Consider the following 144179-nt stretch of genomic DNA (forward strand, 5'->3'; position numbering starts at 1 on the left):
CTATCCCAGACTAGTGGATTTCTTCTTGCACCCCTCTGGAAATGTGAGCAGAATTCCGACCAAACTAGGTCCGCAATGCTGTTTGTGCCCTAGCACTGCGCAAACATCATCGCGACGAGGCACTTTAATCAGAAAATGCCCGTTCTCGTAACTAAACACCCTGTTAAGTCCGCAATTATGTGCATTCTCTGACTTAGTATCGTGCTGAATTGAATAGGCCCTTTTGAGAGCTCTGTAATCTCTATGTGGACGTAATCCACCATCTTTTCCACTGGGAAGAAAGGGGGTCATTCCTAATTGATCGCTCGTTGCTGATTTTCGCAACGGAGCGATTAAGGCAAAAATGCGCATGGTACGCAGTGCGCATGCGGTTAGTATTTTAGCACAAAACTTAGTTGATTTACTCACGTCCGAACGAAGATTTTTCATTGTTGAAGTGATCGGAGTGTGATTGACAGGAAGTGGGTGTTTCTGGGCGGAAACTGGCGGTTTTCTGGGAGTGTGCGGAAAAACGCAGGCGTGCCATGGAAAAACGCGGGAGTGTCTGGAGAAACGGGGGAGTGGCTGGCCGAACGCTGGGCGTGTGTGTGACATCAAACCAGGAACGAAACGGCCTGAGCTGGTCGCAATCTGTGAGTAGGTCTGGAGCTACTCAGAAACTGCTAAGAAATTTCTATTCGCAATTCTGCTAATTTTTCGTTCGCAATTCTGCTATGCTAAGATACACTCCCAGAGGGCGGCGGCTTAGCGCGTGCAATGCTGCTAAAAGCAGCTAGCGAGCGAACAACTCGGAATCACGCCCAAAATGAGAAGCTGTGGGAGGTATAATCAACAAGATATATTATCTTCAGTGGGGTGTAGTATGGTTTGCCGGCGGTCAGGGTCCCGGCGACCAGCATACCGGTGACGGAATCCCGACCGCCGGCATACCAACTGCTGGGTGAGTGCAAATGAGCCCCTTGTGGGCTCGCTGCGCTCGTCACGCTGTGGGCGCGGTGGTGCGCTATGCGCACCTTGCTATCTTTTCTCCATCCAGGGGGGTCGTGGACCCCCAAGAGGGAGAAAAGATGTCGGTATGCCGGCGGTCGGGATTCTGGCGCCGGTATGGTGGGCGCCGGGAGGCCGGCCGCCGGCAACCAGAAGACCACCCCTTCAGTGTATCTTTAAGAGTTTGCAGTTCAAGCTCTGATAAATGCGTCTAAAGGGAATCTGAGCACCTGGGATCAAGCCTATTGGATAATCATAGGTATGATGTAGTGGAAGCCGTTCAGCTTGTTTTACAAACACCAGAATAACCTTGGCATCATATTGGTATGTCGTTATCGGGTGGCACAACAGATTTTGAGAATACTTGAAATATTGACCAAGACAATAATCAGAGGAGAAATACAACTTTCTGGTCTTCCAATCTACAGTATAAGTGTAGCCCCCCGGAACTGTGTGTATGTGCCCCTTTAAGAATGTTTGCTGTAGCTCGGCAGCAGCAGTAGAAATGCTGGGGCAGGAGAAGTTAACTGCAGCCCTGGGGTCCGGTCCCGTGGCCTCAGGAGGGAGAGCTGATTTCTGAGAGGCTGATGGGAAAAGCAGAGAGCATGGTGGAGATCGTGGTGTGTGCTGGCAGATGGAAGAATGCGGAGCAGAGCGGGAGCTGTGTGTTGCAGACAGCTGCAGGGCACTGGGCGGTGAGAGCAGCACTGCTAAGGAAGAGCAACAGAGTGTTGCTGGGAAGTGTTACTGGAGCGCGGGTGTTGAGACATCATGGCCAGAGGCCCGGACACGGCCAGACCTATTGACAGGCGCGGACGCAGCGGCCATCTTGAGAGAGAGGAGTCGTTACAACAAGAGCAGCTAGCCTGAAACTCCATTTCATGGGTCTAATTGAGTACTGTTTGAAGCTGACAGCCAGCCACAGGCAAGTGTGCTTTTAGCCTTCACCACCTGTGTTACAGAACAACCAGTGTTTAAGAAGGGTGCAGCCAGCAGTGCCATATTGTGTCAGTTAAGACCCAGGGATAGAGAGCTAAAACAAGGAGTTTATTACAAGTTCATGAGAAATATTGTTCAAGGGCTGAGTTTAAATATAAGGAAAAGAGACATATTGATGCTAAAGGACTGAGTTTGTGCAATGCAGATAGTTATTGCTGGAAGGACTGAGCTAATTATGCAAGAGTTAATCAAGCCCTGCAACTGAAAGAGACTCAGTTTGTTCCACTCAAAAGCCCCCTTATTGGGGGAGATTCAAATGTTTGAAAAGTAGGTTGGGTGTCTGTTTTTTTCCTGTCTATTAGATAGGAAAAAACAGACTCTCAACTGACTTTTCAAACATTTGAATCTCCCCCATTGTGACACAAATGTTGTTGTCTGGAGACATTGCTATTCCTTCACTAGTTACATCCTCTTTGCAAAAGTGAACTGAGTAGCATTGACATTTTTGGTCCCAGGATTCCCGCAGTAACTGTGTGCCCATTCCCCCACTGACACGCTGTGGCACAGCAGACTTTAATAAGAGCTCCAACGATATGTGCCAGTGAAGATAATTATTACCTTGGCTAGGGAGAGGTATAAAGTCAGAATTACTGAAATCATTGTCATTATGTTTTCTTATCATCACATTGTAGAATGGAATGCATATGATTTCATAATTCCAATGATTTTATGTTAATTTTGTGATTCCAATTGTTTCTCATCCTGATTTAAATTCTTCTTCTTCTTCTGTGATTCTAATTGCCTGTCTTTTGCATGTTGGATCATATTTTGTGGTGTATACTGTAGAGAATTGTATATTCCAGTTACTCCTGTATGCCAAAGTCTTCTTTTTTGTGTTTTACAACCAAAGCTTTAATTAACCAATCATCCCATATCCAGAGTTCATTGCAGATCAATAAAAAGACTTCCTGATGGAATTGCTGACTCACTCCTGATTTGTATCAATCTTTCTTAGCTCTCTCAGCACGTTACTACGAGACAAGGTATGGGGAGCAACAATTCATGGGAAAGGTCCATCACATAGCAACTCAACACCTGTGATACCTCTCTCAACCACTTAAACATAATCCAATAGCTATTGTAAACATGGGAAGAATGAGAGTGTCAGTGTAAACTTGCAGAATTCTCTCATGCATTGGTATATTATCTTTACTAACAGGTCCAGAGCTGATGGGCGAGTCTTAAATTGAGTCCACCACTGCTATTGTTGTATTCTCCTTTGAAATCCAAGTGGTGAAAACAGAAGCTTATTTGATAGGTTCTCAACCTCAGTCCTCAGGACCCCAAACAGTTTATGTTTTCCAGATCCTCTCACAGAATCACAAGTGAAATAATAGCTCCACTTCTAAAATGTGTCAGTGAGTAAGGAATACACCTGTGCACATGCTAGGTGACCTGAAAACGTGAACTGTTTGGGGTCCTGTGGACTGAGTTTCAAAACCACTGGTTTATTTTAATTTGTCAAAAAGTTCTGAAATTAAAGACAGAAGTGTCTATCCTTAATGGTGATGGAAAATTGTGTTTTTGAATGAAGCCACACTCCAGGTTTTCTCGGATATACTGTACTCAGACATTACCTTGGTCTCAAGAAGAGAAAAGGGGTAAACTTTACCTCAAAGTGGCATGTTGCCCAGAATGAGGTCAATAGGGCAGTTCTTTTTATGGTAGTATGGATGGCAAGCTTTCTGTACTCTGCTTACTGAAAAAAGGTCTCATTATAAAACAATTGCACTCTCAAGTTAGTATTCTTACCAAACAGGTTCAAATGCAATTGGTCAGTGCTGGAGTGATTAAATATTTTTTAAAAGCATAGGCTCGTAATACCTAAATTCAATTGCTGCAAAACGAGATAAATACGATATCCGGACGCATGGGATGCCAGCGATCATATAACTGACACTGGTATCCCGAAGCACAGAACCTCCCCCCCCCCCAACCCTAATCCTCCCTTCCGCCAGCCTAATCCTAATACTCTCCGGTGATGGCTACACTTAAACCCCCTTCCTGCAGCCTAAACCTAACCCTCCCACCTCGCAGCCTAATCCTAACACTCCCCAGGGGTGCCTAACCCTAACACCATTCCCTACAACCTAACCCTGGTCCTCCTTTCAATGCAGCCTAACCATCCCCCACGCAGCCTAAAGCTAACACCCCCTTCCTTACAGCTTACCAAGCTGAAGACTCGTTAGAGTTCATCCGGTATCCCGGCGTTGGCATTTTGATACATGATGGGATGTCAAGTGCCGGTATCCTGAATGGATCCCTGTAAAACGGCTCTCAGTAAGACAATTACAGGTCTATTCAACTGAAGTTGGAACTGCCGTCTAGTCGTAAAGACAGCAGCTTCTGACTTTTTTAGGTCGAATCATGATTCGACCTATTCAACGGGGCTGCCGTTTTTCTGATTTGTCGGCAATTCTGACTTGATGGAAAGCACGTGGATTGGCGGATTTGCCGCAGATCCACGTATTTTTTCAGATTTGTAGCAAAAAATCTAATTTCCGACAATGTCAGTGTGACTTTAAAAAAGTCAGATTGGCATTATCGAAATCGGGCAAAACCAGTCAGATTTGCCCACAAATTGAATACTGCATTGTCGGATCCTCTCCATCGGAGAGGATCCGACATGCATTGAATAGACCCCTAAGTCTCATGTTAGTATTCTTACCAGACAATGTCAATCCAATTGGTTAGTCCTACAGTATAAAATGTTTTTCAAAAACGTCTATCAAACACTATAGGCAATTATCAGCTTGATGCGTTTCATCATGTATCTCCATTATTTCATCAGAGTCAAAGCTGGGTCAAAAACATTTATGTTACGTTTAATTTCTCAATTATAGTAATCTGACGTGTTTTAATTGAAGTTTGATCTCTGGCTATGGGCAAACATGAATCTAGTAATGACATATTTAGATAGAAAATATAGCTATTTTAATTAGAGTTGTCTTGTTTGGAATTGTCAAAATGAGTTTAAATATATTGGGAAACATATAGCCGTACAGAGAAAATACTTTGTTTATAAATAGATGCATAGTACCTATAGAACATAGTGATACACTGTGAAATCCTTACCTTTTGCACATTACAGTGATTTAATACTTTGTAGAGCCACCTTTTGTTGCTTTTACAGCCATCAGTCTGTTTAGATATGTCTCTGCCAGCTCTGAGCACTTAGATTAGGGGTTTGGCTTTATTATGCCAATGCCAGAATGTCAACACTGACATAATGGAGACATTGTGGGGGAGCTTCAAATGTTTGAAAAATCAGTTGGGAGTCTGTTTTTTCCTATCTAATAGGGAAAAAAACAGACACCCAACCAACTTTTCAAACATTTGAATCTCCCCCTGTGAATGTCGACAGTCAGCATGTTGATAGTGCAATTTGCTATGCATTTTTCATCTAGGCCTAACCACAGCCTAGCCCTAGCTCTAATCTAACACTAACCCTAATGTTGACATTCTGACAGTGTTGCATTATAGGCCTGACTCATGTTTGTAAGTAAAGCAAAAAGCAAGCAACTGGATAAAACCATATTGCACTGCAGGTGGGGCTGATACAGGGGTGTAGCGACAGTGGCTCCGGGGGAGCGCGAACTCCGGACGCCCAAAAAGTTAGAGGGCTGTAGTACCTCTTTCTGCTTCTACAGAACCTCTTTTTGCCCCGGCTGCTGTAGCACCTCTCCCTGTCCCAGCTGCAGCAGCACATCTCTACATTGATGCTGCAGCATCTCTCTCTGCAGCACCTCTTTCTGCCCCGGCTGCTGCAGCACCTCTCTCTGCTCCGGCTGCTTCAGAACCTTTCTGTGCCACAGCTGCAGTAATGCAATTCTGGTGCACTATTTGTATTGAGAATTTGGAGGGGGGTTTAGGTCTGTGGGGGAGGTCACATTTGGGGCATTATTTTCATTGAGGTATTGGGAGATTAACAGATCTGGGGTGGTCAATTTTGGGGCATTTATTTTTATTCAGAGATTGAGGGGGTTACAAGGTCTGTGGTGGAGGTCACATTTGGGGCTTTATTTTCGTTAAGGAATTGAGTGGGTTGTGAGGTCAGGTCAGTCGGGGCATATATAATGTTTTAATTTATTTGACTTAAACATTAGTTAAATACAGCTACTTCCATAGCGGCTGTACCATGGTGTAATGTGTATAAGGGGATCAGCCATAGTCTAAAGGGTAGGCAAGTATACCACTGCCTGGACCTGGAGATACTTGTCTGCGTTCCTGTCAAGCCTGCCCCCATTGAAAATGTCCCGCCTTAGAGGAGAGTTATTAAGTATGCTAGACGAGGTGGCGGCCATTTTGGAAGGGACATTTTCATTGGCGGCAGGCATGTCGGGACTGCAGACCTGTAATGGCTGAAGGGGAGGGGGGTAGGGATCCCTTAAAAACTGACAGGAACCATGGGGCTCACCTGAAATTTCTTGGGTGGGGGGGCGGCTCCTAATTTATAGTTACACTGCTGCTTGGGTTGTACAGAACCTCATTAAATAAAGAATGTAGAATCTGGGGGCACCAAGAAGAGGAAGTTTATGGGAGCAGCTCTAATAAAGGTGCAGTCTTTTGAGGGGGTGTGGTCTGTTGAAGGGGAGGAGTCTGTTGAAGGGGGCAAGATCCTTCAAAGGGCCTGCCCATGTTCCTGATAGAACAGGAACATGGAAAGGAGGGGGACAGTGATTAGGGGTAGTATCTCGATTTTAGTCAAGGGGACACAGGGACAGTGACTGGTAATAACAGTACAAGAGGACACAGGCAGTGTAGATGTGTAACAACAAAATCAGGATGACACTTGCAGCATCAGTGTAATTACAGGTCTTTTACTCAGCATGAGCCAGACACCAAGTGGAAGTAACAGGAGACAAACAGGAAGTGAGTCACCTCGGCATGACATCATCTCCCATGATGCACAGCATGCATTTACATCCCACATAGAACATAGATGAAACAAATGCAACAATGTGACAATGTTAGGCGTGAACAAAAGAAAAGACATTATACAATAAAGTCTTGGAACTTTGGGTTGGGTTTGGACACACGGCCCGATCTGGTAATGGTACACTGGGAACCTGTAGGCATGTCGACTGTGACACCAGAGGGCTCTATTACTTCAGAAGTGGTCTCTGAGGAAGGACTGTCCATACAATGCGAATCATCACTGACATTGGTTGCAGATGTGGTAGAAACAGATGAGTCAGTCTGTGTAGATCTTTCTTCAGGTACACATAACAGATGGCGGTTGTTGCGTTCATAGAGGGCATTATCAGACTGTACCATGTATCTTTTTGTATGACCTGCAGGATGCTGAACCACTGCCATTCTGTCAAATCCTTGCTCGGTTTGCATGCGGACAGGCCTGGAGACAGTGGTGGCAGGCGGTATGCTGATCTGTCATCAGAAGCTTTGGCAGCCATTCTGCGCTTGCTGATATTCTCCCGTACCTGTGGCTCTACTCTGGGTTGCAGGAGCTGCTTTGCCATTGGGATGGCAAAGTATATGTCCGATACATCTCGTGCACACTTCTCCATTAGGTGCTTTGCAGAGCGGACTGCATGCTCTGCCAATCCATTTGACTGTGGGTAGTGTGGACTACTAGTGATATGCTGGAAGTCCCATGTATTCGCAAAGTCCTTGAACTCTCTACTCTTGAATTGCATTATCAGTAATCAGCTGCTGTGGGGTGCCATGTGCTGCAAAGTGTCTCTTCAGCTTTGCAATGACCATTTAACTTGTGGTGCTGGGCAAGTAGTTTATCTCGAACCATCCTGAATAGGAGTCAACTAGTACCAGGTACTCCTTCCCCCTCCATTCGAATAGATCAGCTGCAAGAATGGACCACGGAAGATCAGGAATGTTATGGAGCAGCATGGGCTCCTGTGGCAGGTGTAGATGCAAGGCATTGCAGGGTGCACAAAACGAGACAGCGCAGTCAATTTTACCGTACATGGAGGGCCAGAACGTGGTTTCACGGGCCCTACGCTTGGTAGCCTCCAGGTCAGGATGGCCCTGGTGCATCTGCTGGGTGTAGAACGTCTGAAGGGCAGCTGTAATCATGAAGCGATGACCCCGCAGGATGACACCATCGGACACGGTGAGCTCATCTCTCATACAGTAGAAGGAGCGAAGGCAGTGCGGCAGTTCCTTGGAAGAGGATGGCCAGCTGTTGAGAATTACAGCAGAGAGACACTGGCAAAGATCATCCGCAAGTGTAGCAGCATGCAGCTCTTCCAGCCACTTGGTAGGGAGCACCTCCACAGCCATGACCTCATAGTCATCCTCAGCAGTGTTCATGTCAGTAGTCGAAAGGAAGGCTCGAGATAGAGCATCAGCAACGTTAATTTCTTTGCCTCGCTTATATATAACATCCAGGTTGTACCGCTGCAGCTTGAGCATCATGCCCTGAATACGGGAAGAAGCAGAGTGGATGGGCTTCTTCAGTATGGCGATGAGAGGCTGATGGTTGGTTTCCACTGTGACAGGACGGCCATAGATGAAGTCATGGAAACGGTTGCAAGCGAACACCAGTGCCAACATTTCTTTCTCAATTTGTGCTGGTTTCAGTGTCAGTGAAAGCCCTGGAAGCAAAAGCCACCAGTCTGCGGTGTTGGAGGCACACGGCCCCTAGACCACTCTGTGAAGCGTCGGCAGAGAGGACTACCGAATCATGCACATTGAAGTATTGCAGGACCGGTGGATTTGTCAGCATGGTCTTCAATCGATCAACAGCAGCCGTGTGTGCATCCAGCCAGCACCATTCCAAGTCCTGGTGGAGTAGCTGCCACAAAGGTGCCATGGTTTCACTGTATTGCGGAACAATTTTAGACAGGTAGTTGGTCATCCCCAGGAATCGCTGAAGTGCCTGCTGCTCATTGGCATTTGCTGGGTGGCAGTGATTTTATTCGGGTCCGGTTTGACGCCTTGACTAGTGAGCACGTGGCCCACGTACGCCACTTCTGAACCTCTAAACTTGCATTTGTCTGGGTTGAGCTTGAGGTTCAAAGCACGGGCCCGTTCAAGTACCTGTGTCAGGATTCTGTAACTTTGTTTGTCCCCGGAGGGGGCACTAGTGGGTCAGTGTAGGAGTGATAGAGGAAACGGGGAGACTGACGAAAAGTTCAACGCATGTGCGCTTGATATTTATTATCACACAGGGACAACGGATGACAGGAACAATGAATAATAACTTAATCCGATAAATGAATATTTCAAAAGTCACTGGTAACAAATGAGCAATGAAGATGAACTTGTTACTTGATATAAATGATAAGGCAATAATGAAATCAGATGCAGCAAATGAAACTCCGATATATAACAAATAGCAATCAAAGCACACAGTCTCTGTGGAAGCACACGTCTTTAAGCCAAGCAAGGCCCTAGCAGGAGACAGTTCTAACACAGCAAGTTGTTAAGTGCTGAATGCAATGCACAATGCTAGATGCTGGTAATCAGGTGCACAGGCTGAGTAATGGAAGAACACCTGAAGAAAGTCTCTTACTGCAAATTGGTGTGCGGACTGTACTGGAGTTTGTAGCAAACTGGAACAATGAAGACTGGAGACTGGAACACAGGAACTTGCACACTGAATGTGACTCGCAGGAGAGCTGGAGTGGTTGCTGGTACTTGTAGTTCCACAGGAACACTGGAACAGGGAAACAACTTGGAGATGCCAGAAATAGGAGATTGCTGGAAACAAAGGATTGAAGACTGGAACCTGGAACTGGAACGGCTGGGACCTGTAGTTCCATAGGTCCAATACACAGGGGTATCTCTGCAGACAGAGGACTGCAAACAGGAGACGCCTGTTCACAGAATGTGACGTGTTGTCCAAGGCGATGAGACTGAGCCAGGAACTGGAGTTTACTTTATACCCCTTGGTCTGTGATGATTGGATGTTGCATCTCTGCAGCTGGATTAGGTGTTCAGATCAGCTGTGAGTTAGCTGAAGCACTGTGTACTCCAGGCTGCAGTAGACTGAAAACTGGAACTGGAACTGAACTGAACTGCTGGAACCTGTAGTTCCACAGTAGTGATGCGATGGAGAATGCAGATTCCTGACAGTACCCCCCCTTTTATGGGTGGGCACTGAACACCCATGCTGGAACTTGGAAGGCTGAATGTGAAGTCTCAGAAGACAATGTAGGACACTTGAGAGTAGAGGACTGGAATAATCATTCATAAGCAGGAGTAGAATCAACTTGAAATACTCTAGGGTGGAGAGAGGACGTCATCTCCAAAACTGACAGGAGTTCCTTACTTGACACACTGGAGAGAACCACATCGGGTTCGGAGGAACTGGAATCGGTAGGAACCGACGGCGACTTTGGACAGACGGATGGAACTGGGATTTGTCCAGGACTACTTAAATTGACTTGAACTGAAGGAGGCTGATCTGTACAGACGGATGGGACCGGATTGGGTCCAGAAAAGCTTGAACCGCCTGGAACCGGAGGAGTCTTCGGACTGACGGATAGGACCGGATTTGATCCGAAGATGCTGGAATCGGCTGGAACCGAAGGAGGTTTACTGGAATCGGCTGGAACCGAAGGAGGCTGATCCGGACAGACGGATGGGACCGGATTGGGTCCGGAAAAGCTTGAACCGGCTGGAACCGGTGGAGTCTTACTGGAATCGGCTGGAACCGAAGGAGGCTTACTGGAATCGGCTGGAACCGAAGGAGGCTTACTGGAATCGGCTGGAACCGAAGGAGGCTGATCCGGACAGACGGATGGGACCGGATTGGGTCCGGAAGAGCTTGAACCGGCTGGGATCGGTGGAGTCTTACTGGAATCGGCTGGAACCGAAGGAGGCTGATCTGGACAGACGGACAGGACTGGATTGGGTCCGGAAAAGCTTGAACCGGCTGGAACCGGAGGAGTCTTACTGGAATCGGCTGGAACCGAAGGAGGTAGCTCATCATTGGAAACAGAGCTACTCTGGCTGGCTGGAACCAGTGGAATCTTTGGACCGACGGCTGGAACCGGGTTAGGTCCATTGTTACTTGACTCTTGATCACTGAGTTGTGACACCAAACTTTGGAGTGACCCTGACCCCACACTCTGACCACCGTCCGGGTCCATGGGCCTTGGACAAACTGTCAGGATTCTGTAACTTTGTCTGTCCCCGGAGGGGGCACTAGTGGGTCAGTGTAGGAGTGATAGAGGAAACGGGGAGACTGACGATAAGTTCAGCGCATGTGCGCTTGATATTTATTATCACACAGGGATAACGGATGACAGGAACAATGAATAATAACTTAATCCGATAAATGAATATTTCAAAAGTCACTGGTAACAAATGAGCAATGAAGATGAACTTGTAACTTGATATAAATGATAAGGCAATAATGAAATCAGATGCAGCAAATGAAACTCCGATATATAACAAATAGCAATCAAAGCACACAGTCTCTGTGGAAGCACACGTCTTTAAGCCAAGCAAGGTCCTAGCAGGAGACAGTTCTAACACAGCAAGTTGTTAAGTGCTGAATGCAATGCACAATGCTAGATGCTGGTAATCAGGTGCACAGGCTGAGTAATGGAAGAACACCTGAAGAAAGTCTCTTACTGCAAATTGGTGTGCGGACTGTACTGGAGTTTGTAGCAAACTGGAACAATGAAGACTGGAGACTGGAACACAGGAACTTGCACACTGAATGTGACTCGCAGGAGAGCTGGAGTGGCTGCTGGTACTTGTAGTTCCACAGGAACACTGGAACAGGGAAACAACTTGGAGATGCCAGAAATAGGAGATTGCTGGAAACAAAGGATTGAAAACTGGAACCTGGAACTGGAACGGCTGGGACCTGTAGTTCCATAGGTCCAATACACAGGGGTATCTCTGCAGACAGAGGACTGCAAACAGGAGACGCCTGTTCACAGAATGTGACGTGTTGTCCAAGGCGATGAGACTGAGCCAGGAACTGGAGTTTATACCCCTTGGTCTGTGATGATTGGATGTTGCATCTCTGTGAGAGCTGGATTAGGTGTTCAGATCAGCTGTGAGTTAGCTGAAGCACTGTGTACTCCAGGCTGCAGTAGACTGAAAACTGGAACTGAACTGAACTGCTGGAACCTGTAGTTCCACAGTAGTGATGCGATGGAGGATGCAGATTCCTGACAACCTGGTGCAGTCGCTGGTTGTGTTCTTCCTTGGTGCCGAGGATGTCATCGACGATGATTTCAAAGGGATAGCCTGCAAACAGTTGCTCCATGCAACGCTGGAAGACCTCACTGCCCGTAATGATTCCATAGGGCATGCGAAGGAAGACATACCGCCCTATCAGGTTCATGAAAGCGGTGAGCAGGGAAGAAGCTCTGTCCAAAGGGATTTGCCAGAATCCGCACTTTGCATCCAGGGTACTGAAAACTGTGGCACCTGGCATGTCAGCAATCACTTGCTAGATGGTGCGGAGAGGGTGATATGGACGCAGCAGTGCTTTGTTCAACTGTACTGGATCAATACAAAGACGTACAGTCCTTTTTTGATGCGGCCACCATGGCGGACACCCACTGTGTTGCTTCCTCTATGGGGGCAATGACACCCAATTGAGTCATCCTGTGGATCTCTTGAATGATTTTGTCTTTCACTGCGATAGGAACCCTCCGGGGGGCACAGACAGTAGGTACAATGGAGTCATCCAGCCTCATATGGTACACAACAGGAAGCTTGCCAATTGTACTGCAATCAAAAAAATCCTGAAAGTCTTTTATCTCTGGGACGGTCATCTGTAATGCGTGTACCTCAGGCCCCAATTTCAGAAGGCCTAGCTTCATACTGTCAGGGAGGCCTAGCAGTGGTTTAACCTTTTGATGCACAATGTGGAATAGCGAATCAGCACAGGTAAACTTTAGCTTTGTGGTACCCAGTGTGGTGATCTGGCCACCATAAACTATCACGTTGATCTTGTCTCGTGGGTTTATCTGTGCAGTTGGATCTATTTCACGTAGTTGTTTGGAGGATATGATATTGCACTTCGATCCTGAGTCTATTTTGACTATGGCCACCTTGTTCGTATCTACACTATCACAAACTGTCATGCAAACTGATTCATACCCTGTCTCCGTTTCAACCTGGTTAATCCGCCGGGGTGAGCGGCTATAGCGCGACTTAGACTGTCGCTTTATGGAAGTTTGATCTTTGGAGCGGCAGCACCTTGCAAAATGATTCCAATTGCCACATGCATTACATCATATGCAGGGCAGCTTTGTTTGTCAGGAGGGTGCTGTGCCGTGCAGTTCCCACACATGGAGGATCGGCGCGGAACGGCTGCCATGACACACACCTCAGCGTTCTTTCTTAGTTCCCTTGTGCCCTTTTCAGACTGCTCATTTAACATACAGATATTTATGGCAGTTTCTATTGTGAGGCCCTTCTCCTGCAGCAGCTGTGTATGTACCATGTCGCTGCGTATGCCGCATACGATTCTGTCACGGATGAGCTCCTCTGTGAGGATAACAAAATTGCACTTCTTTGCCAGCAGCTTTAGTGTGGAGACGTAGGACTGTATAGTGTCATCACTCTTTTGGTTTGTGCTGTTGAAAACATGCCTGTCCATAATTACATTCTTTACTGGCATGCAGATCTCTTTAAACTTTGCAATGAGGATGTCAGGATCCTCTCTGTCTTCTCCGTCAGCGTATACAAAAGCATCTGATTTGTCCACAGCATCGGTGCCTGCGAGGTTCAGCAGCGTGTATGCCTGGACTTTTTTTATTTGTCTGAAAGACCTGCTATGGAGTATATGTGCCATTCCCTTTTAAACCTCAGCCAGTTATTAGCCATGTTTTCATCAAATATCAGCGGATCTATTCTCCTAAGACCTTGTGCCATGGCATCCCAGTTCTGACACCATGTAGATGTGTAACAACAAAATCAGGACAACACTTGCAGCATCAGTGTAATACAGGTCTTTACTCAGCATGAGCTAGACACCAAGTGGAAGTAACAGGAGACAAACAGGAAGGGAGTCACCTCGGCATGACATCATCTCCCATGATGCACAGCATGCATTTACAGGCAGAGTGACATATACAAACACAGGAGACATATTTAATAGACAGACATACTGTGCGTTATTTATGCTACAAAAACGTGACACATAAAAGCCTCTCACAAAACATAGGACAGGGGTACACAGGTACAGTGACACAGAACAATGGGATACAGGGACAGTGACACTGACAGAACAATGGGACACAGGGAAAGTGTCACTTGCAGAACAAGGGGAGCACAGGGATAGTATCACAGAACAATGGGACACGGACAGTATCACAGAACAAGGAGACACAGGGACAGTATCACTTACAGAACAAGGGGGACACCGGGACAGTATCACAGAACAATGGGACACAGGGACAGTATCACAGAACAATGGGACACTGGGACAGTATCACTTACAGAACAAGGGGGACACAGGGACAGTATCACAGAACAAGGGGGTACAGAGACAGTATCACAGAACAATTGGTCACAGGGACAGTATCACTTACAGAACAAGAGGACGTAAGGACACACTGGCCCAAATGTATTAAGCCTTAACAAGAGATAAAGTGGAGATGAATAAAGAGCCAGCCAAAAAGCTCCTGTCATTTTTCAAGCACAGCATGTTACATGGCATTTAGGAAGCTGATTGGCTGGTCATGTATCACTCTTTAACCATCTCAACTCTTGTTAAGGCTTAATACATTTGGGCCAGAACAAGGGGATGCAGGGATAGATCCGGTATGTATTCTCGGCAGATGGGATGCTGGTTGTCAGTATAACAACAGCGCATGTCAGAAATCCCGCTCAGGCACAAACAGCAGCTTAGGTGGAGAGTCCTCTTTGTCCCATGATGTTAATTAGGGAAGGCTGTACCGAGCTCCGGAACCAGATAACAGCAGGATGTCCACGAAAGTAGCCCAGAGATGTGATGATGATAAACGGGAGAGCAGTACGTTAACGCGTTTCAGACAACTTTGTCCTTCGTCAGACGCTTCTGACGAAGGACAGAGTTGTCTGAAACGCGTTAAGCGTACTGCTCTCCCGTTTATCATCAGGCACCAGGGGAGACACCTGTTGTCTGTGGGATGAATAAGCCCATTGTGATGCCTTGGCAAAATACCAAAAAAGCCACCTCTTCGGTGTGGAATTATTTCTCCCCAAATCCGGATAACAGGTGTCAAGCCGTGTGTTGCCTCTGTCAATCTGTCATAAGTAGGGGTAAGGACGTTAACCACCTAGGTACATACTCCCTTATATGTCACCTGCTGCGCATTCATCAGAAGTCAGTGTCAAGTTGTGAAACTTTGGGTAAGAGCATAAGCAGTCCACTGACACCTAAATCCCTTCTTTCTCTTGTACCCAAGCTCCTGCAAGCCACACCACCAACTTCCTCAACATGAACTTCAGCAGCGGTGGCAGCAACAGCATCAGTAGGCGTACCACTCAAGGATCCTCCGAAGGAATCCCGGTTAGGAGAGGACTCCTCAGTCTTGCCAGTGAAATGGCCTGCAGGACTACTGACGTTCCTAACTGAGGAGTCCTCTCCTAACCGGGATTCCTTCGGAGGATCCTTGAGTGGTACGCCTACTGATGCTGTTGCTGCCACCACTGCTGCTGTTGTTGCTGCTGGGAGTCGATCGTCATCCCAGAGGGGAAGTGGAAGACCACTTGTACTACTTCAACTAAGCAACTGACTGTACAACAGTCGTTTGTGAGGAAGATGAAATATGACATCAGTCATCCTGTTGCAAAGCGGATAACTGAGGCCTTGACAGCTATGTTGGTGTTAGACGTGCATCCGGTACCCACCATTAGTTCAGTGGGACTTAGAGAATCATTTGAGGTAGTGTGTCCCCGGTACCAAATCCCATCTAGGTTCCACTTCACTAGGCAGACGATACCGAGAGTGTACAGAGACGTCAGAAAAAGTGTCCTCAGTGTCCTAAAAAATGCAGTTGTACCCACTGTCCACTTAACCACAGACATGTGGACAAGTGGAACAGGGCAGACTAAGACCTATATGACTGTGACAGCCCACTGGGTAGATGTATTGCCTACCACAGCAACAACAGCAGCGGCACCAGTAGCAGCATCTCGCAAACGCCAACTCGTTCCTAGGCAGGCTACGCTATGTATCACCTCTTTCTGTAAGAGGCACACCACTGACAACCTCTTACGGAAACTGTGGGACATCATCGCACAATGGTTTGCCCAGCAAACACTCCTGAACCTGCCCTGCCATCACCTGAAGCAAGAGGTGATAACGAGGTGGAATTCAACACTTTATATGCTTCAGAGGGTGGAGGAGCAGCAAAAGGCCATTCAAGCCTATACATCCCCCTACGATATAGGGAAAGGAGGGGGAATGCACCTGACTCAAGTGCAGTGGAGAATAATTTCCGTCTTGTGCAAGGTTCTCCAACTCTTCGAACTTGCCACACGTGAAGTCAGTTCAGACACTGCCAGCTTGAGTCAGATCATTCCCATCATAAGGCTTTTGCAGAAGTAGCTGGAGAAATTGAAAGAGGAGCTAAGACGGAGCGATTCCGCAAAGTTTGTGGGACTTGTGGATGGAGCCCTTCATTCACTTTGCCAGGATTCAAGGCTGGTCAATCTGTTGAAATCAGAGCACTACATTTTGGTCACCATGCTAGATCCTAGGTTTAAAGCTTACGTTGTATCTCTCTTTCCGGCAGACACAAGTCTGCAGAGGTTCAAAGACCTGCTGGTGAGAAAATTGTCAACTCAAGCGGAAATGTGACCCGTCAACAGCTCCTCCTTCATTTTCTCCCGCAAGTGGGGCTGCGAGGAAAAGGATAAGATTTCCTAGTCCACCCGCTGGCGGTGATGCAGGGCAGTCAGGAGCGAGCGCTGACATCTGGTCCAGACTGAAGGACCTGCCAACGATTACTGACATATCTGTCACTGCATATGATTATGTCACCATTGAAAGGATGGTGGAGGATTATATGAATGACAGCATCCAAGTAGGCATGTTAGACAGTCCGTATGTATACTGGCAGGAAAAAGAGCAATTTGGATGCCCTTGCACAAACTGACTTTATTTTACCTAAGTTGACCCCCCTCCAGTGTGTACTCCGAAAGAGTGTTTAGTGCAGCCGGTAAACTTGTCAGCGATCGATGTAGGAGGTTGCTTCCACAAAATGTGGAGAAGATGATTTTCATCAAAATTAATTATAAATTCCTCCGGGAAGACCTTGACCAGTAATTACCTCCAGAAAGTACACAGGGACCTGTGATGGTGGATTCCAGTGGGGACGAATTAATACTCTGTGAGGAGGGGGATGTACACACTGAAAGGGGTGAGGATTCGGAGGATGAGGTTGACATCTTGCCTCTGTAGAGCCAGTTTGTGCAAGGAGAGATTGATTGCTTCTTTTTTGGTGGGGGCCCAAACAAACCAGTCATTTAAGCCACAGTCGTGTGGCAGACCCTGTCGCTGAAATGATGGGTTTGTTAAAGTGTGCATGTCCTGTTTATACAACATAAGGGTGGGTGGGAGGGCCCAAGGACAATTCCATCTTGCACCTCTTTTTCTTCTTTGCATCATGTGCTGTTTGGGGACTAGTTTTTTAAAGTGCCATCCTGCCTGACACTGCCGTACAACTCCAAGGGTACTGCCGTATAAGTCCAGGGGTGTTGCTGTATAAGTCCAGTCCCGTGGTGCTGTCTTGTGCTGCATCAGTCCAGTGGTGGTGTCTTGTGCTGCCATAAGTCCAGTGGTGGTGTCCTGTGCTGTATATTATTTACTCCAAATAAAAGGGTTATATACATTACTTATATTATTATCCAAATAAGTTTTACAGGGTCTGCCCTGTGTGGTGTAGGGGTACGCTCGCCTGTGCTGCATATAATTATTATAGCGCCAAATAAAAGGGTTATTATTATCCAAATTAATTTTACAGGCTTTGCCGTGTGTGTGTGGTTTAGGGGTACGCTCTCCTGGGCCATTCCGAGTTGTTCGCTCATTGCCGATTTTCGCAACGGAGCGATTAAGGCGAAAATCCGCATGCGCATGTTACGCAGTACGTATGTGCTAAGTATTTTAGCTCAAAACTTAGTAGATTTACTCACGTCCGAACGAAGAATTTCCATCGTAGAAGTGATCGGAGTGTGATTGACAGGAAGTGGGTGTTTCTGGGCGGAAACTGTCCGTTTTCTGGGAGTGTGCGGAAAAACGAGTGTCTGGAGAAACAGGGGAGTGGCTGGCCGAACGCAGGGCGTGTTTGTGACGTCAAACAAGGAACGAAACGGGCTGAGCTGATCGCAGTGTAGGAGTAAGTCTCGAGCTACTCAGAAACTGCTAAGAATTTTCTATTCGCAATTCTGCTAATCTTTCGTTCGCAATTCTGCTAAACTAAGATACACTCCCAGAGGGCGGCGGCCTAGCGTGTGCAATGCTGCTAAAATCTGCTAGCGAGCGAACAACTCGGAATGACCCCCATTGTGCGTATATTACATCTTGGCAAATTACAGCACGTCCCATGTTGTTTGTGCCGCACACTTGTGTCGCTTAGCTTAGTAATACAGCTACCTCATTGCACCTCTTTTTCTTCTTTGCATGATGTGCTGTTTGGGGCCTAGTTTTTTAAGTGCCATCCTGTCTGCAAATGCAGTGCCACTCCTAGATATGCCAGGTGTTTGTGCCGCACACTTGTGTCGCTTAGTTTAGTAATACAGCTACCTCATTGCACCTCTTTTTCTTCTTTGCATGATGTGCTGTTTGGGCAGGGGTGTATCTACCCATTGGCCAGGATGGCACTCGCCAGGGGCGCCAGCCGAGGAGTGCCACTCTCGACCAATGAGTGGAATCACTTAGTAGTGGCATCACCTGGGCTGGAAGATCTCACAGTAGGCAGGAACAGGCGCGTGTGTTCCACACACCGCAATGCACTTGTGAAGAACGTGAAAGTAAACTACAGTTCCCAGCAGCCCTTGCTGCCGGGAGCTCCTGGCAGCAAGGGTTGCTGGGAGCTGTAGTTAACTTTCACTTTCTTCACAAAGTGTGGTGCGGTGCAGAAGTGTGGCGTTCCTGCCTAATGTGCAATCCTCCAGCCCAGGCAATGCCCAGCTCATGACATTAGGTACTGCAACATATTAATTGATATGTGCTTTGAGAGGGGGGGACTATATGCAGGGAGGGCGAAGGACTATATGCAGGGGGGGGGGGGATACTATGTGCTGGGAGTGGAGAGGACTATATGCAGGGAGGGGGGAGACTATATGCAGGGAGGGCGAAGGACTATATGCAGGGGGGGGGGGGGATACTATGTGCTGGGAGTGGAGAGGACTATATGCAGGGAGGGGGGATACTATGTGCTGGAAGCAGAGAGGACTATATGCAGGGAGGGCGAAGGACTATATGCAGGGGGGGGGGGGGATACTATGTGCTGGGAGTGGAGAGGACTATATGCAGGGAGGGGGGATACTATGTGCTGGAAGCAGAGAGGACTATATGCAGGGAGGGCGAAGGACTATATGCAGGGGGGGGGGGGGATACTATGTGCTGGAAGCAGAGAGGACTATATGCAGGGAGGGGGGATACTATGTGCTGGAAGCAGAGAGGACTATATGCAGGGAGGGCGAAGGACTATATGCAGGGGGGGGGGGGGATACTATGTGCTGGAAGCAGAGAGGACTATATGCAGGGAGGGGGGATACTATGTGCTGGAAGCAGAGAGGACTATATGCAGGGAGGGGGGAGACTATGTGCTGGGAGGGGAGAGAATTATATGCAGGGAGGGGGGAAACTATGGCCCTCATTCCAAGTTGTTCGCTCGTTGCTGAGTTTCGCTATATTGCGATTAGTCGCTTACTGCGCATGCGCAATGTTCGCAGTGCGGCTGCGCCAAGTAAATTTTCTAAAAAGTTAGGTATTTTACTCACGGCATAACAAGGATTTTTCATCGTTCTGGTGATCAGAGTGTGATTGACAGGAAGTGGGTGTTTCTGGGCGGAAACTGGCCGTTTTATGGGTGTGTGCGGAAAAACGCTGTCGTTTCTGGGAAAAACGCGGGAGTGGCTGGAGAAACGGGGGAGTGTCTGAGCGAACGCTGGGTGTGTTTGTGACGTCAAACCAGGAACGACACTGACTGAACTGATCGCAGTGGCAGAGTAAGTCCCGAGCTACTCAGAAACTGCAAAGAAATTTCTATTCGCAATTATGCAGACTGAATTATTACAGTCTGTATGATGACTCTATTTGTGCTTTTTGATCAAGTGATTGATGTCTTGGTCTGTTTATCTATATTTCTATGCTCTATTTCAGTGTAATGTCACAGTGGTGTATGTATTGCCATGACAACAAGCGCACGGACGTGCGATGACGTCATAGGCGGGCGCCCGACCCCGGAAGCTGCATCTGGCGCCGGTGAACGGGTCCTACACGTGTATGGTGGCGGGTATATAGGTAAGTCACTTGTGCTTATCTGTATCCTGACGAAAAACCAGTAAAGGTTTGAAACGTTGATATCCATTCAATGTCTCTGTGACTGTGTCCTGTGTGCCGCTGATGAGGATTCTATATATATATATATATATATAACTGCAGCAATTAGGCGGCACTCACGGCGTGAAAAAACGACAGACAGCAGTCTGGGATGCAATATCAACGTTTCAATGTCATGATAACATTTTCGTCAAGATTCCTGATGAAAATGTTATCATGACATTGAAACGTTGATATTGCATCCCAGACTGCTGTCTGACGTTTTTTCACGCCGTGAGTGCCGCCTAATTGCTGCAGTTATTATTGGACACAGCGCATGCCGTGAAAGGATCATTGCTATATATATATATATATATATATACATATATTTATTATTATTTTTTACAGAAAATAGGCTAAATAGTCTTCCAATTCCTTATCTGACCAGCAGAGGGCAAAAAGGTATTTTCCAAAGGGGAACTAGCTGACTCACGTATCAATATGCTAATTTCCCTTCCGTAAGTGTACCGGGTACATTAGTTGAAGGGGATCTAGATGCAACCAAAAACAGCTGTAGGAAGACCGTCTTATGCAGCCCAAGCTCAGACCACCTGTGGCTGCCTACACTGCTCTCCCTGTTACATACAGATTGCAATCCTAACAGGATCTCCAACAGTAGGATAGGCCATTGACTGATGGTTTGCCCATGCTTAGTGTCTGATTAAGACTAGTTGGGGCCCCCACCAATAAAAATTGACTCGGCCCCCACTGCTGCTATTACTGTGCCCTTAGGGGAGCAGGAGAGAGAGAGGATGTCAGGGAGAGGGTTAGAGAGAGGGGGGAGTGAGAGAGAGAAAGAGGGAGCGGGGGGGGGGGGGGCAGGGAGAGTGTATCGAGAAGAGAGAGAGTTTCACAGAAAAGGGGTCAGCTAGAGAGAGACAGAGAGATGCTCTGGGAGATAGTGTCAGATATAGAGGAATAAAAAAGGGAGAGAAACAAATGGAGAGAGAAGGGAGCAAGAGAGAGAGGGTGCCAGGGAGGGGGAGCAAGGGCAAGAGAGAAAAAACACTACCTGTTACAGCATCAGGTATCTGATGGGCACAGGCACTTCATGGCAGTCGGCCCACCCCCTTACCCTAACATCTGTGAATCGGAGCATTATGTCCACAAGGGGGTGGGCTCTGATAGCCAGTCACGCCCACCCATTGTAGATACAGTGAGAAAACAGTCTCTGTCTCAAAATATCAAATTTATCCATCACTGGCAGCAATACTTCTGGGAGTTTGCCATTAAGGGTGTAGAGTGGGATGGGCCGGGGCAATGATTTGTTCAGCAGTGTGTGTGGCCCCCAGGGAACTGCCCCACCTATAATTTGGCCCTGCCCATAGCTGTATCATAGTAAGGGGTGTAATGTGGGTGGAGCAGTTGAAGCTCATATTCCGGGCACGGACACTATCTTGGGGCACTAGCTGGGGAAAATTAGTGGTGTTTCTTTTCTCTCACAATGGGGGAAATGTATCAAACCTTGAAGAGACTAACTGTATGTTACAGACTAACTGCATGAGTTTAAAAAATGAATACATCTGCTCCTTGGAGAGAGATAAAGTGGAGAGAGATAGCATATTAACCAATCGGCTTTTGTAATTTTTTTTAAACACAGCCTGTGAAATTGCATTTACAGTAGGAGCTGATTGGGTGGTACTTTATCGCTTTCCACTTTATCTCTCTCCAGGTAGAGCCCACATTATGCCAGGTAGAGCCCCTGATAAACATTATGCCAAGTAGATCCCCCGAGACACTTTATGACAGGTAGAGCCCACATTATACCAGGTAGAGCCCCTGATACACATTATACCAGGTAGAGCTCATATTATGCCAGGTAGAGCACCTGATACACATTATGCCAGGCAGAGCCCACATTATGCTAGGTAGAGCCCACATTATGCTAGATAGAGCCCTTGAGACACATTATGCCAGGTAGAGTCCACATTATGTTAGATAGAGCCCCTGACACACTTTATGCCAGATAGAACCCACATTACACCAGGTACAGCCTCTAAAACACTTTATGCCAGAGAGAGGAAGGGGGGGGGGGGGTGCTGAGAGGTGTGTGTGTGTGTGTGTGTGTGTGTGTGTGTGTCTATCTGTCTGTGTCACTGTCACTTACAGAGGGGCCGGATGCTCCTTGCAGCCACAGATGGGGAGGGATGGACAATCCCAGCAGCCTCACACCGGGAAGCACACAGTGTTCATATTATAAGTTGCAGCGCCTGGATAACGATCTATCTCACACTCTAGCAAGTATACCGGGCGCTGCAGTACTATTTCGGTGCAGCGCTGTGCGGACCAAACCTGTGGGTGTTGCCGGCAGGTCGGTGCTCACACTGCACATGCACTGTGGGCCAGGCACCGCTGTACTGCCAGGGACTGTTCCCTAGCAGAACAGAAAACAAAATATGGGAAGTGCTGACTGGAGCGGCCCAATTCACAACACATTGCAAGCCGCATCATGTACTCTCATTATTGTACAGGAATTGACTTCCCCAGAGGCAGAGTAGCCTCGCTCAGATCATGTGTGATGTACAATAATACAGCGTCCGTCAGCCAGTGATGATGCAGGTGGGCAGGCAGGCAGGGTGTGCAGCTGTCATGGGCTACAGTGAGGTGAAGGTGCATGGCTACCAGGGCTACTGTAAGAATTCGCTTTGTTCTGTATGAACTAAAGGTTTCTGTTCAATAGATCTACAGTATTTAGAGAGTCGCTATGTCGACACCAAATGGTCGACATGCATGAGGTCGACATGGACAAAAGGTCAACATCGTCATTAGGTCAACCTATAAAAGGTTGACACGTGAAAAGGTCAACAGGTACAAAAGGTCGCCACATACAGTGACCATACAGTGGCTTTCTTAAGCATGTCAGTGATAGCAGCTCTGTATTCAGCTGACACATATCGCACAATCTCCAGACATGGATAGCGCAATCTTCAGTGGATACCAGGAACTTATTGTTAGTATCAAAAGCAAGGTCTGCGATGACTTGTCCGTGCACAGATCGGAACTCTTCCTCGAACTCTCATGTTTGTGCATAGTACACCCAGTGGTGCAAGTATGCGGGTACTGTACGCTCGGGTTCGGAGTACCCTTAAGAATATGGCAGCGGGTACTCAGTACTACCTGCCACACACTTTGCACCCGTGACCGCCATTACCACAATTATAATGCGCCACAAAGTAACAAGACCATGGTGCTTGGCAGCATGACAGTGCCTCCCAGTTTGTCAGGGTTACTGGGAGCACAACGGTGATGTCATGACGCCACATCACACTTCCTCCTCTGGCAGCTGTGGCTGGCGTGAAGATAGGAGCCTGATTGCACTTTCCTGCAGCGTCTCTCGCTGGGAGCATTCATTTCTAATATAATGTGGACACTACTATACAGTATGTCTATTATTATGGGGGTATTACTACATATTTCTATTGTAATGTGGACACTACTATATATTTCTATTATACCAGGAGTACTACTACACTATATATTCCTGTTATAATGGAGGCATTATTATATATTGTTATTACATTGGGGGCATTACTATATATATTTATTATACTGGGGGCATTACTATATATTTCTATTATACTGGGGGTATCACTATATATTTCTATTATACTGGAGGTAGTACTATATATTTCTAGCCTTGCCTCCAGAGTGCAAAGAAAAGGGGCTTGTAGTGTCGCACCGCCACTAGTGTCATGTAGCCACTCCCACTTGTGCCATGTGACCACGCCCCCTCACAACACATGACCACGCCCATTTTCGTGACTCCGTACCACTAAGAAAATATTTCTACTTGCACCACTGAGTACACTGTGATATCACACACACTTGAAATGAAAACAACACGGGCATCCGGGGACAACGCAATATGGCAAGGCTCTCTCCCGGATCATGTCCCAGTGTACAGCAGGTAAGGGTCTTGCTGCTTCTTGTACTCATCATCTGTATTCCACAGCTTCCACGTCCCATCTTTAGACACCGTGGCCAAACTGTGGGGAAAATAGGAATTATAAATAGTACACAACATAACATAAGAATATATTATATCTTCTTTGTATTATTTTAATCACTTTTATAGTCAAAACTCTGGAGTAAAGTCTCTCCCCTGTCTATCTTTTCTGCACAGCTCTGATCACAACTCACCAAATTTCCAGCATTATACGTATACTGCTGCACCTGTGTTTAATGCCCACATGAACCCTTGGGCTCATATATTGTGTAAATTATGTAGTGTGTAATTCTGGCTCTGGTACTAGCCAGTGCCTCCTGAGCCATTTACCTCACCACACGTCCCTGCTCTGTAATATTCTAGACTACTTTGCTAGTCTTTTTGTACATACTGTTTGGTACAGATCGATTGGTGTTTTGCTGAGTCTGCAGTGCGAATATGACGCCGATCAACTGACAGTGGCTTTGATGGATAAGGTGTCTATTGATTAATTGTGATTACCTTTGCTTAACCAATAAGCTAGCTTATCTCTAAAATAATGACACAGACACAATAAGTCACGGACAACAACTGTGTAAGTTTAAAAGGTCATTAATGTATTTATTAAGTTGAATGACCTTTCTGGTAAGGGATGGCAAGGAAAACGCTTGATGACCAGCTCTTGCCAATTGATGTTATACAATAATGGTGCCGACTTAACTTAACTGGCATGGTCAGATTTCATGCAACTGCACCGTCCCACCCTGTCCCCCCATTTTTGACGAGGAGATCCGTTCTGCAGATTATTATTATTATTATTACATTTTATTTATAAGGCGCCACATGTGTTTCGCAGCGCCGTACAAAGGACAGTACAGGGGACAAAACATAGCATTACAGTAAATAAATAACAGAGATAGAGTACAGGTAACATAGAGCACCACACATTCTCAAGACATAATACAGCTAAGATGTAAGTATTGGGGGAGTGATCATCGTACTACTAGAGGCTGGTGGCCATAGATGGAGATGAGCCTTTACTAGCAGGATAAAGATGGTCGTTGAGTAGGGGAGAGCTGTGAGTGAAATGTGTTGAGACGAGGGCTTAGATAACAAGAGGAAAGAGGGCCTGCTCTGAAGAGCTAACAATCTAATGGGGAGGGGCGACAGACAGATGACAAGAGGTGCAGGCAAGTGGGAGGTAGCCTGATGGCAGTATGCAAGCAAAGCTGAGATGTTCACGGCATGAGGCAGGGGGGTGGAGGCGCGGCTTCAGCACTGGGTTATGCATCAGGAGGGTATGCTTTGATGAATAGGTGGGTTTTTAGTGCCCGTTTGAAGCTTTGCAAGGTCGGGGAGAGTCTAATGGAGCGGGGGATAATATAATGTTTAAATATTTTTAAAAATACTTTTTCAACTTTATTAAATAAAATGAATTTTAAAAAACAATGTTAATGTTTTTGAAGGGAAAAATCGTCAGTTAAGTGGTTTTAAACACCCCCACTTTTATAATATGAGGCGATTAAAACGCCTCATCCGGCCAAAAGCATAACCTGCATTGAAAAGGCAAACACCACCCTTCACTACGACATAGCGTGACCATTTCCTACAGAAAATGCCCATCGTCCCCCCATACGGGCAGAACTCACTAGCCGTCCTTGGAAAGGGTAGATGTCCCTCAAAGACCATTTATGCCCCATGTGGCCGCTGGTCAAAAGCGCCTTCTCGCTGTAAGTAAAATTTAAATTGAAAGCCAAATATCAGCCAAATCAGAGAGCAGCAAAATAACAAAAAGGCGGAGGGTGGGCGGGCTTTCCAGGCACTCAGAACGAAGTGCTGCTGCTGTCTCTATCTATATATACCCCTCATATGCTACCTCCCCTACATACCCTGATAGGCTAAGACAAAACACAACCAAACCCTTCAAGGGGAAGGGGGGGGGGGGCTAATCTAACTATCATCATTAACCCATCACAAACCAAAGACCCCTTATATAATTTAGTGCCTACACAGCTCTCATTTACTCTAGTTTTAAACAGCTATAGGAACGCTAATAAGAATGTACTTGGACTCAGTGCTTTTTAATATCTTTGTTAGGGACATTGGGTATGCTTATGCAATAGGGTAGACACACCAGGAGGGGTGAAGCAAATGATTGAGGATTTAGGCAGACTAGAGGAATGGTGAAGAATGTGGAAGATACAGTTTAATGCCAAATAATGAAAAATTATGTACTTGGGTCTCAAATTTAAAAAGATAAATGTATTAATGGCACTATCGTGGAAACTATTGAGGAGGAAAGGTATCTAGTAGTCACTGTTTCAGGTGACTTAAAGGCAGGTAAGCAATGTGACAAAGTAATGAGGAAGGCTAGATGCTTGGTTGCATAGGGAGAGGAATCAGCAGCAGAAAGAGAGAGGTAAAAATGGCGCTGTATTGGTCATTGGTACTGCCTCATCTAGAATACTGTGTTCAGTTATGGAGGTCATATCTTCAGAAGGATATAAATACATAAGAGACTATACAAAGAATGTCAACTTAAATGGTACATGCAAAACATATCCAAAATATCTTCCGTATCTAATCCATGCTCTCATTATCTCCTGCATTGATTATTGCAATAGTCTTCCTACTGTTCTTAACAAAAAGAGACTCTCACCACTACAATCCATTCTGAATGCAGCTGCGAGGCTAATCCTTCTCGCTAGACATTCATCAACTGCGGATCCACTCTGTCAGTCCCTCCATTGGTTACCTATTTTCTACCGTATTCAATATAAAATACTGTTACTCACACACAAGGCCATTAACCAAACTAAACCAACGTACATCTCTTCGCTTATCTCAAAATATCTCAAACCCGACCTCTTCGCTTTTTACAAGATCTACGTGTCTCATCCACACTCATTATTCGCTCCCATTCCCGATTTCATTGGGCTGCCCATTTTGTGACATGCCCTCACATGCAGACTCTCCTCTAGTCTCCAAACCTTCAAAGTGTTCCCTAAAAACTCACCTCTTCTGGCAAGATTATCAAATTCCAGAACCACCCACATGACCTTTATAAACTTTCCTATCCAATCGTCACTGTACAGTCCGAACATATCCTGACATATTTTCTCTTTCTTTACTTTCACATCCTCCTGGGCCCAGGCCAATACTGCTGTGCGACCATATCATACAGCCCACCTAGAACCTTTGCAATCTGGTGGACCATTTTGCAATGAATAATACCTTCCCTTGTGTATCAATGCCAGTAGGGAATGCCCAATTTTAAATCGGAAAGGGCATAATAAAAATGTTTTATTATTCACATTGTGTGATGTATCAATGTATATTGTACTGAGGAAAATGTAGTAGGCTGACAACTAGTTGAAACTGAATTACTTTGCTGGGACAAAGCTTGTTTACAATACAGCCCATAGGAGACACTGCACACCATAGGTGTCAGATCTCCTTTGATGTAGGGCAGGGGTGGGGAACCTTTTTTCTACCAAGGGCCATTTGGATATTTATAAAATCCTTCGGGAGCCATACAAAACTTTTCAACTTAAAAATTAGCCTGCCCCAAGTCAGTAGTTATGCCCCCAGTCACTTGTTATGCCCGATTAGATCTGCCCCCAGTCATTTGTTATGCCCCATTATGCTGGGTACACACTGGCAGATATATTGGCCAATCAGTTGGTTGTCCAATATATCTTTTGCTGATCTGCAGTACAAGCAATATGTCTGTGAAAGCCGTCTTTCACAGATATATTGCATCTGCTCTGCGGCACAGCAGATGACCAATATATCTGCAGATATATTAGTGCATCTTTCAGTGTATATGAACAATCTCCATCTGCTTATATAGCTGCAGATCGATTGAACAGCAGATATGTCTTTAAAGGCCCGTACACACTGGTCGATATATCGGCCGTTCTCCTGAACGGCCGATATATCGCGGGACCGTCGGCCAGTGTGTACGGCCGATACGTCTGTGAACTCCGTCGTTCACAGACGTATCGCGTCGGCCGCGCAGCACAGCCGACGGCCAATATATCTACCGATATATTGTTGGCGCGTCGCTGTGTGTGTACGGGGCGGTCGGCCGACCGCCCGTACACATGCTGTGGCCGCCGACGGTGATTGACAGGTGAACTGGGCGGGCGTGTGTACACGCCTGCCCAGTTCATGACGTCAGTCCCCGACGGATCGGGCAGTGTGTATGCTGAACACACTGCCCGATCCGGATCGTCCATAGATATATCTGCAGATCAATTGATCTACAGATATATCTGTTAGTGTGTACCCACCTTTAGATATATTGGTGCATTTTTCTGTGTGTATGAACAACCACCATCTGCAGATATATCTGCAGATCGATTGAACAGCAGATATATCTGCCAGTGTGTACCCAGCTTTAGATATGCCCACTGTCAGTTGTTTTGGCACATTAGATATGCCCCGTCAGTTGTTATGCCCCATTAAATATGTCCCCTGTAGTTATGCCCCATTAGATATGCCCCCTGCAGTTATTCCCCATTAAATATGCCCTCTAGTAGCGCTGCTTACACACACACACACACACACACACACACACACACACACACACACACACAATAAAAAAATAAAAAAACACAATGCTCACCAGCCCTGTTCCTGCTTCCGGACCACTGCCCTCCCTCTCCTCGGAACTATGGGAGAGATGTCAAGACGTCTCTCCCATAGCGCCGCACAGCCACACATGTACACTGCCTGAGCCAGAAGCTGGAGCTCAGGAGTGGGCTCCTGCGTCTGGCTGCTGCTGAGGAACTGGGCGCCCGCTGGTGGTAAAATCTCAGTGGGCACCCGGCATCTCCTCTCATTTAGGTGAGCCTGTCCGGGCCGGATCAAGTGGTTTTGAGGGCCTTATACGGCCCTCGGGCCTGAGGTTCCCCACCCCTGATGTAGGGGAAGAGTTTGCATGGAGAATGCCTTTAGTCCCATCCGTCCTGAGTAGGCCCATAAAACCTACACAGTATGGCTTGGCATTCCAGACCTTTTAAGCTTCAAGTAATCAAGGAAGCCCCTCAGAGACACTATGGCCAGAAGAATGTGAACTGTTCTTACTGAGGCATGTTGTAAAAACTAGTCCAGGCTGATTACAAGACCAAATCTGCAAGCTTCAAACAGCAATAGAGATAAGAGCATCCGCTCTTGCTCGAGTGACCCAGAGAACCCATAGCATAACCTTAAAATCAATCAATTCTGGTTTTGAAAGGGATAAAAGGAATCCCAAGGGGTGGGGGCTGCAAGTGAGCTGCAGTGGGTTTAAATATGAGAAACACTCCTACTTGAATGCTGGTTTACAGCTGCCTCACCAGCTATCTCTCTGACAACTCCATCCTTCATCCCCTACAATCTGGCTTTTGCACACTCCACTCCACTGAGACTGCCCTGGTGAAAGTCACCAATGACCTGCTTATGGCCAAATACAGGGGCCACTTCTCTCTACTTATCCTTCTTGACCTCTCTGCTGCCTTCAACACTGGATCATCCTCTCCCCATCCGCACACTCCAAAACATTGGCCTTTCTAGCACTGTCCTTAACTGGTTTACCTCTTATCACACTGCAAAGAATTATTTATTAGCAGTTCTGCTAATCTTTCGTTCGCTATTCTGCTAAGCTAAGATACACTCCGAGAGGGCGGCGGCCTAGCGTGTGCAATGCTGCTAAAAGCAGCTAACGAGCGAACAACTCGGAATGAGGGCCAATATCTCTATCACTGTGGACAACACCATCTTCTCCCCCAGAGCCGGCCCTAACCAATATGATGCCCTAGGCAAGATTTTGGCTGGTGCCCCCTAGCACCACCGCTGGTTCTGCATCTGACCTTGCACCTCTTTCCCAGCACCATCACCCCTCACCCATAGCAGTCCTTGTACCCCCTATATTTTAAATAGGAACAGTTCGCACATTTGACGCACAGCCCAAAAAGGGGAATCTTCTTGCTGGGAAGGGGCATGGCCACACAATAGTGACCCCAATTCTAATTACGCCACACAGTACTGCAACTTTATTCACATTTTATCTTGTGATAGTGTCCATAATTCATATTACATCCCACAGTAGTATCACTTTACCTTATAAACGTTACTCCTCACAGTAGAGCCCCTTATTCACATTACATCACACTGAATTGCTCCTTATTCACATTACACCACACCTTATTGCTCTTTATTCACATTAGACGACACAGTAATGCCCTTTCTATATGCAACGCCACATAGTAGAGCACCTTATACACATAATGCCACACATTAGTAATGCATTTATACACAATTCCACACAGTAATGCCCCTTATACATATGAGACACATTAATGTCCTTATAAACATAATGCACCTTACACATTATGACAACCTTTATTAATGCCCTTTTACACATAATGTCCCTTACACATATGCCGCACATTATTAATGCCCCTTATACACATAATGACACACATAGTGCCCCCATACACATTTGCTGCACATTATTAGTGCCCCTATACACATAATGACACACATACAGTAGTACCCTGTTACACATATGCCGCACATTATTAATGCCCTTATACACATAATGACACACATAGTGGCCCTTTACACATATGTTGCACATTATTAATGCATTTTTACATGACACACATAATGCTCCTTACACATATTCCGAACACTACTGCACAACCAACCCACTCACATGCACACAGCACTCACACTGCCACTAACACTGTGGCCTCTGCTTGGACACAGATGTGTCCTCACAAATCTTGCATCAATGCTAACGTCGGGCACCTTTTTTTTAATGAAAATGCATCTTATTTGCATTGCTATGTGGCCAGGATGCACAAGCAGATTCTGCCGATTAAAATGATATGCAGCATACCTATATACTGTGTGAGACTGTGGCTGTATCTGCATATGAAATGCTACATACAGAATATAGGCATGCCGCATATCATTTTAATCAGCAGAAGCTGCTGATGCCCCTAGGCATATCAAATGCCCTAGGCAATTGCCTAGTTTGCCTATGCCTATGGCCGGCTCTGTACAGAGCCGGCCCTAACCAATATAATGCCCTAGGCAAGATTTTGTCTGGTGCCCCCTAGCACCACCGCTATTTCTGCCTCTGACCCTGTACCCCTTTTCCAGCACCATCACCCCTCACCCATAACAGTCCTCATTTTGGTGTTGCTATCCCCTATATTTAAAATAGGAACAGTGTGCACAGGGGTGTGTTTTTGCTGGCAAGGCACATGGGCACACAATAGTACCCTTAATTCAAATTATGCCACACAGTGGTGCAACTTTATTCACATTTTATTATGCAATAGTGTCCCTTATTCACGTTACATCACACAGTAATACCACTTTACAATATATACGTTACTCCTCACAGTAGTGCCCTTTATTCACATTACACCACACTGAATTGCTCCTTATTCACATTACACAACTTCATAATGCTCTTTATTCACAATAGACCACACAGTAGTGCCCTTTATATACATTATGCCACACATTAGTAATGCATCTATACACATAATACCACACAGTAATGCCCCCTCACACATATGACACACATTATTAATGTCCTTATAAACATAATGCGCCTTACACATTCTGCCAACCTTTATTAATGCCCTTATACACATAATGTCTTTTACACATTTGCTGCACATTATTAATGCATTTATACACATGACACGCATAATGCCTCTTATGCCGAACACTATTGCACAATCAACCTACCTGCACACAACACTTTCATGGCTGCTAACACTGTGACCTCTGCCTCTGCTTGGATACAGATGTGTCCTCATACATCTTGCCTCAATACACCATACAGCAGGAGATGCCTTGTGTGAGTCAGCTGGCAGCTCTCCTAATGTCGGACAACTTTTTTTTATGACAATGCATCTTATTTGCATTTCTGTATGACTAGGATGCACAAGCAGCTTCTGTTGAATAAAATGATATGCGGCATGCCTATATACTGTGTGCGACTGTGGCTGTATCTGCATACGAAATGCTACACACAGAATATAGGCATGCCACATATCATTTTAATCAGCATAAGCTCCTGGTGCCCCTAGGCATGCCAGATACCCTAGGCAGTTGCCTAGTTTGCCTATGCCTAGGGCTGACTCTGCTCTCCCAAAGTGCAATTAAACTTATCATCCACTCACTGGACATCTCACGACTCGACTACTGCAATGTTCTTCTCACTGGCCTCATTCGCTCCCATCTCGCTCCCCTCCAATCTGTCCTCAACTCCGCAGCTAGGCTTATCTTCCTCTCCTGCTGCTCCACTTCTGCCACTCCCATTTGTCAAGATCTGCACTAGCTCCCATTCCCCTACAGAATCCTCTTCAAACTCCTCACCCTCACAAACAAGGCCATCTCTAATTCCACTGCTCCCTACGTCTCCAACCTCCTCTTCCTTCATACGCCCCCCACCACCTCACCTCTACCCTGGTCACTGCTTCCCATGCTCAAGATCAAGATTTTGCCCGTGCTGCACCCCTTCAGTGGTCACGCTCCCCGCTCCATCAGATTCTCTCCGACCTTGCAAAGTTTCAAATGGGCACTGAAAACCCACCTGTTCACCTAAGCGTACCCTTCCAATGCATAACCTAGTCCTGAGGCTGCTCCTCCAAACCCCTGCCTCATGCTTTGACCATCTCTGCTTTGCTTACATCCTGCCAACAGGCTACCTTCCACTTGCTTGCACCTCATGTCATCTGTCTGTTGCCCCTTCCCACTAGATTGTTAGCTTCTCAGAGCAGGGCCCTCATCCATCTTGTTGTCAAAGCCCTCTTCTCCTCACATTTCACTTACAGCTCTTTCCTACTCACCGACCATCTTTACCCGCATATTCTCCTGCTGGTAAAGGCTCATATTTATCTATGGCCACCAGCCCCTAGTACTACGCTGATTACTCCCTCGCCATTTACATCTAAGCTGTATTATGTATTGAGAATTGTGGTGCTCTTTGTTACCTGTACTCGATTTTTGTTATTTTTTTTACTGTTATGTTAAGTTATGTCTCCCTGTACTGTTCTATTGTATGCCCTTTGTACGGCGCTGCAAAACACTTGTGGCGTCTTAGAAATAAAATGTAATAATAATAGTAAAACACTCCACAGATAGTGTTCATTGTCGTGATGTAATCCATCAGATCATGATGAAACCGAAACCACAGGAAAAGACTTCACTTCCATACCATCGTTCGATACTACAGGTGATCTGAGTGGTGTTTTCTTACCTTTATTTTATTTCTTGAAATTGTTATTACTTGTGTGACTATTTAAATTATTGTAATCTTGCAAGCTTTTTTTTTGTAACTATGGGGGTCATTCCGACCCAATCGCTTGCTGCAGTTTGTCGAAGCGCAGCGATCGGGTCGGAACTGCGCATGTGCCGGTGCCGCAGTGCGCCGGTGCATGGTGGCCATTGGTGCCTAGCGATCGCCTCTGAGACAGAGGCGGTCGCTGGGCGGGAGGGGGCAGAACGGCGGCGTTAAGCCATTGTTTATGGTGAGCGGTCCGGCCAACGCAGGCGTGGCCGTACTGTTGGGGGGGGGCATCCGCGGCAGCTGCATGATGTCACATGCAGTCGCTGCGGGCCAGGGAGCGATGAGTAGCTCCCACGCTAAAGCTGCGCTGGCCGGGAGCTACTCTTGAAGTGCAAAGGCATCGCTGCTGTGCGTTGCCTTTGCACTTCTGCGGGGGGAGGGGGGCGGCACTGACATGCGGGGCATCCCCCCGCATGTCAGTGTGAATGATCGTAGCTGTGCTAAATTTAGCACAGCTACAATCAACTCGGAATGACCCCCTATAAGCTTTGAAGTTCTGTGTTTTCGGACCCGTGGCCCATGTTACCTATTTTTCAAGAATAAATAATTGTGTGTGCGGATGAGAGCTGAAGATTGCCCTGGGTATGGTCCCAAAAGTCACTTCAGATGGTGGCAGTAAGCGTGTTGATTAACCACACATGCTGAGGTAATCAGAAAGTGCCACGGGTGGCGATTCTCAGAATGGCGTATCTGGAGAATTAGCACACCAGAGTTGTGACAATGCTTATTTCCCTATAGATTGTAAGCTTGCGAGCAGGGCCTTGCTACCTCTATGGGGGTCATTCTGACCCGATCACACGCTGCAGTTTTTCACAACTGTGCGATCGGGTCAAAACTGCGCATGCGCCGGTGCCGCAGTGCGCTGGCACATGCCAGGCCGTCGTTGCCTAGTGATCGCCTCTGCCTGATTTACAGGCAGAGGCAGTCACTGGACGGGAGAGGGCGGCACGGTGGCATTTGGCCGCCATTTTCTGGACACAGTCCGGCGAACGCAGGCTTGGCCGGACCGTGTGTGTGTGTGTGGGGGGGGGTCCGCAGCGACTGCGTGACATCACACACAGCCGCTGCGACCCTGGCAGCGACAAGTAACTCCTGGCCAGCCTCAGGAGCTGCGCTGGCTGGGAGTTACTCTACAAGTACAAAAGCATCGCCGCTGGGCAATGCTTTTGCACTTGTGTGGTGGAGCCAGGCTGGGCCAGACATGCGGGGCGGACTTGCCCTATGCTGGGCGTCCCCCCGCATGTCTGTGTCAGTGATCGTCATGTGCAAAATTTAGCACAGCTACGATCAGGTCGGAATGACCCCCTATGTCTCTTATTACCCAGTTTTATTTTATCACTGTTGTTTCCAAATGTAAAGCGCAATGGAATTTGCTGTGCAATATAAGAAACTATAAATAAATAATGCCCTACTGCACAAAACTTACCAGAAAGACTAAAAGATATGTATAGTCTGGGCAAAAAAAACAGAGATTGGTGGGGATAAAAAGACAGCGCACTGGGTTACTTAATTACAAAAACCGGTATCATATACTTAATTTTAAGAAGCAAATTATGGTTCTAGAATGAACACTTGGATATAGATGATTGATTTAAGGCCCTTTTTTTGGTGCCTTGCTATTCATGTTATACGTTGTAATGTTTATGTGAGTCTTTTGAAGTCAATAAAAGTTAAGTTTTAATTTATTAAGGAGTGCCCCAACATAGAGAGTTGTCTTTTTTCTCCTTGTCCTTATGTATAGTCTGGAGCAGAAAAGAGAAAGGGGGGACATTATAGAAATGTACAAAAAATATCAAGGGTTTTAACATAAAGAAAAAGAAGTATTAGAACAGGAGGACATGTGCTGAAACTGGAAGGAGGTAGACTCAAAGGAAACTTGAGTAAAATTGACTTTACAGAAAGGGTGGTAGATAAGTGGAGCAGGGTGGGTAGTATATGGATCTGGGCTGGTGGTGCATGGGGTCCATGTGTCTGTGGATGTGTCATCAGTGAGCCAGGTTAGACACATGGCAGAATTATTGTTCTTTCAGTCCCTGCTGACTGACTTCAATCTAGCGGGAAGTGCTGATTATATCTAGCAGCAGCTGGGGAAAGGTAGAGAGAGGTACAGGTCACTGTATATTCACCCCCACAGCATGCCGCTGCTCCTGGCTAATGGCACCCGGTAGTGTCCGCTGGCCAGAGCAGATAACTGCTTCCGGGCTGCTTTCCAGCAGTGGAACACAAATCCTGAAGCACCACGGACAGTGTCGGCCAGTCAGACCGGCAGTGATGGCTGGGTTGTACCAGCCAAGTGGGAACCTACCCGCTGCCCTGGCAGCCCAATCCACCCCAGGCTCCTAGATAGGATGCATCTTGCATAACAACTGGGACTTCCAGTCTGTGGGTGTAGTGGTGCAAGGCAAAGATTTTGTGTCCAGGACTCAGTCCCGAGCAGCTTCCCCCAAATACCACCCCCCCTCCCGATCCCCCATGTGAATAATGGCCGCTGTGGCAATGAAGGAGTTAATCCCTGTGCTGCATCACCATCTTAAAATGTCCCTCTCGGCGCCAATTTCAAAATGTATTAGCAGCACTAGGCACCGAGTATTACATTTTTTTTATTTGGGTGTCTTTGAGGTGCTGCATCCGCCCTCTTCGGCGGTTCCTGTTATCCCCCGGTGTGCTGCACTGGGGTCTGAGAAACCCATCCCAGGAGCCACTGCAGCACTATGTGCCAACCGCTGGGGTCCAGGAGCTCTGCACCAGCATTGCAAGGTGGCAACACATCATGTTAACCCACAGGAGGGAACTCTTTGCCCCCTCCCAGGAAAACGGAATGCCTTCCCAGACAGCCTCCGAAATAAGAGTTGCATGGGAAAGCATAGAGAAAGCTGGCCCACCCAGCCAGCTGTTTTTAGGGCACTCCAAAGAGCTTCCCCTCCCAGAAGTGCAGCATGGTCTACATACACTCCTTTTTTCCCAATTCATCAAACTCTGAAAATACTGTCTAAAACTTTTGAAATTTGATTGGGGGGGGGGGGGGTTGCCATCTACAGATGGCAACTTTTCTCGATGCCCTGCTCCTTCCTATGGGAAGAAGGCTGAGTTATGAAAAGGGATCAAATCAGATCTCTCTGCCCCTGTTCGTATCCCTCCGCTGGAAATTGGAATCTTCATGCTCATGCGTGAACCCCAGTTCACACAGGCACGCTACCACTGCCGAGTCAGACTCTGCAGTGTTAAGTTTCTATGCTATGTTGGTAGCGGTGATAGGAACTTGGGGACAGATCATTTTCGAATCAGCTGTCCCCACACTGGAGCACTGTTGAATTCCTCTCGTGTTTTAGTGTCCACCACTGCTACTTGCAGTGAGTTCGATACTAAATTAGTACTGCCAAGCAGCAATACTTGATGGATAATGCCCTAAGTATATCTGCTGAAATGATTTCAATCTGCTTTGCAGGAGGGTTAAGCGATAAAAACACTGTATATACTTTATAGAGACTTGAAGGGGGTGTGTGTGTGTGGGGGGGGGGGGGGGAGGAGTTGAAAACAATTCTATCAGGAAAAGCTACGAAAAAGCCATTTTGGATGCATTAACCCAGAAAACAATGCACACTTTTATAACTAGGCTCCAGTACTTAGACTGTGTCTAAAAGTTCTCCACAGAATCCAACACATTATTTCACATTATAAGAGAGGCAAATTACAATAAATTGTGAAAGATAACTGAGACAGTGGAATTGACAGTGGAACAAATCACAATGTGCAATAATGTTTTTTTTTCATACATTTTCTCATGAAAACAAAATGGCTGCCTCGACTGTGTATGAACGGTAGGTACCAATTTATGTCTGCATGCTGTTAACTCAGTCATTATCCCAGTGTGTACCAACCAATCATAGACATGGTTGTTGCATTTGTAGAATACAAACAGGTGCAAGGACATAGAAAATCATAACAAATGATTCATAAAAAATAAAGAATACTATTATCACAGTACAATTCATCTCACAGTGAGGCCACTTGTTTCCGGAGAACAGCACATTCTCCAGTATGTGGATTCAGCCAACAAAATGGCTCTCATTTACCAATTTATGGCTGCATGTTGTAAACCTTCCCAATCTTCCTGAAGTGGCCCATCATAGGAATTCCTGCTAAAATGGCAGAAAAAAAACATCAACAGCTGCTCAAACATGTACAGTAATGCATTAAAAAGGTGAAGGAATTCATTGCCTAAATCAAGGACCTCTGGTGAGGTAAATGGCTCAGGAGGCAATGGTTAGTACCAGAGCCAGTTTTACATGCAATATATGAGCCCAAGGATTCATGTAGGCATTATACACAGGTGCAGCAGTATATACTGCTGGAAATTTGGTGCGTTTTGATCAGACATGTATGGAGAAGATAGGCAGGTGTGGCAGTGCCTCACTTGCCATAGACTTTTTACTCCAGAGTTTTGGTTATAAAAATGTTTAGAATTATACAAAGACGATATTTATAATATAGTCTTTGTATTTTTCATATACTTTAGTCAAATCTCTGGCTTATACTGGAGTATGACAGGAAAGGCTCTGCCTCACCTGCCTCACCTCACCGCACGTTACACTACATTAAGATTACTATAATAACCATTTATTCATGGGCATATATGATTGTACAGGATTTGTGACTGATTAAAAGCAGGTAAAATGTAGACTTGAAGTCAGACAGCTACAGGATCTAAGCAAGTTACGTGTCCTTGATTAAATTAATATTCTAGCTACCCTTGCCTACATGGCTCAGCAAAGGATAGAACTGTGGGCCTAATTCAGATCTGATAGTAGCAGCAAATTTGTTAGCTAATGGGCAAAGGGGGTCATTCCGAGTTGATCACTCACTAGCAGTTTTTAGCAGCCGTGCAAACGCATATTCGCTGCCCACGGGGGAGTGTATTTTCGCTTTGTAGGAGTGTGAACGCCTGTGCAGCAGTGCGCCTGCAAACACATTTTGTGCAAAACAAGACCAGCCCTGTAGTTACTTATCCTGTGCGATGATTGCTGCGACGAGTGACACGGTAATGACGTCAGATACCCGCCCAGCAAACGGCCGGCCACGCCTGCGTTTTTCCAAACACTCCCAGAAAACAGTCAGTTGACACCCAGAAACTCCCACTTCCTGTCAATTATGGGGAGCTTAACTGGATTTCTAATAGCGTAGACCGGCCTCTTGGATACCATCCAGCATACCTCCCAACATAACCCTCTCCAGGAGGGACAGAATGCTCTGCTCCTGGACTTCCCTCTTACTGTATGATTGCCATTACCTGTGGTGAAACACCTTTCTTATCCATTAACCTGTTCAAAACAGGTGCCGTCAATCAGAAATTAAGGGAAAAGTCCAGAAGCAGAGCATTGTGCCCCTCCTGGAGAGTGTCATGTTGGGAGGTATGGTCCAGTGAAGTAGGTGGCCTCCCTCTCTGCTTGATGACAGACTTTTGAGGGAATCATGACATTATGGACCCACAAATTGCACAATACAGGGTATCAATGTCACTTCTCCTGCACTGACCACATATACTTCTCCATCTGTATCTCACAGAGAGAGAACTACTATATTTAAAAATTGGCAACTTCGGCTACAGGTGTGTCTTATTTATTATTCACAGATGAATATTTTGTTATTACAGTACGCTAGCGGGTGTTAGAGATTTAAAATAACTAAAAAGAAACCCAACAAACTAATAAACAGATAAACAAATTCCTTTATCGTAACTCTATGAGTGCTGAGCATTAGCAGATGTTGCTTCATTGAGCAAAACATTGGCTTTTATAATAATGTCACATAAGACATCTTGAAGCCAGATACTTGGTTCACGTTACAATGTAACCACTTTTCCCCATCCTACTCTCTGCTTCATTTCAAAAGTGGAGCCTCTGCTCAAAGACATTAACCTACCACATGCAACTGGCCACATGTATCTGCTGGCAGAGCACAGCACGTACAGCCCAGCCACACCCGTTCATTTTCTTGGTTTGGAGAAGTTTCCAGACCAATGAGATAGAAATAAACACTAGGTGGCACTTTTATGGGACCTACACAACTCTGCAAAACAATGACGAGACTGGAAAGATTAATTTATTACACTTAGGGGTAGCTTTGCTAACGCTTCTAAAAATTAAAAATGGTAGTGTTGCCCATAGCAACCAATCACATCTGTCTACCATTTTTTAGGATGCAATAGAGAATGATACTGTAGCTAGAATCTGATTGGTTGCTATGGGCAACAGACCAATTTTCATTTTTACTAGCTTCTGTAACGCTACCCCTTAGGGCTGTAACACACACTCAGGTTTTTCCCGGATGGCAAAAAACCGGACAAACTTTGTCCGGCTTTTTGCCGTCCGGCAGAGTCTTTCACACACAACGGCTTTGAGCCATGTGTAATGCTGTACGCATGCGCAGCAGCAGACACGGCTTGAAAAAAAACGTTGTGTGTAAAAGCTCCCCTTCACACACACGGTCCACTGCCTTCAAAGACGGCCTGGCCCCGGCCCAGCAGCCGGACCTTCCAGTGGATATTTTCGGCTGCAGCCCGGCAGTCGGGGTGGGGCCGTGCAGTGTGAAAGTCCCCTACCCCTCACACTGATAACTACAATACCCGCACTGGAAAAAGCCATCCGGCTTTTTCCCGGCTGGTAAAAGTCAGCGTGTGTGTTTCAGGCCTTAGGCTTTGGCCCACAGATGGATCCTCATGTAATTTTAAAGCCCATTCAGAGCTTTAGAGATCTGGATAAATGCAGACCGAGGGGATCATTTACAACAGAGAGGCACAGAGCACAAAATGTGCTTCTCAAATTCCTCTGTATCTGTTGTAACTCTCTGCACAAGGCTGGTGAATCAAAATAGAAGGCTTTGGCATGCACCCAGGATTATTTTGGAACAGGGTGAAATTGACATTATTAGATCCTATACATATTCAGAGGTGTAGTATGGAGTGGGTGTGGATCATAGGGTCGACCACACTTCGGCCGACCACTATTGTTCGACAGTGACTAGGTCGACACCTGAAATAGGTCGACATAGTCACTAGGTCGACATGAACAAGGTCAACATGGAAAAAGGTTGACATGAGGTTTTTTTTTAAAATGTTGGTTTCGTTTTCTTCGTAAAGTGACAGGGAACCCCAATTACTGCACAGTGTCCCCTTGCATGGCTCGCTTCGCTCACCATGCTTCGGGCAAGGGGTTTCGCTGCGCCCAGCACAGGTTACTATTCCCAATCGTAGTCCACGTGGATCGTAAAATATGAAAAAGAAAAAATTTGAAAAACTCATGTCGACATTTTTCCATGTCAAGCTAGTACATGTGGACCTAGTGACCATGTCGACCTATAGACCATGTTGACCTAATGCATGTCGACCAATAGTGGTCGACCTAATGACTGTCAACCTAAGTGTGGTCGACCTAAAGACCAGATACCGTGTGGAGCTATTCTGCCTATAGCAAGCACAACCACCCCCACCACCATCCCCCCACCTCCAGACCATTACCTATGTGAGCCTAAGCAGTGAGCATGACCAGAAGGTGGGGCAAGTTGAAGTGAGAAAAAATATATAGCAAGAGGCAGTGTTGGACTGGGGTATAATAGGTCCAACTGGGGGATTGCTTTGGTGGCCAGCCATAGTAAAACATAGGAGTACACAGGCAGGGTATTAGTTAGGTGGCTGGAGTGCATCAGACCCTGAATGACTATAATAATTTAGCCCTGACAGCAAGCACACAGCAATAGACCATAGCGCAGTGGTTCCCAAACTGAGTACCTAGGCACCCTGTGCCACAAGGCTGTTGCAGGGGTTCCTCAGGACCAAATCAAATTATTTATGGTCAAAGTGATAGGCAAAGCCAGTGCTGGTGGCTGTCAATCATAAAATACGTGGACAAACAGAAGCAAAACCACATCACTGAACCTAAGGATGACATATAGACACAATTAACTTAAATTAATATTTTTTTTCGAAGTTTACCAGTAAAAAACTAAGGGTGCCATGCATAAAGCGCTGATACTCTAGGGCACTGTGATTCAGGAAAGTTTGGGAATCAATGCCATAGTGCACAAGCAGTGGCCCATCTCCTAGGTGGTTTTAGGTGTCATTGATATTACAAAATCTATGCTTTAAGTGTATTATGTGACTGACTGTATACCAGGTTAATATTGCTTTCCAGCTATGTTGGGTCTACAAGTTCCAGCTTGCCGTTTGGCATTGCCTCAACCAGAGGCATTGGGAAGAGTAATGTCTACCTTGCAGCTTGTAATCAAGTCCTCCCTGCTTCTACTCTATACTGTAGCTTCTCCAGAGCATTGCAGTGATGTCCATCCACATGGGAAGCATGCACTGCTGTGGGGCAGCACGGACAATGTAATGATTAGCATTACTGCCTCACAGCACTGAAGTCATGGGTTCAATTCCCACTATGGCCTTAACTGTGTAGAGTTTGTATATTCTCCTTGGGCTAGCATGGGTTTCCTCCAGGTGCTCTGGTTTCCTCCCACAATCCAAAAAATAAGAATTTACTTACCGATAATTCTATTTCTCGGAGTCCGTAGTGGATGCTGGGGTTCCTGAAAGGACCATGGGGAATAGCGGCTCCGCAGGAGACAGGGCACAAAAAGTAAAGCTTTAGGATCAGGTGGTGTGCACTGGCTCCTCCCCCTATGACCCTCCTCCAAGCCAGTTAGGTACTGTGCCCGGACGAGCGTACACAATAAGGGAGGAATTTTGAATCCCGGGTAAGACTCATACCAGCCACACCAATCACACCGTACAACTTGTGATCTAAACCCAGTTAACAGTATGATAACAGCGGAGCCTCTGAAAAGATGGCTCACAACAATAATAACCCGATTTTTGTAACTATGTACAAGTATTGCAGATAATCCGCACTTGGGATGGGCGCCCAGCATCCACTACGGACTCCGAGAAATAGAATTATCGGTAAGTAAATTCTTATTTTCTCTATCGTCCTAGTGGATGCTGGGGTTCCTGAAAGGACCATGGGGATTATACCAAAGCTCCCAAACGGGCGGGAGAGTGCGGATGACTCTGCAGCACCGAATGAGAGAACTCCAGGTCCTCTTTTGCCAGGATATCAAATTTGTAGAATTTTACAAACGTGTTCTCCCCTGACCACGTAGCTGCTCGGCAGAGTTGTAATGCCGAGACCTCTCGGGCAGCCGCCCAAGATGAGCCCACCTTCCTTGTGGAATGGGCCTTAACCGATTTAGACTGTGGCAGGCCTGCCTCAGAATGTGCAAGTTGAATTGTGTTACAAATCCAACGAGCAATCGACTGCTTAGAAGCAGGCGCACCCAACTTGTTGGGTGCATACAGTATAAACAGCGAGTCAGATTTTCTGACTCCAGCTGTCCTTGAACATATTTTCAGGGCCCTGACAACTTCTAGCAACTTGGAGTCCTCCAAGTCCCTAGTAGGTGCAAGGCACCACAATAAGCTGGTTCAGGTGAAACACTGACACCACCTTAGGGAGAGAACTGGGGACGAGTCCGCAGCTCTGCCCTGTCCGAATGGACAAACAGATATGGGCTTTTTTGAGAAAAAACCACCAATTTGACACTCGCCTGGTCCAGGCCAGGGCCAAGAGCATGGTCACTTTTTATGTGAGATGCTTCAAATCCACATATTTGACTGGTTTTAAACCAATGTGATTTGAGGAATCCCAGAACTACGTTGAGATCCCACAGTGCCACTGGAGGCACAAAAAAGGGGTTTGTATATGCAATACTCCCTTGACAAACTTCTGGACTTCAGGAACTGAAGCCAATTCTTTCTGGAAGAAAATTTACAGGGCCGAATTTGAACCTTAATGGACCCCAATTTGAGGCCCATAGACACTCCTGTTTGCAGGAAATGCAGGAAACGACCGAGTTGAAATTTCTTTGTGGGGCCTTCCTGGCCTCACACCACGCAACATATTTTCGCCACACGTGGTGATAATGTTGTGCGGTCACCTCCTTTCTGGCTTTGACCAGGGTAGGAATGACCTCTTCCGGAATGCCTTTTTTTTTTTTTTTTTTCCTTTAGGATACGGCTTTCCATCGCCATGCCGACAAACGCAGCTGCGGTAAGTCTTGGAACAGACATGGTACTTGCTGAAGCAAGTCCCTTCTTAGCGGCAGAGGCCATAAGACCTCTGTAAGCATCTCTTGAAGTTCCGGGTACCAAGTCCTTCTTGGCCAATCCGGAGCCATGAGTATAGTTCTTACTCCTCTACGTCTTATAATTCTCAGCACCTTAGGTATGAGAAGCAGAGGAGGGAACACATACACCGACTGGTACACCCACGGTGTTACCAGAACGTCCACATCTATTGCCTGAGGGTCTCTTGACCTGGCGCAATACCTGTCCCGTTTTTTTTTTTTTTTTTTTTTTTTTTGGACGGGACGCCATCATGTCCACCTTTGGTATTTCCCAACGGTTTACAATCATGTGGAAAAAACTTCTCAATGAAGTTTCCACTCTCCCGGGTGGAGGTCGTGCTGAGGAAGTCTGCTTCCCAGTTTCCATTCCCGGGATGAAAAACTGCTGACAGTGTTATCACATGATTTTCCGCCCAGCGAAAAGTCCTTGCAGTTTCTGCCATTGCCCTCCTGCTTCTTGTGTCGCCCTGTCTGTTTACGTGGGCGACTGCCGTGATGTTTTTTTTCCACTGGATCAATACCGGCTGACCTTGAAGCAGAGGTCTTGCTAAGCTTAGAGCATTATAAATTTACCCTTAGCTCCAGTATATTTATGTGGAGAAAAGTCTCCATACTTGATCACACTCCCTGGAAATTTTTCCCTTGTGTGACTGCTCCCCAGCCTCTCAGGCTGGGCTCCGTGGTTACCAGCATCCAATCCTGAATGCCGAATCTGCGGCCCTCTAGAAGATGAGCACTCTATAACCACCACAGGAGAGACACCCTTGTCCTTGGATATTGGGTTATCCGCTGATGCATCTGAAGATGCGATCCGGACCATTTGTCCAGCAGATCCCACTGAAAAGTTCTTACGTGAAATCTGCCGAATGGAATTGCTTCGTAGGAAGCCACCATTTTTACCAGGACCCTTGTGCAATGATGCACTGTTTTTAGGAGGTTCCTGACTTGCTCGGATAACTCCCTGGCTTTCTCTTCCGGGAGAAACACCTTTTTCTGGACTGTGTCCAGAATCATCCCTAGGCACAGCAGACGTGTCGTCGGGATCAGCTGCGATTTTGGAATATTTAGAATCCACCCGTGCTGATTGTAGCAGTATCCGAGATAGTGCTACTCCGACCTCCAACTGTTCCCTGGACTATGCCCCTATCAGGAGATCGTCCAAGTAAGGGATAATTAAGACGCCTTTTCTTCGAAGAAGAATCATCAATTCGGCCATTACCTTGGTAAAGACCCCGGGGTGCCGTGGACAATCCAAACGGCAGCGTCTGAAACTGATAGTGACAGTTCTGCACCACGAACCTGAGGTACCCTTAGTGAGAAGGGCAAATTTGGGACATAGAGGTAAGCATCCCTGATGTCCCGGGACACTATATAGTCCCCTTCTTCCTGGTTCGTTATCACTGCTCTGAGTGACTTCATCTTAATTTGAACCTTTGTAAGTGTTCAAAAAAATTTTTTAGAATAAGTCTCACCTAGCCTTCTGGCTTCAGTACCACAATATAGTGTGGAATAATACCCCTTTTCTGTAGTAGGAGGGGTAATTTAATTATCACCTGCTGGGAATACAGCTTGTGAATTTTTTCCCATACTACCTCCTTGTCGGAGGGAGACTTGGTAAAGCAGACTTCAGGAGCCTGCGAAGGGGAAACGTCTCGACATTCCCATCTGTACCCCCGGGATACTACTTGTAGGATCCAGGGGTCCTGTACGGTCTCAGCGCCATGCTGAGAACTTGTCAGACGCGGTGGAACGCTTCTGTTCCTGGGAATGGGCTGCCTGCTGCAGTCTTCTTCCCTTTCCTCTATCCCTGGGCAGATATGATCTTATAGGGACGAGAGGACTGAGGCTGAAAAGACGGTGTCTTTTTCTGCAGAGATGTGACTTAGGGTAAAAAACGGTGGATTTTCCAGCAGTTGCCGTGACCACCAGGTCCGATGGACCGACCCCAAACAAGTCCTCTTCCTTTATACGGCCATACTGTGCCGTTTGGAATCTGCATCACCTGACCACTGTCGTGTCCATAACATCTTCTGGCAGTTATGGACATCGCGTTTATTCATGATGCCAGAGTGCAAATATCCCTCTGTGCATCTCGCATATATAGAACTGCTCTATAGTCAATAAAATACTGTCCCTGTCAAGGGTATCAATATTTTCAGTCAGGGAATCCGACCAAGCCACCCTAGCTCTGCACATCCAGGCTGAGGCGATCGCTGGCCGCAGTATAACACCAGTATGTGTGTATATACTTTTTATTATATTTTCCAGCCTTGTCAGCTGGTCCTTGAGGACGGCCCTATCTATAGACGGTACCGCCACTTGTTTTGATAAGCGTGTGAGCGCCTTATCCACCTTAAGGGGTGTTTCCCAACGCGCCCTAACTTCTGGCGGGAAAGGGTATACCGCCCATAATTTTCTATCGGGGGGAACCCACGCATCATCACACACTTTATTTAATTTATCTGATTCAGGAAAAACTATGGTAGTTTTTTCACATCCCACATAATACCCTCTTTTGTGGTACTTGTAGTATCAGAAATACGTAACACCTCCTTCATTGCCTTTAACGTGTGGCCCTAATAAGGAATACGTTTGTTTATTCACCGTCGACACTGGATTCAGTGTCCCTGTCTGTGTCTGTGTCGACCGACTAAAGTAAACGGGCGTTTTAAAACCCTTGACGGTGTTTTTGAGACGTCTGGACCGTACTAATTGTTTGTCGGCCGTCTCATGTCGTCAACCGACTTTGCAGCGTGTTGACATTATCACGTAATTTCCTAAATAAGCCATCCATTCCGGTGTCGACTCCCTAGAGAGTGACATCACCATTACAGGCAATTGCTCCGCCTCCTCACCAACATCGTCCTCCTACCTGTCGACACACACGTACCGACACACAGCACACACACAGGGAATGCTCTGATAGAGGACAGGACCCACTAGCCCTTTGGAGAGACAGAGGGAGAGTTTGCCAGCACACACCAAAAACGCTATAATTATATAGGGACAACCTTATATAAGTGTTTTCCCTTATAGCATCTTAATATATATATAAGCATATCGCCAAATTAGTGCCCCCCCTCTCTGTTTTAACCCTGTTTCTGTAGTGCAGTGCAGGGGAGAGCCTGGGAGCCTTCCCTCCAGCCTTTCTGTGAGGGAAAATGGCGCTGTGTGCTGAGGAGATAGGCCCCGCCCCTTTTTCGGCGGCCTCGTCTCCCGCTCTTAACGGATTCTGGCAGGGGTTAAATATCTCCATATAGCCTCCGGAGGCTATATGTGAGGTATTTTTAGCCAAAATAGGTATTCATTTGCCTCCCAGGGCGCCCCCCTCCCAGCGCCCTGCACCCTCAGTGACTGCCGTGTGAAGTGTGCTGAGAGGAAAATGGCGCACAGCTGCAGTGCTGTGCGCTACCTTTAGAAGACTGAGGAGTCTTCTGCCGCCGATTCTGGACCTCTTCTTACTTCAGCATCTGCAAGGGGGCCGGCGGCAAGGCTCCGGTGACCATCCAGGCTGTACCTGTGATCGTCCCTCTGGAGCTGATGTCCAGTAGCCAAGAAGCCAATCCATCCTGCACGCAGGTGAGTTCACTTCTTCTCCCCTAAGTCCCTCGTTGCAGTGATCCTGTTGCCAGCAGGACTCACTGTAAAATAAAAAACCTAAGCTAAACTTTCCTAAGCAGCTCTTTAGGAGAGCCACCTAGATTGCACCCTTCTCGGCCGGGCACAAAAATCTAACTGGCTTGGAGGAGGGTCATAGGGGGAGGAGCCAGTGCACACCACCTGATCCTAAAGCTTTACTTTTTGTGCCCTGTCTCCTGCGGAGCCGCTATTCCCCATGGTCCTTTCAGGAACCCCAGCATCCACTAGGACGATAGAGAAATATACTGGTAGGTTAATTGGCTCCAAACAACATGAACCCTAGCATTAATGTGTGTGCTTGTACATGTGGTAGATTGTAAGCTCCACTGGGGCAGGGACTGATGTGAATGGAGAAATATTCTCTTAAGAAAGCGCTGCGGAATATGCGAGCTCTATTATTATTATTATTATTATTATTATTATTACATTTTATTTATAAGGCGCCACATGTGTTTTGCAGCGCTGTACAAACGACAGTACAGGGAGACAAAACATAGCATTACAGTAAATAACAGAAATAGAGTACAGGTAACATAGAGCACCACACATTCTCAAGACATAATACAGCTAAGATGTAAGTATTGAGGGAGTGATCATCGTACTACTAGAGGCTGGTGGCCATAGATGGAGATGACCCTTTACTAGCAGGGTAAAGATGGTCGTTGAGTAGGGGAGAGCTGTGAGTGAAATGTGTCGAGACCAGGGCTTAAATAACAAGAGGAAAAAGGGCCCTGCTCTGAAGAGCTAACAATCCAGTGGGGAGGGGCGACAGACAGATGACAAGAGGTGCAGGCAAGCGGGAGGTAGCGTGCTCTATATAAATGGTAATAAAATAAACTGGTAATAAATACATAAGCTATGGAATCACATATCTGATATTTTAAGGCTTCTTTGCATTTTGCAAGAACTATATTTAAAAAAACAATCATTGGGGTGTGGCCTATCTGTGTGTGGAGGTGGACGTGCTGGGCCTGGTCTCCTGCTCAAGATCTATATTTAGCCTTCCTTTGGCCCTTCCAGCTGTTGCTTGCGCCCCACCAGTGGTTTACTTAGGCTCTCCTGCACTGGGTAGGTGGGTTTGCGGAGCTGGCGGGTTGCGGCCTACCTGCCTAGTTGGAGCCGGGGACTCCAGCCGGGTGCCATCCCGGACCGGAAGTGACGCGACGGAGCCCTGATCGCGGACTGCAGCAGACTTTCTCCAGCCTCAATGGTACTCTCCCCACCTGCCTCCTGCCCGACTCCACTGTGCGGCGTTCCGCCCGCTGGCCGCGGCGCCCTCTGTGTGGCTCGGTGCGGCGGGAGAGTGTGACGCGGATTGTGTGACAGAGCTCCCGGCGCTGACCGCGGCTGGCGCCGCCTCCTCCTTCCATCCTCCGCTCTCCACTGCCCGGCCGAGAGGGAGGCCCTGTGACTGACGGGACACTCACCGCTTCCACCAACGAGTTCTCCCCCGCTAGCTGGGGTGCAGGTACCAGCGCTGCTGCGGCTCGGGATTGGAGCCCGGCGGCGCCATCTTGGAGTCTGGCAGGCTTTATTAACTGGAAGCTGCGGTTCTGTGGGGTGACACTGCCCTGCTCTTACTGTGCTGCAGGTAGTGGGGGCTGCTGGGAACCCTCTCCCCTCTGCTTTTGGGGGATATTGACTGCCCGGGCTAGGCTCTGTCAGAGGAAGCAGTGATCCTTGGAGGGGCCTGCAGCTGCCCTTACCCCACTTCTCACTACTCCCACCCTGTGTTATAGTGGGCTCTGTGACCTCTATTTTCCTGGCGCATAGTGACTGCACTACTGAGCGGATTCCTTGCCTGAATACGCTCTCTCTGCCTGACCAGAGTGACCGAAGCTGTGGGACCCTGATGAATCTCACCCCCTTGGTGCTGCTGTCTCACTTCCTTGTATTATAACAAATCATCTTGCCTATTGGAGTAGGCACTGCCATGTGAACTTATCCCCACCTTCCTGGGAGTGGATGCTTCCTTCAACCACCATGTGCGGCCATCTCGAGGAGTAATGGCTGACACCTTCTGACACATACTTCCGGCATAGCGACCACGGGTTTGTCTTACTACCCCTACACTCTTCTGCTAGACCCGACACGGCAACGCGGCCAATACGATATGTTCGCATTCCACGACCATGCAACCTGGTTTCTATAGCCTCAGCTGCACCTGTCCCTCTCTTTTACATGATTGCTGCGTAGTGCTCTTCAAATATTTGTCCCCAACTGCGTGAAACGGGAACGAGGGAGTGGGCTCCGTGTGATTAGTGGCGTCCAGTCATCCTGTGCTTATGTTTCCGTTCTTGTCATAAAGGTGCTGTCGCTTACATCCTCTCCCTGCTACTCTTCATTGGATTACCCTCTCCGGATTCAAAAGCCGCCCTTTCATGAGTCGCAGGAAACGTAAGGGAGTAAGAACCTCAGTCCGCCTGTCTGCAGTTCCCCCCCGCTCGGACCTTCGAAGATATCTCAATCTCCAAAAAGATATGGACATGTCAGCCCCGTCGACGCCCTCCTCTCCCACTCACTCTGAGGGGTCTGGGACACAAGTCGAATCCAGAGCGATCACACCTGCTCTGGGCTCCACTGGACAACAGGATATGCAGAAAGTCCTTAAACTCTTGCAGTCCTTGCCCACCAAGGCAGATTTCACATCCTTGGAGAGTAGGCTTCGGGACGTAGTACATTCTGAAGTGTCCACACTTCGGTCCGAATTGACTCAGCTGGGCTCTCGCATCGAAACGCTGGAGTCTACTGGAGAGGAATCCAATGCTTTCCATCATGCATTGGTGGACACCATTAAACTTTAAGCAGAGGAGATTCAGAACCTACACGACCATCTTGACGATTTAGACAATAGGGGACGCAGAAACAACATGCGGGTGAGGGGCATCCCTGAGGACATACCCCAACAAAACATCCCAGATGTCCTAAACAAGATCTTCGGTGCAGTCCTGGAGACCGATCCAAGCGACCCCATTGTCTTCGACAGAGCACACAGGGCGCTGCGTCCTAGAGGCCTGCAGTCTGACCGGCCACGAGATATTATCTGTCGCCTACATTATTATAGCCAAAAAGAGATAATTAGAAAACTCCGGAACTCCGGCGACTTAGACTTTAATGGCTCGCCTATTCAGGTTTTTCAAGATCTTTCTCGTCACACCCTACAATCTAGACGTCAATTGAAGCCCTTAACGGACATCCTTCGTAAGAATAACATCATATATAGATGGGGATTTCCCTTCAGCATTACAGCCACTAATGAGGGTCGGACGGCCACGATTCAGACCCCGGAGGATGTCGCCCTCTTCTGCTCCACTCTGTCAATTGATCCAGTGCAGACCCCTGAGTGGCAATCCGTACGCTCGAGGATCCGCCCCCCTCAACCCCCACGGGTCGACCCTCCTTTTCAAACAGTGGGCTCCCCCCCCCAGCATCGCAAAAGCAGAATCGCTCCTCCCCGTCCTCTGCATCTTCCTCACCGGCTGCGAAGACTTGAGTATCCCTCTATTTGATTTGTGACTTTTGCTTATGACATGGGAACTTTCAGCCCATGGACAGCTGTGTCGCCACGCAGGGACTCTGTGGAGGGGGCCGTTACCCATTGAATGGATTTCCGCAGTGAGATTCTATGCAGTCGGAAGGCGCAATGCCTCCCAGGCCCTGTTTCTTTCTTTCTTTGATAATTGCCTTTGGCTTGAGGGGTCTGAACGTTGTATAACTCGTTTAGGGAGATGACCCCACATCTCTACCAAAGTATATACTGCTTTAAATTAGTTTGGGGTGCGTATTGTTATCATTATGTTGATCAGTTGTGTTTGCATTCCTGTGGTCGCTGAAAAATTTTTATATATAAATTTTTTTTTTGTTCTTTTTTATTATTATTATTATTATTATTATTATATGTGGTTTGTGTCGGAGGGTGGATCCGTTCCTCCCTTGTTACCCCGTTTGCACCGCAATGTCTGGTCCCGGACCGATCGATGGGACTATTGTCTCCGTCGCTCGAACAACCGGGAGCGGTGTCTTGTTTCTTTTTTGGTTTCTTGTTCGTTTGTTCTATACTGTTATGTCTTTTTGTTCTGCTGTTCTTCTGCCCTCTTCTTCTCTTTTCTCTTTTTTCCTTCTGGTTCTCTCTTCCCTTCCTGCGCTAGCTGGATTTGCTTGTGCTCGACCCCTGCCCCATTTTGTTGGAATCTTTATGAGGCTAGATCCGACATTTTTTCTTTTTTTCCCCTTTTTTAAGCCAAGAATATGGCGCTGATAAATGTGGTTTCTATTAACGCCCGGGGACTCAACATTCCTGAGAGACGGTCAAGGGCCCTGCGAGAACTTAAGGCCGAGAAAGCAGATGTTGCCTTTGTGCAAGAAACCCACTTTAAAGAGGGGGCAGCCCCTTCTCTCAGGAATAGGGACTTCCCTACAGGTTATTTTTCTAATAATACTGAAGGTAAAACCTTAGGGGTAGCAATATTGTTCGCCAAACATGTTGCCCTTGCTGATGTTGTATGTCATCAACTTATTCCCGGCAGGGCTCTGCTTCTTAATTGCAATGTGGCCAATAGGGCTCTCACCTTTCTTAACATCTATGCCCCGAATAAGGCACAGCCGGCCTTTTTAGAAAGGGTCCTTACCCTAGCCCAGCCCAATATTAACGGAATTTTGCTCTTCGGTGGGGACTTAAATTGGTCCCTGGAACCTTGTTTAGACTCTTCTAACCCCTCGCCTAGGTACTCTGATAAACTCCATCGTAGGGTCCGGAGAATTCTACATAACTTCCAACTCATTGATGTATGGAGGATACAACACCCCTCTACTCGTGACTTCACTTTCTACTCACACCTGCACAACACTTACACTAGGATTGACTACTTATTTATCACTCATAGGTTTTTACACTTGGTTGAGGTCTCTGCTGTGGGTAACATATCCTGGGCTGATCATGCTCCAGTCTCTTTGGGGGTTCGTTTGTCCCCTCCTCGCCTCAATTCTTACACATGGAGATTGAATGAGCTGATCCTTCAGGATCCGTATTGCCAGCAGCAGATTAGGGAAGCTATCACTGAATATATTGACGTGAACGACACTGCTGAGATCTCTAAAGTGGTGGTCTGGGAGGCCCATAAGTGCGTTATAAGGGGCAAACTCATACAACTGGGTGCTCTAAGGAAGAAACAACACATGGCGGCTCGGGTGGCCTTGATCCAAAAAATTCAAGCCCTAGAACTTCTCCATAAATCCGCTTTGTCAGATGATACCCTTCAGCCTCTATTATTGGCTCAGAAGGAACAAGACTCACTTATGTCTCACAGACTGAAATTGGAGGCGAAGAAATGCCGTAGTCGGTATTTTCTATGGGGGAATAAACCTGGGAAGCTGCTGGCACGGGCACTCCAGGCCCAACGGGCAGCATCTTTTATATCCAAGGTTAAATCACATGCCGGACCAACACAGAATACCACGACAGAGATAGCAGCAGCCTTCCGAAGTTATTACACCGAGTTATATAACCTCAGAGGTTCTACTGAAGCCGGGCTTGACCTCTCCAGAAAGGCCTCTATTGCAGAGTTCCTACGTGAAATTAATTTCCCCACACTTTCACCAGAGGAAGTTGAATCACTCGAGGCCCCCTACACTCTTTCAGAGCTTGAGGAAGCTATTAAAACTACCCCTAATGGCAGAAGTCCAGGCCCCGACGGGATCCCGCTGGCATATTATAAGACATTCGGAGATGTTTTGTTGCCACTGATGCTTAGAGCCTTTAATCAGGTTTCGGACCGGTCCCCCTTCTCTCCCCAGTCTCTGCTTGCACACATTACGGTGATCCCTAAGGAGGGTAAGGACCCGGCCCAATGTTCCAGCTATAGGCCCATTTCCCTGTTAAATGTAGATTTAAAGCTCTTCGCCAAATTAATGGCGAATCGCCTAAAACTCTTTCTTCCGACCCTAGTGCACTCGGACCAAGTGGGGTTTGTCCCAGGCCGTGAGGCTAGAGATAACACCACGAAGGTCCTGGATTTAATTTCTTACGCCTCAACCTGTAAATCTCCTTCTATTCTTCTCTCCACTGATGCTGAAAAAGCGTTCGATAGAGTTGATTGGGATTTTCTGTTGGGGGTAATGGAACACTTGGGCTTGGGCCGAGTAGGTCTCCAGAGACTTGGGGCCCTGTATTCTGGGCCCGCGGCTCGTGTCCGTATAAATGGGGAGCTGTCGGACCCATTCCAGATACGGAATGGCACTCGTCAGGGTTGTCCTTTGTCACCGCTTATCTTTGTGCTATGCATGGAGGCCCTGGCGAGGGCCATTCATCAGAACGTGAACATCTCGGGGCTGCAGGTGGGAAAGACGGAATATAAACTCGCCTTGTTTGCGGACGATCTACTCGCAGTGATATCCAACCCTCTGACCTCAGTACCCAATCTCCTTAAAGAATTTAAGCTTTTTGGCACTCTCTCCAATTTCAAAATTAACTTGCAAAAGTCCACGGCATTAAAATTAAGATTGGACCAGACGAGTCTCCAAGTTCTCCAATCCATTTCGCCCTTCGCATGGCACCCAACACAATTAAAATATTTAGGGGTGATCCTCCATAGGGATCTTTCTCAGATTTACCACTCAAATTTTCCCCCACTTTTATCCAAACTCCAATCTGACCTTACCAAATGGGGTGGGGGAAAAATTTCATGGATAGGTAGAATAGGGGTAGTTAAGATGAACATCTTACCCAGAATCCTGTACCTGTTGCAAACATTGCCCATCGCTATCCCTCGATCATGGTTTACCTCCGTACAACGTAAGATTAGAGACTACGTTTGGGCGGGACGTAAGCCACGATTTAAGCATGACATTCTTTTTAGACGAAAATACCAAGGAGGTCTCCAACTTCCCCACTTTTTCTCATACTACCAAGCAGTACTCCTTACGAGAGTAATGGAGTGGAGCCGCGAGCTCCATAGGAAACAATGGGTGGATATCGAATTGGCCTCTCTTCCCTCCCTTAGCTCGGATTCCCCTTGGCTCTCTTCAGTCCCCCGGGTAATGCATCCACTGGCTGGCCCTATATTTCTGTGTTGGCGTCTTCTACGTACCCTTCCTCACGTTTCTGCACCCCCTTCTCCACTTTTGCCATTGTTTGGGAATCCTGAGTTTCCCCCAGGATGCCACTCCTTGTCGTTTTGTTTATGGCGAGAAAGAGGCATCCTGAGAGTAGATCAGCTGCTGGATGCGTCTGGCGTGATACCCTTCCCCGAATTGCAGGCTAAATGGAATCTACCTAACAAAGAAATATGGAGGTATCTTCAAATTAAACATTACCTAATGACTTTTTGCTCTTCTGGGAGGGGTAAGCGGGCTATGACTTTGTTCGAGCAGCTGTGTCTCTCCCAATCATATCCCAGACACACTCTATCTACGTTTTATAAATGGATAATAGACCACAGATTTTCCACGACCCCCCTGGAGGGAGAATAAATAGCGTGGCGCGCGCAAGGGGCTCATTTGCGCTCGCCACACTGTCGGTATGCCGGCGTTCGGGCTCCCGACGCTGGTATGCTGGTCGCCGGGAGCCCGGCCGCCTGCATACCATACAACACCCGTTCAAAGATATAGGGACCTATTTATCATGATAGCTCCTTTGTGGCAATATGTGATTCTTTTATGACTAATTATCAGGATAAAAAAGTTTATTGCCACAATTTATCCAAAAATGTTTGCATGGGCAACTCAGCAATATTCAGCTGTCCCAGTTATACTGGCCTAAGGGTCTTATTCGGTATGGATCACATCAGCATGAATTACTGCCTCAATGCGGCGTGGCATGGATTCTATCAGCCTGTGGCACTGCTGAGGTGTTATGGAAGACCAGGATGCTTCAATAGTAGCCTTCAGCTTTTCTGCATTGTTCGGTCTCATGTCTCTCATCTTTCTCTTGGCAATGCCCCACAGATTCTCTTTTTTCTTTAGCACAGGTAAGACGATTCTGACGTTGTTTGTTGTTCAGGAGCGGCTTGACAAGAGGAATACAATATTTGAAGCCCATGTCCAGGATCCGTCTGTGTGTGGTGGCTCTTGATGCACTAACTCCAGCCTCAGTTCACTCCCCCACACTTTTGAATTGCCTTTTCCTGACAAGAAAAAAAAGAACTGGTCTGTTGCTCAGTGGTCCAAAGTCCTCTTTTCTGATGAGGGCAAATTTAGCATCTCATTTGGAAACCAAGGTCTCAGAGTATTGAGGAAGAATGGCGGGGCACACAATCCAAGATGCTTGAAGTCCAGTGTGAAGTTTCCACAGTCTGTGTTGATTTGGGGAGCCATCTGCTGGTGTTAGTCCACTGTGCAGCCGTCTACCAGAACAACGCATGTCATCTGCTGGTGTTAGTCCACTGTGCAATCATCTACCAGAACAACGCAGCCGTCTACCAGAACATTTTAGAGCACTTCATGCTTCCTTCAGTAGACAATTTTGGAGATGCTGACTTCATTTTCCAGCAGGACCTGGCACCTGCCCACACTGCCAAAAGTACCAAAACCTGGTTCAATGACCGTGGGATTACTGTGCTGGATTGGCCAGCAAACTCACCTCACCTGAACCCATGCCCGCTGCTACCCACTCAGTAAAGGGATGCAGTGCAGGTAGGCGCCAGGGTGGAGAGGTGCTCTCCCTGCCCTGCATCCCTGCTGCTGCTGCCGGCTGTTGTGCCTATCACACTGTGACAGGCAGCAGCACCGTCAGCTTTAAGTGTCCTCTCCCCTCCCTGACTGTGCAACAGCACGGCAACGCAGTGTGCACTGTGCAGGAACTGAAGACCCAAAAAGGGGCGGAGCTACACAGGACCAGGCTGATCATGATGAGGAGGAACAGGAGGATGGACAGCTCGGCCAGCCACACTTCCTTTGGTAAAGAGAGTAAGTGAGCTTGAGAAAGTGTGTGTGTGTGTGTGTGTGTGTGTGTGTGTGTGTTTGTGTGTGTGTGTGTGTGATACCGTCCAACATTTTACACAAAAAAATCGGTACAAATTCGAAAAGGGTGCATGGTCACGCCCCTTTTCCTATACTTTCAATGGAAGTTTGGAGAGCCAAAATCGGTACAGACCATAAAAAAAGGTACTGTACCTGCCAAAAAGGTACAGTTGGAGGGTATGGTGTGAGTGTGTGTATATATATATATATATATATATATATATCTGTATATCCGTATGTGCGTGTGTGTGTGTATCTGTGTGTATGTATGTGTGTGTATCTGTTTGTGTATGTGTGTGTGTATCTATGTGTATGTATGTGTGACTGGGTGGGCAAAATGTGTGTAAGCGGCACTACCACAGGTGGAATTTTGTGTCAGCGACACTACTACAGTGGGCATTTTGTGTAAGTGGCACTATTACAGGGAGCATTTTGTGTAAGCGCCACTACTACAGGGGGGATTTTGTGTAAGCGGCACTATTACAGGGAGCATTTTGTGTAAGCGCCACTACTACAGGGGGGATTTTGTGTAAGCGGCACTACCACAGGTGGAATTTTGTGTATGCGGCACTTCTACAGGGGGATTTTGTGTAAGCGGCACTATTACAGGGAACATTTTGTGTAAGCGGTACTACTACAGGGGGGATTTTGTGTAAGCGGCACTACCACAGGTGGAATTTTGTGTAAGCGGCACTACTACGGAGAGATTTTGTGTAAGTGGCACTACTACCGGGGGGGGGGGGGGGGGGGGGATTTTGTGTAAGCGGCACTACCACATGTGGAATTTTGTGTAAACGGCACTACCATGGGGGGATTTTGTGTAAGCGCCACTATTACTGGGGGCATTTTGTGTAAGCGGCACTACTACAGGGGAGATTTTGTGTAAGCGGCACTACTACAGGGGGGATTTTGTGTAAGCGGCACTACTACAGAAGGCATTATGAGTATAAGCGGCACTACTACAGGGGGAATTTTGTGTATAAGAAGCACTACTAGATGCGGTGAATAATATGTGAATAAGATTGTGCTACTGTGGCGTAATTTGAATGGGGGTACTATTGTGTGGCCATGCCCCTTCAGCGTATGACCACACCCCTTTTTCGGTGTGCACCAAAGACGTGCGCTATCCCTTTGTAAAGTATGGGAGGGCGCAAATTCGTAGTTTGCAGGGGGCGCCGAAAACCCTAGCACCGGCCCTGCCTGAACCCCATAGAGAAAGATGAGGGACATGAGACCGAACAATGCAGAAGAGCTGAAGTCCACTATTGAAGCATCCTGGTCTTCCATAACACCTCAGCAGTGCCACAAGCTGATAGAATCCATGCCACGCCACACTGAGGTAGTAATTCATGCAAAAGGGGCCCAAACCAAGTACTGAGTACATATGCATGATTATACTTTTCAGAGGGCCGACATTTCTGGATTTAAAATCCTTTTTTTAATGATTTTATGTAATATTCTAATTTTCTGAGATTTTGGATTTGGGGTTTTCTTTATCTTTATGCCACAATCATCAAAATTATAAAAAATAAAAGCTTGAAATATCTCACTTTGCATGTATTGAGTCTATATAATATATTAGTTTCACCTTTTCAGTTGAATTACTGAAATAAATGAAGTTTTGCACAATGGGTTCATTCCGAGTTGGTCGCACGCTGCCAATGTTCGCAGCGCAGTGATCAGGTAAAAAAACGGCAAAACTGCGCATGCGTATGCACCGCAATGCACACGCACGTCATACGGGTACAAACAGCATCGTTGCTGTGCAATGCTTCTAGCGACTAATCCATTCGCACAGCCGATCGCAAGGAGATTGACAGGAAGCGGGCGTTTATGGGTGTCATCTGACCGTTTTCTGGGAGTGGTAGGGAAAACGCAGGCATGACCAGGCGTTTGCAGGGCGGGCATCTGACATCAATTCCGGGACCTCCGCCGCTGGAATCATCGCACAGGATAAGTAACTACAAGGCTGGTCTTGTTTTACACAAAATGTTTTTGTACCACTCGGCTACACATGCGATTGCACACTTGTAAAGCTAAAATACACTCCCCCGTGGGTGGCGACCATACGCGGATTCAGGGGGGGGCACCAAGGCACGTGCCCCCCCTGTCATTTAGGAGGTTTTTTTTTAATGCTACACTGCACAATGAGGCCGCCGGCTGTCAGTCCCTCCTTCCTGTAGCAGCTTACCTAGGAACGAACAGCCCAGCTCCGCCTCCTGCATTCTGATTCGCGGGCTGGGCTTAATCCGGACTTTAGTGTCACCCTCTCCCTGGCTGCACTAGTACACGGGGGAGGAGGGGCTCCGCGGAACGCTGATTGCGGGGGAGTGAGAGCCGTCAATGTCGCCGTCTGTTAGATGGAGCAAGCTGCCACCTGATGGAGCCAGCCGGACCCGCCACCAGGAGACAGATCCCTGCACAGAGTTGGCAGTGCAGGGGTGATTGAGCTGAGATGGAGACCAAGGAAGCAGGTAGGGTGCAGGGACACGGGAAGGGCTACTGAGTGAGTGTGTGGTGCTGCACTCGCATGTGCAGGGCCAGACAGAAACAGCAGCAGACCAGTGCTCTCTCAGTGTCTGCCCCCTTCTCCAGCCTGGTGCCCCCACCATTACTGCCCCCAGCCCCAGTATCTCCCATCCTGCCAGACCAATGTTTCCCCTTCCCTCCCCAACCAGCCCACTGATCCCATCTCACTGCTCTCCCATCTAGAACCCCCCAGTGAGTCTAGACATACTGATCCCTTCTCACCAGCCCAGTGTTACCCCTTTCACTGCCCCCTTCCCATCCTGCCAAGTGCCTCCCCATTCATAGTGCCCTGGGCCCCCCAATCCAGCCCAGTGTCCCCCATCATCTCACTAACTCCCTTATCCCAATATCTACCACCCTGCCTGCCCAGTGTCTCCCCTCTCCCAGCCCCCTGCCCCCATCTCACTGCAAGAACATCCCCTCATTCAGCCCAGTGTACCCCCTCCTACAGCCTAATGTTTTCCCCTCCCACCACCATCTCTCTGCCCCATTCCCATCTAGACCGGTGTCCCAAATATAGATCCCACTGCCTGTCACCTACTGCCTTTCTGTCTCCAACTATCTCTCCCCATCACTTTTCTCTCCTGTCACCCATTGCCTTTTACTCTCTACCTGACATCACCCACTGCCTCTCCCCGTCACATTCTCCCCGTCACCCACTGCCTTTCTGTCTCCCACTATTTCACCCCATCACTTCTCCCTCCTGTCTGCCTCTCCCTGTCACCCACTATCTCTCCCCGTCACTTTTCTCTCCTGTCACCCATTGCCTTTTACTCTCTACCTGACATCACGCACTGCCTCTCCCCGTCACATTCTCCCTGTCACCCACTGCCTTTCTGTCTCCCACTATTTCTCCCCATCACTTCTCCCTCCTGTCTGCCTCTCCCTGTCACCCACTATCTCTCCCCGTCATCCACTATGTCACAAACAATCTCCCCATGTCACATTCTGTGGCGTCACCCACTGCCTCACGGATATGGCATTCTCTTTAAAGCCACACCTATTGTTGCAAGGCCAAACCCACTTTTCTGGAGCACGTGCGTCTTATGTGCGCTCTAAAGTACCTCCCCCTCATTTCCTCTGTCATGGTGCCCCCCCTGTCATTCTGTTCTGGATCCGCCCCTGGTGGCGACAATGCGTTTGCACGGCTGCTAAAAGTAGCTAGCGAGCGAACAACTCGGAATGAGGGCCAATATTCTAATTTTCTGAGTTTCACCTGTATTCTTCATCTTCCTCTCGGTTTGCGCTGGCGCTAACCATAATCCATGGTGGCTAGCACGTCATGGCGTACAGTAGGTGCATCAAGATGTTGCGCATGTGCAGAGTGGAGTCCGCAGCTATGAAAACTGGCAGGTATTTCTGGGCAGCACGCCAGGTTACCTGGCTCTGAACCAGGTGGGTGCCCCTTCTGTGTCCGGGCTCGGGACTCCAGTCCCAGCAGTCCCAACTAATATTGGCCCTGGCCAGTAGACATAATTCCAAGTTTTCACATTTTTCATTACCGTAAAAGGAAAAAAAAACAACATAATATTTATGTAGAGCTGTCTGTCTCTCAACCTCAACCTCTTCAAGGCAGTAAATTTGGCGCCTGCACAGAAACCCCATCCCCCCCCCCCCCCCCCCCAAAAAAAAAAAAGTCAGACTAAAATAATCAGATTATAAAAAAACTTTAAATAAGGGTATACTATTGGACAATATTCCCTTATGTGCCCCAAATGCCCTAAGTGTCACATGCCCCCCCCCCACGAGCAGCGTGTTCCACTAGATGCCCCCGTGTGTCCCCATACATTACACTATATCACTGCACTATATCATAACACTGCATCGCTGCACTACATTCCCCTATCCACTGCACTACATCACTATACTACATCCCCTACACACTGAACTACATCACTACACTACATGCCCCTATACACTACACTACATACCCTTATGTAGCCACTATACACATGTCTACATATATTAATATTCTGGAAAGTGACACCATTACATATTCACGGTATAGGGTAATTAAAGTAGATAATAGCGTGTAAATGTGTATAGGTATAATAATTACATTACATTGTACATATGCTATGAAAATATTGGACATATATATGTGCATAGTGTTATGAGCCACGGCTGTGGCTCATTCCTGTTTTGCAGTTTTGTTCTGTATTTCATGTTATACTTCTGTTTATGTTCCCCGTGGGTGTCATGGGGTGCTCGGAGCTCACCCTTAAGGAGGGGATACTGTTATGAACCACAGGTAGTGGTTCATTCCTATTTTATGTTTATAAAGTTGTCTTGCATGCCAGGATTTCCTGTTGCTCTGTTTTAGAATACTCTTGTCTGCTGCCGCTGGTGAGTCTGTGTAATTGCAGCTTGTTCCCATGTGTTCAGCCTCACCTGGCTGCTAATTGCATCTTGTCAGTTTGGAATCATGCAACAGGGCAGCTGCATTGGATTATTAATTAGGCCTCTCTGTTATATGCTGGCTGACTGCAATTCACAGATGCTGGTGATATTCCTTGGTTTGCAGTCTGCTTGAAGTGTGAGCTGGTTCCTGTCAGTCCCTGTGTTGATTCCTGTGTCAGTCCCTGTGTCGATTCCTGTGTCTGATCCCGTGTCCTGCGGTGAGGCGTTCCTGCCCTGAGGTCCAGTGGCTTTGCCTGTCCCTGGTCAAGTCTTCTGGCTTCCTGGTGTCCACCGGTCTGTCGTTTGGGATTGTGCCTGTCCTCCAGTTCTGAGAGTCGGTGTCGGCAGCATTAGAAGTTCCTGTCCGTTTGCCAGTATTCGTACCGGTTCCGTGAGTAGCGGCTCTCCCGCGTCCGTTAGCCTAGGCCGCTGTATTCCATTATTGTTTCTGTCCCTGGTGTTTTGCAGAGGGTTCTGCTTATGCTGTCACCGCCGGTACACAAAGGTATTGTGTCGGCGTGTGATCAGCATTTCCTTTGTTGTTCTTTTCCTTTGGCGGTTTCTCCGCACATACTTTAGGTTTTTAGTTAGCTTGTAGCCCCTGGCCTGTTTGCTTAGTTAGAGGTCCTCTTGTTATCATTCTGCCTCGGATTTCCCTTTGTCTCTCATTAAGACCGGGGGGCACCGGAGTTGGGTAGACATAATCCGCCCTTCAAACGTGGCTGCCAAGGGCTCAAGAAACCATAGTCTCGCAAGGGATTTCCGATAGCACGGGTGAGACAACAGAGTTAGGGCGCCAGGGGCTATTCCCTTTCCATTCCCCTTTCCCAGCATTACGTCCTGGTGCTCTGGACTCACTTCATGAACATCTCCCTTGTTCTGAGCACCAGGAACCTAACATTATCACCAGCCATACCACAAAAAAGAAATAAAACTTTTTTTTCTTTTTTGGCCCAGTTCAGTGTCAAGTCTAGAATCCAGTCCTGTCTAGAATTCAGTGTGCAGAATCCAATCCGGTGTTTAGATTCCAGTCTTGTCTAGAATTCAGTGTGCAGAATCCAATCCGGTGTTTAGATTCCAGTCTTGTCTAGAATTCAGTGTGCAGAATCCAATCCGGTGTTTAGAATCCAGTCCTGTCTAGAATTCAGTGTGCAGAATCCAGTCCGGTGTTTAGAATCCAGTCCGGTGTTTAGAATCCAGTCCGGTGTTTAAAAAAAAAAAAAAAAGTCTTGTTTTGTTTAGCAAAAATTTAGTCTTGCCTTGTCTTGCCTTGTCTTGCCTTGTCTTGTCTAGTTTTAAATCCTCCTATGTCTACTATGCAAGCCCTGCAGGCATCTCTCGCAGCCCTGAACTCTGTATTCAGTGCTTTGAGACCAGAGCGACTAGAAGTTTTGCAGCAATCCCTAAAGCAACTGCAAAACCTACTGACTAAAATCTTGCTCATCTTGCCAGAAGTCGTTGAGAGTACATCTATCTCTAAAGAGACTCTTGTTCACAGTATGGTGACAAGAGAATCCTCTGGTTTAATTGAAGAGAAAAGGTTTAAAAGTTTTCTGCGGCCCAGGCTCTCAGAAGAGGAGCGTCTGCGTCGCAGAAACTTAAACTTGTGCCTATATTGTGGGGGTTTAGGCCACTATCTGCAGACCTGTGAGTTGCGCAAGCCAAAGTGTGGTGACGAGTCTTGCCCTCTGGCCAAGTTGAGTCAGGATACAAGACCTACTCCTGTCTCTACTGTGGCAGAGGTACTTGTCACACAACCCACACTAAAAAGCTCTCTGTCCTATAATTGGGGTCCTTGGGCAAGGGAGCCCCATTATAGATTCAGGAATCAAAAGAGAATGTTTCCTGTGGAAGCGGAGTTGCAAGCCCCTGGAGTGGTGCCCGATGCCCAGGTTCCTGGAGTGGTGCCCGATGCCCAGGTTCCTGGAGTGGTGCCCGATGCCCAGGTTCCTGGAGCGGTGCCCGATGCCCAGAGTGCTGGAGCGGTGCCCGATGCCCAGAGTGCTGGAGCGGTGCCCGATGCCCAGAGTGCTGGAGCGGTGCCCGATGCCCAGAGTGCTGGAGCGGTGCCCGATGCCCAGAGTGCTGGAGCGGTGCCCGATGCCCAGAGTGCTGGAGCGCTGCCCGATGCCCTAGCTTATAGAGGGACATCAAATGTTATAGTTCAGGTGTCCATACCGGAAGGGGTCTCAGAAGCTGTCACCCCAGGTAGGGACTTGAAAAGCGCAACCCTAGAAAGGGTCTCTAAAACCATAGCTCTTGAAGGGAACTCGAGAAGCAAAACCCCAGAAGGGATCTTTGAAGTAATATCCCCAAGTGGGGTCTCGAGAGACGCAGCCCCAAAGAAGGGTCTAGAAGTCGCTTCCCCAGGAAAGAACTTAAGAAGCATAGCATTAGTGGAGGATCTGAACGTTATTGCTTCAGCAAAAGTCCCGGAAGTCATAGTCCCGGGAGAACTTTCGATAATTATCGACTCAGGGAGGCCGATGGCCCGATCCCAGTCAGGGAGGCCAACGGCCCGGTCCCAGTAAAAGAATCCGAGGTGCTGGCCCCAGCGGGGTTCCCGGAGGCCACTGCCCCAGCGGGGTTCCCGGAGGCCACTGCCCCAGCGGGGTTCCCGGAGGCCACTGCCCCAGCGGGGTTCCCGGAGGCCACTGCCCCAGCGGGGTTCAGAAAGTCACTGCCCCGGGTGGGGTTCAGAAAGTCACTGCCCCGGGTGGGGTTCAGAAAGTCACTGCCCCAGAAAGTCACTGCCCCGGGTGGGGTTCAGAAAGTCACTGCCCCGGGTGGGGTTCAGAAAGTCTCAGCCCCGGGTGGGGTTCAGAGAGTCTCAGCCTCGAGTAAGGTCAATAGTGACCAGGTCCTAGCAAAGCACTCCAGTCAGTCAGATGGGAAGGAAACAGATCCTGACTCTGGTATCTCAACATCCATAATCTTTGATGGGGACTTAGCCCAATTTTTGGCACTTTACAAACACTATTACATTATTATGTTGTCTAGACCATTTCTGGGCATCACTTCAGAGAACCTTGTGCTTTATCTGATTTATTCTTTTAGAGGAGAGCCTTTTGAGTGGGCGACTAGCCTAATGAAAGCTGAAGATCCCATTCTTCAGGATCCCCCAGCATTCAGTGATGCAATTATTAAAAGATATGGTTCCAAAGAAATTGGTTCAGGTTCCTCTAAGTCACCCGTCCTGTCTGCTGAGAGTCCACCAAATACTGTAAACTCGGCACAAGAGTCCCAGCCCGTTGTTTTGACTGCAGGATGTGCTTTTTTGACTTCTTCTTCTAATAATAGTACTTTACCAGAAAGTTCAGCTCCCAAGGGTAAGAGACCTGTCTCTGATTTGAACGCAGCCTTGCTGGGTGGTACCATCAGTTCAGACAATGTTTGGGGAATTACCTTGGTCAGACCTAAAGAGCTTTGTAAAAAGAAGAAGAAGAAAAAGAAATAATTTTTGACTCTTGCCTTGATTAAAAAAAAAAAAAAAAAAAAAAAGATTTTTTTTCCTTGTCTTGTGTCCAGTTGCCACCATCAAGGGGAGGGCACTGTTACAAGTTGTTGCTACAACTTGTTTTTTGTTTTCTTGTCTGTTAGACCAGTGTCAGGTTTTTTTTTTTGTATCCCTTGTTCTGGATAGTCTGAATTTTGGGGTCTTTTGACCCCTCCTCAAGGGGGGGGGGTAATGTTATGAGCCACGGCTGTGGCTCATTCCTGTTTTGCAGTTTTGTTCTGTATTTCATGTTATACTTCTGTTTATGTTCCCCGTGGGTGTCATGGGGTGCTCGGAGCTCACCCTTAAGGAGGGGATACTGTTATGAACCACAGGTAGTGGTTCATTCCTATTTTATGTTTATAAAGTTGTCTTGCATGCCAGGATTTCCTGTTGCTCTGTTTTAGAATACTCTTGTCTGCTGCCGCTGGTGAGTCTGTGTAATTGCAGCTTGTTCCCATGTGTTCAGCCTCACCTGGCTGCTAATTGCATCTTGTCAGTTTGGAATCATGCAACAGGGCAGCTGCATTGGATTATTAATTAGGCCTCTCTGTTATATGCTGGCTGACTGCAATTCACAGATGCTGGTGATATTCCTTGGTTTGCAGTCTGCTTGAAGTGTGAGCTGGTTCCTGTCAGTCCCTGTGTTGATTCCTGTGTCAGTCCCTGTGTCGATTCCTGTGTCTGGTCCCGTGTCCTGCGGTGAGGCGTTCCTGCCCTGAGGTCCAGTGGCTTTGCCTGTCCCTGGTCAAGTCTTCTGGCTTCCTGGTGTCCACCGGTCTGTCGTTTGGGATTCTGCCTGTCCTCCAGTTCTGAGAGTCGGTGTCGGCAGCATTAGAAGTTCCTGTCCGTTTGCCAGTATTCGTACCGGTTCCGTGAGTAGCGGCTCTCCCGCATCCGTTGGCCTAGGCCGCTGTATTCCATTATTGTTTCTGTCCCTGGTGTTTTGCAGAGGGTTCTGCTTATGCTGTCACCGCCGGTACACAAAGGTATTGTGTCGGCGTGTGATCAGCATTTCCTTTGTTCTTTTCCTTTGGCGGTTTCTCCGCACATACTTTAGGTTTTTAGTTAGCTTGTAGCCCCTGGCCTGTTTGCTTAGTTAGAGGTCCTCTTGTTATCATTCTGCCTCGGATTTCCCTTTGTCTCTCATTAAGACCGGGGGGCACCGGAGTTGGGCAGACATAATCCGCCCTTCAAACGTGGCTGCCAAGGGCTCAAGAAACCATAGTCTCGCAAGGGATTTCCGATAGCACGGGTGAGACAACAGAGTTAGGGCGCCAGGGGCTATTCCCTTTCCATTCCCCTTTCCCAGCGTTACGTCCTGGTGCTCTGGACTCACTTCATGAACATCTCCCTTGTTCTGAGCACCAGGAACCTAACACATAGTAGATAATTGATATACATATATTGTATGGATTGTATAGATTATTATAATATGACAGGTTGACAGGATATAAGAAGCAGCTGCGGGGAAAAGAGGCAGTTATAGGCAGTTAATTTACCGGCAGAGGCACGGGAGGTACAACAGCAGGACTGGCAGTGTTAAAGCAGCGACTGAGAGACACAGAGATACCACGCCAGATGCGGTCAGCGCTTCCAGACGCCCAGGGTGCCTAGGTGCTTATGCGGTGTTGAGAGGTGGAACCCGGAGCGACCTAGCGAATGATGATCTAGGAGAGAGGCGGGCTCCCGCTCCGAGGCGGAGCTTAGGCGGATGACACCAGAGGAGGAATTCACCCTACTGGCCTGATGGATACCTGTCAGTAAAGTGAGTGCTGTGGGACAGACAATTAAATGAACACTACAGAGCACAGAGCACCCCATAGACATTGATAGTAGAGCTATATCAATATACACATATATATTGCCACTAGGTGATTCATCGCGCCCTACGGGCGCTCTTCACACCGTCGTAAGGGACTACGCCCCCGTAATCTCTACTGAAAATTGACGGTGTAGAATAGTAGTTGTATATTTTGTATTGGTGGAATGGGAATTTAGTTTGTGGGTAAATGTAGTATGCCAAAAGGGAATGTGATGATGAATGGGGTGCAGGGTCTTGTGAGTGGGTGAACAGAGGTTATTGAGGCTTATGGTGAGGGGCACAGGATGTATGTGATAGTTTGTATAGGGTTTTTATGTGGAGTCTGGAGCCTGTTGAAGGGAGAGTGGTGGGTGGAGTGGTGGTTGTGAGCGGTAATTGGTGTGGGCTGTGGATGATGAGGCAGGATTGTGGATGGGTGCCGTTGGCTGTGTATGCTTGGGGCTAGCAGTGATGCATGGCGTAGGGAACAGGAGACTTAGGATTTGGTGGAGTAGTGGGTGTGGGGTCCAAGGGGATGGTGGAGGGTGTTGTAAGGTGTCATGGGTGGTTGAGTGACACATGGCCACTGTGGGTGGATATTGGGGGTGAGGTGTGTGTAGGGGAGGGGGTAAGTGGATCCGGAAGGCTGTGTAGAAATGTGTGGGGTGTTGGCGGGGTGGTGTATTAGTGTTAGATGGGTGGTAGGTATAGTGTAGATTTGTGGGGGGGTGTTCTAGTGCGGTGAGGGTTGGCCAGGTGGTTGTGTTGTGTGTGGGGAAGAGTGTGGTGCAGGTGTGTAGCGATGCAGTAGTTGTGTTATGATGTAGGGATTGACAGCTTTTGGGGGTGGATGGTGTTGAAGATGGTGCGTGTGGAGGATGTTTGGTTGTAAAAGTGGCCTGTGGCTGGGTTCTTGGTTTGCAGGTGTGTAAAATGTGGTCTGAACATGGTTCCTACTGGTGGAGGGTTGACTGAGGGGCCTTTGGAAATGGGGTAGGGGAATGGAAGTGGTGTGTGTTGACTGCAAAATGTGTGGTGGAAGGTAGGTTGACAGAGGGTGCAGAGGTGGTAGGTGCTGGTAGGTGGGGGATGGGCAGGGCCATGGGTTGTATGTATTATTGTTTGCTTGGTGTTGTGATGGATTGGGTAGGGTGGTGAAGGTGTTGTGGATGGTGGAGTGCAGTTTGGTAGGGGTAGGGGGATTGTGCTAGGTGAGGGAAAGATGGTGTGGGTGGTGGATGTCCGGCTGTAGACAGGGGTGTGGATGTTGTCCAGTGTGTGTATATGTTGTGCCCTAGGGGTGAGTGGCCATGGCTGGTTGAGGTTTACCTGTGTTGTGTGTTATTTTTGGGGAGGGTATTGTGAGGTGTGCTGTGGTGGTGTTTTTGGGTGATTGGTGTGTGGAGGTGGTGAAAGTTTTGTTGAAAATGGAGTGGTGGAGGGGTGGTGTATTTGTGAAAGGTGTTTGCTAGGTATGGGGCAACTGTGTTTGGGAGGTGGGCTTGTGAGGTGGTGTTGGAGAGGCAGGTGCATTGTTGTTGCCGGTGTGGTTTAGTGAGGTGGAGTTGTGTTAACGTGTGGCTGTGGGACTGCAATGTAGGTTGTGACAGCTTGTGGGGAGAGATGGTGGTGAAGGTTGTGCGTGTGGTGTCCGTGTGGTTATTGAAGGGGAAATGTGGATGGGGTTGTTATTGTAGAGGTGCAGTGCAAAATGGCCTATGTACCTGTTGTCAGTGGTGGTGGGTGTCCTGTGTGGAGGATGAGAATGTTTGAGACTGAATGGAGGTAGTGTGTGTGTGTGTGTGTGTGTGTGTGTGTGTGTGTGTGTGTGTGTGTGTGTGTGTGTGTGTGGTTTAGATGGGGGTGTTGGGTATGGTCGCGGGGGTGCATAGGTGCTGTAGTTGGGTAAAGTTAGGTGGATTAGGGCTACGGACATAGTTATGTGAGCTGTTTAGTGATGTGCTGTGATAGGGTTTGTTGAGGTTGGCAAAAGTGGTGTTGTTTTGGTAGTGGTGGTAGAGAGGGTTAAGTGGATTGTTTGGAGTGGGGATGTAATTGTGTGGGTAGTGGTTATTGGGAAGCGTTGCAGAAGGTAGATGGGTAATGTATAGTTGGTGTGGGCTTGGGGGGAGGGATGGGTGAGCAGGCAGGAGGTGTTAAAGTTGTAGGAGTTGTGGCTGTGTGGGCCAGGGGGATGGGTGACTGTGTGTGAAGGTGGCATTGGGGTGTGGTTTAACATGGGTTATGTGGGTGGATGATGGGCGTTTGGGTTGTATGTATTATTGTTTGGTTGTTGATGTGATGGATTGGGTCGGGTGGTGAAGGTGGTGTGGATGGTGGAGTGGTGTTTGGCAGGGGTAGGGTGAGGGCAAGATGCTATGGGTCGTGGATGTCCAGGTGTGGTCAGGGTTGTGGATGGTGTCCGGTGTCTGTATATGTTGTGTCCTAGGGGTGAGTGATCATGGGTGGGTGAGGTTTACATGTGCTCTGTGTTATTTTGGGGTAGGGTATTGTGAGGTTTGGTGTGGGCAGTGGTGGTGTTTTTGTGTGAGTGGGGTGTGGCGATTGGTAAAGTTGTGTTGTGGAAAATGGGTTGGTGGAGGGGTGGTGTACTTGTGAAAGGTGTGTGTTAGGTATGGGGGTAGTGTGTTTGGGTGGTGGGCTTGCGAGGTGCTGTGGGTGTTGGAGAGGCAGAGGCATTGTTGTTGCTGGTGTGGTTTAGTGAGGTGGAGTTGTGTTAACGTGTGGCTGTGGGAGTGCGATGTAGGTTGTGACAGCTTGTGGGGAGGGATGGTGGTGAAGGTTGTGTTTGGGGTGTGTTTGTGGTTATAGAAGGGGACATGTGGATGGGTTTGCTATTGTAGAGGTGTAGTGTAAAATGGCCTATGTAGGTGTGTAGTCAGTGGTGGCGTTTGTCCTGTGTGGAGGCTGTGAATGTTTGAAACTGAATGGAGTGTGTGTGTGTGTGTGTGTGTGTGTGTGTGTGTGTGTGTGTGTGTGTGTTTTGGAGTATGGTGGGGTTTAAATGGTGTTTTTGTGTATGGTAGAGGGGGTGCATAGGTGCTGTACTTGTGTAAATGTTGGTGGATTAGGGGTAGGGGCATAGTAGGTATGAGTTGTGTTTTGTGGTGTCTTGTGATCGGGATTGCGCAGGGTGAGGAAAGTTGTGTGGTTTTTGGAGTGGTTGTAAGAAGGGTTAAATGGATTATTAGAAGTGGGGCTGTAATTATGTGGGTAGTGCATGTGGTTGCTTGTAGGGTAGACGGGTAGTGTTATGGGGTAACTGTTGTTGTGATGGTTTGACCTAATGCGTGTTTAGGCTCAGAGTGTGTACATGGTGGGTGTTGTATTTATTGCATGCTGCATTGTGGAGGGGGGTGAAGGAACAGTGTTTGGTGGTTGTTTTTTTTGGAAGGGGTACATAGATTGTGCAGGGTGTAGAGAAAATGGTGTGGTTGATGGGTGACCAGAGTGTAGCTGGACGGTGGATGTAGTCTGGCCAGTGTATGAGTTGGCTTAAAGGTGAGGGGTGGGTGAGGTGTTAGGAGGTGTAGTAGTTGGTGGAGTTGTACGTGTGGGCTGTAGTGTGAGTTTGTTGGAAGGTGGCATGGCTGTGGGTTTTCTGCATAGGGTGCTTTGTGTAGGGTATTGTGGTGTGTGGCTGGGAGGTTGGGTGGGGGGAGAGCTGCAATTGGCATATTGGTGCTTGTAGGTGAGACGGGTACTGTTGTGGGCCAATTGTTGTTGTGATGGTTTGACAGAATCCATAGGCTGTGTAGAGAGGGAGGTGGGTGTGCGATAGGGGTAGGGTGGTGTTGGGCTGGATTGTGGCGGGTGTGGAAGGGAATGTGGGTGGAGGAGTGTTATTTTGGAGGGGTACGTGGTTGTGTGTGTGGGTTAATAAAAAGTGTTGGGTAGTGATGTATGGTGGTTGTGTAATAGCGTGGGGGTGGGTAGCTGCCTTTATATGTATTGGTCTAGGGGTGAGGGATGGGGGTGGTGACAGGACGTGCAGTGTGTGATGGAGTTGTGGTTGTGGGTATTAGGGGGATGGAGTTGGAGGTGTGCATGGGTGGAGTGTGTCGACATGTGGTGGATGGTGGTGGGTTTTGTAGGGGTTCGTGTGTGTGTGCATAGAAGGGGGGGGGGCAGTTGTTGAATTTAGAGTGTTTTTTTGGTTGTGGGGGGGAAAGCTGGATGTGTGGTGTATTTGTGGTGGGTGCTTGGCAGGTATGGGGTTACGGTGGGTGTGGGATGGGCTTAGGGTGTGTGGGGTGTGTAGGAGAGGTGTTTGGGTGGGTGTGAGTGTTGGTGTAAGGTGTGTGTGTCTGCTTTGAGTATGTTATCGTGGTGTGAGGGTAATGGCGGCAGGTGTGAAAGTTGGTGGGTGGTGGTGTTGTAGAGATGGGGAAGGTGTTTTGTCTGTAGTTGGAGGGGGTGTAGGGTGCGTGCGTGTTGTTAGGAGTGTGCAGGCAGAGAGAGAGTGTGTGCGTGTGTGTGTGTGTGTGTGTGTAAGGTAGGAGGAGGCCATGGTATATGTGGCAGCACTTGTCCCCCCCCCCCCCCCCCCTTCACATGAGTGCCCTGTGAGTGGAGTTTTGGGCAAAAGGGAGGCATGCACATGTATGCACATCGGGGGATGGGTGATAGGGGCGGCCGGGCATCTATTACTGTGTGTGTGCCTAGTTGTTGGCTGGGTGGCTGTGCAGGTGTGTGGTGCTGGGAGGGGAGTGAATTGGTGTATGTGGAGCTGGAGGCAGGAGTGGGGAGAGACGTGTCGCCGGTACAGAGAGTGCGGCGTAAGCTTGCATAACTACATCCAAGTCAAGTATAACTCACTTTGACACAGACTCCGTTGTGCTGACGGCGTCCCTTGGTAGTGTGGACCGGGGGCGGGTGGATGAGAGAGGTGGTGCGGTGGTTGTGTGGAGGTCGGGAGCAGTCTGTGCGTCCATGGTGCGCACGGCGTGTTCCCGTTAGAGTGTGTAGGCGGCGCAGCTGCAAGGCGAGAGATGGATTGTGCGGAGGGTGGCTTAGCGGCGGTGCGGGCTGCGGCTGTCTGGCCGTGCGTGGTGTGGACGGTGTGTCCCGTTGGTGGTGGTGGGTTTGTGTGGCTGACGGGAGGGGGTGGTGTTGCCTGCGGCTGTCTGGGCGGCCGTGGTGCAACAGCGGGGCCGTGCAGCATGTCTGGATGTGGGAGGTGTTGCTGGGGTTGTGCGGGTGGGCTCGGTGCTGTGGGCTTAGGTTTCCCAGTGTGTGTGCTGGTCCGTTAAGCGGACGTGGGGTCCGGGGTTGGCAGGGGCGTCAGTGACTGCAATTTGGAGCTGGTGCAGGGGTTTTGCGAAGGGTGGGTTTGGGGGTGTGGGTGAATCAAGGGAGGGCTCCATGGTGTGGTGGGTCCGTTCCTTGGTGGCTTCTGTGTGGGGCTGGTGGGTGGATTCAATGGCTGCTGCTCCCGTTCTGCTAAGTGGTGTGCTGGGACTGTCAGGAGTTGCTAACTCCACCCAGCGTTAGAAAGCCAGCCACAGAGTCACAGGGCTAATATATAGGAGATAGTGAGTACTGGAAGACAGGCAGTAGAAGGATAAAAGCAGGCAGTAAAAGCACCCTGAACCAGCCGGTAATTAATATAAAAAAGGGTCATTGAGCATATGAAGGTGTCAGCAGTGCTTAAAGTGGTCCTAGAGAGGTGGTGGAACTCACCCCCCTCCCCACGGCGCCCATGAAATAAAGGTATTGCACGCGCGCCGTAGGCGCGCGCAGCAAAAAGGGGGTGTGGTCTCAAAAAGAAAGGGGCGTGGTCACACAATAGTAATAATGCCCACAGTAGTAGTACCCAAGTGGAAATTTTGAAGTGGGGGTATGGAAAAGTGAAGGGTGCAATTATGTGCGCGCCGAAGGCGCGCGCACTCCTGACAAGGGGGCGTGGCCACGCAAAAGGGGGCGTGCCCTTCAGTGTAGTTTACCACACCATATACCCCTTATACACATTATGCACCACAATAGTAGGACCCCTTTCACATTATAGCTCACAGTATGAGCCGAAATTCACATTTATACCACACAGTATGAACCACATTCATATTACACCACACAGTATGAGCCAAATTCACATTACACCTCACAGTATGAGCCAAATTCACATTACACCACACGGTATGAGCCGAAATTCACATTACACCACACAGTATAAGCCGAAATTCACATTACACCACACAGTATGAGCCGAAATTCACATTATAGCACACGGTATGAGCCGAAATTCACATTATAGCACACAGAATGAGCCAAAATTCACATTATAGCACAGAGAATGAGCCGAAATTCACATTATAGAGTGACAGGGAGAGTGACAGCAGGGACATGGAAAGTGACAGCAGGGATATGGAAAGTGACAGCAAGGGAATACAGTAGGGACTAGGGAGAGAGAAAGGCAGCAGGTTAGATTACCTGTTTAGCAGCGGCGGTGGTCTGCGGTGCTGTGGATGAGTAGGCTGTGGTAGGCGTGATGTGGAGGCTGTGGGCCTCGGAGATAGTGCGGAGGAGGAGGCTGTGGGTGCGCAGAGGTCCGAGGGCGGGGCGGCAGAAGAGGCTGAGGGCGGCTGCAGTGGATCTGGAACCAGGCTGGCTTTATTATCCCTGCCGCCGCATCGAGCTCCTGTGACCACGGCGCTAATATTTCAAAACTGCTGCGGACCGGCAGCCAATCAGCGACAGATTTGAACTAGTAGTGCCGCGGTCACAGAAGCTCGATGCAGCGGCAGGGATAATAAAGCCGGCCTGGTCCCAGATCCGCTGCAGCTGGGAGTCTGGAACCTGGGCTTCCAGTGCGGCGGCGATGGTAGGGGCGGAGCGACGGAGGGCGGACCGGGAACGCAGCTTCTTTGTCGGCCCATACAGTAATGCCCCCAGCAGTAGCATCCCTTATACAATGCCCACAGTAGTAGTGCCCCTTATGCAATGCCCCCAACAGTAGTGCCCCTTATGAAGTGCCCCCTTTACAATGCCCTCATTAGCTGTGCACCCCATCAGTAATGCCCTTAATGGTAATGCCCCTGTGTAGTATTGCCCCTAGTCATTTAGCCCCTGTAGTTTAGCCCCAGTAGTCATGCCCATACTGGTAATGCCCCTGCAGTTATGACCCCAGCAATTTCCTCCCCCCCCCCTCTAGTTTAGCCTCTGAGTGGTAATGCCCCCAGTAGTTTTGCCCTCATGTAGTTTGCCCCATGTAGTTTAGCCCCCAGTGGTAACGCCCCCTGCAGTTGTGCCCCCAGTTGTTTAGCCCCTGTAGTTTAGCCCCCATGTAGTTTGCCAAAGTTAGTAATGTCCCCAGTAGTTTGCCCCCTTGTAGTTATACCCCCAGTAGTTTAGCTCCTGTAATTATGCCCCCTTGTAGTTTAGCCCCCAGTAGTAATGCTGCCAGTAGTTTGCCCCTTTGTAGCTTGCCCCCTTGTAGTAATGCCCCCAGTAGTTTGCCCTTTGTAGTTTGCCCCAGCAGTAAAGCCCCCCAGTAGTTTGCCCCCAGTACTAGAGCCCCCCAGTAGTTTGCCCCTCTGTAGTTTGCCCCAGTAGTAAAGGCCCCCAGTAGTTTGCCCCCAGTACTAGAGCCCCCCAGTAGTTTGCCCCAGTAGTTTGCCCCCAGTACTAGAGCCCCCCAGTAGTTTGCCCCTTGTAGTTTGCCCCAGCAGTAAAGCCCCCCAGTAGTTTGCCCCCAGTACTAGAGCCCCCCAGTAGTTTGCCCCTCTGTAGTTTGCCCCAGTAGTAAAGGCCCCCAGTAGTTTGCCCCCAGTACTAGAGCCCCCCAGTAGTTTGCCCCTCTGTAGTTTGCCCCAGTAGTAAAGGCCCCCAGTAGAAACGCCTGTGGTACACATATAGGAGGGAGGGAGGGAGAGGGAGAGGGAGAGAGGGAGGGGGGAAAGAACTATACTTACCTAGCCCCGCTCCCGCCGCAGTCCTCTCTCGCCGCCCGCTCCTCTGCACTATGAGAGAGACGTCATGACGTCTCTCCCATAGCGCGCACTGACAGAGCCGGAAGCCGGAGCTCAGTACTGAGCTCCTGCCTACGGCTGCCGCTGCGGAGAGGGAGACGGGCGCCCGCTGGTAACGCGATCTCAGCGGGCGCCCGGCATCTCCCTGCAGCGCCGCACGGGACATCGGGTTAGGTGAGCCGGGGGAGGCGGAACTGCGTTCCGTCTCCTGGTGGAACTGACGGAACGCAGTTCCGGCCCGTTCCGGCTCACTTTAACCCCTGGGTGTCAGTGTTACCTTAAAGAAAGCAGCCTTCAGAGGAGACAGACTACTGGCTTACTATCTTGACATCGTGTCAGCCGGCGCATCGTGTAGTATCCATACCCAGAGACTGTGCGACTGTGACTGTGCTAGAGGCTGAGCCACTCTACTCCCCTATTGATGTAAGTCGGGGGAGAGCTATTCCATGTCACTAAGAGGAGGATAGTAAGCTGTATACCTACAGAAAAGTATCATTTATTGGTAAAACAAGACTGAAGTCCTATATAAAGTTGAGAGAAGCAGCAGAGCAGTGACTGATAGGACAGGAGCTACGCTGGTGTGTAAATGACTGTCTCTGGGCTGTGATATAAGGATACAGTGTTGCTCAGGAAAGTTACAGTATTAAAACTTTGAGGAAAACACTAGACAGCTGAAAATTGAAACTGTGTTTCTAGATAAAGTACACAGCTATACAGTTCAACAAAGTAGGTTTAGGATTTCCACAGCAAGTAGCTATTGAATACTCTAATGAAGAGACTATCAGTTATGTACAATTCCAGTGCACTTCAATATGGGCCCCAACGGCATATGCATATGTAACTGCAGTTTACCTAAACTTTATTACCCGGGTAATTAGATACTTTGGATGTTGAGGTATTTTTTGTTTGACAAGCAGGGTTTCTCTTACGTCCTAGAGGATGCTGGGGACTCCGTAAGGACCATGGGGATAGACGGGCTCTGCAGGAGACATGGGCACTAAGAAAGAACTTTAGGTATGGGTGTGCACTGGCTCCTCCCTCTATTCCCCTCCTCCAGACCTCAGTTTATCACTGTGCCCAGAGGAGACTGGGTGCATTACAGGGAGCTCTCCTGGGTTTTCCTGAAAAGAAAGTATTTGTTAGGTTTTTTATTTTCAGGGAGCCTGCTGGCAACAGAGTCCCTGCAGCGAGGGACTGAGGGGAGAGAAACAGACCTACTTTAATGTTAGGCTCTGTTTCTTAGGCTACTGGACACCATTAGCTCCAGAGGGAACAGAACGCAGGTCTCACCCCGCAGTTCGTCCCAGAGCTGCGCCGCCGTCCTCCTTGCAGTGCCGGAAGACAGAAGCCGGGTGAGTATGTGAAGAAAGAAGACTTCAAAGGCGGCAGAAGACTTCAGATCTTCACTGAGGTAATGCACAGCGGTAGTGCTGTGCGCCATTGCTCCCACACAGCACACACAAACGGCAGCCACTGTAATGGTGCAGGGCACAGGGGGGGCGCCCTGGGCAGCAATATGGACCTCCAAAGGTTACAATAAACTTATATACAGGCTGGGCACTGTATATAAGAGAGATCCCCCGCCATATTTTGAATTTCTAAGCGTGACCGAAGCCTGCCGCTGAGGGGGCGGAGCTTGTTCCTCAGCACTCACCAGCGCCATTTTCTCCACACACACCGCTGAGAGGAAGCTCCCCGGACTCTCCCCTGCTTACACAGTAAAAGAGGGTTTTAAAGAAGGGGGGGCACATAATTTGGCGCAAATAGATAATTACAGCGCTTCCTGGGTAAACATATAGTGTGTTTTTTCCTGGGTCATTAGCGCTGGGTGTGTGCTGGCATACTCTCTGTCTCTCCAAAGGGCCTTGTGGGGGAACTGTCTTCAGATAAGAGGTTTCCCTGAGTGTGTGGTGTGTCGGTACACGTGTGTCGGCATGTCTGAGGTAGAAGGCTTTCCTAGTGAGGAGGTGGAGCAAATGAATGTGGTGTCTCCATCGGCAACGCCGACACCTGACTGGGTGGATATGTGGAATGTTTTAAGTGCTAATGTAAATTTATTGCACAAAAGGTTGGACAAAGCTGAGTCCAGGAATTATGCAGAGAGTCAGGTCCTGCCTGCCCCTATGTCGCAGGGTCCCTCGGGGTCTCAAAAGCGCCCACTATCCCAAATAGTAGACACTAATACCGACACGGATTCTGACTCCAGTGTCGACTACGATGATGCAAAGTTACAGCCAAAATTGGCTAAAGTATTCAATATATGATTATTGCAATAAAGGATGTTTTGCACATCACAGAGGAACCCCCTGTCCCTGAAACGAGGGTACACATGTATAGGGAAAAGAAACCTGAGGTAACCTTTACCCCTTCTCATTAGCTGAACGAGTTATTTGAAAAGGCTTGGGAATCTCCAGACAAGAAACTGCAGATTCCCAAAAGGATTCTTATGGCGTATCCTTTCCCGACTATGGACAGGATATGGTGGGAATCCTCCCCGAGGGTAGACAAATCGTTGACACGCTTATCCAAAAAGGTAGCACTGCCATCCCAAGATACGGCTACCCTCAGGGATCCTGCTGATCGCAAGCAGGAGGCTACATTAAAGTCCATTTACACACACTCTGGTACCTTACTCAGACCGGCGATAGCGTCGGCTTGGGTTTGTAGTGATGTAGCAGCGTGGACAGATACCTTATCTGCGGAATTGGATACCCTGGATAAGGATACCATTTTATTAACCCTGGGTCATATTAAAGATGCTGCCTTATATATGAGGCATGCTCAAAGAACCATTGGCCTACTGGGTTCTAGAGTCAACGCTATGTCAATTTCTGCTAGACGAGTCCTATGGATCCGGCAATGGACAGGTGATGCCGACTCAAAGAGGCATATGGAGGTTTTACCTTACAGGGGTGAGGAATTGTTTGGGGAAGGTCTCTCGGACCTGGTCTCCACTGCTACGGCAGGTAAATCAAATTTTTTGCCTTCTATTCCCTCACAGCCTATTAAAGCGCCACATTATCAAATGCAGTCCTTTCGGTCACATAAAAACAAGAGAGCACGAGGATCGTCCTTTCTTGCCAGAGGTAAGGGCAGAGGGAAAAAGCTACCATCCACAGCTAGTTCCCAGGAGCAGAAGTCCTCCCCGGCCTCTACAAAATCCACCGCATGACACTGGGGCTCCGCTGAGGGAGTCCGCCCCAGTGGGGGCACGTCTTCGACTTTTCAGCCACATCTGGGTTCACTCACAGGTGGATCCCTGGGCAATAGAAATTGTTTCCCAGGGTTACAAGCTGGAATTCGAAGAGGTGCCTCCTCGCCGCTTTTTCAAATTGGCCCTACCAGCTTCTCCCCCAGAAAGGGAGATGGTCTTAAATGCAATTCAAAAATTGTGTCTTCAACAGGTGGTGATCAAAGTTCCCCTTCTTCAACAAGGGAGGGGGTATTACTCAACCCTATTTGTAGTCCCGAAACCGGACGGTTCGGTCAGACCCATTTTAAATTTAAAATCCTTGAACCTATACTTGAAAGGGTTCAAGTTCAAGATGGAATCGCTCAGAGCGGTCATCGCCTGCCTAGAAGGGGGGGATTTTATGGTGTCCCTGGACATAAACGATGCATACCTTCATGTTCCCATATATCCACCTCATCAGGCGTACCTGAGATTTGCGGTACAGGATTGTCATTACCAATTTCAGACGTTGCCGTTTGAGCTTTCCACGGCCCCAAGGATTTTCACCAACGTAATGGCGGAAATGATGGTGCTCCTGCGCAAGCAGGGGGTCATAATTATCCAATACTTGGACGATCTCCTAATAAAAGTGAGATCACGAGAGCAGTTGTTGAACAGCGTGTCACTTTCACTGGAGGTGTTACAGCAACACGGCTGGATTCTCAATATCCCGAAGTCACAATTAGTTCCTACGACCCGTTTGACCTTCTTAGGCATGATTCTGGATACGGACCAGAAAAGGGTATATCTTCCGATAGAAAAGGCCCAGGAACTCATGACTCTGGTCAGGGACCTATTGAAGCCAAAACAGGTGTCGGTGCATCACTGCACTCGAGTCCTGGGAAAGATGGTGGCATCTTACGAGGCCATTCCTTTCGGCAGGTTCCATGCGAGGACCTTCCAATGGGACCTACTGGACAAGTGGTCCGGGTCACATCTACAGATTCATCAGTTGATCACCCTGTCCCCCAGGGCCAGGGTATCTCTCCTGTGGTGGCTGCAGAATGCTCACCTTCTGGAGGGTCGCAGATTCGGCATTCAGGACTGGGTTCTGGTGACCACGGACGCGAGCCTCCGAGGTTGGGGAGCAGTCACACAGGGAAGAAACTTCCAAGGTCTTTGGTCAAGTCAAGAGACTTGTCTCCACATCAACGTCCTGGAACTAAGGGCCATATACAATGCCCTTCGTCAAGCGGAGACTTTGATTCGCGACCTACCGGTTCTGATCCAGTCAGACAACATCACCGCAGTAGCTCATGTAAACCGCCAAGGCGGCATAAGGAGCAGAGTGGCTATGGCGGAAGCCACCAGGATTCTTCGCTGAGCGGAAAATCATGTAGGCGCCCTGTCAGCAGTGTTCATTCCGGGAGTGGACAACTGGGAAGCAGACTTCCTCAGCAGACACGATCTACATCCAGGAGAGTGGGGACTTCATCAGGAAGTCTTCGCACAGATTGCAAGTCAGTGGGGCCTGCCCCAGATAGACATAATGGCGTCCCGCCTAAACAAAAAACTACAGAAGTATTGCGCCAGGTCAAGAGACCCTCAGGCGGTGACAGTGGACGCCCTAGTGACTCCTTGGGTGTTCCAGTCGGTCTATGTGTTTCCTCCTCTTCCTCTCATCCCCAAGGTGTTGAGAATAATAAGAAAAAGAGGAGTACGGACAATTCTCATTGTTCCAGATTGGCCACGAAGGGCCTGGTATCCGGATCTGCAGGAAATGCTCACGGAAGATCCGTGGCCTCTTCCTCTAAGACAGGACCTGCTACAACTGGGGCCCTGTCTGTTCCAAGACTTACCGCGGCTGCGTTTGACGGCATGGCGGTTGAACGCCGGATCCTAGCGGAAAAGGGCATTCCGGAGGAGGTCATTCCTACTCTGATAAAGGCTAGGAAGGACGTGACCGCTAAACATTATCACTGTATATGGCGAAAGTATGTTTCTTGGTGTGAGGCCAGGAATGCTCCTACGGAGAAATTACTTCTGGGCCGTTTTCTTCACTTCCTACAAACTGGAGTAAATTTGGGCCTAAAATTAGGCTCCATTAAGGTTCAGATTTCGGCCCTATCCATTTTCTTTCAGAAAGAATTAGCTTCTCTCCCAGAAGTACAGACTTTTGTGAAGGGAGTGCTGCATATTCAGCCTCCTTTTGTACCTCCGGTGGCGCCTTGGGACCTTAACGTGGTGTTGAGTTTACTTAAGTCGCACTGGTTTGAACCACTTCAAACAGTGGAATTAAAATATCTCACTTGGAAAGTGGTCATGTTGTTAGCCTTGGCTTCGGGCTAGGCGAGTGTCGGAATTGGCGGCTTTGTCTCATAAAAGCCCCTATCTGGTTTTCCATATGGATAGAGCGGAATTGCGGACCCATCCTCAATTCTTGCCTAAGGTGGTTTCCTCTTTTCATATGAACCAACCTATTGTGGTGCCTGTGGCTACGCGAGACTTGGAGGATTCCGAGTCCCTTGATGTGGTCAGGGCTTTGAAAATTTACGTAGCCAGAATGGCTAGGGTCAGGAAAACAGAGGCGCTGTTTGTCCTGTATGCTGCCAACAAGGTTGGCGCTCCTGCTTCAAAGCAGACTATTGCTCGCTGGATCTGTAACACGATTCAGCAGGCTCATTCAACGGCTGGATTGCCGTTACCAAGATCGGTTAAGGCCCATTCCACTAGGAAGGTGGGCTCTTCTTGGGCGGCTGCCCGAGGGGTCTCGGCGTTGCAATTGTGCCGAGCTGCTACTTGGTCGGGTTCAAACACCTTTGCAAAGTTCTACAAGTTTGATACCCTGGCTGAGGAGGATCTCCTGTTTGCTCAGTTGGTGCTGCAGAGTCATCCGCACTCTACCGCCCGTTTGGGAGCTTTGGTATAATCCCCATGGTCCTTACGGAGTCCCCAGCATCCTCTAGGACGTAAGAGAAAATAAGATTTTAAACCTACCGGTAAATCTTTTTCTCCTAGTCCGTAGAGGATGCTGGGCGCCCGTCCCAAGTGCGGACTACTTCCGCAAGACTTGTATATAGTTTTTGTTTACATAAGGGTTATGTTACAGTTTTCAGCAGTCTCGGTCTGATGCTGTGTTGTTTCATACTGTTAACTGGTTCGTATATACCCTAGTTATACGGTGTGAATGGTGTGGGCTGGTATGAATCTTGCCCTTGGATTAACAAAATCCTTTCCTCGTATTGTCCGTCTCCTCTGGGCACAGTTTCTCTAACTGAGGTCTGGAAGAGGGGCATAGAGGGAGGAGCCAGTGCACACCCATACCTAAAGTTCTTTCTTAGTGCCCATGTCTCCTGCGGAGCCAGTCTATCCCCATGGTCCTTACGGAGTCCCCAGCATCCTCTACGGACTAGGAGAAAAAGATTTACCGGTAGGTTTAAAATCTTATTTTTATTCATACTCATTTTTTTGTATTGCATGCAGTGATATCTGTATAGTTATCTTCTTAATATATTTAGTGATCAATTTAGCTATTTTATCAATCGGAATTGAATTGTAATTAAATGTCTGAATATTGCTACATTAGCCAAATTTATTAAACATTCTGGTACTTACCTGTAAGACGTTTCGTACATGTTCCAGCTCGATCTGAAGATCCTAGAAGAAGAGTAAAGGTATAATTATATGCTTGATTTAAACAATAGTAATATATTTACACATTCATACCCATCACACATTAACGCTAGGCTTTCCCAAGCAAGCCTGTATGTATATGTATATATATATATATATATATATATATATATATATATAGCTTGGGTGGAGGCACTTTAGTTACCTTCTCACTGCTCTGCTGCTTCTCTAAACTTTATATAGGACTTCACCCTTGTTTTACCAATAAATGATACTTTTCTGTAGGTATACAGCTTACTATCCTCCTCTTAGTGACATGGAATAGCTCTCCCCCGACTTACATCAATAGGGGAGTAGAGTGGCTCAGCCTCTAGCACAGTCACAGTCGCACAGTCTCTGGGTATGGATACTACACGATGCGCCGGCTGACACGATGTCAAGATAGTAAGCCAGTAGTCTGTCTCCTCTGAAGGCTGCTTTCTTTAAGGTAACACTGACACCTTCATATGCTCAATGACCCTTTTTTATATTAATTACCGGCTGGTTCAGGGTGCTTTTACTGCCTGCTTTTATCCTTCTACTCAGAGCCGGCCATAGGCATAGACAAACTAGGCAATTGCCTAGGGCATTTGATATGCCTAGGGGCATCAGCGGCTTCTGCTGATTAAAATTATATGCGTCATGCCTATATTCTGTATGTAGCATTTCATATGCAGATACAGCCACAGTCTCACACAGTATATAGGCATGCTGCATATCATTTTAATCAGCAGAAGCTGCTTGTGCACCCTAGCCACATAGCAATGCAAGTAAGATGTATTTTCTTTAAAAAATGTGCCCGACGTTAGCATTGAGGCAAGATTTATGAGGACACATCTGTATTCAAGCAGAGGCAGAGGTCACAGTGTTAGCGGCAATGTGAGTGCTGTGTGCATGTGAGTGGTTTGGTTGTACAGTAGTGTTCAGAATATGTGTAAGGAGCATTATGTGTGTCATGTAAAAATTAGAGATGTGCAATTTTTCGGGTTTTGTGTTTTGGTTTTGGGTTCGGTTCCGCGGCCGTGTTTTGGGTTCGACCGCGTTTTGGCAAAAAAAATTTTTGTCGGATTCGGGTGTGTTTTGGATTCGGGTGTTTTTTTCAAAAAACACTAAAAAACAGCTTAAATCATAGAATTTGGGGGTCATTTTGATCCCAAAGTATTATTAACCTCAAAAACCATAATTTCCACTCATTTTCAGTCTATTCTGAATACCTCACACCTCACAATATTATTTTTAGTCCTAAAATTTGCACCGAGGTCGCTGGATGACTAAGCTAAGCGACCCTAGTGGCCGACACAAACACCGGGCCCATCTAGGAGTGGCACTGCAGTGTCACGCAGGATGGCCCTTCCAAAAAACACTCCCCAAACAGCACATGACGCAAAGAAAAAAAGAGGCGCAATGAGGTAGCTGTGTGAGTAAGCTAAGCGACCCTAGTGGCCGACACAAACACCTGGCCCATCTAGGAGTGGCACTGCAGTGTCACGCAGGATGGCCCTTCCAATAAACACTCCCCAAACAGCACATGACGCAAAGAAAAAAAGAGGCGCAATGAGGTAGCTGTGTGAGTAAGATAAGCGACCCTAGTGGCCGACACAAACACCGGGCCCATCTAGGAGTGGCACTGCAGTGTCACGCAGGATGGCCCTTCCAAAAAACACTCCCCAAACAGCACATGACGCAAAGAAAAAAAGAGGCGCAATGAGGTAGCTGTGTGAGTAAGATAAGCGACCCTAGTGGCCGACACAAACACCGGGCCCATCTAGGAGTGGCACTGCAGTTTTCTAGCGAGAGGCTGAGTGCTTCCATCCTCATGTGAAGCTGAACCACTAGCCATGAACATAGGCCAGGGCCTCAGCCGTTCCTTGCCACTCCGTGTGGTAAATGGCATATTGGCAAGTTTACGCTTCTCCTCCGACAATTTTATTTTAGATTTTGGAGTCCTTTTTTTACTGATATTTGGTGTTTTGGATTTTACATGCTCTGTACTATGACATTGGGCATCGGCCTTGGCAGACGACGTTGCTGGCATTTCATCGTCTCGGCCATGACTAGTGGCAGCAGCTTCAGCACAAGGTGGAAGTGGATCTTGATCTTTCCCTAATTTTGGAACCTCAACATTTTTGTTCTCCATATTTTAATAGGCACAACTAAAAGGCACCTCAGGTAAACAATGGAGATGGATGGATACTAGTATACTTATGGATGGACGAGCGACTGCCGACACAGAGGTAGCTACAGCCGTGGACTACCGTACTGTGTCTGCTGCTAATATAGACTGGATGATAATGAGATGAAATCAATATATATATATATATATAATATCACTAGTACTGCAGCCGGACAGGTATATATATTTATTATGTAATGACTGATGACGGACCTGCTGGACACTGTCAGCTCAGCAGCACCGCAGACTGCTACAGTAAGCTACTATAGTAGTATGTATAAAGAAGAAAGAAAAAAAAAAAACCACGGGTAGGTGGTATACAATTATGGATGGACTAGCGACTGCCGACACAGAGGTAGCTACAGCCGTGGACTACCGTACTGTGTCTGCTGCTAATATAGACTGGATGATAATGAGATGAAATCAATATATATATATATATATATATATATATATAATATCACACTAGTACTGCAGCCGGACAGGTAGATATATTTATTATGTAATGACTGATGACGGACCTGCTGGACACTGTCAGCTCAGCAGCACCGCAGACTGCTACAGTAAGCTACTATAGTAGTATGTATAAAGAAGAAGAAGAAAAAACCACGGGTAGGTGGTATACAATTATGGATGGACGAGCGACTGCCGACACAGAGGTAGCTACAGCCGTGGACTACCGTACTGTGTCTGCTGCTAATATAGACTGGATGATAATGAGATGAAATCAATATATATATATATATATATATATAATATCACTAGTACTGCAGCCGGACAGGTATATATATTTATTATGTAATGACTGATGACGGACCTGCTGGACACTGTCAGCTCAGCAGCACCGCAGACTGCTACAGTAAGCTACTATAGTAGTATGTATAAAGAAGAAGAAAGAAAAAAAAAACGGGTAGGTGGTATACAATATTATATATATATATATATATATTATATATATTAAACTGGTGGTGATTATTAAACTGGTGGTCAGGTCACTGGTCACACTATCAGCAACTTGCAAATAGTACTCCTAAGCAGACAATCACAATATATATTATACTGGTGGTCAGTGTGGTCACAATGGCAGTGTGGCACTCTGGCAGCAAAAGTGTGCACTGTACGTTATATGTACTCCTGAGTCCTGCTCTCAGACTCTAACTGCTCCCCACTGTCAGTGTCTCCCCCACAAGTCAGATATACATTATACAGTCACACTATCTATCTATCACTTCAGCAAGTAGTAGTACTCCTCCTAAAGTACTCCTCCTAATGCTCCCCAAAATTACTACTGTGTCTCTCTCTACTCTAGTCTCACTCTCTTCTCTATAAACGGAGAGGACGCCAGCCACGTCCTCTCCCTATGAATCTCAATGCACGTGTGAAAATGGCGGCGACGCGCGGCTCCTTATATAGAATCCGAGTCTCGCGATAGAATCCGAGCCTCGCGAGAATCCGACAGCGGGATGATGACGTTCGGGCGCGCTCGGGTTAACCGAGCAAGGCGGGAAGATCCGAGTCGCTCGGCCCCGTGTAAAAAAAAAATGAAGTTCGGGCGGGTTCGGATTCCGAGGAACCGAACCCGCTCATCTCTAGTAAAAATGCATTAATAATGTGCAACATATGTGTAATCGGCACTATGTGTGTCATTATGTGTATAAGGGCATTAATAATGTGCGGCATATGTGTAACAGGGTACTACTGTATGTGTGCAATTATGTGTATAGGGGCACTAATAATGTGCAACAAATGTGTAGGGGGCACTATGTGGGTCATTATGTGTATAAGGGCATTAATAATGTGCGGCATATGTGTAAGGGACATTATGTGTAAAAGGGCATTAATCAGGGTTGGCATAATGTTGAAGGTGCATTATGTTTATAAGGACATTAATAATGTGTCTCATATGTGTAAGGGGCATTACTGTGTGGAATTGTGTATAAATGCATTACTAATGTGTGGCATTATGTGTATAAGGTGCTCTACTATGTGGCGCTGCGTATAGAAATGGCACTACTGTGTCATCTAATGTGAATAAAGAGCAATAGGGTGTGGTGTAATGTGAATAAGGAGCAATTCAGTGTGATGTAATGTGAATAAGGGGCACTACTGTGAGGAGTAACGTTTATAAGGTAAAATGATACTACTGTGGGATGTAATATGAATTATGGACACTATCGCATGATCAAATGTGAATAAAGTTGCAGTGCTGTGTGGCGTACTTGGAATTGGGGTTACTATTGTGTGGCCATGCCCCTTGCCAGCAAAAACACACCCCTTTTTGGGCTGTGCAAACTGTTCCTATTTAAAGTAAAGGGGGTACAAACACCAAAATAAGGACTGCTATGGGTGAGGGGTGATGGTGCTGGGAAAGAGGTGCAAGGTCAGAGGCGGAACTAGCGGCGGTGCTAGGGGGCACCAGCCAAAATCTTGCCTAGGGCATCATATTGGTTAGGGACGGCTCTGCTTCTACTGCCTGTCTTCCAGTACGCACTTTGGCAATATATATGTGTATATTGATATAGCTCTACTATCAATGTCTATGGGGTGCTCTGTAATGTTCATTTAATTGTCTGTCCCACAGCACTCACTTTACTGACAGGTATCCATCAGGCCAGTAGGGTGAATTCCTCCTCTGGTGGTGTCCGCCTAAGCTCCGCCTCGGAGCGGGAGCCCGCCTCTCTCCTAGATCATCATTCGCTAGGTCGCTCCGGGTTCCACCTCTCAACACCGCATAAGCACCTAGGCACCCTGGGCGTCTGGAAGCGCTGACCGCATCTGGCGTGGTATCTCTGTGTCTCTCAGTCGCTGCTTTAACACTGCCAGTCCTGCTGTTGTACCTCCCGTGCCTCTGCCGGTAAATTAACTGCCTATAACTGCCTCTTTTCCCCGCAGCTGCTTCTTATATCCTGTCAACCTGTCATATTATAATAATAATCTATGCAATCCATACAATATATGTATATCAATTATCTACTATGCACATATATATGTCCAATATTTTCATAGCATATGTACAATGTAATGTAATTATTATACCTATACACATTTACACGCTATTAATTATCTACTTTAATTACCCTATACCGTGAATATGTAATGGTGTCACTTTCCAGAATATTAATATATGTAGACATGTGTATAGTGGCTACACTTATATGTTACACTACATCACTACACTACATCCCATTATGTGCTACTCCACATCAGTGCACTACATGCCTCTATATACTGCAATACATTACAACACTGCATCCCTACACTACTGTGCATCCCCTTATTTGCTACACCACATCAGTGCACTACATACCCCTATATACTGCAATACATTAATACACTACATACCCTATATGGTACACTACATCACTACACTACATCCTCCTTTAAGCTACACCAAATCCCCCCTCTGGGAGGCAAAGCGGAGGTTGATACTGCTAACTGGGAGCACAGTGACGATAATAAAGTCTGTCTTTAAACTCACCACAAAGCTGCTGTAGTGATACTCTGAGAGCTGGAGGTTGTCCAGGCTCAAGTGGATAACTAGCAAAGTGAGCCTTTGATTTCTGTAACATTGGTGACTGCACCTGTTAACAAGCAAAAGCCTATGTCCTCTCAATGGTGTGTAGCCGGCAGCTTGTTATCAGTTGGTGCTGGGCAGGCAGCCGGGATCATAACCTGCTGAAAAACAAAGTACCAACAGCTTGCTTCTATAGCTTGTACAGTGCACCGCACGCTAGTCACAGCACTGCATGGCAAAGAAGAGAGTTTAAGACAGTGGCCAGCATAGGAGAGATCCCAGGTACTGGAGCTCACCCCCACAGCGTCGGAGACAGCTGTGGGCAGACAGGGGGTGTCAGAGACACAGCCCCGGGAGTTGTCTGCTGTCTCACTGGAGCTGCATAAAACTCCTGCTTCTCTGTAACTCCTCTGTGCCCCCTCAAATCCTGCACCCAGGGCACATGCCCCCTTAGTCCCCCCCAGTTGCAACCCTGCCATTTGTAATCTTTTTAATTGCTAAAACAAATAAGGTATAGCTACGTGAGTCCCCAACTGACAGCCAAAGTGCACTCTTCCTCATGGGGTGATGTATCAAACTTTGGAGAGAGATAAAGTACCAATCAGTCAGCTTCTAACTGTCATTTTACAGGCTGTGTTTGAAAAATGACAGAAGTTGATTGGTTGGTGCTTTATCTATCTCCACTTCATCTCTATACAAGCCTTGATACAACTCCCACCATATGTGTAAGGATGCTAAATATGCTCTTCACTCGCTTCACCCTTCCACCTAGGAGAAGTATGCACAGTGAGGCCTCGCTGCGGGGAAATTAATCAAGTACAGTATTTGCATTCAGAATATATGAGTGGAACAACCATGGGAAGAGTGATATTGTGAGTCATTTATTTTATGAGTTTTAGTCAGCCTTCAAAGAGAGTAAGAAGGGAAACTAGAGTCCTGAGCTTACACTATTTTATTTATTATTCACTATGAATGTAGTTGAATTTTTCATGATTATTCCTTTCTGCATCATGTCACGATCCGGGTATCTGGATGCCATTATTTGCCATTTAGATGTCTCCTGAGGCTGGCTCAGCGTTCCAGGGCCGGATCTCACCTGTGTTACTGATGTCCATGCTCTACATCTCCCTCCTGTCACTCTGAGACGCTGTCATAGCGGCATCACGTTTGGCGTCTCCAGCCTCTGCGGCCTCCGCCGCCGCTCCTGTGATTCCGGATTACTGATTGTCAGTGTGGCGTTTCATGTCTGCCGCGATCTCCGCTGTCATCCATGTGGTTCCAGTGTGCAGGTTGCCGGTGTGACGTCTCCTGCCCTCCGCGGTCTGCGCCGCCATTACTGCCGAATCTCCACATGGTTTCTCAAACTAACTTTCCCTCCAAGTGCTAACATCGGCGCAGCCATGTTGGTTTCAATCACATGCCTCAGTTTCCACTAATCCGCTGCTTCTGGAATCTGCATAATTGCCCAGCCAATGCCTGCCTTGCTGCAGGTATAAGTATCCTGTGTCTGGGCCAGGAAGAGGTCAGTGCTTTGGTTGTCAAACCTTGTTCCAGTCTCTCTCTCTCCTGTGATTGTTTCTCCAGGTTTCCAGCTCCTGTTACCAGCAGCCACTAGAGACCCGCACCTGCTTTCCATCTTGCGGTGCAGCCTGACTCTGCAGTCCTCCGTGACTACTCCAGCTTCCAGCTACAAACCATCTGCTTCCAGCGATCAGCTTCCAGCAGTATCCAGCTTCCTTAAAGTGCCGGTGTTGTTCCAACGGATACCTCCATATCAGCAGTATCCACAAACCATCGGTAACCACCTTTCACCTTTCCAATATCCACGCTCCCTAGCTTCATCTCATCACCTGGCTGGTTCCATCCAGCATCCACTCCGTGCTTTCATCATCTGGCTGGTTCCATCCAGCATTCACAGCAGTCCTTTCAGCTACAGTGATCCAGCTCCAAGAATTACATCTGCTGACGTGTTCCTCGGCTATCCTCACTACTACAGACAGGCCTGGTAAGGACAATCCATCTATGGGACTTTAACATCTGATCCATATCCTACCAGTGCTCTGTGGCTCCAGCCAAGGTCTGAGTGATCCAGGAACTGTACCCTTTTATCACTGCTTATTCTTTATTTACTGCTGTGCAAAATACGGAGTTTGTTAATAAAACTTTTATTGACTTTTAAACCCTTGTTGTCATGGTCATACCTTCGGGTGATCCTTCTCCACTGCACTTACATGTCCAAGGGTCTGATTTAACCTTCCAAGTTTAAGTTTATCCCAGCCCCTACAACTGAGGCTTCCTCCTGTCAGCCTAGACCCTCAGTTGTGACAGTAAGCACTGACCTCATGAATCCAGCCGGAGACCAGGATCAAGCGGCCAGGCCGATGCAAGAACTGGCAGCCAGACTCAAGCATCAGGAGGCTGCACCAGGCCACATTATCCGCTGTCTCCAGGATCTCTCTACTCGGCTGGATGGGATCCAAACGACCCTCCGTGGATCTGGCGCATCCGGTGCGTCTACCACAGTGACACCAGCTGTGTCCCCACCCACCTTACCCATTTCTGCTCCACGTCTTCATCTTCCAACACCAGCAAAATTTGATGGATCTCCAAGATTCTGCAGGGGATTTCTCAATCAATGTGAAATTCACTTTGAGCTACAACCCGGCAGTTTTCCCAGTGACCGTACTAAAATTGCCTATATTATTTCCCTTCTTAGTGGCTCAGCCCTTGACTGGGCATCACCTTTATGGGAGAAGTCTGATACCCTGCTGTCCTCCTATACTGACTTTGTAACAACATTCAGGCGCATCTTCGACGAGCCAGGCCGAATAACTTCAGCTTCTTCTGAGATTCTCCGTTTACGCCAAGGAACGCGTACTGTGGGGCAGTATCTTATACAGTTCAAGATCCTGGCATCCGAACTGGCATGGAACGACGAAGCCCTGTATGCTGCATTCTGGCATGGCTTATCAGAACGCATCAAGGATGAGTTAGCTACCAGAGACTTGCCCTCTAAATTGGATGAGCTAATCTCTTTATGCACAAAAGTTGATCTACGGTTCAGAGAAAGAGCAACTGAGCGGGGAAGGTCTTCTATTCCAAAATCTTCTGTTCCTCCTCCTCGTCAACCGTCTCCATCCAACGATGAACCCATGCAAATTGGTCGTTCCCGTCTATCTCCTGCTGAGCGCCGAAGACGTCTTTCCGAGTCCCTCTGTCTTTACTGTGCAGCTCCGTCTCACGCAATCAATGCTTGTTCCAAACGTCCGGGAAACTTCAAGTCCTAGCTCGCCAAGGAGAGGGCCAGCTAGGAGTAATGCTTTCCTCTCCATTTCCTCATGATTGTAATCTCCCAGTCTCGCTTCAAATTGCTCAACGTTATAGGAACGTCATTTCCCTCCTAGATTCCGGAGCAGCTGGGAATTTCATAACTGAAGCATATGTTAAACGGTGGTCCCTACCCACCGAGAGACTTTCCTCATCTATTTCCTTGACTGCCGTGGATGGCAGTAAGATTTTTGATGCCGTTATTTCTCTAAGGACTCTACCAGTTCGTCTGAAAGTAGGAGTTCTTCATTCAGAATTTATTTCTTTTTTAGTGATTCCAAGAGCCACACATCCAGTGGTTTTGGGCCTTCCATGGCTTCGTCTCCACAATCCATCGATTGACTGGAAGACTACGCAAATACTAGCATGGGGTCCCTCCTGTGCTGAGACCTGTTTGTCCAAAGTGCTTCCTGTTTGTTCTTCCTCCTCTAGGTCGTCTGATGTTCCACCTCCTCCATATCGAGACTACACGGACGTGTTCAGTAAAGCTTCTGCTGACATCCTTCCTCCTCATAGGGAATGGGACTGTCCAATTGATCTCATCCCAGGGAAGGTTCCACCTCGAGGCCGAACTTACCCGTTGTCCATACCAGAGACGCATTCTATGGAAGAATACATTAAGGAGAATCTGGCGAAGGGTTTCATCTGACCTTCTTCTTCCCCAGCAGGTGCAGGTTTCTTCTTCGTGAAGAAGAAAGACGGTGGCTTGCGGCCGTGCATCGACTACAGAGGCTTGAACGACATTACCGTTAAAAACCGATATCCTTTACCCTTGATTACAGAACTCTTCGATAGAGTTGGATTTGAGGGGTGCCTACAATCTCATCCGGATCAGAGAGGGTGATGAGTGGAAGACCGCCTTTAATACCCGTGATGGACATTATGAGTACCTCGTCATGCCCTTCGGATTAAGTAATGCTCCAGCTGTCTTCCAGCATTTCGTGAATGAGATCTTCAGAGACATCTTATATCGCCATGTCGTGGTTTATCTAGATGATATACTCATCTTTGCCAATAATCTATAGGAACATCGTTTCTGGGTAAAGGAGGTTCTGTCCCGTCTCCGAGTCAATCAACTCTATTGCAAATTAGAGAAATGTGTTTTTGAAGTCAAATCCATTCCGTTTCTAGGCTACATTGTGTCCGGTTCCGGACTAGAGATGGATCCTGAGAAACTACAAGCAATCCAGAATTGGCCGATACCCTTAACCCTCAAAGGGGTCCAGAGGTTTTTAGGATTCGCCAATTACTACAGAAAGTTTATACGAGACTTTTTCACCATTGTGGTGCCTATCACTGCGTTGACTAAGAAGGGTGCTAATCCGTCCAAGTGGTCTGAAGAAGCTACGCAAGCTTTTCATCTTTTAAAGCAACGATTCATCTCTGCTCTGGTTTTTAAACAGCCTGACATCGACTCTCCTTTCATCCTAGAGGTGGATGCCTCCTCCGTTGGAGTAGGAGCGGTGTTATCCCAGAGAGCTAAAGATGGTCATCTACATCCTTGCAGTTTCTTCTCCCGGAAGTTCTCCCCAGCTGAGCGCAACTATGCCATTGGCGATCAGGAGTTGCTGGCAATCAAACTCGCTCTAGAGGAGTGGAGATATCTGTTGAAGGGAGCTTCTCATTCAGTTACCATACTCACCGACCACAAGAATCTTTTATATCTGAAAGGCGCACAATGTCTTAACCCTCGTCAGGCCAGATGGGCACTTTTCTTTTCCAGGTTCGACTTTAAACTCCAGTTCTGTCCGGGCTCTCAGAATCGCAAGGCCGATGCCCTTTCCCGCTCTTGGGAGCAAGAAAATGAGTCGGAGTCTTCTGACAAGCATCCTATTATTAATCCGTTGGCATTCTCCACGGTAAGGATGGACTCTACGCCCCCACCAGGGAAAAGTTTTGTGAAACCAGTATTAAGGAAGAAGCTTATGCATTGGGCCCATGCTTCCCGTTTCGCCGGACATACAGACATTCAGAAAACCCTTGAGTTTATCTCTAGGTCTTATTGGTGGCCAACTCTGAAGAAGGACGTCATGGAGTTTATTGCATCTTGCCCAAAATGTGCCTAACACAAAGTATCCCGCCAGTCACCTGCGGGGCAACTGGTTCCATTATCCGTTCCCCGTCGACCATGGACCCATTTGTCGATGGACTTTGTTACAGACCTGCCTATGTGCAACAAGTTTAATACCATCTGGGTGGTAGTTGACCGATTCACCAAGATGGCACATTTCATTCCTCTCACCGGTCTTCCGTCAGCTTCCAAGTTGGCTCAAGTATTCATTCAAGAAATCTTCCGACTTCACGGTCTTCCTGAAGAGATCATCTCTGATAGAGGAGTACAATTTGTAGCCAAGTTCTGGCAAAGTTTGTGTCAAGCCCTCCAAGTCAAATTAAAGTTTTCTACAGCTTACCATCCTCAGACCAATGGTCAAACTGAGAGGGTGAATCAGGACTTGGAGGCCTTCCTCCGCATTTATGTATCTTCCTCTCAAGACGACTGGGTTCAACTCCTTCCCTGGGCCGAGTTCAGCCATAACAACCAATATCATTCCTCATCTTCTTCAACTCCATTCTTCATTAACTATGGATTACACCCTAAAGTTCCAGAATTTCAGCTGATTCCAGCAACTTCAGTACCAGCAGTGGATATCCCCTTATGCCAGTTTTCAAATAACTGGAAAAATGTACGAGCGGCTCTGCTCAAAGCATCATTCAGGTACAAGAAGTTTGCGGATCGGAAGCGTAGGGTAGTTCCTGCTCTCAAGGTGGGTGATCGTGTGTGGTTATCTACGAAGAATCTGAGGTTAAGAGTTCCCAGCATGAAGTTTGCACCTCGTTACATCGGTCCTTTTCGAGTTGAACAAGTCGTCAATCCTGTTGCTTACAGACTCCAGTTACCCCCCTTCTTGAAAATACCTAGGACATTCCATGTTTCCCTTCTGAAACCACTGATTCTGAATCGCTTTCACTCTGCACTTCCTCCGTCTCCTAAAGTCCAGACTCAACGGGGAGTTGAGTATGAAGTTGCCAAGATTTTGAATTCACGTTTCCGTTACGGTCAGTTGCAATATCTTATCGACTGGAAGGGCTATGGTCCTGAAGAACGCTCTTGGACCAATGCTTCGGATGTCCATGCTCCTGCCTTGGTCCGGAATTTCCACTCTAAATTTCCTCAGAAGCCTAAGAAGTGTCCTGGGGCCACTCCTAAAGGGGGGGTGCTGTCACGATCCGGGTATCTGGATGCCATTATTTGCCATTTAGATGTCTCCTGAGGCTGGCTCAGCGTTCCAGGGCCGGATCTCACCTGTGTTACTGATGTCCATGCTCTACATCTCCCTCCTGTCACTCTGAGACGCTGTCATAGCGGCATCACGTTTGGCGTCTCCAGCCTCTGCGGCCTCCGCCGCCGCTCCTGTGATTCCGGATTACTGATTGTCAGTGTGGCGTTTCATGTCTGCCGCGATCTCCGCTGTCATCCATGTGGTTCCAGTGTGCAGGTTGCCAGTGTGACGTCTCCTGCCCTCCGCGGTCTGCACCGCCATTACTGCCGAATCTCCACATGGTTTCTCAAACTAACTTTCCCTCCAAGTGCTAACATCGGCGCAGCCATGTTGGTTTCAATCACATGCCTCAGTTTCCACTAATCCGCTGCTTCTGGAATCTGCATAATTGCCCAGCCAATGCCTGCCTTGCTGCAGGTATAAGTATCCTGTGTCTGGGCCAGGAAGAGGTCAGTGCTTTGGTTGTCAAACCTTGTTCCAGTCTCTCTCTCTCCTGTGATTGTTTCTCCAGGTTTCCAGCTCCTGTTACCAGCAGCCACTAGAGACCCGCACCTGCTTTCCATCTTGCGGTGCAGCCTGACTCTGCAGTCCTCCGTGACTACTCCAGCTTCCAGCTACAAACCATCTGCTTCCAGCGATCAGCTTCCAGCAGTATCCAGCTTCCTTAAAGTGCCGGTGTTGTTCCAACGGATACCTCCATATCAGCAGTATCCACAAACCATCGGTAACCACCTTTCACCTTTCCAGTATCCACGCTCCCTAGCTTCATCTCATCACCTGGCTGGTTCCATCCAGCATCCACTCCGTGCTTCCATCATCTGGCTGGTTCCATCCAGCATTCACAGCAGTCCTTTCAGCTACAGTGATCCAGCTCCAAGAATTACATCTGCTGACGTGTTCCTCGGCTATCCTCACTACTACAGACAGGCCTGGTAAGGACAATACATCTATGGGACTTTAACATCTGATCCATATCCTACCAGTGCTCTGTGGCTCCAGCCAAGGTCTGAGTGATCCAGGAACTGTACCCTTTTATCACTGCTTATTCTTTATTTACTGCTGTGCAAAATACGGAGTTTGTTAATAAAACTTTTTTTGACTTTTAAACCCTGGTTGTCATGGTCACACCTTCGGGTGATCCTTCTCCACTACACTTACATGTCCAGGGGTCTGATTAAACCTTCCAAGTTTAAGTTTATCCCAGCCCCTACAACTGAGGCTTCCTCCTGTCAGCCTAGACCCTCAGTTGTGACACATCACATGCTCTTGCCATAAAAAAATAAGCTTTTGCTGTAAAGTTTGCATGATGTGTGCTCATTGGGCAGGTGCAGGACAGGGTTTCCTATGTTGACTCCTGTGTGACATACAGATACATCCAACAATCAAGCCACAATGCCCAAGAAACTACCTGGGTGGCAGCAGTTCAGGAGCAAGGCGATTTTGCTCCTTGTGCTGGTCCAGCCCCTAAACATGTGATGTCATGATGTCGTGACAAAGGTGGCAGGGCTGCTGGCACAGGAAGTACAGTAATGCCCAGAACATCCTTAAGATTCTCCAGGCAGCTGTACAGGCTACAGAGTGCATGGCCAGAACATCCAAAGGACACTCCAGGCAGTCTGTAGCAGTTTTACAGGCTGCAGGGTGTAGTTCTAGACACCTTGCAAGTCAAAGGCAGCTGCGTTGGGGCAGCCATGGTGCCAGCCCCAGAGCACTGTGCTACCACACCCCAATGTACAGCCCTGTGTGGAGACACTACCAAGTATGAGATGCATTCACCTTTCCTCTCTAGCGTAAAGCAAAGTTATCTTGAGAGTCCCTGTTTGTAACATACTGTAGATCCTACTGCTAGGAACACCTTCAGGTTTATCCACCCTTGTAGTTTCAGTTTAACATCTGGCTCACTGATCTACGAGTTCAAACTGGACAGTTATCACTAAGGAGTGCTCACATACTCCCTAATCCACTCCTCATCCAGAGCAAACAATTGTACAACACTGTAAAACCAGTTGAAACAGGGATGCAGTCAAAATGCCGGTGGTTGGGATCCTGATCAGGAATCCCGTCAGCCGGCATTTTACCGACGGCTGCCGTCTCGACACCCGCCCCTAATTCCCACTTGGTTGGTAGGTCGCCACCAGGCCCGCAGCGTGGCAAGTGCAGCTAGCCCGCAAGGGGACTCGCTGCCTCACTGCCGGTATTCAGGCAGACAGGATGCCAGTGTTGGGATACTGACAGCCGGCATCCCGTCAGCAGGTACATCATACGAGACACTTGAAACATGCACAAAAGAGAATCAGAAATGTAACTTCTGTATCATCCTGCTGTGTCTCAAATTCTGATTTGACATTTTGGGGGTCATTCCGAGTTGATCGCTAGCTGCATTCGTTCACTGTGCAGCGACGAGGCAAAAAAATGACACTTCTGCGCATGCATATGTGGCGCAATGCGCACGCGTGACGTACTTTTACAATGAATGTTGTAGTTTCACACAGGGTCTAGCGAAGCTTTCCAGTCGCATTAGCTGCCGCAGAGTGATTGCCATGAAGTGGGTGTTCCTGGGTGTCAATAGACCGTTTTCAGGGAGTGTTCGGAAAAACGCAGGCGTGCCAGAAAAAACGCAGGGTGGCTAGGCGAACGCAGGGCATGTTTGTGACGTCAAAACAGGAACTGAATGGTCTGAAGTGATCGCAAGCACTGAGTAGGTTTTGAGCTACTCTGAAACTGCACAAAAAAACGTTGTGGCCGCTCTGCGATCCTTTCGTTCGCACTTCTGCTAAGCTAACATACACTCCCAGTGGGAGGCGGCATAGCGTTTGCATGGCTGCTAAAAACAGCTAGCGAGCGATCAACTCGGAATGACCACCTTTGTGCATGGTGTTATGTAGGTGGGAGGTTCCTATAAAGAGGATCCTTAGTGGAAGTAACGTAGTATTGGAGAGTAATTGTGCTACCTGAAGACTATTTTCATGCTGGCTGCGGAGGACATGAGATAAGAACATTACAATTAGGCTTTGTGATGAAACCATGGATGTAGAAATGGGACAATTTTAGATATTATTTGATGCAGCATTTATAGCTTTCTTGATAGTAGACTGTTATACTTGTTAATCATTATATACTGTACATGCAGATAGTTGAATAATGTTGGGTATATATACTCATCAGATTAAGTTGGTGTGAGGGATCTTGAACATTCACCTCTTCTAGTATCTCATGAGCAGGAGCACCGAGGTACTAATTGCCTGGGTCCCGGCCTGTTTAATGTGCCCAATGGGTCCCTGGCCAGCTGCATTGCAATGAGAGGTGTCACTTCCTGGTGCTGTGCACTGTATCTTACATTGTTTTTTTATGGAGGGGTGGTAGTGCCATACCTCAACACCCCTTTCAGTACCTGAATCCTGTGGCTGTCTTAATGGCCCTGCTCATGAGTGTGTACTTACTTCAATTCTTCCTAATAAGCAGTATATTCAACGGAAAGAGGAGCACTGTCTCCTCTGCCAGATGCTGCTCTCCCCTCCTCAGACATTTTCTCTTTCGCCTTGGTGTTTATATCGGAATCATTTTTCTGCAGTTTTCCTATCTCCTTTTCAATGTACCCACTGCATTTACAGCTCCGTACACCCCTGCCCACATCTGTCATTTAAGCTCATTGAGGTTTGGCAGCTTGGAAGCCCAAAATGCACTAATAGCACAGGATGACAGTGGAACTAGAGCACAGCGCAAATCTGACATTTCTGCCAGATGGAGTACTGACATTTCTGTCTCCTTCCCCCATCTTCTGCTACTTGCTGCTGTACCGGAATGTTCTGTCCTCTCCCACTAGCCATCCTTACAAATATTAACAAATAGGACAGAAAACGCAGAGAAAAAAGACAATAGCAACATTTAAGCAGGGTACACACTATAAGATATATTGGATGATGTTGTGATGCCACTAGGCAACACACAAGCAAACAATAGGCCAGTGCCGTAACTAGGCATTTTAGCGCTGTGTGCAAGAAACGACAGTGGCGCCCCCCCCATGTAAGATAGGGGCAGTGCGCGCCGTAGGTGCGCGAAAAATTTATAGGGGCTTGGCTTCACTGGGAAGGGGCGTGGCCACAAAATAATAGCAATTCATACTACGGTGCACAGTAGTCTACATTATTCAAATTACGCTGCACAGTAGCACCACTACACCAGGTAGAGCCCCTTTTATACATTACAGCAGACAGTGTCCCCCTTTTTACACATTACAGCAGCCAGTCCCCCTTTTTACACATTGCGGCAGCCAGTCCCCCTTTTTACACATTGCGGCAGCCAGTCCCCCTTTTAACACATTGCGGCAGCCAGTCCCCCTTTTAACACATTGCGGCAGCCAAGCCCCCTTTTTACACATTGCGGCAGCCAGGCCCCCTCTTTACACATTGCGGCAGCCAGTCCCCCTTTTAACACATTGCGGCAGCCAGGACCCCTTTTTACACATTGCGGCAGCCAGTCCCCCTTTTAACACATTGCGGCAGCCAGGACCCCTTTTTACACATTGCGGCAGCCAGGACCCCTTTTTACACATTGAGAGAGAGAGAGAGAGAGAGAGAGAGAGAGAGAGAGAGACTTACCTTCTCCCCGCTGACAGGCTCCTCGTGCTGGCATCTCCCTCTCGGTGCAGGCAGTGAGGTGAGAAGGAGGAGGAGGGAGGGGGATTGGAGCCGCAGCAGCGCTATTTGATTGGTAATAAGCGGCGCTGCAGCATCCCCCTCTCCTTCCGTATTGGTTGCCTGGTGCTGCTGTGGATGCTGGGATGAAGGAACCGCATCCCAGCATCCATAGCAGCGCTGGGCAGCCAATACAGAAGGAGAGGGGGATGCTGCAGCGGCGCTTAGCCGCTTACTACCAATCAAATAGCGCTGCTGCGGCTCCCTGCTCCCCCTCCCTCCTCCTCCTTGAACGCTGCCCGGCGCTGGTCTCTTCTCCCTCCAGCGCGGCGCACACAGCAGCCAGAGGCGGCATGTAATGAGTCAATGGCCGTTGCGCCCTCAGGGCAACTGCGCTGTGTGCCAAGCCCACTTGGCACACACGTAGTTACGGCCCTGCAAAAGGCAACAAACTACACTCTATTAAACTCTCCTCTCCCTGCTTTCTCTACAAGCACTAACTCCTGCAACCCTTGTCAAATAATAGGAGGCAGTAGGAAGACTTCTAATCTGGGTGAAATAGGCATTGCACATTCATTTGCTTGAACTCTCTGGAGATTTGTTTTTTTCCAGGATTGAAAGCACATTACAGCGCTGCCCATTGCTGATGATTTCAGTCATCACCCTCCAAACTGCTACATAATAAATCCAGCAAGAAAAAGAAAAGTGGCTGCGCTGTGTGTCAGCAGCTAAATAAAATAGAGAGCACAACGTATAAAATGTAAAGAATTTATTCTCTTAATCAATATAGTTATAAAACATGTAGGTTAATAATACACCTATATCTGTCTCAGGTGATATAAAGGTTCAGCCGTGTGATAAAAATGGCTATCCAATATATTAAATCCTAATTGTGCAATAGGGAGGGAACAGGAGAATTTGTAGATGTAGTTCCAGATAAATGTAAACATATACTACCTCTCCGGCAAATTGATGGGTAAAATCATTGGTGATGTGCAGGGCAGTAGAGAGCCTGGCCGGGCCCAGGTACTTTTCAGGGGGTGTGGCCTGATCATGGGAGGGGTGGCCTTGCAAACAGAAAAATATACATAAAAAAGAGAACTTTGTATAAATGCCTGCCTGGCTAGACTGCAGCCCAGCACACAGCAGCGTGTGCTGGGCTGAGGAGAGGAGCAGCAAGTGCTGCTGCCTGCCTGATCGGAAGAAGCAGTCTAGAAGTGGGTTTGAAACCACTGCACATCATCAGTGGTGAGGAGGGGGTGGGAAAGGTACTACGTATTTACCCGGGCCTAGGCCTGATGGAGGGGTCCAGAGGGGGCCCAAGTCTTCATTGCGATCAGCTCAGCCCGTTTCGTTCCTGGTTTGACGTCACAAACACGCCCTGCGTTCGGTCAGCCACTCACCCGTTTCTCCAGACACTCCCGCATTTTATCCTGGCACGCCTGCGTTTTTCCGCACACTCCCAGAAAACGGTCAGTTTCCGCCCAGAAACAACCACTTCCTGTCAATCACACTATGATCACTTCAACGATGAAAATTCTTCGTTCGGACGTGAGTAAATCTACTAAGTTTTGTGCTAAAATACTTAGCGCATGCGCACTGTGTACCAGGCGCATGCGTATTTTTGCCTTAATCGCTCCGTTGCGAAAATTGGCAACGAGCGAACAACTCGGAATGACCCCCATTATGTGAGTTTTAGCTATCTCCACACCGCCCTAAGCTGCAACCTGTAACTCTCTGTTATTAGATGGCAGCCCCAGCAGGTCAGTAATTCTTATGGCTACAATGAATAGTGAGCAAGATATGACCTCTTTCTTATGTGGTGGCTAAGGCTTTGTGTTTTCATGGGTTCCGTAAATTGATGTCAGTGACCCTGCTTATCCTGAGGGTTAGGGAATTTCTCCTGCTGGAGAACTAGTCACATTGCTGGCACCTTGTATGTTATAGGAATCTGTGCCAAGCATTTGGAAAATGATTACGCCCAGCACAATGTTACTCATTTGGCATTATTAAAAGAATTTTTTCCTTCATGTGTTTAAGATTAAACATAGTGGGGTAAATCTTTAACCTGTACCCGTCACCTTCACACAAAGGTGGCAGTCACCTTTTTGTTCACTGTTTTTTGGGGCAAATTTAGGGGTCTATTCATGAAGTAGTGAAAACTGTGGAGAAGTGAGCCAGTGGAGAAGTTGTCCATGGCAACCAATCAGCATTGAAGTAACATTTATCATTTGCATACAATACAGTTGTACGGAGCGGCTGATTGGTTGCCATGGGTAACTTATCCACAGGCTCACTTCTCCACTATTTCACTGCTTCATGAATAGACCCCTTTAGTAATTATCTAATTATAATTATCTAAACTTAGACCTGATAAATATCATTCCTTATCACCACTATTCGTGTCAATAAGAGATTAAGGGGCCTATTTATCACCATCCGCATCCAGGACGCGGATGACAGTTGATAAAATCGCCCAAACTCGCACTGCGATAACTGATTACATCACAGGGATGTATCAATTATCGCATGCAAGAACAGAGCTTGCGGTCAAGCTCTGTCCCTGCGATTCCTCTTCGCAGCATCATCGGGGTATTTTTCGTAAAAAATACCCTGATGTCCTGCTGCACATGTGCCACCCCTGTCGGCATCGCCGCTACCGCCGCCGCCCGGTCGACACCCCCCTGTTGCGACTACCCCCGCGCGCCGTGGACCCCATGCCAGAAGATCAATATGCTCACCTGTCCAGGGAGCCGGTCCACGCTGCTTCAGGAGGCTGTTGGGCGTCGGGACCTTCTCCTGTGCTGTGACCCCGATGCTGTAAAGTGCGCTGCCGTTTTGCAGCGTCACTTTACTGCACCGGAGTCACATTGCAGCACATGGGGTACCCGGCACCCGGCAGCGCTCACCGGAGTAGCGGACACCGGCTCCCTGGACAGGTGAGTATGTTTTGGGGGTTTTTTTACTTTTTTTTTTTTACACTGTGATCAGCTTGTGTGTCCATCGGACACACATAGCTGATCACTCTGCCGGGTACCCGCTCAGCTTTCTCTGCAGGGGCAGAGAAAGCTGGGCAAAAGAGTGCACATCGCAGTGATGCCCTGTGAACTCGCCAGCCTGAGCTGGCGAGATTATCACAGGACACACTGCGGTATTTTTTAACATTTTTTTTAACTAAATTTGGCCACATCACATTTCCCGTTATAAGTATGGGGAATGCGAAGTGGATTACTAAAAAAAATGGGAATTAAAGGGTTTGGAGCAGTTTTTCATGAAAACTTCTCCAAATGCCCTTTAATACATTCAGGTGATACTAAAATAATGTTAATTAACAGACCCCTAAGATTCAACGAAATGTATTAATATACATCCGCGGGGATAGAGCCTGTTCCTGCGGTGGGTAAGAAGTGATAATGCTGAAATATCCTTAGGAAAGAAAGCTATACCTTAAACACACCTTAAATACACTTTACCATGGAGCCGCTGCGGCCGCTGTACTTAACACACACTCTGCGCACTTTGTACGCTATTAGTGTACAAAGTCCTGTACTGCGTACGGACTTCGCGTACAAACGCCGCACTGACGGTACAAAGTACTCACCCAGAGATACACCACAAACCCGGAACAGTTATGCAATGCAATGAAAATACGCTTTAAACCTTAGCAGGGCAATGAAGACACGACACCAATTGTGATCTTACCGCTGGGTTCCGACACCACAGTGGATTATTGCTAAAAGGGGGGTTACAATACAAACAATACAATATAATATAACAGAGTAAATGGCTACATTCAATGGTACCTACGTGAGTAGATTCGCTTGCGCTTCCCGGCCCAGTCCTCGGTCATCTGATAGATAACTTTGTGAGTCTTGTGTCAGACCAGGCCTGCAGCAGCTCTCTTTATACAATTCTTCCAAAAAGCAATACAATAGATACCAGGGGCGGATCCAGAAGAAAATGATAGGGGGGGGCACCATGGAAGGGGCAAGTACATTTGCGTGCGGCTTCGGTGCATGTGAGGTGGCGCTTCTTATACAATGCCCACAGTTGTAGCGCTCATTATGCAATGTCCACTGTACTGGTAGTGCCCCTTATATAGACCCCATAGTAGTGGTGCCCCTTATGCAATGCCCGTATTGCACCCAGTAGTAATGTTGCCTGTAGTAATGCCCCCAGTCATTTAGCGCCCTAGTAGTTATGCCCCCAGTGGTAATGCCCCTGCAGTTATGACCCCAGTAGTTTACCCGCCCCCCCCCCTTTAGTTTAGCCTCCCAGTGGTAATGCCCCCAGTAGTTTGCCTGCTTGTAGTTTAGCCACCAGTAGTAATACCCCCCTGTAGTTTGCCCCATTGTAGTTTAGCCCCTGTAGTTATGCCCCCCTTGTAGTTTAACCCCCAGTAGTAATGCCCCCTGTAGTTTGGCCCCTGTAGTTATCCCCCAGTAGTTTGGCCCCTGTAGTTATGCCCCCCTGTATTTTAGCCCCCAAGTAGTAATGCCCCTTTAGTTACGCCGCCAGTAGTAATGCCCCTGTAGTTACACCGCCAGTAGTAATGCCCTCCTGTAGTTTGCCCCCCAGTAGTTAGCCCCTTTGTAGTTGGCCCCCAGTAATAATGTCCCCCAGTAGTGTGCCCCCAGTAGATGCCCCCCAGTAATAATGTCCCCCAGTAGTAATGCCCCCAGTAGATGCCCCCCAGTTGTAATATACCCAGTAGATGCCACCAGTAATAATATCCCCCAGTAGTTTGCCCCCAGTAGATTCCCCCCATTAAAAATGTCCCCCAGTAGTAATGTCCCCAATAGATGACCCCCCAGTAGTAATGCCCCCAGTAGATGCCCCCCAGTAATATTGCCCCCAGTAGTAATGTCCCCCCCCAGTAGTAATGCCCCCCAGTAAATGCCCCCAGTAGTAATGCCCCCCAGTAGTAATGCCCCTTGTTGATGCCCCCCAGTAGTAATGCCCCTTGTTGATGCCCCCCAGTAGTAATGCCCCCAGTAGATGCTCCCCCAGTAATAATGCCCCCAGTAGTAATGCCCCCCCCCAGTAGTAATGCCCTTGTTGCCTTGTTGATGCCCCTCAGCAGTAATGTCCCCCCCCGTAGTTTGCCCCCAGTTGATGCCCCCGCTGCACTGAGGAAGAGAAAACTGAACATACTTACCAAGCCCCGTTCCCGCTTCCAGACCGCTGCAGTCCTCCTCCTCCCTGGGCGTCCGCTCCTCAGTCAGCACTATGAGAGAGACGTCATGACTGACGTCTCTCCCATAGCGCACGGCGCACAGTGACAGAGCCGGAAGCCGGAGCTCAGTACTGAGCTCCTGCCTCCGGCTGCCGCTGTGCAGGGAGACGGGCGCCCGCTGGTAACACAATCTCAGCGGGCGCCCGTCATCTCCCTGTGCGGCGCCGGCACTGGGAGGGACGGAGGCCACAAATGACAGGGGGGGCACGGGCCCGAGTGCCCCCCCCTGGATCCGCCACTGATAGATACTGTAATCTCTTTGTCCATTGGACACAGGAATGCACATTTACAGTACAAGAGAGGTCATAGGTCGGTTTGAATAGGTAGGCGATGTCTTTCCCAACTGCTCTTGAAGAAGAAATTCACAGATTTTAAATAGCTTTTTTCCTGTTTACCTTACGGGTTCTACCAGCATCTCTACAAACCATACAGAGCAGACGCCATCTAATCAGCAATCAAGCAGGGTTTTCAGCATCCATCGACCAAGAAAAGGATACGTAGGATACTTTCTGTCCACCCTTTTGCTGATAGATTGAGTCTGCTGTGACCTGTTAGGTAGTAAGTATGTGGAAAACCGGAGAGCCCCCAATTGATAATGCTGAAATATCCTTAGGAAAGAAAGCTATACCTTAAACACACTTTAAATACACTTTACCATGGAGCCGCTGCGGCCGCTGTACTTAACACACGCTCTGCGCACTTTGTACGCTATTAGCGTACAAAGTCCCGTACTGCGTACGGACTTCGCGTACACACGCCGCGCTGACGGTACAAAGTACTCACAGCGCGTACACACCCAGAGATACACCACAAACCCTGAACAGTTATGCAATGCAATGAAAATAAGCTTTAAACCTTAGCAGGGCAATGAAGACGCGACACCAATTGTGATTTTACCGCTGGGTTCCGACACGACAGTGGATTATTGCTAAAAGGGGGGTTACAATACAATATAATATAACAGAGTAAATGGCTACATTCAATGGTACCTACGTGCAGGGACGGATCCAGAACAAAATGACAGGGGGGGGACCATGATAGGGGAAGGCGGGGGGGACTTTTGCGCACGCTCCTGGGAAGGTGGGTGTGGTCTCATAACAAGGGTTGTGGCGTCACCGTGCCATACCAACGAGCCACAACCTCATTTTTATCACGCTGTGGGCATGGCCGCATGGAGTACAGGTCTGGTGTCTGGTGAGTGACAGGGTGAGTATACAAGGACAGGTCTGGTACGGGACGGGGTGAGTGTGCGGGGACAGGTCTGGTAGGGGACAGAGTGAGTGTGCGGGGACAGGTCTGGTAAGGGATGGAGTGAGTGTGCGGGGACAGGTCTGGTAAGGGACGGAGTGAGTGTGTGGGGACAGGTCTGGTAGGGGATGGAGTGAGTGTGCGGGGACAGGTCTGGTAAGGGACGGGGTGAGTGTGCGGGGACAGGTCTGGTAGGGGATGGAGAGTGTGTGGGGACAGGTCTGGTAGGGGATGGAGAGTGTGTGGGGACAGGTCTGGTAGGGGATGGAGAGTGTGTGGGGACAGGTCTGGTAGGGGACGCAGTAAGTGTGCGGGGAGAGGTCTGGTGGGTGACAGGGTGAGTATACAAGGACAGGTCTGGTAGGGGACAGGGTGAGTGTGCGGGGATAGGGTGAGTGTGCGGGGGCAGGTCTGGTAAGGGACGGGGGGGGGATTGGGGGTACTCTTTCTAGGGGGCTGACACACACAGACAGAAGCTGACACACAGGTGCTGACACTCAGACAGATACTGACACACTGTTGCTGACAGATACACACAGAAACATGCTGACAGACAGCTGTTGACACACAGACGCTAACACAGACAGACACTGACACTGACACACAGAAACATGCTGACACACTGACACAGACAGATGTTGACACAGACACTGACACACAGATGCTGATACATTGACAAACAGATGTTGACACAGATGCTGACTTACTGATATACACAAACTGACACTGAGGATTCAGGAATAACTTTCCTGCAGCTCTCCTAGGCATCCAAACCCTGACCTCCTATCATAGCACAGTCCCATCTTACACAGTGTGCAGGGAGAGGACGCATTGCAAAGTCAGACACACTCACGGGTGATCAGAGTCACTGCCGGCACTAACTTGCATATGCTTCCGGTAGCGATTCCAGTTCCTACAGGCTGCTGGTGATCAAGGGATGTATGGCTCCAGGGTGCCCCGTGCTATAACACTGTTTGTCAGGCCCTGGATACCTGGCTCCTCGGTGCGCTCGCTGATGCTGGTTATTTGCCTTGAGGGCAGCAGCCAGCAGACACTCTCTAGTCTTCACTGCCGCGGCTCTGGCTTGAATGGGTTTCTGAGCATGCGCAGAAGCTTTTATCGCCGCAGCCGCGGATATAGGAGCCAGCCAAAGCGAAGGGGGAGCAGCATGGCCAATGAAGTGAACAGGGAAGCCGGCCGACTGGTAGTATGTACCGGCATCCCAATCCGCCGCTGTGACCACACTACTTCGCTCCGGCCAGCCCTGCTTCCTGGTGACACGCTATATTCATAATACAGTAGCTGCATGGGCTGTGGGAACCGCAGGTTGCATGCGGTCCCCACAGCCCATGCAGCGTCTGTATTATGAATATATTCTAAATGACCGGGGGGGCACGTGCCTGGGTGCCCCCCCCCCCCTAAATCCGCCACTGCCTACGTGAGTAGATTCGCTTGCGCTTCCCGGCCCGGTCCTCGGTCATCTGATAGATAACTTTGTGAGTCTTGTGTCAGACCAGGCCTGCAGCAGCTCTCTTTATACAATTCTTCCAAAAAGCAATACAATAGATACTGTAATCTCTTTGTCCACTGGACACAGGAATGCACATTTACAGTACAGGAGAGGTCATAGGTCGGTTTGAATAGGTAGGCGATGTCTTTCCCAACTGCTCTTGTGGGTGGTCTCCTCTGGATTCCCGCCGCATACATAATGTACAGTAAATACAGTTTATATCTATATTCTGCTCCTGCACATAACTATCCGCAGGAACATGCGATATTTCTCAAACCAACACCGGAATGTTACCCTTAAAATACCCTTCAGCTCGATACCAAACACCACCTTATGACCTTGTTCTGTCCCCTCCTATTCTGTAAAGGTGAATCCCTTTGTTCTGTTACCATTTAAACTGTTGTTACTTTCTGATGTGGTGCAGGGATACTATGTGTACATTATGCACTATTTGGATTAAATATGTAATGTGTTTTGATAGCCTTCCGTGTGTTCACAAACTCTACCGGAAATACTCAAACCACGCGCTAATGCGCAGGACCGCGGGAGCGACCATACGCAAATTGCGGATATGCGCACGCACGACAGAACAAGTGCACGCAGGGAGGCCATCTGTGTGTAGTTTGTACGTGATGTGTGTACTGCAATATTTTTCGACTTTGACAGTCCACCCTTTGGCAGTCACCAATAACTGCCACTATCTAATCACTAAACAGAAAAATATCTATACAATATCTACAGAAGCTTTGATGATCGGAGAGAGTTGTAGGTGGGAAATGTATGACCTAGTGGGATAGTAAAAAGCATGTATGTATGAATCCATGTCTGAGGGGCATGTATCATTGTGCCGTATATGTTCTAAATAAGCTTCGAGGTATTGCGAAGTATACATTAAATCCTTCTCATCCCGTATTAAGGGTCTGTAAATGGGTCAACAAACACTACCGAGCTCTTTTCGGCTTCTTGTTCCAACAAATGGGGTGCACATTTATTTGATGATACATGGAGGGGGAACATATGTGAGTGCTAGTATGTGGATATCACCTGTTGACTATGTGTGCCATTAACTGGAGGTTGCAGAGATGAAGATAAGACACATATCTAAAATACATTCACATAAACATTTTTGGTAGGGCTGTTGTCTTTTCCGGATGGATGTATCTGGGCAGAGGGGGAAACAAAAGAAAAACGGGTGAAAGAAACAGGCCATGAAATTCATTTGCAATCCTTATCATAACACTGTCTCTATGGATGGGTCATAAATTAAGTCTGCTGCTATAACAGCGCCCTCGCTCCTTAGACTCATCAACTTTGTGCCGTGCTTGCGCCGCGTCAGAATTCGAACACACCTAAATATCAAACCAATAATTATGATGACTCCCAGGATACAAATGAAAAACTTCCCTACACTCATAATAACATTTTCAGCCCACTCTCCTAAACCTGAGAACCAATTTTGTGGGTTCAACCATGAGATCCAGCCGGTCAGTTCATTACTCACAGTCGCCAAGGTAAGGTTGTGTTTCCTCCTGAACTCCCACTTCAACTGCAAGATATCGTCCATCTTTTGATCGATAATCTCCGTTGGATCATCAGTACTGTTCGTAATATACGTACAGCACTTCACCCCATATTGAGTTGCTAGAGTAACACAGTACCCACCTGTCACGGCTGTGATATAATTTAGGACCATCCTGTGCTGAATCAGTTCCTTCTTGTAAGCTTGTAACTCCCTTCCCGTATACCTGAAGGTGTCGTCATACATCTCAGTGATATTATCTATCAAGTTCGCTAGCGCATGGATATACCTATAATTTATAATTCCTCTGGCAGTACGGGTGATGTCTAATGCGAGGAGGAATTGAATCCCGGTGGATTCGTGGATCAAATCAGAGGCTGCGTGCTCTGTTCTATCTATGAGGTGTCTCTTGATAATATGTTCATAGTGAGTATGAGTATAAGGAGCCTGAGCACTGCGGTGAACGTCTTTCATCTTATCATGGGTTATAGTCATGACCTCTGGTAGTACTCTCCCAATATAACACAATCTCTCTGAGCTCGGGGCAAGCCACTTGTACGCCTTCCTCCCACATATGAAATAGGCATCATCTGGGAGAACACAGGGGACAAAATATGACATCACCATATTACAAACTTTCCAAGTGAAGAAACCAATCCCTAGTTCTCCCATCTGCTCAGTACAAGTATCGGGCTGGATGATATGAGCACAGTACCCTGGTGATACTTTTCCAACCCACATGGTCTTGCTTCCACGAGTATACCTATACCGGAAATACCTCCCACTGTTGGCTATTTGGCGTACAAGTTCAGAGTCTATGGGTATCCTATCAGCTCTGTGTGAAAAGGTCATTGTCTGGTTATTCCACGTCACTTTCCAATTTCCCGGTTTTCGGTAATAGGAAATATTGAAACATAATAAGGATCTGTCTACATGATACTGGTGGAGCTTCAAACTAGGGGGCCTAGAGATATTGAATTTCTTGTCCACCGGTCTCCCACCCCGTAATTCGAGTACCTCATCTATTGCTAAAGGGTACGGTACTAATCCTGACTTGCTCTGACCTTGAGGTACCTGTGAGCACACCCAACATTCTGTCTGGTTTAAGACCTTACCCACTAGTGAGTGGTAATCATTCAACGGATGACGGTCCATGTCGATATTAAGGTTGGACTGACATCTCTGGATGCCCATCCTCAACTATATTCTCACAATTCCTACAAATGCAATATTCATCAGACAATAACCCCTCACAGTGCCTCCGAGCTCCTTGACTACCAGAGCACTTACTGATGCCAGCCTTTAACAAAATGATGTGCTGATCCTGAGATCCTACAAATTCGTACTTGTCATCAGAACCCATTCCAGATCCCTGCTCGACCTCTCTGGGACCCTCACCAAAACAAACTGTCCTTATCAAAACCAGAATTACTAACAGAACCCGAAACGCAGTCACTTGTGATCGATTCATTTCGTTAGGGGAAAGGAGGAAAATAAGAAGGAGAAAAGAAAGGAAAAATGTAGGGGGAGGTGAAAAAAGAAAGTGGTACGACAACCGTTCTAGCTCTTGTTACTCTCTGTGCTCAGATGCCCTTCAACAGTCCTGCCTCTCAACTTTCCCGGAACAACTACTCTAGTGTCTCTTTGCTTTGCACTTTGGACACACAGTTCACTTTGCTCTTTGAACACACAGTTACCAAACCACAAAAACTTGATGAAACTGCACGAGTTCTTTCCGGGTCAGCGACCTGCTTGCAGTGGGACGAGTGGATCCACGTCTCTCTATCGGCGACCTTCAATGCTGTTGTGCTGGTTAACAAGACTTGATATGGTCCTTCCCACCTGTCTATGAGGCAACCTGAGCGTAAGATATTTCGAATCATCACATAATCCCCAGGTTCAATGTCATGACAATTACTGTTCGGTAGGTCAGGAATTACCAGCTTTAAATTTCTCTGTTGATTTCTCAGCTGCTGGCTCATCCCAACCAAATATTTCACAGTCACTTCATTATTACATTTCAAATCATCCTGGGGGTCTATCATTACATGAGGTTGTCGACCAAAAAGGATTTCAAAGGGTGATAGGTTAATGTGAGACCTGGGAGTGGTTCTGATGCTGTACAACACTAGTGGCAAAGCTTCTGGCCACGACAATCCAGTTTCAACCATTAATTTGCTCAGCTTGTTCTTAATAGTGCTATTCACTCTCTCCACCTTTGCACTCGCCTGTGGACGGTACGGAGTATGCAGCTTGCTATTAATTCCCATCAGTTTGCACATGACCTGAAAGACTTCACCTGTAAAATGGGTACCCCTATCACTTTCAATTATTCTAGGGATACCATATCTACACACAAATTCCTGCACAATTTTCTTTGCAGTGAACGTAGCAGTATTTGTGGAAGCAGGGAACGCTTTTACCCAATTTGAAAATACGTCAATACAAACTAACACATATTTTAAATTCCTACAGGGTGGTAACTGTATGAAATCGATTTGTATTACCTGAAAAGGACCGTCTGTCGGAGGGATATGGGATGGCTCTGTTGGTATTGACTTTCCAATATTCTTCCTCAAGCAAGTAAAACATGTCATTGCTCTCTTACCTGCATGAGAAGAGAATCCTGGCACACACCAGTAGGCTCTCACCAGCTTACACATACCCTCTTTACCCAGATGAGTCAGACCGTGTGCCGCCTCAGCTAAGCTTGGAAGATATGCTCTGGGGGCTACTGGCTTACCTTGTCCACCTGTCCACAGTCCCGAGGATTCCTGGCCATATCCCTTTGACCTCCAGACTGCCCTTTCCTGTAATGAACACAAATCTTGCATTTCGATGTGTTTAACTGTTGTGTATTATCAGTTGTGTGAAGTAAACCGTCTGTGGAAAGTGAAAAGAGAGGGGAAATAATAAAAAGAAAATTTGTCAGATTTGCGTTCACCATCAGGCTGTCACACCATCATGCATATCGGTGTCTATGCACAGTCTCCCTTCACCAGTATTCTCATTCTCCACCCTTTGTGTATGACCAGGCACACTGCGTAAATACTGGTGTCCCTATGCTGGTGAGATATACTGGATTTGGGCAGAGCTCTGAAAGACCGAGTAGGCATGTGTCGTTTGAACTATAATCCTGTCAGTGAACGTAAGAGATGAAGAGGAAACTTTGAAGACAAATCACATAGAGTTTAGTAACAGATAAGTTTGTAGAGGCAAAGAATATTTTACAAAATTTGACATCTAGATTGGGCACTACGGGGGAATGATTCTCTACTCGGTCTGCTCCCCTAAAAGAAATGGGACTATCCCAGCCATCAATCCAGTGTCCTGTCCATTCTAAGTTCATAGGGAACCCGGTATCTTTGAGATAATTTCCTCTACCTGTGATGGACATGCATCTAGAACAGTGAAATGCAACATTGGTCTTCGTGGGTATCCAACATATTTTGTGCTTCCTGGGTGGGAGCACTCTATGTATACCATCTCTAACAAAACTCCTGTTAAATTACTTAGAGGTCACTTCTGCTAGAGAGAGCAGCAAAAGTTTAGAGACCTCCTCCTAACCCCAGTAAGTTCTGTCAAAAGGGTAAAGTTGCATTTATTCTGTTCTTCCCATTAACCGAATCTGTGTTCTCTATATGGCTCGTTATTCCTTACTATATGTCCCTTGATCCCGTCTATGTATTTAATAACGTGGCTTGTTTTCTCTGTCTAGGGGTCTATATTAGCTATGTGTTCTACTACTCCTACAATCTCTGGCAACATGCCCTTCCTTCTAGAGATGAGCGCCGGAAATTTTTCGGGTTTTGGTTTTGGGTTCGGTTCCGCGGCCGTGTTTTGGGTTCGACCGCGTTTTGGCAAAACCTCACCGAATTTTTTTTGTCGGATTCGGGTGTGTTTTGGATTCGGGTGTTTTTTTCAAAAAACACTAAAAAACAGCTTAAATCATAGAATTTGGGGGTCATTTTGATCCCAAAGTATTATTAACCTCAAAAACCATAATTTACACTCATTTTCAGTCTATTCTGAATACCTCACACCTCACAATATTATTTTTAGTCCTAAAATTTGCACCTAGGTCGCTGGATGACTAAGCTAAGCGACCCTAGTGGCCGACACAAACACCGGGCCCATCTAGGAGTGTCACTGCAGTGTCACGCAGGATGTCCCTTCCAAAAAACCCTCCCCAAACAGCACATGACGCAAAGAAAAAAAGAGGCGCAATGAGGTAGCTGTGTGAGTAAGATAAGCGACCCTAGTGGCCGACACAAACACCGGGCCCATCTAGGAGTGTCACTGCAGTGTCACGCAGGATGTCCCTTCCAAAAAACCCTCCCCAAACAGCACATGACGCAAAGAAAAAAAGAGGCGCAATGAGGTAGCTGTGTGAGTAAGATAAGCGACCCTAGTGGCCGACACAAACACCGGGCCCATCTAGGAGTGTCACTGCAGTGTCACGCAGGATGTCCCTTCCAAAAAACCCTCCCCAAACAGCACATGACGCAAAGAAAAAAAGAGGCGCAATGAGGTAGCTGTGTGAGTAAGATAAGCGACCCTAGTGGCCGACACAAACACCGGGCCCATCTAGGAGTGGCACTGCAGTGTCACGCAGGATGTCCCTTCCAAAAAACCCTCCCCAAACAGCACATGACGCAAAGAAAAAAAGAGGCGCAATGAGGTAGCTGTGTGAGTAAGATAAGCGACCCTAGTGGCCGACACAAACACCGGGCCCATCTAGGAGTGGCACTGCAGTGTCACGCAGGATGTCCCTTCCAAAAAACCCTCCCCAAACAGCACATGACGCAAAGAAAAAAAGAGGCGCAATGAGGTAGCTGTGTGAGTAAGATAAGCGACCCTAGTGGCCGACACAAACACCGGGCCCATCTAGGAGTGGCACTGCAGTGTCACGCAGGATGTCCCTTCCAAAAAACCCTCCCCAAACAGCACATGACGCAAAGAAAAATTAAAGAAAAAAGAGGTGCAAGATGGAATTGTCCTTGGGCCCTCCCACCCACCCTTATGTTGTATAAACAGGACATGCACACTTTAACCAACCCATCATTTCAGTGACAGGGTCTGCCACACGACTGTGACTGAAATGACGGGTTGGTTTGGACCCCCACCAAAAAAGAAGCAATTAATCTCTCCTTGCACAAACTGGCTCTACAGAGGCAAGATGTCCACCTCATCATCATCCTCCGATATATCACCGTGTACATCCCCCTCCTCACAGATTATCAATTCGTCCCCACTGGAATCCACCATCTCAGCTCCCTGTGTACTTTGTGGAGGCAATTGCTGCTGGTCAATGTCTCCACGGAGGAATTGATTATAATTCATTTTAATGAACATCATCTTCTCCACATTTTCTGGATGTAACCTCGTACGCCGATTGCTGACAAGGTGAGCGGCGGCACTAAACACTCTTTCGGAGTACACACTTGTGGGAGGGCAACTTAGGTAGAATAAAGCCAGTTTGTGCAAGGGCCTCCAAATTGCCTCTTTTTCCTGCCAGTATAAGTACGGACTGTGTGACGTGCCTACTTGGATGCGGTCACTCATATAATCCTCCACCATTCTTTCAATGGGGAGAGAATCATATGCAGTGACAGTAGACGACATGTCCGTAATCGTTGTCAGGTCCTTCAGTCCGGACCAGATGTCAGCATCAGCAGTCGCTCCAGACTGCCCTGCATCACCGCCAGCGGGTGGGCTCGGAATTCTGAGCCTTTTCCTCGCACCCCCAGTTGCGGGAGAATGTGAAGGAGGAGATGTTGACAGGTCGCGTTCCGCTTGACTTGACAATTTTCTCACCAGCAGGTCTTTCAACCCCAGCAGACTTGTGTCTGCCGGAAAGAGAGATCCAAGGTAGGCTTTAAATCTAGGATCGAGCACGGTGGCCAAAATGTAGTGCTCTGATTTCAACAGATTGACCACCCGTGAATCCTTGTTAAGCGAATTAAGGGCTCCATCCACAAGTCCCACATACCTAGCGGAATCGCTCCGTGTTAGCTCCTCCTTCAATGTCTCCAGCTTCTTCTGCAAAAGCCTGATGAGGGGAATGACCTGACTCAGGCTGGCAGTGTCTGAACTGACTTCACGTGTGGCAAGTTCAAAGGGCATCAGAACCTTGCACAACGTTGAAATCATTCTCCACTGCGCTTGAGACAGGTGCATTCCACCTCCTATATCGTGCTCAATTGTATAGGCTTGAATGGCCTTTTGCTGCTCCTCCAACCTCTGAAGCATATAGAGGGTTGAATTCCACCTCGTTACCACTTCTTGCTTCAGATGATGGCAGGGCAGGTTCAGTAGTTTTTGGTGGTGCTCCAGTCTTCTGTACGTGGTGCCTGTACGCCGAAAGTGTCCCGCAATTCTTCTGGCCACCGACAGCATCTCTTGCACGCCCCTGTCGTTTTTTTAAAAATTCTGCACCACCAAATTCAAGGTATGTGCAAAACATGGGACGTGCTGGAATTTGCCCATATTTAATGCACACACAATATTGCTGGCGTTGTCCGATGCCACAAATCCACAGGAGAGTCCAATTGGGGTAAGCCATTCCGCGATGATCTTCCTCAGTTGCCGTAAGAGGTTTTCAGCTGTGTGCGTATTCTGGAAAGCGGTGATACAAAGCGTAGCCTGCCTAGGAAAGAGTTGGCGTTTGCGAGATGCTGCTACTGGTGCCGCCGCTGCTGTTCTTGCGGCGGGAGTCCATACATCTACACAGTGGGCTGCCACAGTCATATAGTCCTGACCCTGCCCTGCTCCACTTGTCCACATGTCCGTGGTTAAGTGGACATTGGGTACAACTGCATTTCTTAGGACACTGGTGAGTCTTTTTCTGACGTCCGTGTACATTCTCGGTATCGCCTGCCTAGAGAAGTGGAACCTAGATGGTATTTGGTAACGGGGGCACACTGCCTCAATAAATTGTCTAGTTCCCTGTGAACTAACGGCGGATACCGGACGCACGTCTAACACCAACATAGTTGTCAAGGCCTCAGTTATCCGCTTTGCAGCAGGATGACTGCTGTGATATTTCATCTTCCTCGCAAAGGACTGTTGGACAGTCAATTGCTTACTGGAAGTAGTACAAGTGGGCTTACGACTTCCCCTCTGGGATGACCATCGACTCCCAGCAGCAACAACAGCAGCGCCAGCAGCAGTAGGCGTTACACGCAAGGATGCATCGGAGGAATCCCAGGCAGGAGAGGACTCGTCAGAATTGCCAGTGACATGGCCTGCAGGACTATTGGCATTCCTGGGGAAGGAGGAAATTGACACTGAGGGAGTTGGTGGGGTGGTTTGCGTGAGCTTGGTTACAAGAGGAAGGGATTTACTGGTCAGTGGACTGCTTCCGCTGTCGCCCAAAGTTTTTGAACTTGTCACTGACTTATTATGAATGCGCTGCAGGTGACGTATAAGGGAGGATGTTCCGAGGTGGTTAACGTCCTTACCCCTACTTATTACAGCTTGACAAAGGCAACACACGGCTTGACACCTGTTGTCCGCTTTTCTGTTGAAATACCTCCACACTGAAGAGCTGATTTTTTTGGTATTTTCACCAGGCATGTCAACGGCCATATTCCTCCCACGGACAACAGGTGTCTCCCCGGGTGCCTGACTTAAACAAACCACCTCACCATCAGAATCCTCCTGGTCAATTTCCTCCCCAGCGCCAGCAACACCCATATCCTCCTCATCCTGGTGTACTTCAACACTGACATCTTCAATCTGACTATCAGGAACTGGACTGCGGGTGCTCCTTCCAGCACTTGCAGGGGGCGTGCAAATGGTGGAAGGCGCATGCTCTTCACGTCCAGTGTTGGGAAGGTCAGGCATCGCAACCGACACAATTGGACTCTCCTTGTGGATTTGGGATTTCGAAGAACGCACAGTTCTTTGCGGTGCTTTTGCCAGCTTGAGTCTTTTCAGTTTTCTAGCGAGAGGCTGAGTGCTTCCATCCTCATGTGAAGCTGAACCACTAGCCATGAACATAGGCCAGGGCCTCAGCCGTTCCTTGCCACTCCGTGTGGTAAATGGCATATTGGCAAGTTTACGCTTCTCCTCCGACAATTTTATTTTAGGTTTTGGAGTCCTTTTTTTTTACTGATATTTGGTGTTTTGGATTTGACATGCTCTGTACTATGACATTGGGCATCGGCCTTGGCAGACGACGTTGCTGGCATTTCATCGTCTCGGCCATGACTAGTGGCAGCAGCTTCAGCACGAGGTGGAAGTGGATCTTGATCTTTCCCTAATTTTGGAACCTCAACATTTTTGTTCTCCATATTTTAATAGGCACAACTAAAAGGCACCTCAGGTAAACAATGGAGATGGATGGATACTAGTATACTTATGGATGGACTGCCGAGTGCCGACACAGAGGTAGCTACAGCCGTGGACTAACGTACTGTGTCTGCTGCTAATATAGACTGGATGATTGATAATGAGATGAAATCAATATATATATGTATGTATATATAATATCACTAGTACTGCAGCCGGACAGGTAGATAATATATTTATTAGGTAATGATGACTGATGACGGACCTGCTGGACACTGTCAGCTCAGCAGCACCGCAGACTGCTACAGTAAGCTACTATACTATAGTAGTATGTACAAGGAAGAAAGAAAAAAAAAAACCACGGGTAGGTGGTATACAATTATGGATGGACTGCCGAGTGCCGACACAGAGGTAGCTACAGCCGTGGACTAACGTACTGTGTCTGCTGCTAATATAGACTGGATGATTGATAATGAGATGAAATCAATATATCTATGTATGTATATATAATATCACTAGTACTGCAGCCGGACAGGTAGATAATATATTTATTAGGTAATGATGACTGATGACGGACCTGCTGGACACTGTCAGCTCAGCAGCACCGCAGACTGCTACAGTAAGCTACTATACTATAGTAGTATGTACAAAGAAGAAAGAAAAAAAAAAACCACGGGTAGGTGGTATACAATTATGGATGGACTGCCGAGTGCCAACACAGAGGTAGCTACAGCCGTGGACTAACGTACTGTGTCTGCTGCTAATATAGACTGGATGATTGATAATGAGATGAAATCAATATATATATGTATGTATATATAATATCACTAGTACTGCAGCCGGACAGGTAGATAATATATTTATTAGGTAATGATGACTGATGACGGACCTGCTGGACACTGTCAGCTCAGCAGCACCGCAGACTGCTACAGTAAGCTACTATACTATAGTAGTATGTACAAAGAAGAAAGAAAAAAAAAAACCACGGGTAGGTGGTATACAATTATGGATGGACTGCTGAGTGCCGACACAGAGGTAGCTACAGCCGTGGACTAACGTACTGTGTCTGCTGCTAATATAGACTGGATGATTGATAATGAGATGAAATCAATATATATATGTATGTATATATAATATCACTAGTACTGCAGCCGGACAGGTAGATAATATATTTATTAGGTAATGATGACTGATGACGGACCTGCTGGACACTGTCAGCTCAGCAGCACCGCAGACTGCTACAGTAAGCTACTATACTCTATAGTAGTATGTACAAAGAAGAAAAAAAAAAAACCACGGGTAGGTGGTATACAATTATGGATGGACTGCCGAGTGCCGACACAGAGGTAGCTACAGCCGTGGACTAACGTACTGTGTCTGCTGCTAATATAGACTGGATGATTGATAATGAGATGAAATCAATATATATATGTATGTATATATAATATCACTAGTACTGCAGCCGGACAGGTAGATAATATATTTATTAGGTAATGATGACTGATGACGGACCTGCTGGACACTGTCAGCTCAGCAGCACCGCAGACTGCTACAGTAAGCTACTATACTATAGTAGTATGTACAAAGAAGAAAGAAAAAAAAAACCACGGGTAGGTGGTATACAATTATGGATGGACTGCTGAGTGCCGACACAGAGGTAGCTACAGCCGTGGACTAACGTACTGTGTCTGCTGCTAATATAGACTGGATGATTGATAATGAGATGAAATCAATATATATATGTATGTATATATAATATCACTAGTACTGCAGCCGGACAGGTAGATAATATATTTATTAGGTAATGATGACTGATGACGGACCTGCTGGACACTGTCAGCTCAGCAGCACCGCAGACTGCTACAGTAAGCTACTATACTCTATAGTAGTATGTACAAAGAAGAAAGAAAAAAAAAACCACGGGTAGGTGGTATACAATTATGGATGGACTGCCGAGTGCCGACACAGAGGTAGCTACAGCCGTGGACTAACGTACTGTGTCTGCTGCTAATATAGAGTCTAGACTGGATGATAAATTATTGATAATGAGATGAAATCAATATAATATCACTAGTACTGCAGCCGGACAGGTACTATATATATTTATTATGTAATGACTGATGACGGACCTGCTGGACACTGTCAGGTCAGCACAGCACCGCAGACTGCTACAGTAAGCTACTATAGTAGTATGTATAAAGAAGAATGAAAAAAAAAAACCACGGGTAGGTGGTATACAATATTATATATATATATATATATATATATATATATATATTATATACAATTATATATATATATATATATATATATATATATTAAACTGGTGGTGATTGATTATTAAACTGGTGGTCACTTCAGGACAGGTCACGTTGCAACTTGCAACTAGTACTCCGAGGCCTAAGCAGACAATCACAAAATATATTATTATACTGGTGGTCAGTGTGGTCACAACAATGGCAGTGTGGCACTGACTCTGGCAGCAAAAGTGTGCACTGTACGTTATATGTACTCCTGAGTCCTGCTCTCAGACTCTAACTGCTCCCCACTGTCAGTGTCTCCCCCACAAGTCAGATAATACACTTACAGTCACACTATCTAATCTATAAATATCACTTCAGCAAGTAGTATAGTAGTATACAGTAGTACTCCTCCTAATAATGCTCCCCGAAAATACTGTGTCTCTCTCTTCTCTAAATGGAGAGGACGCCAGCCACGTCCTCTCCCTATGACTCTCAATGCACGTGTGAAAATGGCGGCGACGCGCGGCTCCTTATATAGAATCCGAGCCTCGCGATAGAATCCGAGCCTCGCGAGAATCCGACAGCGTGATGATGACGTTCGGGCGCGCTCGGGTTAGCCGAGCAAGGCGGGAAGATCCGAGCCTGCTCGGACCCGTGTAAAAAACCTGAAGTTCGGGCGGGTTCGGATTCAGAGGAACCGAACCCGCTCATCTCTACTTCCTTCCTACAAGTGTAACATATCCTAGATCCTTTCTTACTATCCGTGTTTTGGGGTTTAGGTTGATGAGACTTTGGTGTAAGAGCCTGTATTCTTTCAATCCTCAGCCTCTCCTCCTGCAGTTCTCTACGCCTAGCAATATTCTTATGGTGTTCAATCGCGCACTCTCTAAGGCAAGCTACTGTGGCCCCTTTCCAATCAGGCAAAAATGTTTGTACCCTGTCCCTTACTGTCTTACTGAGTCCATCCATTAGCACAGAAACAGCCACTTCCCTATAATTCGCATCGTTCCCTGTATCTGATACCCCAATGTATCTATCCATTCTTTGCAGGGCCCAATGGAAATATTTAGATGTCATTTCATTTTCCCTCTGTTTTATGGAGAAAATTCTTCTCCACTCAATGGGGAAACACAGCTCTAGTTGCCTATTAATTCGTTCTATATTTTCCTGATTGTTTCTGTCAGTCATAAGACTATCCGACTCTAATCTACAATCAGTGATAAATTTTTTGGGTGTCAATTTTAGGGGGTAGGCACGCTTTCAAAAATATCCGCCAGTGTGTGTTTGTCGGTTCATACACATTACCCAGATCTCTGATAAATTTCTGACATCTGGCTAAATGCTTCCGAGGGTCGGGGAATTCTGAAATGATTGATCGCAGCTCATCTCTGGGCCACGGGCAATACATTGCATTATTCCTGGTGAGGATTACTCCCTGACTATCGGTTCCCCCATTGGGAGTAACTATTTCCAAGACAGGGTGTAATTCTACCATTCCGTTCCTAATCTGTTTACTGTGAGGTGTTGTTGTCTCTGTGCAATGAACTGTCTCACACTTACCGGTAGCTGTGACCTCACTAGTTCTTTCATTGGGGAATATTGTTACTGCTCTACCTGGTTGGACAGGCCCCACCTGAGTGTCCTGCAAAGTGACTGCTTGGAGGAGAGCTGGAATTTGGCTGGATCCTTCATCTTCCTGTGACCTATAACCTTGAAAAGACTTCAAAACAGGATACATCTTGCAAAAATTAGGGTTAATACATTGTTTTTGCATACTACTATCATTTACGGATATACCATTGACTGTAGCCATCTCTTCCCCTTCGACCTGTGTCGACACTGGTGTGTTTGTGTTCTCATTCCCGCTAGGTTTTGAACCTGTTTTGCGAATTTGTTCTCTTTGCATATCCCCCTCCTGTTGCCATAATTTTAAACAATCATTATGTCTAATCCTTTGTTTTCTGGATTTAAGAAGACATATTCTACTGCTTACATTCTGCAGTACCTTTGGTTCAAAGCTGCCCACCCTAGGGAATGGTTCCCTATCATTGTTAGTCATACATACCCACTCATTGCATAAAACTTCTGTGTGTGAACCATATTTTTCACACATGATAAACCTTGCTGAGCCTTTTGGCCACAATTCTACCTGAACCCTGTCTAAACGTCTCTTACTTGAGCAACTGGCTTCCATATTTGTGGGTCTCTTCTATTAATTTTAAAAAATTCCCACAAACACCAAAATACTCAATATAAGTAGACGGTGGAAGTATACCCGAACGCCTTCCACTCGCTCTCCCCCACGCTGGCCAGTACAAAGATACACTGTTGGTAGTGGATCGCAATTTACCTAACTTAGGGCTCCTATCAGATCTTACACCGTAATTTCTTTCGGTGGAAGTTCTGTTTGGAATATTTTCCTGAGAGAGGCAGTGAAAATTTCCTTTTCGGTAACTTTCAACTGGAATTGTTTGTAGGGTGAAAAACAGAGAAATTAGATAACTATCTTTCGCCCTTTCCAGTGAAGCCTACCAGGGAGATTTCTAGAGATGAGCGCCTGAAATTTTTCGGGTTTTGGGTTCGGTTCCGCGGCCGTGTTTTGGGTTCGACCGCGTTTTGGCAAAACCTCACCGAATTTTTTTTGTCGGATTCGGGTGTGTTTTGGATTCGGGTGTTTTTTTCAAAAAACACTAAAAAACAGCTTAAATCATAGAATTTGGGGGTCATTTTGATCCCATATTATTATTAACCTCAAAAACCATAATTTCCACTCATTTTCAGTCTATTCTGAATACCTCACACCTCACAATATTATTTTTAGTCCTAAAATTTGCACCAAGGTCGCTGGATGACTAAGCTAAGCGACACTAGTGGCCGACACAAACACCTGGCCCATCTAGGAGTGGCACTGCAGTGTCACGCAGGATGTCCCTTCCAAAAAACCCTCCCCAATCAGCACATGACGCAAAGAAAAAAAGAGGCGCAATGAGGTAGCTGACTGTGTGAGTAAGATTAGCGACCCTAGTGGCCGACACAAACACCGGGCCCATTTAGGAGTGGCACTGCAGTGTCACGCAGGATGTCCCTTCCAAAAAACCCTCCCCAATCTGCACATGACGCAAAGAAAAAAAGAGGCGCAATGAGGTAGCTGACTGTGTGAGTAAGATTAGCGACCCTAGTGGCCGACACAAACACCGGGCCCATTTAGGAGTGGCACTGCAGTGTCACGCAGGATGTCCCTTCCAAAAAACCCTCCCCAATCAGCACATGACGCAAAGAAAAAAAGAGGCGCAATGAGGTAGCTGACTGTGTGAGTAAGATTAGCGACCCTAGTGGCCGACACAAACACCGGGCCCATTTAGGAGTGGCACTGCAGTGTCACGCAGGATGTCCCTTCCAAAAAACCCTCCCCAAACAGCACATGACGCAAAGAAAAATAAAAGAAAAAAGAGGTGCAAGATGGAATTGTCCTTGGGCCCTCCCACCCACCCTTATGTTGTATAAACAAAACAGGACATGCACACTTTAACCAACCCATCATTTCAGTGACAGGGTCTGCCACACGACTGTGACTGATATGACGGGTTGGTTTGGACCCCCCCCAAAAAGAAGCAATTAATCTCTCCTTGCACAAACTGGCTCTACAGAGGCAAGATGTCCACCTCATCATCACCCTCCGATATATCACCGTGTACATCCCCCTCCTCACAGATTATCAATTCGTCCCCACTGGAATCCACCATCTCAGCTCCCTGTGTACTTTGTGGAGGCAATTGCTGCTGGTCAATGTCTCCGCGGAGGAATTGATTATAATTCATTTTAATGAACATCATCAGCAAGAGAGAGGTAACATCAGCAACACTGAGGTAGCCACAGCCGTGAACTACCGTACTGTACTGTTTCTGCTGCTAATATAGACTGGTTGATAAAGAGATGTCGTAGTATGTATGTATGAAGAAGAAAGAAAAAAAAACCACGGTTAGGTGGTATACAATTATGGACGGACTGCCGAGTGCCGACACAGAGGTAGCCACAGCCATGAACTACCGTACTGTACTGTGTCTGCTGCTAATATAGACTGGTTGATAAAGAGATGTCGTAGTATGTATGTATGAAGAAGAAAGAAAAAAAAACCACGGTTAGGTGGTATACAATTATGGACGGACTGCCGAGTGCCGACACAGAGGTAGCCACAGCCGTGAACTACCGTACTGTACTGTGTCTGCTGCTAATATAGACTGGTTGATAAAGAGATGTCGTAGTATGTATGTATAAAGAAGAAAGAAAAAAAAACCACGGTTAGGTGGTATACAATTATGGACGGACTGCCGAGTGCCGACACAGAGGTAGCCACAGCCGTGAACTACCGTACTGTACTGTGTCTGCTGCTAATATAGACTGGTTGATAAAGAGATGTAGTAGTATGTATGTATGAAGAAGAAAGAAAAAAAAACCACGGGTAGGTGGTATACAATTATGGATGGACTGCCGAGTGCCGACACAGAGGTAGCTACAGCCGTGAACTACCGTACTGTGTCTGCTGCGACTGGATGATAAATAATGATATAAAAAATATATATATATCACTACTGCAGCCGGACAGGTATATATATTATATAATGACGGACCTGCTGGACACTGTCTGTCAGCAGAATGAGTTTTTTATAGAATAAAAAAAAAAACACCACACAAGTGAAGTCACACGACGAGTGTTTAACTTTTTCAGGCAATCACAATATAGTATACTACTAACTATACTGGTGGTCAGTGTGGTCAGGTCACTGGTCAGTCACACTGGCAGTGGCACTCCTGCAGCAAAAGTGTGCACTGTTTAATTTTAATATAATATGTACTCCTGGCTCCTGCTATAACCTATAACTGGCACTGCAGTGCTCCCCAGTCTCCCCCACAATTATAAGCTGTGTGAGCTGAGCACAGTCAGATATATAATATATACATAGATGATGCAGCACACTGGGCTGAGCAGTGCACACAGATATGGTATGTGACTGTCTTGTACTCCTGGCTCCTGCTATAACCTATAACTGGCACTGCAGTGCTCCCCAGTCTCCCCCACAATTATAAGCTGTGTGAGCTGAGCACAGTCAGATATATAATATATACATAGATGATGCAGGCATGCAGCACACTGGGCTGAGCAGTGCACACAGATATGGTATGTGACTGAGTCACTGTGTGTACCGTTTTTTTCAGGCAGAGAACGGATATATTAAATAAAACAACTGCACTGCTGGTGGTCACTGTGGTCAGTCACTAAACTCTGCACTCTCTTCTACAGTATCAGCCTCAGGTCAATCTCTCTCTCTCTCTCTCTCCTAATCTAAATGGAGAGGACGCCAGCCACGTCCTCTCCCTATCAATCTCAATGCATGTGTGAAAATGGCGGCGACGCGCGGCTCCTTATATAGAATCCGAGTCTCGCGAGAATCCGACAGCGTCATGATGACGTTCGGGCGCGCTCGGGTTAACCGAGCAAGGCGGGAAGATCCGAGTCGCTCGGACCCGTGAAAAAAAACATGAAGTTCGTGCGGGTTCGGATTCAGAGAAACCGAACCCGCTCATCTCTAGAGATTTCCCGAAGTTATCAAAGAAAAACCCCTTTGTCTATACAATCACGTCTGCGTATGCTCTTCCACAGCGCATATGACACAATAATATCATGTTGCGCTGTGCAGAACAAACGGACATGTGATGCAATAGCACAGCCTATAGATACTAGTTATCTATATGCCCTACGATTGCTGTAGACCACCTAGCCTAGACCACTTCAGACCACTAAGAGTTGTATGGGATACCACTCAGTCCACTAAGACCACCTAGTTAATAACGCAGGGTTGCAAACGCTACGCCACCGGGCCTCTACTAACCCAGTGTGTCCACCTAGACCACCTAGCTTAGACCACCTAGACCACTTCAGTTCTTGGGTTCAGTATCCACTCACTCCTGCATTCGCTCACTCAAATACACTTTATTTTTCTGTACAGAAAATTAGGATTCATTCAAGTTGGCAGCTTTACCCCCAGAGGCAATTTAAAAAAAATAATTATTTATACTAAATTTTGTTTTTATACAAAATTTCTTTAGAAACCGGGTGGTTTGGTGCTATTGTAGCGTGGCTACTGTCCCGCCTTTTAACTAAGCGAAACTATCGTGTGGTTTTATTATGCGCGCACATCCCTACAAAAGCTTGCGTAATTACGCAACCGTGCGTACCTCTATGCCACGTGTGCGGCCTTGCGCTACGTGCACGTTTTTGTACGCTGTCCTCACGTTCCGTACCACGTATACCAATGTGCGTACGCAATAAAACAGATCACACAACTTCTATAAATGTGAGCAATAAAACTACTATTGCCCACTAAACACAACACCGTTTCTTTCTGTATAAACCTTTACAACTAGGCCAGACTGTGTTTGTGCTTTACGCTTACTTCCTTAAATATTTTTTTTATTTTTTTTTAACTATATAGCAACAAATATCTCCGGTTTCACACAAGTCTAAATGAATCTAGCAATCTGAATGTTATGGCAACAATGTGAGAGAGTATGCAAAGAGTATGGGTGCTGTGTACGGTTTTGGCGCCAAAAAGAAATTCACAGATTTTAAATAGTTTTTTTCCTGTTTACCTTACGGGTTCTACCAGCATCTCTACAAACCATATAGAGCAGACGCCATCTAATCAGCAATCAAGCAGGGTTTTCAGCATCCATCGACCAAGAAAAGGATATGTAGGATACTTTCTGTCCACCCTTTTGCTGATAGATTGAGTCTGCTGTGACCTGTTAGGTAGTAAGTATGTGGAAAACCGGAGAGCCCCCAATTGATAATGCTGAGATATCCTTAGGAAAGAAAGCTATACCTTAAACACACCTTAAATACACTTTACCATGGAGCCGCTGCGGCCGCTGTATTTAACACACACTCTGCGCACTTTGTACGCTATTAGCGTACAAAGTCCCGTACTGCGTACGGACTTCGCGTACAAACACCGCGCTGACGGTACAAAGTACTCACAGCGCATACACACCCAGAGATACACCACAAACCCGGAACAGTTATGCAATGCAATGAAAATACGCTTTAAACCTTAGCAGGGCAATGAAGACACGACACCAATTGTGATTTTACCACTGGGTTCCGACACCACAGTGGATTATTGCTAAAAGGGGGGTTACAATACAAACAATACAATATAATATAACAGAGTAAATGGCTACATTCAATGGTACCTACGTGAGTAGATTCGCTTGCGCTTCCCGTCCCGGTCCTCGGTCATCTGATAGATAACTTTGTGAGTCTTGTGTTAGACCAGGCCTGCAGCAGCTCTCTTTATACAATTCTTCCAAAAAGCAATACAATAGATACTGTAATCTCTTTGTCCATTGGACACAGGAATGCACATTTACAGTACAGGAGAGATCATAGGTCGGTTTGAATTGGTAGGCGATGTCTTTCCCAACTGCTCTTGTGGGTGGTCTCCTCTGGTTTCCGCCGCATACATAATGTACAGTAAATACAGTTTATATCTATATTCTGCTCCTGCACATAACTATCCATAGGAACATGCGATATTTCTCAAACCAACACCGGAATGTTACCCTTAAAATACCCTTCAGCTGGATACCAAACACCACCTTATGACCTTGTTCTGTCCCCTCCTATTCTGTAAAGGTGAATCCCTTTGTTCTGTTACCATTTAAACTGTTGTTACTTTCTGATGTGGTGCAGGGATACTATGTGTACATTGTGCACTATTTGGATTAAATATGTAATGTGTTTTGATAGCCTTCCGTGCGTTCACAAACTCTACCGGAAATACTCATACCACGCGCTAATGCGCAGGACCGCGGGAGCGACCATACGCAAATTGCGGATATGCGCACGCACGACAGAACAAGTGCACGCAGGGAGGCTATCTGTGTGTAGTTTGTACGTGATGTGTGTACTGCAATATTTTTCGACTTTGACAGAAGTTATTCTTTCACTAATACTTGCGTGTTGTGCACACTACAGTGCATGCATGGTCTGCTGATCACGCATGTGCAAGTGGTGAGTGCTGGGGAGGGATCCAACAGATCCCTCTCCCTGTACTTTTGCGGCATGTACTGTAGTTCATAGGCTACAATGGGCTAATGCTATCTTCAGATGCATCACATTCCGGAGCTCAGCAAATTCAGCTAAACATGGGAGACTGCACCTGATATCTCCTCCCCCTCTATATACATTCTGGGGATGCTTATTATTTATCGGTTCACCCCAAAAGCCCTACCAAATAATAATAAATAGGCCCCTTAGGGTGAATATTAAAGAGGGAATTCAATTGTTTGAAAAGTCAGCTGTTGTCTGTTTTTTCCTGTCTATTAGATTGGAAAAAAACAGACACCCAACTGACTTTTCAAACAATTGAATACCCCCCTAAATGTCTAATTTTCAAGATTTATGCAGCAAAGCTATGTATAGAATAGATTTTGCTATAAGATGACTACTATTATAATGTATTTACATTGAGGGGTTTTTAGGGTTCCTTTAAGCCCATTTCCACTTAACTTTAATGATAGCTCTGTTTATATCTTTGTATTGTTTGTTTAAATAACTTTTTTTTTTTTGTGGATGCAAAATCAAGGGGAAAACAAGATGGAAAAAAAAGAGAAGTTTCTTTTGTTCCTTGACTATATCAGTGTTGTCTGTGTATAGGAAAAGAAAACAAAAATCAGTGAAAGTGCAACAACACGACAAAGGAGTAAAGGATCCATAAAAAGCTCTAAGGGTAGGGTGCATTAAATACTGACTATGTTCTTGGGAATGTCCTCTCCCTCTGCTTAGCTGTGTAAACAGGAAAGAATGTAACTGTGTAAGAATGCAGTGAGTGTCCCAGACTCTCACAAACACTGCCTCCAGTCTGCACAGCAGATGCCAACATCTCCTACCACTTCACATCTTCTCATTTTGTAACGGAGACATCAAAGTGTGCCAAGGTGACAGTATGCCTGTACTTATTGTAACATGCTGGAAAAATCTGTTAGGACATTTATATTTAGGTATCAGCTCTTTATTGGGACTCGCAATCTTAAAAGAGAACGTAACCTATTCATTGCTGAAGAGATCATCATTAGAGTTACTGTAAGTGTTCGTGGCAGCTGTACAGCACACCTCTGTGAAAGGCCCTAGTACGGGCAGAGGGGTGACACGACAGGGTTAAGGCAAACAGCAGTAGTTAGAAACAGAGTGGTGAGATTTATTTTGGGATCACATTCGGGGCAGAGGCTTAGGGATGACAGGAGGACAAGTTTAGGGATGAACCTCTGAGCTGCAGGCACGGCAGCCAAGCAGACACTTTCCATATAGACATTAATACATTTTCCAGGTACTTTCGAGGCCCCATCCAAGGATCAGACTGCTGCTTATGCCATAGCACTGGCTGTTTTATTTCATAGTGATAGTATTAATTACTGTTTACGTGGTAACCCTCTACATCAGACTAGGCTTTGTCAACTCTTCCAAAATGGGGAGGTGGTGTGCAAATCTCTGTGAATTCCATCATCCTTGCCCAGCCTCTGTGTGTGATGGCCCAATTCAGAGCATTGCATCACTGGGGTGGAGATAAGTGAAGTGATTTCCCCAGCTGTCCATACTGGTAACCCCCTTTAGCATATCTCCCTAAGAAGTTTGAAATATTGACAAGTAAGCCTTCAGCCCTGCCAATACACCCTCGGCCATCAGGAAAAGCACTGGCAGTAATTTGGGGTGCCTTTTGAGGCCTGGTAGGGAATTTCATCAGCATCAGAGCAGAGGCCTACTACTGCCAGAGAAGTGGGTGTAGCCACTGCAAGGTTTTGAGAAGAGAAGGCCACCCTCTCAATGAGCCTGCTCTTATCTCCAAAATGCAGATCAGGTGCTGAGGTAGTGTGGATCTGCTGTATGAGTACTGGAGTACAGTGGAGCGACATCGCTGATCTTGCTATTGGACCCAGCAATGCCATGCTACACCCCTGAGTGTGCTTTACCTGATGAAGCAAACAGAGGTCTGGGAAATACATGGTTCTAGCAAAATGGAGAAGTATTTTATTCTTTTTAATGGCAAGGGTAGTAAACAATTTTCCATTTGACCGTGTATGAAAGTGCCTCTCTGGGCGAGAATCAAATATTCCTGATGCCGGCAGCCACTAGATGGCGCCGAACAGAGATATTCAAATCTAGCTCAGTTCATTTCAGGGGTGGCTAGCTGAAATGTGTGAAAATGTGATCTGTGATCAAACACCACTTCTCCCAATCGCACCTATTAGTCTAGTCGGGTTTAGCTGCTTTACGCACCTAAACCCTACACTAATGGGCGCGATCTGCGCGATAGGGGGCATCAAATGAATATTGCCTACTGAGTTTTACAGGACATATGAGCCAAAATACATTTTTATAAATAGTAAGGGGGTGGGGGGAATTGTATGAAACCTTCTAAACAGAGAAGAAGCTGCCTGTAGCTACCAATCAGCTTTCACCTATCATTGAAAAAAATGTACATGATAAATGCTAGCTAGAGGCTTATTGGTTGCTATGGGCAACTTCTTTCTTTTGATGGTTTGATAAATTATCTCCTGAATCCTCACCTGCAAGTGTCAGAAGGTCGTGTCTGATGGCTCAGCTCAGTATACTTACTTGGCAGACATCAGATAGGCCATACTTGCCTACTCTCCCAGAATTTGCTGGAGACTCACATTTTTTGGGGGAAGTCCCCCCCACCCATGGAAGAGTTGGCCGGTCTCTGGCACTTCGCCCATTTCCTAATGAAGTGGGTACGATTGGGACGTAATGCAGGGAATCTTGGATCCATATGGAGAAGGCAGGGCTAAATTACGTGAATTGCGTCATTTTAGCCAACCCATGGACCTGCAAATAGAGGCATTTTAGAGCTATGCGGGTGGTGCCTAATGACATTTATATGCGCATCGTGCCCCCAAAGCTGTCAGCAGCATCTCCTCTTCAGGCTTCTCCAGGAGAATAGATGTATAAAGTTGGAAAGTATGGATATGGCTCAGCATGTTATGTATATACTGTATGGTTTCAGTTTGTATGCTTGGCACTAGATATTGCTCAGTATACAGTGTTATATTTGACTGCATATACTGTATGGTTCAGAGAATAATACCAGGACATGTAAACACACCAGACAAAATCATATGGAATGTGGAAAGACAAGTGGTATAAGTTCAACTACATGGGACATTAACATGCGTGTAGGTGGTGACACGAAAACTATTGGATGATCATTGTGAATATCCGAGGTATTCATACAATGCGAATTTGTTGAGATATTGTTTCTTTTTCAGGTGGAAAAAGCTTGTCTTTCCACATTCCAGATTATTTTGCCCGGTGTGTTTATGTGGCTCATTTATTTGTACTTTACAGCTTAGAATTTTATACCTGATAGCAGAGATGTCTCAGTCTGGTGTATTTGGCACCAGCCATTGATGAGCGCGTTGTATTAGGTAGCAGATATGGTAGATCAGGGGTGCAGTGAATTGTGGTCAGGGTAGGCAAAGGCTTACCTGTCATATTCCAGTATACAAGGGCTACATTGAGCAATCACACTCATTGAAGGGGTCACAATAAAATGTACTTGCTGAAATTTGTAAAATTCCCCCGGGGATGTGGCCATCCCATGTAACAACACATTCCCCTTTCCCCCAGTAGCAACACGTTTCCTAAGCTCTGCACCACCACCATAACATCCCCATAGCAACACATCCTCCTGCACTGCCACAGCACTTTCTCCATTTGGCTCCCAGCACTGTAGGGTCAGTATTGGTGCCATTAAAAAGATGCAATCTTGAAGCTCTTAGAGAATAATTGCTCTCACTGTGACATTAGATTTAGGAATTTTTTGGATTTGTTTTTGCAGATATGTAAATTAATGTGAGCTTGTGTGCTTCGTATGAAAATGTTTGCTTTAAAGTTCCAGTCTGGCTCTGACTATGGAAATGAAAACGCTGTAGTTGATACATACTGTAATTCTCTGAAATGCAACAGCAACCAGACAATTGTTAGCAGAGAACAATTACTATTGTTTTGAATACAAACCATTGCTAAATTCATTTTCTGAACATTATGGCTTATTCCATAATGCAGTGTATCATAATTTAATAATGATGACGTGTATAGACCCAATAAAAAACATATATTTGCCTAGGCTAGAAGCTGTGACTCAGTCTCTCTACAGTACAAGCTGTGTGCGGGAACGTGCTCAGTGCCGATCTCGGGATATAATTATTATTATTATCCTTTATTTATATGGCGCCACAAGGGATCCGCAACACCCATTACACAGTACATAATCAAATGGGCAAACAAGAAACCAGCACTTACAGTTCAAGACAATATAGGACAAGTATGGAAAACCAGGGGTTAGGTGCCATCAAAGGCAGTATGGAGTATAAGATAGTGTAAGTAAGATATAATGATTACATTATCGAGACGGGTATGGGTTGTTGGGTCGACAGTCATTAGGTCGACCACTATTGGTCGACATGCATTAGGTCGAGAGGGTCACTAGGTCGACATGGTCATTAGGTCAACATGTACTAGGTCGACAGGTCAAAAGGTCGACATGAGTTTTTTTTACTTTTTTGGTGTTGTTTTCTTCGTAAAGTAACGGGGTACCTCAATTAGTGCACCGTGTCACCTCGCATGACTTGCTTCGCTCGCCATGCCTCGGTCAAGGTTACTATTCCCAATCGTAGTCCACGTGGATCGTAAAGTATGAAAAAATCCAAAAATGTATTTAAAAAACAAAAACAAACTCATTTTGACGTTTTAAACTGTCGACCTAGTACATGTCGACCCAATGAGCATGTTGACATAGTGACCCTGTCAACCTAATGCATGTCGACCGATAGTGGTCAACCTAATGACTGTCGACCTAAGTGGTAACGACCTAATGACCGTATCCCATCGAGACTGAGAGCTCCTCGGTCACTTCTCTGCAAAGGCAGATGCGTGGTAGCTAATTCAATTGGCCACCACGCTGCCTGTCACAGGCATGTCTCCGTTGAGTCCCATTCCGATAAGTAATTCTTGCCCCTCTCCATGGAGCCAGGTGCAGAAAACGGTTGTAAAGAAAAGGCATTATGATAAAAAAAGAAAGAAAATAAACATCACCAGGTTGGCGGCCCTGTATTGACTCCCAGCAGGTGGGCGCATAAAATGAAGGCAAGGGTCGCATTTTGTGTATGACTACATAAGCCTAGCTATTATGGGTGCAGGTTGTGTGGTGCACACACCACACTCCTTCCACCCATTCACAATACACAATACATCCTTGTCGGAGCCGGATATATAACTGGGAACCTGGTGCAAGCTCCAGAAGTCACCAGGATATCTGCCAGCAAAAGGGAGGGGGATCTGCAGCACACGGGTTCTCCCCTCTCTTCTTCCACCTCTGCGTGGTTGGTTTAGACCAATATGATGACTGTGCTTCAGTGCTTATACAGTAATGCAGCTGGTAATTTGTGAAAATTTTATATGTGGAAGGTGGTTTACAATTGGGTTGTGCAATATGCAAGTATGATATGTGTTACTGGGTATCATTCCCTTGTCAGTCAGGACTGGCAGAGAAAATGATTGCGCTACAGTAAGTCATCCATTACTGCAGGTAGGCTGGGAGCTATCATACCCAGTAGAAGGCTTCTGGCACTCTGATTGGTGCATAGTGCTGTCCATGTATCATTTACAGTGTCATGTGGTCACTCAGCATGCTTAGATGACACATGGGAAAGCAGAAGCTGTTAGTAATGCATTGTGTCATCACTAGATACCGGGGCCTGTATTTATCTTTTTTTCAATACCAACAGTTGCGTCTTCCCGACCTCTCCCACTGGAAATCTCTCGCCCATTGAATGTTACTGTGTGTAGCATCCTTTGGACAGCAGTGCCATGTCCCGTCTCTATTATTCTATTCTAGCTCCAGATTCTGCCCCCTCTCACCTCATGAACAGGCCTAGGAACTTGATCTTGGTAATGAGCGGGATGATGGCCAAACTCAGACTTTTGTTTAAAGGAGCAATCATGTACAAGACATGGTTTGGCCTTGTACATCATTGCCCCTTTAAAAAAATGTCCGAGTTCGGCCGGCATCCTGCTCAGCCGCCAAACTCGGGCTTCATTACATCCAGGCCGTGGGATCTAATACGTGCCAACACTCGCAAATCCTTTATCAGTGTTTCCATCAAAATAAAACTGTTATAAAGTTTTTACAAGATGGTGTCTGGTTCTGGATTTCCTTCCCAAAATGTATCCCAGTGTGTCTCCCCTCTGCTGGCGACATTGTGGTAACTCCGCCATCTTTTCTCACACCTGGTGGCCGTGCCTAGTCCTAACCCCTTCTGGACCTTGATTTAATCTCTCATAACACATATTGTACTGTACCTTCCAGCCCAGGGGGGCATGAACAAACATGTGACCCGGCTTTTCTACCAGCGGTTGCAACGGATTTCTAAGCAGCACTCAAAATAAACACACAGGAAAACATACTTACCCTGCCGAAAAGTGTTTAAATACACAGAAATGTTGCTATTTTTGCTATGTTTTCCATATTATGGACCTGATTCTGAGTCAGACGCAGTAATGGCTGTCCCTGGGTCTCTTGCCAGTCACCTCTGTGACTTTATGGTAATAAAGCTACAAAGCCCTTCACTGGTGTGCAACCGAATGCGTAAGGACTGAGATGCCCACTTTCAGTGTCTCATGGATTGCTTGGTGCATCTTTAGATGCACCATAGGTCACACCACTGAAACGTGCACCAGCCCTATAGCATGTGCAGATTATCTGTCGGACCTTGGCCTCCAATATGAATGAATCTGCATCTCATTACACAAACACTATAAGCAACACATGCCTGCATCACTCCAGTACCATGGCTGAATGGCAGCGACCTGATCTGCTATGAGCTGCTGGTTTATGCTGCAAGTGAGGTAAAGTTGTTTCTCCTGAGGATGGTCCGGATTGTACCGAAACGTTGAGAAAGGATCTATCCTGTCATTCTGCTGATATGTGAGAATTCAAATTTTAATGTATTATTGAAGTCTCTGGTGAGTGCCCCAATCACTATTTTCTACATTTGGATCTCCTGACTGGATATCATGGGTGACACCCCAGTTGTTGTTTGCGACTAATGGATGATACTGCGACCTTCTATACAAATATGAATACTGTATATTTGTATATATATTTAATATATAGTATATAAGCTATATATTATAGCTATATATTATATATATAGCTATATATATATATATATATATATATATATATATCATATATTATAGCTATACAGTGGGGCAAAAAAGTATTTGGACAGCCACCAATTGTGCATGTTGACCCACTTAAAAAGATGAGAGAGGTCTGTAATTTCCATCATAGGTACACTTCAACTGTGAGAGACAGAATCTGGAAAAAAAAAAAAAAAAAACGGGAAATCACATTGTATGATTTTTAAACAATTTACTTGTATATTCTTGTGGAAAATAAATATTTGGACACTTACCAAGCAGCAAGATTTCTGTCTCTCACAGACCTGTTACTTCTTCTTTAAGAAGCTCTTCTATCCTCCACTTGTTACCTGTATTAATGGCACCTGTTTGAACTGGTTATCTGTATGAGACACCTGTCCACACACTCAAATAGTCAGACTGCTACCTCTCCACCATGGCCAAGACCAGAGAGCTGTCTAAGGATACCAGGGACAAAATTGTAGAGCTGCACAAGGCTGGGATGAGCTACTCGACGGATGGTCTTCAGGTTGCCAACTGTCGGGATCCCGGCGCACAGTATACCGGCGCCGGAATGCCGACAGTCGGCATACCGACAGATTTTCTCCCTCGTGGGGGTCCACGACCCCCCTGGAGGGAGAATAAATAGCGTGGCGCGCGTAACGCGCCACCGTGCCCGCAGCGTGGCAAGCGCAGTGAGCCCGCAAGGGGCTCATTTGTGCTCGCCACGCTGTCGGTATGCCGGTGGTCGGGCTCACAGTGCCGATATGCTGGTCGCCGGGAGCCCGGCCGCCGGCATACCATACTACACCCCTACTCGACAATAGGCAAGCAGCTTGGTGAGAAGAGATCAACCGTTGGTGCAATTATTAAAAAATGGAAGAAATAAAAGATCACTGACAATCTCCCTCGACCTGGGGCTCCATGCAAGATCTCACCTCGTGGGGTATCAATGATCTTGAGAACGGTGAGGAATCAGCCGAGAACTACATGGGGGGACCTGGTCAATGACCTCAAGAGAGCTGGGACCACAGTCACAAAGGTTATCATTAGTAACACACTATGTTGTTATGGATTGAAATCCTGCAGCGCCCGAAAGGTCCCCCTGCTTAAGCCAGCACGTGTCCAGGTCCGTCTAAAGTTTGTCAGTGACCATCTGGATGATCCAGAGGAGGATTGGGAGAATGTAATGTGGTCAGATGAGAGCAAAATCAAACTTTTTGGTATAAACTCCACTCGCCGTGTTTGGAGGGAGAAGAATCATGAATGGCATCCCAAGAACACCATATTCACTGTGAAGCATGGGGGTGGAAACATCATGCTTTGGGGCTGCTCTTCTGCAAAGGGGACAGGACGACTGATCCGTATTAAGGAGAGGAAGAAAAGGGGCCATGTATCGTGAGATTTTGGGCAAAAACCTCCTTCCCTCAGTAAGAGCATTGAAGATGGAACGTGGCTGGGTCTTCCAGCATGACAATCACCCCAAACACACCGTCCGGGCAACTAAGGAGTGGCTCTGTAAGAAGCATTTCAAGGTCCTGGAGTGGCCTAGCCAGTCTCCAGATCTCAACCCAATAGAAAATCTGTGGAGGGAGTTGAAAGTCCATGTTGCCCAGCGACAGCCCTAAAACATGACAGATCTAGAGAAGATCTGCATGGAAGAGTGTGCCAAATTACCTGCTACAGTGTGTGCAAACCTAGTCAAGAACTACAGGAAACGTTTGACCTCTGTAATTGCCAACCGAGGTTATATTGCAAAGTATTGAGTTAAACTTTTTGATTGTCCAAATATTTATTTTCCGCAAGAATATACAAATAAATTGTTTAAAAATCATACAATGTGATTTCCTAGGTTTTTGGTTTTTTTTTCAGATTCTGTCTCTCACAGTTGAAGTGTACCTATGATGGAAATTACAGACCTCTCTCATATTTTTAAGTGGGTCAACATGCACAATTGGGGCTGTCCAAATACTTTTTTGCCCCACTGTATATTATATATTATATATAAGGGCATCATAACATGGGCATTTGTCTGGGATTGATTTTGTCATGCCCCTTCCCCGTGAGGCATGTGCCTTATGTCCCTATTGGAAAAATAAGGTGAGGGGTGACGCCAACTCTCTTTCTCGCACAGGGCTTCAAAAAGTCTAATTATGGCTCTGTTTAACTATAATGTTATTTAACATGTAACACAGAAGTTCAGGCATGCAGCTTGGTCAGCAGTTTTTCACTAACCTGGCCTAAATCAATTAATTAATTCATTGCTGACACTGTGGATGGTGACATGACTTCTTGGCATTATACAGAATAAGACTTAAAAAATGTGTTCCTCATGTACCTTCCACTGAGTACCACTGGGCTATAGATCAGGCTACTAGGAAGTCATCCAGATTAACTACAATGCGAGCTGCCATCGAAGGGTTCTGTCCAAGATCAACATACAGCTTGATAAATAAGTACTCCATCTGAGAAAGTCATTAACTGGAATTATAAAAATAGAATATTTATACATTTTAAGCGACAGTAGAAAACGTCAAAGCTTTATATCTAAAAAAATAAAAATGAATTAGATAGAGTTAGGGCGATTAGTACACTTATGGGATTTATATTGCAGTTTTCAAAAAGTTTACTGGTAATGTTTTGGCAAGTTTTTATAGTTAGGTACAAAGAAATGTTTTTTTTTTTGTGGTTGCATTCAATCAGAGACCTCTCTTTTTGATAAACAAGTGCAGCCTAAAGAGACCTGATGCACAGTACTTAAAAGGGATAAGGGGCTTATTCAGTATGGATTGCAGATTCTGCTAAAAAGCAGAATCTGCAATCCTTTCTTTTGTATGCTGGGGCCACCCATCGCAGGGCAAGGCCGCCCAGCATGCAGAATGGCCTGCTCAGTGGCTGCGACCGCAGTAACTGTTGACAACCCCCTGCAGCCGCAGCTAGGCTGCATATGCACCAGGTCCACCGCCATTTTTTAGATCATAGCGGCTGCATGTGACATCATACAGCCACCCAGAAAACACCGCCGCCCCGCCCCTGTTTTTGATGCAACGCCCCCGCAACTGTCCCTTGCCCCCCCGCCTGCCCCGCGAACACCTCTGCTTGTCAATCAGCCAGAGGCATTCGCATCAGTGCGATGTAATCGCATTTCCCATGTTGCGCACATGCAGAATAGGCCCTGCACGTGCACACAGCCCTGAAAATCGGGAAAATGCGTTTAGATCACATCTGTGATCCAACCTGAATAAGGCCCTATGTCAGGGCCATCTTAACAGCATTGTAGGCCATGGGCAAAGCAATGTACTGGATCCCCTACCCACCCATTCACGGGAGTAAATGGAAAAAAAGAAAACAAAATTACCCCTCCTGCGGTCCCGTGCTGTCTTTCCACATGCTTCCATTCAGTTAATGGCTATCAGCACTTTGATTGGTTGATAGCTCCAGACATCCACCAGTCAGCATGCTGATAGCTTTTCACTGTCTGGCTGCTGGCTGGGAGGCTTGTGAATGCTGCCTATCCGCTCTTTGTGTGACCACCACACAAAGAGTTTGGGGCCCTGGGCAGCTGGTCAGTGTGCCTATACGTTAACATGGCCCAGGAGTATGTCTCATTTTGGACCTAAAAATGTTAGCTTGTCAAATCAAATATCTACAATTACCATCCATCTAGCCAAATCCTGTATCAAGCAGTGAAAACAGTGAAAAAGTTGCCCATAGCATTCAATCAGCTTTGACTTAGCATTTATCATGCACATTCTGTTAAATAAGTAGAAACTGGTTGCTATGGGCAACTTCTCAACTGCTCCACTTCTCTGCTGTTTTCACTGCTGAGTTTATACACCAACCCTGAAGTTTACAAAATGTCCTAATCACACATATATATATATATATATATATATACACACACACACAGTCAGGCCCATAAATATTGGGACTTCGACATAATTCTCATATTTTGGGCTCTATACACCACAACAATGGATTTGAAATGAAACAAACAAGATGTGCTTTAACTGCAGAATTTCTGCTTTAATTTGAGGGTATTTACATCCAAATCAGGTGAACGGTGTAGGAGTTACAACGGATTCTATATGTGCCTCCCACTTTTTAAGGGACCAAAAGTAATGGGACAAATTAAACAATCCTAAATCAAACTTTCACTTTTTAATACTTTGTTGCATATGTTACCTTATACTGGACTGTGGTGTATTTTTTACAGTGCATTGCTGTTATTAATCTGGTACATTATCATGCATGCAGCAGTTGAATTTACTGAATTAAATGAAGGGGCCCAGATATTGCACTCTCTAATGCAGGCTTTTTCAACCAGTGTGCCGCGACCAGTTGCAAGGTGTGCCACGGAGCCAGAGCACCTTCATGCACCTTCAGAGTGAACTTTTGGCCCGGGCTCTTCTTAGAGGATCAGTTGTGCTCTGGCCGTGACCTATGCCTTGAAGAAATGGCGGTGTGATATCATAGGTCATGGCCGCCGCGTATCACCACCCAGCAGGTCCACCCGCCTGCATACACATCTTTCAGTTCCCGCCTGCATACATAGCTTTCCTTACCGACCCACATCCACACCTGCCCGACTGCCCGTTGATCAGTATTTGCAGCACTCCACTATGAACAACCCCCGCCACTGATGGACAGGGAGGAGGACAGCTTACTGGTAGGGGCTAATATTTGTTATTTTATTTCTCTTGTGGGGAAAAATAGGATTTCAATAGGATTTATGTGGGGAGAATAATAAGATTTTAAACCTACCGGTAAATCCTTTTCTCGTAGTCCGTAGAGGATGCTGGGACTCCGTAAGGACCATGGGGAATAGACGGGCTCCACAGGAGACATGGGCACTTTAAGAAAGAACTTGACTCTGGGTGTGCACTGGCTCCTCCCTCTATGCCCCTCCTCCAGACCTCAGTTAGAGAAACTGTGCCCAGAGGAGATGGACAGTACGAGGAAAGGATTTTTGTTAATCCAAGGGCAAGATTCATACCAGCCACACCAATCACACCGTATAACTCGTGATAAACTACCAGTTAACAGTATGAAAACAACCATATAGCATCAGTCCAAGACCGATGAGCTATAACATAACCCTTATGTAAGCAATAACTATATACAAGTCTTGCAGAAGTAGTTCGCACTTGGGACGGGCTCCCAGCATCCTCTACGGACTACGAGAAATAGATTTACCGGTAGGTTTAAAATCTTATTTTCTCTAACGTCCTAGAGGATGCTGGGACTCCATAAGGACCATGGGGATTATACCAAAGCTCCCAAACGGGCGGGAGAGTGCGGATGACTCTGCAGCACCGATTGAGCAAACAGGAGGTCCTCCTCAGCCAGGGTATCAAACTTATAGAATTTTGCAAAGGTGTTTGAACCCGACCAAGTAGCAGCTCGGCACAGCTGTAGTGCCGAGACCCCTCGGGCAGCCGCCCAAGAAGAGCCCACCTTCCTAGTGGAAGGGGCCTTAATCGATTTTTGTAATGGCAATCCTGCCGTAGAATGCGCCTGCTGAATCGTGTTACAGATCCAGCGAGCAATAGTCTGCTTTGAAGCAGGGCCGCCAACTTTGTTGGCTGCATACAGGACGACCAGTGCTTCTGTTTTACTGATTCTAGCCGTTCGGGCCACGTTGGGATTTTTCAACTCCACTGTCTTAAATGGTTCAAACCAATGTGTTAAGGAAACTTAACACCACGTTAAGGTCCCAAGGCGCAACCGGAGGTACAAAAGGAGGCTCAATATGCAGTACTCCCTTCACAAAAGTCTGTACTTCAGGTAATGAGGCCAATTCCTTTTGAAAGAAAATGGATAAGGCCGAAATCTGAACTTTTAATGGAGCCTAATTTTAGGTCCAAATTCACTCCAGTTTGTAGGAAGTGAAGAAAACGGCCCAGGTGGAATTCTTCTGTAGGAGCATTCCTGGCCTCACATCAAGAAACATATTTTCTCCGCATTCGGTGATAATTTTTAGATGTCACGTCCTTCCTAGCCTTTATTAGCGTAGGAATGACCTCATCCGGAATACCTTTTTCCGCTAGGATCCGGCGTTCAACTGTCATGCCATCAAACGCAGCCGCGGTAAGTCTTGGAACAGACAGGGACCTTGTTGTAACAAGTCCTGCCTTAGAGGAAGAGGCCACGGATCTTCTGTGAGCATTTCTTGCAGATCCGGATACCAGGTCCTTCGTGGCCAATCTGGAACAATGAGAATTGTTCTCACTCCTCTTTTTCTTATTATCCTCAACACCTTGGGTATGAGAGGAAGAGGAGGAAACACATATACCGACTGGAACACCCATGGTGTCACTAGGGTGTCCACAGCTACCGCCTGAGGATCTCTTGACCTGGCGCAATACCTTTGTAGCTTTTTGTTGAGACGGGATGCCATCATGTCTATTTGGGGTAGTCCCCACCGACTTGCAAACTGCGCAAAGACTTCCTTATGAAGTCCCCACTCTCCCGAATGCAGAGCGTGTCTGCTGAGGAAGTCTGCTTCCCGGTTGTCCATTCCCGGAATGAACACTGCTGACAGAGCGCTAACATGATTCTCCGCCCAGCGAAGAACTCTGGTGGCTTCCGCCATTGCCACTCTGCTCCTTGTGCTGCCTTGGCGGTTTACATGAGCTACTGCGGTGATGTTGTCTGACTGGATCAGAACTGGTCAATTGCGAAGTAAGATCTCCGCTTGACGTAGGGCGTTGTATATGGCCCTTAGTTCCAGGATGTTGATGTGAAGACAAGTTTCTTGACTTGACCAAAGTCCTTGGAAATTTCTTCCCTGTGCGACCGCTCCCCAACCTCGGAGGCTCGCGTCCGTGGTCACCAGGATCCAGTCCTGAATGCCGAACCTGCGACCCTCTAGAAGGTGAGCACTGTTTAGCCACCCCAGGAGAGATACTCTGGCCCTGGGGGACAGGGTGATCCGCTGACGCAATTGCAGATACGACCCGGACCATTTGTCCAATAGGTCCCATTGGAAGGCCCTTGCCGTATGGAATGGCTTCGTATGTTGCCACCATCTTTCCCAGAACTTGAGTGCAATGATGTACTGACACTTGTTTTGGTTTCAACAAGTTCATGATTAGAGTCATGAGTTCCTGCGCTTTTCCCTTCAGAAGAAAAACCCTTTTCTGGTCTGTGTCCAGAATCATGCCCAAGAAGGGCAGACGAGTTGTAGGATTCAGCTGCGACTTTGGAATATTGAGAATCCAGCCGTGTCGCTGTAACACATTCAGTGAAAGTGATACGCTGCTCAGCAACTTCTCCCGTGATCTCGCTTTTATGAGGAGATCGTCCAAATACGGGATAATTGTGACACCCTGCTTGCGCAGGAGCACCATCATTTCCGCCATTACCTTGGTGAAAATTCTCGGGGCCGTGGAAAGCCCAAACGGCAACGTCTGAAATTGGCAATGACAATCCTGTACCGCAAATCTCAGGTACGCCTGATGAGGAGGATATATGGGAACATGCAGGTATGCATCCTTTATGTCCAGAGATACCAAAAAATCTCCCCCTTCTAGGCTGGCGATGACCGCCCTGAGTGATTCCATCTTGAACTTGAACCGTTTTAAGTAAAGGTTCAGGGGTTTTAAATTTAAAATGATCTGACCGAACCGTTCGGTTTCGGAACCACAAACAGAGTTGAGTAGTACCCCTGCCCTCTTTGAAGCAGGGGAACCCCTACCACCACTTGTTGCAGACACAATTTTTGAATCGCATGTAACACTATCTCCCTTTCCAGGGGTTGTTTCGGTAGGGCCGATTTGAAAAACCGGCGAGGAGGCACTTCTTCGAATTCCAGCTTGTAACCCTGGGAAACAATTTCTATTGCCCATGGATCCACCTGTGAGTGGACCCAGACGTGGCTGAACAGTCGAAGACGTGCCCCCACAGGAGTGACTCCCTCAGGGGAGCCCCAGCGTCATGCGGTGGATTTAGCAGAGGCCGGGGAGGACTTCTGTTCCTGGGAACTAGCTTTGTTGTGCAGCTTTTTCCCTCTGCCCTTACCTCTGGCAAGAAAGGACGAACCACGTGCTCTCTTGTTTTTATTGGAACGAAAGGACTGCATTTGATAATGAGGCGCTTTCTTAGATTGTGAGGGAATATATGGCAAAAAATTTGATTTACCCGCCGTAGCCGTGGAGACGAGATCCGAGAGGCCCTCTCCGAACAATTGCTCACCCTTGTAAGCAGAGCCGGCCATAGGCATAGGCAAACTAGGCAATTGCCTAGGGCATTTGATATGCCTAGGGGCATCAGCAGCTTCTGCTGATTAAAATGATATGTGGCATGCCTATATTCTGTGTGTAGCATTTCATATGCAGATACAGTCACAGTCTCACACAGTATATAGGCATGCTGCATATCATTTTAATCAACAGAAGCTGCTTGTGCATCCTAGCCACATAGGAATGCAAATAAGATGCATTTTCATAAAAAAGGTGCCCGACGTTAGCATTGAGGCAAGATTTATGAGGACACATCTGTATCCAAGCAGAGGCAGAGGTCATAGTGTTATTGGCAGTGTGAGTGCTGTGTGCATGTGAGTGGGTTGGTTGTGCAGTAGTGTTCGGAATATGTGTAAGGAGCATTTTGTGTGTCATGTAAAAATGCATTAATAATGTGCAACATATGTGTAAGGGGCACTATGTGTGTCATTATGTGTATACGGGCATTAATAATGTGCGGCATATGTGTAAGGGACATTATGTGTAAAAGGGCATTAATAAAGGTTGTCATAATGTGTAAGGCGCATTATGTTTATAAGGACATTAATAAGGTGTCTCATGTGTAAGGGGCATTACTGTGTGGAATGTGTGTAAATGCATTACTAATGTGTGGCATTATGTGTATAAGGTGCTCTACTAGATGGCGTTGTGTATAGAAAAGGCACTACTGTGTCATCTAATGTGAATAAAGAGCAATAGGGTGTGGTGTAATGTGAATAAGGAGCAATTCAGTGTGATGTAATGTGAATAAGGGGCACTACTGTGAGGAGTAACGTTTATAAGGTAAAGTAATACTACTGTGGGATGTAATATGAATTATGGACACTCGCATGATCATATGTGAATAAAGTTGCAGTACTGTGTGGAGTAATTGGAATTGGGGTTATTGTGTGGCCATGCCCCATGCCAGCAAAAACACACCCCTTTTTGGGCTGTGCGCCAAATGTGCGAACTGTTCCTATTTAAAATATAGGGGGTACAACGTCAGAGGCGGAACCAGCGGTGGTGCTAGGGGGCACCAGCCAAAATCTTGCCTAGGGCATCATACTGATTAGGGCCGGCTCTGCTTTTAAGGCAACAACTCCATATGCCTCCTTTAGTCGGCATCACCTGTCCATTGCATGTGCCACAGGACACGTCTAGCAGAAATCGACATAGCGTTGACTCTAGAACCCAATAGACTAACGTCTCTTTGTGCATGTCATATATATATATATATATATATATAAGACAACATCTTTTACAAATAAATATATATATATATATATATATATATATATAAATTCCAAAGGTCGGCACTCACGTCTGTCCCATATGTATAGCTTGCCAAGGTGCTGCGTCGACAAAAAGCATGTAGGTACACCCAGAAAACGGCACTCACTGGTCTCCCAAGAAAACACTGGACAACGTCCTCTTATCAACGTTTCGGGTTTATTTCAACCCATCGTCAGGAGTTATGTGTATCCTGATGATGGGTTGAAATAAACCCGAAACGTTGATAAGAGGACGTTGTCCAGTGTTTTCTTGGGAGACCAGTGAGTGCCGTTTTCTGGGTGTACCTATATATATATATATATATATATATATATATATATTAGGGACAATAACATGGTATCCTTATTTAGGGTTTCAATCTCCACTGATAAGATATCTGTCTACGCTGCTACAGCGCTATAAACCCATGCCGACACAATTGCCGGTTTGAGTAGTGTACCAGAATGTGTGTAAATGGACATCAAAGTACTTTTACTGCATGCTATCTGCAGGATCCCTGAGGATAGCTGTAAAGTCAGCGCTACCTTTCTGGGTAAACGTGTCAATGCCTTGTACACCCTAGGGGAAGATTCCCATCGTATCCTGGCCCCATTAGGGAAAGGATACTCCCTGAGAATTCCTTTTTGGGAAGCTGCAGCTTCTTGTCTGGAGATTCCCGCTCTTTTTCTTCATGAGAGGAGGGAAATTTACCTCAGCTTTCTTCCCCTTAAACATGTGTACCCTTGTGTCAGGGACAGATGAGTCATCAGTGATATGCAAAACATCTTTTATTACAATAACCATATATTGAATACTTTTCTGCCAG

At 47.1% G+C, this 144179-nt stretch overlaps 1 long non-coding RNA gene across 3 annotated transcripts; it reads right to left on the bottom strand.

Annotated features, from left to right (window-relative positions):
* Positions 1-24061: 24061 nt before the first annotated feature.
* Positions 24062-86664, bottom strand: LOC134986602 (uncharacterized). 3 transcript variants are annotated; one of them, XR_010192467.1, is made up of 4 exons: positions 86358-86664; positions 81540-81581; positions 37836-37901; positions 24062-24462 (listed from the first exon to the last, which is right to left on the bottom strand). It is a non-coding gene; the product is annotated as an uncharacterized LOC134986602 (long non-coding RNA). The 3 variants fall into 3 exon arrangements; XR_010192462.1 differs by lacking the exon at positions 24062-24462 and adding an exon at positions 35429-35504 and having other exon boundaries at positions 86358-86663; XR_010192456.1 differs by lacking the exon at positions 24062-24462 and having other exon boundaries at positions 37700-37901; positions 86358-86660.
* Between the last annotated feature and the right edge of the window lie 57515 nt (positions 86665-144179).

The sequence above is a fragment of the Pseudophryne corroboree genome, chromosome 2 (genome assembly GCF_028390025.1).
Source record: "Pseudophryne corroboree isolate aPseCor3 chromosome 2, aPseCor3.hap2, whole genome shotgun sequence".
Classification (NCBI taxonomy): domain Eukaryota; kingdom Metazoa; phylum Chordata; class Amphibia; order Anura; family Myobatrachidae; genus Pseudophryne; species Pseudophryne corroboree.